A 143,180-nucleotide genomic window follows, 5' to 3' on the forward strand; every position below is an offset into this window, starting at 1 on the left:
CTTTTTATGTTTTTTTTTTTTTTTTCATCGTATTTTTAGAATGTGCCGTGGGGCCGTTAAAAAATTACCTGCGGGTCACAAATGGCCCCCGGGCCGCACTTTGGACACCCCTGATGTACATGGTGTTATGATAAGTGTGACTAGTAGATGGCAGTCATACATAAGAGATACGCCTAGACTGCAATATGATGGCAGTAAACAACACCAAAACTTTAAATGTTCCGTTGAGAATATAGAACGTTACACACGGCGCTCAAAAATCTGTCAAAATGTTTTTTTAGTACGACTTCGGTAAGCTATGAAGCCGTACCACTTGATGGATTGTACTGTGCTTCAACATACGAGTGTTATCATGGTGCGTGGAAAAAGGACCGCGAAGTCTGTAAAACATAATCTATGCAACATTTTGACCAAAGAACCACCATTACATGCTATGTAGACCAGTGGTCCCCAACCTTTTTGTACTTGCGGACCGGTCAATGCTTGAAAATTTGTCCCACGGCCCGGGGGGGGGGGGGGGGGGGGGGGGGGTGTAATTTGTATTTTATTTTATTTATTTATTTTTTGTCGTAAATAAATGCAATCATGTGTGCTTACGGACTGTATCCCTGCAGAATGTATTGATTTATATTGATATATAATGTATATATTGTGTTTTTTATTTTGATTTAATTAAAAAACAAAACTTTTATTTTTTATTTATTTATTTTTTTTTAACTTCTTGTGCGGCCGCGGCCCGGTACCAATCGGTCCACGGATCGGTACCGGGCCGCGGCCCAGTGGTTGGGGACCACTGATGTAGACCACAAGGAAGTGTTTTACATTCAGAAAAAAAATCATAATATGACCCCTTTAATGCGCCCTATAATCTGGTGCGCCTTTTGTATGAAAAAAGACCTTAAAAAAAACCCTGTGTGTCTTTTAATCAGGTGCGCCCTATGGTCCGGAAAATACAGTAGTTTATGAACATTTCTAATTGAAAATCTCAGCAAATTTGTGGTTTCAAAAACCGTAAGCCATAATCATCAACAACAATGACAGAAGCCTGACATATCTCACTTTGCATGTACGGAGTTTATATCACAAATGATTGAGTTGCTGTCATGAATGGACTTTTGCACGGTATTCAAATGTTTTCATGTGTCACGGTGTTGCATGGTCATGCTTGTGGCGTGACCCCGTGACGCAGAGAAGGCAGGCGACGCACAGGTGATTAAACACTGATGATGAGGCGAGGCAAAAATAGCAGAAAAACACCTAACAGTTTGTACAGGAAGCAGGTAAAAAACAGCAACAAATCAGACAGATTACCGTGGAAGATAAAACCCCCTGATTGGCAATGCGGGACTGTTAACCCTCGTAATTGCCAAACAGCAACAGATAACGACAGCGCTCACAACAGGTGCGAAGTCACCAAATGACACGCCAAGTAAAACTAAGAAATACGAGCGCAAACAGGGAACGATACAAAACAACGGAGAATAACAAAGGGATTATGACAATATTTCATAGTTCTTCTGTGTGTTTTGTGGGAAGGATTTCATATTTTATGGTGTCACCATCGACGTCAAGGAGGAAAGACGCCTATTTTCACATCAAAACAAGAGAGAACAATCGAAATCCTGTTTCTGGCCAAAAATGCAATTTGTTTCAGATCAATTATTTTATTATCCAATGCTATTTTCAATAATGCTACTTGGGTTTCTGTATCAACGCTGGCACAAAAAAAAAAAAAAAAAAAAAAAAAATCATAATGAAAAACTGCATCAGGTGCCTTTTTGAGTGGAATTCAGAGAAGGTCAGCATGTGTTGTTCCATTTAGCCCTGAGATGTTGCACACTGCATGAAAAAGTGAAATAAGCATGCTATGCATCACTGCGCCAGAATGATGGAACTGCTATTGTTTCCAGTCGGCAGATTTTTGTTTTCACCAGCTGTTTGTGCATGCGTAAAAAGGACTTGATCAATAACAACGTCGGTGATTAGTCCGCCGCTCATTCCACATCCCGTACTTTGATGAGCGCGCGCCCACTCAATCACGTACTGGAGAACGAGTGTTTTTCTTTTGAATCCGGTTGTCATCGACTGTAAGCTAAACATAATGGAGAGGCAGAAAAGAATGTCCTTGGGGGCACAAAAAAATAATAATTCAAGAGGGAGAAGGAGAAATACTGTTTATGGATGAAAACGAGATTTTTCAAAGTGGATGAAAGACTTTAAAAGGGTGGAGTGCCATCTCCGGGTTGGGGAGGAGATCTTGCCCCAAGTGGAGGAGTTCAAGTACCTCGGAGTCTTGTTCACGAGTGAGGGAAGAGTGGATCGTGAGATCGACAGGCGGATCGGTGCGGCGTCTTCAGTAATGCGGACGCTGTATCGATCCGTTGTGGTGAAGAAGGAGCTGAGCCGGAAGGCAAAGCTCTCAATTTACCGGTCGATCTACGTTCCCATCCTCACCTATGGTCATGAGCTTTGGGTCATGACCGAAAGGACAAGATCACGGGTACGAGCGTCCGAAATGAGTTTCCTCCGCCGGGTGGCGGGGCTCTCCCTTAGAGATAGGGTGAGAAGCTCTGTCATCCGGGGGGAGATCAAAGTAAAGCCGCTGCTCCTCCACATGGAGAGGAGCCGGATGAGGTGGTTCGGGCATCTGGTCAGGATGCCACCCGAACGCCTCCCTAGGGAGGTGTTTCTGGCACGTCCGACGGGTAGGAGGCCACGGGGAAGACCCAGGACACGTTGGGAAGACTATCTCTCCCGGCTGGCCTGGGAACGCCTCGGGATCCCCCGGGAGGAGCTGGACGAAGTGGCTGCTGGGGAGAGAGAAGTCTGGGCTTCACTGCTTAGGCTGCTGCCCCCGCGACTCTACCTCGGATAAGCGGAAGAAGTTGGATGGATGGATGGATGGATGAAAGACAGTAGGTGTGATCGTATGTCAGCGTATCAAGAGGAGGCGCATAGACATTCAGGTGAGCTACTGTGTACAAGTGAAACAGGTCTTGTAAGGTCTTGTCACGTTAGCATGTTCGCTAATGCTAAAGACGCTAGCTTGATTATATTACGATAGCAAGTACAAATATGCATGAAAAATAACTCCCACAGACCTCACACACGGGACGGTTTAGTAAGTAAGAATAGTTTTAGTTCTATTGTAAAACTTACAAATAGAGATGTCCGATTGTGTCGGACTGCCGATATTATCGGCCGATAAATGCTTTAGAATGTAATATCGGAAATGATCGGTATCGGTTTCAAATAGTAAAATGTATGACTTTTTAAACCGCCGCTGTGTACACGGACGTAGGGAGAGGTACAGGGCGCCAATAAACCTTAAAGGCACTGCCTTTGCGTGCCGAGCCTAATCACATAATATCTACGGCTTTTCACACACACAAGTGACTGCAAGGCATACTTGATCAACAGCCATACAGGTCACACTGAGGGTAACCGTATAAACAACTTTAACACTGTTGCAAATATGCGCCACACTGTGAACCCACACCAAACAAGAATGACAAACACATTTCAGGAGAACATCCGCACCGTAACACAACATAAACACAACACAACAAATACCCAGAACCCCTTGCAGCACTAACTCTTCCGGGACGCTACAATATACACCCCCCTCTATCCCCCCACCCCAACCCCGCCTACCTCAACCTCCTCATGCTTGGAATTTGGGAGCATGTCCCAAATTCCAAGCAGCTGTTTTGAGGCATGTTAAAAAAAAAAAAATGCACTTTGTGACTTCAATTATAAATATGGCAGTGCCATGTTGGTAATTTTTTTCCATAACTTGAGTTGATTTATTTTGGAAAACCTTGTTACATTGTTTAATGCATCCAGCGGGGCATCACAACAAAATTAGTTAATTCCACGACTGTATACATCGGTATCGGTTGATATCGGAATCGGTAATTAAGGGTTGGACAATATCGGAATATCGGATATCGGCATAAAAGCCATTATCGGACATCTCTACTTACAAACGTTGCTTGGAGTGATGAATGGAGAATCCGTACGAGTAGAAACGCTATGGACAACTAGAAGACTTGTAGTTTTACAGATGGATGCTGACAAGAGCCCCACACATTGACAATGCAGGGTTTATTTGAACCTCACATAATCAAGGAGAGGCCAAATTATCATTGGCCACAGGACTATAATCAATGTCATAGGGGAGCGTGGGGGTAACATCACCCTTTGCGCTGCCATTACACAGAATGGGGTCCTCCTCCGTCAGGTCGATACGGGCCTTTTTGCGATACACGTCACATTCTGACATCCGTGGACTAATTCCACAAACTGACCAGGAGGACCGAATGCCAATATGTTATTATCTGCTACGAATGTATCATTCCAAGGAACTGGTTTCAGCAGCATCCTCAATTTGCTGTCCTACACCTTTCACAACACTCTCCGTTTCTGTATCCAAACTAGGAGTTATTGTCAACATGGCGGTGGGAGGTTTATGATCTTAAGTGCGCCTCGTTCAGGCCATGGAGGAGGCCTGTGACCAAACCGATGCCAAGTTCAATCAATCAATCAATCAATGTTTATTTATATAGCCCTAAATCACAAGTGTCTCAAAGGGCTGCACAAGCCACAACGGCATCCTCGGTTCAGAGCCCACATAAGGGCAAGGAAAAACTCACAACCCAGTAGGACGTCGATGTGAATGACTATGAGAAACCTTGGAGAGGACCGCAGATGTGGGTAACCCCCCCCCCCCCCCCCCCACCCCACCCTCCCCCCCTCTAGGGGAGACCGGATGCAATGGACGTCGAGTGGGTCTAGCATAATATTGTCAAAGTCCAGTCCATAGTGGATCTAACATAATAGTGAGAGTCCAGTCCATAGTGGGGCCAGCAGGAGACCATCCCGAGCGGAGACGGGTCAGCAGCGCAGAGATGTCCCCAACCGATGCACAGGCGAGCGGTCCACCCCGGGTCCCGACTCTGGACAGCCAGCACTTCATCCATGGCCACCGGACCTGTGCCGCCCCCCTCCACAAGGGAGAGGGGGGCAGAGGAGAAAAGAAAAGAAACGGCAGATCAACTGGTCTAAAAAAGGGGGTCTATTTAAAGTCTAGAGTATACAAATGAGTTAATTCAAGGATAAATTCGACAAGTTCTTGCCTTGTTGTCTCGCAAATATCAGAATCAGAATTATAATTGGTTTTATTGCCTTTACAAGTGAGGGTTCACAAACTGGGATTTTTAAAAAAAAATTTTAAACGGTGCAATGGCGCTACGTGAAACTTTACCCAGCAAAAATACACCAAGAAAAACTACAAAACAATAAAATAAAATAGGAAATAATGAAATAAAATGGCTAAAATATGGCTCTAATAAAAGGAACTTAGCGAAGACTTGAGATTTGCTTTTAGTTTTTTTTAATCAGATTTCCTCTATTTTTATACATGTTTTTTGTGTGTAGTTTTATTTTTGTTTTGTTTTATACACAACAACGACAATATCACATATGCATGTCCATATTGCTATAAGGCAGCGCTTCTCAATTATTTTCTCTTACGCCCCACCTCGGAAGAAGAAAACATTTTGCACCCCCCACCCCCACTCTCGGCCAGCTATAGATAGTCCGCTGCGCTCTACAAAGAGTTAATACTGTAAGTGTTATGTTTGCAGAAGGGAGTTGTGACAGCACAGACACAAAGGGGCAGTATAGCTCTAAGATGATTTATTATATATAAAGCAAATATATATAATAATAATAATACAAAACAATACAAACTAAACTAAGGAAATGGAGTGTGTGACAAAACCCAAGAGTGAGTGGTGTTAGACTATGTCTGTAGTTAGCTGTTGTGTATTACTGTGATGTTGGATGAGGAAGCAGACAAATCCAAAGAGGGCAAGGCAAAAGGGGTTCGAGATCCGCGAGAGGTCCGTGGGGCAGAGAGAGGCTAAACTGAGATTTATCACCAACTGCGCTCCCCTTACTCACCATTGCGTATTATACTCAATGGTTAACTGGACATCTTTATGTGCTCGACGCCTCAATCATTGGTATGTTTTCATCTACAAAACCATTCTGGGTATCACTCCATCTTATCTGTCTTGTCTTTTAACAAAGAAACAAGGAAGTCACAATCTTCGTTCAACGAATGCTCTGCAATTTGTCATCCCCAAAAAAAGAACTGAACTGGGCAAGAAAGCATTTAGGTTTTCAGCAGCGAAGAGGCGTCAGAGTCCGGGGGCGAGCGAGGAGTCGAGGAACGAGGGAGGCAGTCGAGATCCCGGGCAACGGAAGGAAAACACTGCGGGCACACGGGAGAAGACAGGGGACAAATCAAGCCACGGAAAGGAAACAAGGAGAGAGCATAAAGCTTGTCGCTTACGGTTCACCATCGATAAACTATATTCCGGTGAGGGATGGCAGGTTGTGCAGGCTTAAGAAGACCAGGGAGATCATCAGCGACAGGTGCGCTGATTTCAGATTGATTGCAGCCGGTGGAGTGACGCATGCAGGAGAGGAGCGGCCGTGGGCGTGTCCCGAGGTGCGCTATGCTGCGCTCATTGAGGAATGGGCATTGGCACGTGCCCGGGCCATGACAGTAAGTTTTGTACTTATTACACACCGGCTGTTTGATGGTAAAAGTGTATCTTAGTTTTAGTTTTCGTCAACAAATTTAGAGGTGTTGAAATTACCATGTAAAATCGCTGATGCTAATCAATAGCATGTCAATGGCAAAGCTTATGTATATTAGCACCAAGTTCGCGCGCTTACTTACGTTTGAGCGTTTTTGGAGTAAATTTATTTCTAATTGCAACAGAAATATGCATAGATGTATCTAAGTGTGCCTTTTTGTTTTGTTTAGAGAGGCACCATACATTTCAGATGCACATCTGTTATATTACATCCCATTGAGATAAAATGATTGATTTTGGTCATGGGTATTCCGTAAAAGAGAAGTCATGGAACATTGTTACGCTTGGGTCGCATCTTACTGCGCGGATCGTTCTCCCAAGATGCAGCAGGAACTCCGGAGGCAAGGCGCAGGTAAGACGATGATTTATTCTCATAAATCGTTTAAAAATACAAAACTACAAACAAGCGTGCCGATAGCACGGCGAGCTAAGGCGAAATTTAGCACAGGAATCAAAAGATAAACATGCTGTCAGAATAATTGTATATAAGTTATCACACAACTTGTTTGCTCGCAGTTCAGATTGCTCTGCGTGAAGACCGGTGGCCCTGGTTACTATCTACTTGTGCTCACAAAGCTGTCCTTGTTCTGATCAAGCAAAGGCGGACAGCTTGTAAATCTCCACTGTGTGCCATGGAATGCGCCTCGCCGTAGAAGTGTCTGTTTTTTAGATCTGGACAGCCACGGAAGGGGCCGTATCAGGACCCGAAGTCTTCAAGAAGATAAGGCGGACGAGCAGAGAGGGGGTGAACTCGACACCGCTCCAAGCACACGTTTTGACTGTTTATGACCCAGTGCAGGGCTGCTGCATAATGTGACCCCTCCCCTTAGAAGCAGCTAATCAGGGAATGCTCAAATAAATGGGGAGGCGCTGGAACTTTTGTGACACTGTGCGAGGGTGCAGTTCCACTCGCTCTCCTCATGAGCTAAATTAAATCATGTCACTGTTTGATTCCTTGCTTCTTATCCTGTTTAATAGATAGTTCGGTGTTTGAACCTGACACATGCATCGGCACCAGAAGCAAGATATACACAAACGTAACCTGTTGCTTACAGAGAACAAGACAGCCAGACTGAGTGTGGCGAAAAGCAGGAAATAAGTAGCTCTCTGATTAGTGCCCAGGAGCAGGTGAGCGTCCCGCACACTAATCAGAGGCAGGCAATGTTCCCTCTAATTGTTCATGTGTGTGAGCAAACACAAAAACTCCCTGAGCATTCAGTGGAGCACATGTGAGCAACATCACACGTGGCAATACCAGCAGCACACCTGTCTCAAACCAATCTTTTATAATAACACTCAAATGACAGGAGTCATTTTCATGAGATTATTTTGTAATATTAGTGATTTGGCCCACTTGTAATGAAAATAAAAGAAATCTTGTTTTTCATAAGCTATACTATTAGTATTGTACAATATGTCTGGGTGGGGGTCCTGCTTTGGAAATCATTTAACCCCTTTCAGAGATCACATTTAGTTCCCCTTAAACATCCTCATGTTGCACAATGAAATGTAAGCATAGGATGAAGTGTGCATTCCTGTAACTTTCTCTAGTAACAGCATTCCATGATTAATATCAATAAATTAACATTTATAATAAATTACAGTAGAATAAGCACATGTATGACTGAGGAGTCATAGTGTAACTTTGTGTGGTGTTTGAGTTGTCCGACTTTTTGTGTGGCCCTAAACGCACCAGTGGCTTAGTGGTATGCATGTTGGTGACAGATGACAAGTTGGTTTTGGCCTGGTTTGTACGGCAGAAAATGACTAGTTTTTCGAGATATAAGTTTTTTACTCATGTTTTTGGTGTGGTTATGGCCGAATATAAACAGTTTTGCTCAATAAAGTGATCGATATAATTCCTGTCCTCGAAGCATCTCGATAGACGTTACAATAATTGAACGGTGTTGACGAACACGGCAGAGTTGCAATGCAAAATTACACAGAATAAATGTGTTTATTTTGTTTAGAATTCAGATGGGATTTGATTTGGGGTGCGGCATATATTTGCTGTGCGCAGAGGACGCTTGAGCAGTGCGCAATTGCGCAGGCGCGCACCTTAGAGGGAACGTTGGAGGCGGGTGAAACTAATCAGCACCCAACTAAAACACAAACCCAGGGGAGTCAAAAACTAAACAAAACATATGATCTGGGCAACGGATCATAACAGAAAATCATTGATTAAAAAGTGTCAGAACCCGGTTGCCAAAACCACTTTTTACGAATGTGTATTTGGGATCATTGTCTTGTTGTAACTCTCCTGATCCCACATGTCACTTTGGACTTTGTTAGTTATTTTTCCTGGGTTCTCTATCATTTCCTGTCCAAGTGCGCTTATTTCCGTTGTACTTTCTGCTTGAACTCCATGTTTTGCTGCACATCCCCTTTATGTTTGGTTTCCTACCAGCACAACTCTTTTCTATTTCTAAATTTGTCTTATTTTCCTTGTTGCTTCTTTCCAGCGCTGGATTACTGCTTTTTGTCAATGTGCACGAGTCACTCTTGCCTTACACCAGGGGTGTCCAAACTTTTTCCACATGGAAAAATTTAAGCATACGGGGGCCATTTTGATATTTTCCATTTTCAAACCATAACAAAATATATAGATTTTTTTTTTTAACCTTTATGGCTCCCGGGGACCAGTCAAGGGTCAAGGGTCTCAGTCATTAAAATGTTAAAAACAAGTCAAATTATTATTATTATTTTTTACAGTATATCTCTATATCAACTTCAGGTTGATATCAAGTAAAAAAAAAAAAACAGGGTTTATGCCTTTGCTGTCAAAGACAACTTTGTTTTTTATAGTAAAACTGAAATATGCAGTATTTAGTAATTAGAGCCCTAAAAGATCAATAATGCAGGACACCATTGATTTGAATCCTTTAATATTTTTGAGTAATCACAGTGAAAAGTTGAATAAAATCCCACTAAATATATTTGGGATCCAAAAGGTCTCCCACTCATTAAGTGATACATTTTTATTAGTTTTTTTTTTTTACTTTTCACACTTAAATTACGAGATCAACTTCAGATATATCTGTCGATTTTACGTTTGAACTATTATTTTGTTTGTTTTATGCTCTTTTGTCAAATAAAACGTTGATGTTTTTATATGGCAACCACACAATGTATGCAATATTTTTTCCACATAAAACATTTTAAAGTGACATTTTTTAAGTAATAATTTATTGTAACATAGATTTTTTTTTTTTTTCGAGCAATGGCAAAAAAAATTAAAATAAACAAAGACAAAAGAAAAAAAAAGTTTTGTGTCAACATTGCAACGTTTTCTCGTTAGATTTCACCTCATTCCACTTTTTAAAAATGTTTATTTTCTATTTTTGCAATAATATCAATTTTGCAATTTTTGCAGAATGTGTGGGGGGCCGGTAAACGATTAGCTGCGGGCCGCAATTGGCCTCCGGGCCGCACTTTGGACACCTCTGCCTTACACTATCCTTTTTGTTTCTGCAGTTTTTACTCTTTGTAAATAATTAAATTATTCTAACTGCACGCCGTCTTCTGTCACTACATCCTGGGGTCACGCCATCAGCTGACATGCACCACCTTGACAGGAACATCCACTTGTGTGCATGTTTCTGTTGTATAGTTGTTCATTTGAGCAAAAGTTCTTAGTGATTCTATTTTGTGTGTGTGTTTACTTTTCTTAAAGTAACAATGGCAGCAAAACAGCTTTAAAAAAAAATAAAAGTCTGACAGTTGCTAAATTATTCTTAGGTTGGAAAAGCTTAACCTTAATTATTTTGAATAATCTTGTCATTATGGCCAAATAGCTCAATCCTTGTCTTGTCTGACTATCAAACGTTTGTCCAGAAGGCATCTGGCTGGTCCATATGGGCAGCTAAAAATGTCAGTCGAGCTTGGTGGTGTTGATTTCTAAGCAGGAGCTTTTCTTGGCACTCACCCAGTCCATGGTTGTTAAAAATGTGCTTCATTGTTGACACTGACACTGATGTTCCAGGACCTTCTAGTTCATGACAGGCTTGATCCTTGGTCCTTCTGAAGATGACAGTGAGGTTCATTCAAACAACAATACTTATGCAAAATTGTTTGAACTGAAGAGATACAAATGTCTTCACCAATTTGATAGTTCTTGGATTTTCACTGCGCTCCTTTGGTGCATTGAAATAGTGCTATTCTGCCAAAGAAAAACTACCAGTTGGAGTGAACCATAACCACTAATTAGTAGGGCAGTCAATCGATTAAAATACTTAATTGCATTTTGGCCGTGGTTAACTCATGATTAATTGCAATAACCACAGATAGACATTTTGAATCTTTAATAAGTGTACAAGGCCTACTGAAATGAATTATTTTTATTTAAACGGGGATAGCAGATCCATTCTATGTGTCATACTTGATCATTTCGCGATATTGCTATATTTTTGCTGAAAAGATTTAGTAGAGAACATCGACGATAAAGTTCGCAACTTTTGGTCGCTGATAAAAAAAAGCCTTGCCTGTACCGGAAGTAGCGTGACGTCGCAGGTTGAAAGGCTCCTCACATTTCCCCATTGTTTACACCAGCAGCGAGAGAGATTCGGACCGAGAAAGCGACGATTACCCCATTAATTTGAGCGAGGATGAAAGATTTGTGGATGAGGAACGTGAGAGTGAAGGACTAGAGTGCAGTGCAGGACGCATCTTTTTTCGCTCTGACCGTAACTTAGGTACAAGCTGGCTCATTGGATTCCACACTTTCTCCTTTTTCTATTGTGGATCACACATTTGTATTTTAAACCACCTCGGATACTATATCCTCTTGAAAATGAGAGTCGAGAACGAGAAATGGACATTCACAGTGACTTTTATCTCCACGACAATACATCGGCGAAGCACGTTAGCTACGGAGCTAACGTGATAGCATCGGGCTTAACTGCAGATAGAAACAAAAGAAATAAACCCCTGACTGGAAGGATAGACAGAAAATCAACAATACTATTAAACCATGGACCTGTAACTACACGGTTAATGCTTTCCAGCCTGGCGAAGCTTAACAATGCTGTTGCTAACGACGCCATTGAAGCTAACTTAGCAACGGGACCTCACAGAGCTATGATAAAAACATTAGCGCTCCACTTACGCCAGCCAGCCCTCATCTGCTCATCAACACCCGTGCTCACCTGCGTTCCAGTGATCGACGGAAGGACGAAGGACTTCACCCGATCATCCGTGCAGTCGGCGGCTAGCGTCGGATAGCGCGTCTGCTATCCAAGTCAAAGTCCTCTTGGTTGTGTTGCTGCAGCCAGCCGCTAATACACCAATCCCACCTACAACTTTCTTCTTTGCAGTCTTCATTGTTCATTAAACAAATTGCAAAAGATTCACCAACACAGATGTCCAGAATACTGTGGAATTTTGAGATGAAAACAGAGCTTTTTTGTATTGGATTCAATGGTGTCCGAATACTTCCCTTTAACTATTGACGTCACGCGCATACGTCATCATACATAGACGTTTTCAACCGGAAGTTTAGCGGGAAATTTAAAATTGCACTTTATAAGTTAACCCGGCCGTATCGGCATGTGTTGCAATGTTAAGATTTCATCATTGATATATAAACTATCAGACTGCGTGGTCGGTAGTAGTGGGTTTCAGTAGGCCTTTAACATGCCATGCAATCCGGATTGTATACATTGTACAAAACCCAAAACCAGTGAAGTTGGCACATTGTGTAAATGGTAAATAAAAACAGAATACAATGATTTGAAAATCCTTTTCTAACTTATATTCAATAAATAGACTGCAAAGACAAGATACTCAACGTTGGAACTGGAAAACTTTGTTATTTTTTGCAAACATTAGCTCATTTGGAATTTGATGCCTGCAACATGTTGAAAAAAAGCTGCCACAAGTGGCAAACAAGACTGAGAACGTTGAGGAATGCTCCTCAAACACTTATTTGGAACATCCCACACGTGAACAGGCTAATTGGGAACAGGTGGGTGCCATGATTGGGTATAAAAGCAGCTTCCATGAAATGCTCAGTCATTCACAAACAAGGATGGGGCGAGGGTCACCACTTTGTGAACAAATGCGTGAGCAAATTGCTTAAGAACAACATTTCTCAACGAGCTATTGCAAGGAATTTAGGGATTTCACCATCTACGGTCCGTAATATCATCAAAAGGTTCAGAGAATCTGGAGAAATCACTGCACGTAAGCAGCCAGGACAAAAACCAACGATCCCTCAGGCGGTACTGCATCAAAAAGTGACGTCAGTGTGTAAAGGATATCACCACATGGGCTCAGGAACACTTCAGAAAACCACTGTCAGTAACTACAGTTCGCCACTACAACTGTAAGTGCAAGTTAAAACTCTATGTGGAGAGGCACAATTTAATTATCCTCTCGCACTGTATAAAAGGGCGGCAGACGTAAACGTCAGGGAGAGAGGCGGAGTAAAGAGAAAGAGCCAGAGAGAAGCGGATGCCGAGCGAGAGCGGAAAAGAGCACACGGAAGACGACGACGCACGCAGCTGAAAAGCGGGAGCGGAGAAGGGAGCAGGAGAAGACGGCAGAGTTGAAAGGTAACCCGACAGATACTTTTATTTGCAAAAATAAAAGAAGTCAAACCTGCACGCAACAATGTAATTCCTTGGTGGTCCTTGGAACCCGCACGACAGCACGTGACTGTCACACTCTACTATGCAAAGCGAAAGCCATTTATCAACAACACCCAGAAACGCCGTCGGCTTCGCTTGGCCCGAGCTCATCTAAGATGGACTGATGCAAAGTGGAAAAGTGTTCTGTGGTCTGACTAGTCCACATTTCAAATTGTTTTTGGAAACTGTGGACGTTTTGTCTTCCCAACCAAAGAGGAAAACAACCACCCGGATTGTTGGCGCAAAGTTGAAAAGCCAGCATGTGTGATGGTATGGGGGTGTATTAGTGCCCAAGGCATGGATAACTTACACATCTGTGAAGGCAAAATTAATGCTGAAAGGTACACACAGGTTTTGGAGCAACATATGTTGTCATCCAAGCAACGTCTCTTTAATGGACGCCCCTGCTTATTTCAGCAAGACAATGCCAAGCCATGTGTTACAACAGCGTGGCTTCGTAGTAAAAGAGTGCGGGTACTAGACTGGCCTGCCTGTAGTCCAGACCTGTCTCCCATTGAAAATGTGTGGTGCATTATGAAGCCTAAAATACCACAACGGAGACCTACTTAAACTGTACAACAAGCAAGAATGGGAAAGAATTCCACCTAAAAAGCTTCAAAAACTGGTCTCCTTAGTTCCCAAACATTTACTGAGTGTTGTTAAAAGGAAAGGCCATGTAACACAGTGGTAAAAATGCCCCTGCGCAAACTTTTTTGCAATGTGTTGCTGCCATTAAATTCTAAAAAAAAATAGGTTGTTTCTCAGTTTGAACATTAAATATCTTGTCTTTGCAGTCTATTCAATTGAATATAAGTTGAAAAGGATTTGCAAATCATTGTATTCTGCTTTTATGTAGCATTTACACAACGTGCCAACTTTACTGGTTTTGGGTTTTGCACATAGTTGCACTTATTAAACGATTAATTGATTAATCAACCATTTTAATATCACATGCAAGCTCTGTTGCATGTGCAACTTTATATAACTCCATGTGCAAACAAATAATGGAACACCTATTTTAGGTTTTTCTCATGCACAAACTCAACATTTGCTGGTCACTTGTGAATTTGACTTCATTTAAGAGTCTCAGATCGCAGCTGCAACCCCATTCTGCAGATCTCACCGTGACTCATTTCTATTGTCACACGCCGACAGGAACATTTTAATATGCGACCGCATTTTTTTGTTCCTGGAGCCTCCGCATCACATTTTAAGCACTGGCGTTAAGATTAGAGTCACGTACCGAGTGAAAACGGGGAGTCGGGGCGGAAGGGGGTTACGTGTGCCCTACATCTGTCTACGCTTCATAAAAGTGGTCGGGATCAGGACGGACCGCCGACCCACGAGCCATTCAACGCTCCTCGGGAAACATGGTAGGTGTAAATGGAGTCGCGCTCTGCAGAAAGAGGCAGACAAACCGTTCATCCGTCATATTTGCGGCGCCGCGCGTCTGCCTATGTGGGCACGGGGAGACGGAGGATGCATCTCCAGCTGGGCCCGAGAGATAGGCTGAACAGACGGTGACAGATGACGGATGAGGTGCTGTTGCAGTTTCCTAAGAGCACAGTAAGACCTCTCTCTTGCTCGCGAGTCTAAATTATTACATAGGCTTCGCAGCCTTTTTTCCAGAAACCTCGCCGAATCTTTTATTATGGCAAACTTTTTTTTTTTAGAGCCCGTTTATCAGTCGGCTCATCGATCGGCGTATTAAAAGGCGCAGAATGGATGTGTTGCCCTACCAATTATAATATCGTTCTGTAGTAACGAGGAGAATCTCTTAATGAGTGACAAAACGTTGCGAGCGCGGCATATTTGTCTTTGTTAGCCCATCTGTTAATTAGCAGGCTACTTCCTGACTCACCGGATGATGATGAGCAGGTGGTGCCGTTATTCTTCTGTGGGGTGGACAGTTCCACTCATGCCATTGTGACTCAAACTGGTAATACATTCTTCTATACCGGGCGAGTCGGCAACGCGCGGCTTTCGAGCCACAAGCGGCTCTTTAGCGCCGCCCTAGTGGCTCCCTGGAGCTTTTTCATTCAATCAATGTTTATTTATATAGCCCGAAATCACAAGTGTCTCAAAGGGCTGCACAAGCCACAACGACATCCTCGGTTCAGAGCCCACATAAGGGCAAGGAAAAACTCAAAACCCAGTGGGACGTCGATGTGAATGACTATGAGAAACCTTGGAGAGGGCCGCAGATGTGGGTGACCCCCCCCCTCTAGGGGAGACCGGATGCAATGGACGTCGAGTGGGTCTAGCATAATATTGTGAAAGTCCAGTCCATAGTGGATCTAACATAATAGTGAGAGTCCAGTCCATAGTGGGGCCAGCAGGAGACCATCCAAAGCGCAGAGAAGTCCCCAACCAACCTCATAGTAAGCACCTCAAACGATTTATATCTATTATTTAGGTTAGGGGTAAGGTTAAAGTTTTCATTGTATATTAGTGCGACCCCCCCACCCCTTTTAAGGGGACGGGCAATATGCACAATACATACATATACACATACAGGGAGTAATCCCTTTTTTTTACTGGATACTTTCTAATACGCCTCTGCCTTGGACAGTTTGTACACGTAAGTAATATGCAACTTGAATGATGAAATACTTGTTTATAATGACAAAGGTGTTTTAGACCAAAATATTGTTCAATTAAGGACACTTATTGCGTATGTCTAGTTGTTGTGCTATTGTGTGCTTAGCTGCTGTGTAGCAGGACTGCTTGTTTCAGCGCTTACCGTATTTTCCGGACCATAGGGCGCACCGGATTATAAAGCGCACTGCCGATGAACGGTCTATTTTTGATCTTTTTTCATATATAAGGCACACCGGATTATAAGGCGCATTAAAGGGGTCATATTATTTTATTTTTTTTCTAAATGTAAAACACTTCCTTGTGGTCTACACAACATGTAATGGTGGTTCTTTGGTCAAAATGTTGCATAGATTATGTTTTACAGATCATCTTCAAGTCGCTTTCTGACAGCCGCTTCCAGATGCGCCGTTTTGTGGGCGGTCTTATTTACGTGGCTCACCTTCGGCAGTGTCTTCTCCCCGCCATCTTTGTTGTAGCGGTGTAGCGTGCAAGGACGGGAGTGGAAGAAGTGTCAAAAGATGGAGCTAACTGTTTTAATGACATTCAGACTTTACTTAAATCAATAACAGAGCAGCATCTCCTCATCCGGAAACAACAACAAGTATCCCGTGAAAAAACGTCCAAACGGAACTCTAATAACTAAAGTTCCTTGGGTGAATAATGTAAACTCACTACACCGATATGTTTTAGCGCTTTCATGGCGAGTTTACTGACAGATATAAAGAAGAACTTTACACTACTTTATATTAGAAATGGCAACAGCGGAGGATGAATGTCCCATAACAAGAAGATAGAGAAAAAGAAGAAGCTTATTGACTACGGTGTCGGCACGGACTACAAAGGCAGATGCGCACAAATTTCCAAGACTTACGCAGATCCCAAATACAGATCAGCAGGTACCAGAAAGTAAGAAAAGTTGCTTTTGCATAATATTGCGAAACAAAACGCCAGATACACACACCATCATAATACTCGTATGTTGAAGCACAGTACAATCCATCAAGCGGTGTGGCTTCGTAGCTTACCAAAGTTGTACTAAAAAATGTTGATAGGTTTTTAAAGGCCCCGTGTGTAATGTTCTATATTTTCAATGGAACATATAAAATATTGGTGTTGTTTACTTGTCATATTGCCATCATAGTGCAGCCTACACATACGTCTTATGTGTGACTGCCATCTACTGGTCACACTTATCATTACACCATGTACCAAATAAAATTGCTTTGAGGTTGGTAAGCAAAACCAGAATTATTCTGTACATTAGGCGCACCGGGTTATAAGGCGCACTGTCGAGTTTTGAGGAAAAAAAATAAGGATTTTAAGTGCGCTTTATAGTCTGGAAAATACGGTATATCTGGAATTTTAGATGCAAGATGTTTTGTTTTTTTGCTGATATCGGACCGAAATCAATATCGAATCGGAACACTCTTTTTGTGATTTTTGTATTTATTTAGATTTTTGCATTATTTTATTTGTCAGAAACCATGCACAGAAAACATTAGACACAAGGTAAAGGCGGTCTGTACCAGGTTATAGGGTTCCATCTTATTTCCGTCTGTAGTCCGTGTAACAGGCAAAATCAATCATCCGCGCCAAAGAAACACACACAGCAAAAGCACAGACTACAAAACCCAGGACAGGAACACTATAAAACATCAACGCTGGCTTCCTAAAATCAATTTGTTTTTGTGTCTTGAAAAAAAGGGTTGTTTAGTTCCTTGGTGTAGAACAAAAAGTTGTGCAAAAAGTAGTGAAACGTTGAACAGTTGGACATTTTACAAAAAAGCAAGCCATCCATAACTATTTAAAGAGTTGTGCATAATCCATAAATCATGAATCAACTCACATATTTTCTCTCTTCTTGAGCAAACAAAAATACGTCTCTAATGACACAATCCCTTAATGATGACACTATATTTGAGCACTTTTTTTTCTGATATCAGACTGATATCAATATTGGATTGAGGCGTCTCTAGTAAACTTTGCTACATCAATCAGTCGTGCTGCTACAGTATTGTATGTCCCCAACCGATGCACAGGCGAGCGGTCCACCCCGGGTCCCGACTTTGGACAGCCAGCACTTCATCCATGGCCACCGGACCTGTGCCGCCCCCCTCCACAAGGGAGAGGTGGACAGAGGAGAAAAGAAAAGAAACGGCAGATCAACTGGTCTAAAAAGGGGGGTCTATTTAAAGGCTAGAGTATACAAATGAGTTTTAAGATGGGACTTAAATGCTTCTACTGAGTTAGCATCTCTAACTGTTACCGGGAGGGCATTCCATAGTACTGGAGCCCGAATAGAAAACGCTCTATAGCCCACAGACATTTTTGGGGCTCTGGGAATCACTAATAAGCCGTAGTTCTTTGAATGCAGATTTCTTGCCGGGACATATGGTACAATACAATCGGCAAGATAGGATGGAGCTAGACCGTGTAGTATTTTATACGTAAGTAGTAAAACCTTAAAACCTTAAAGTCAAAAATGTATGAAAATGGAAAAAGATGGGGAAAAAAAAACATATTTTTTGTTTAAAATGGTTTCTGTAGGACAGTGTTTTTCACTAGTGTATTGTGAGATACAGTCTGGTGTGCCGTGGGAGATTATGTAATTTCCCCTAATTGGGTTACAATTTTGCAAACCAGTAATTATAAATCCGCAAATAATGTGTTGTTGTTGAGTGTCTGCGTTGTCTAGAGCTAGGCAGAGTAACCGTGTAATACTATTCCATATCAGTAGGTGGCAGCAGGTAGCTAATTGCTTTGTAGATGTCAGGAACAACGACGATGGTTTGTCGTGATCACAATATGCTGGAGGCAGAGAGCAGGTAGTCATATCAATTCCTAGATATGGTTGAAATTATTTAAAGCGCACTATGCATAATAAACGCAACATCATTAATATTGCTAGTATGAATAATTTCAACAAAAACTCCTCAAAACAGCCCACTGCCTATAATATGGGCTTTTAAAACATATGATCGTCTTCCAAAACTGTATTAGTTAATGAGGTCATTAGAGACAAAAATCTTAACGTCTTTGGTCTCAGCAAAACCTGGCTCCAACAAGAGGATTTTTTTGCACTGAATGAGGCATCTCCTCCTAACTATACGAATGTGCATATATTTTTATATGTATGTATGTGTATATATATATATATATATATATATATATATATATATATATATATATATATATATATATATATATATATATATATATACATATATATATATATATATATATATATATATATATATATATATATATATATATATATATATATATATATATATATATATATAAACGTATATATATATATATATATATATATATATATATATATATATATATATATATATATATATATATATATATATATATATATATATATATGTGTTTATATGTTTATATTTTATTTTATTTTTGATTATTATTTTTATTATTAATGTGTTATTACTTCGTTTTTTACTTTTTTTATTTACTTTTTTTTTTCTGTTTATTTAAATGATGTATTTGTAGATATGACTTTGTTTTTTTTGTTGTTTCTTTCTTTTTTTGGGGGGGGGGGGTGGTATTGATGGGATATAAACAAAAATATTTTGACATTTAGGGCAGACAATAGATATATGATTCATGTGAATATGATGTAATGGATAGGAATGTCTGATGCTGAATGTCAATAAAAAAAAATGAAAGAAAAAAAAAATAGAAAGTATCCAGTATCAAATGTGTCCGCACCATTCAATTTACAGCGTCATGAGTTTATTTTAATGAATTACTGCAACCACTAGGTGTTGCCAACAACAAAAAAATTAAACAATCGCTACTCCACTTCGATTTGAAGACAGCATACGCCTGTCTTAAGGTTAGTGTTTTTCATACATACCAGTGTTCAATGTCGGAATAATTTCACTAAATAAAAGCTTTTTTTAACATTCCACTGCACAAAGTAATAAAAGTATGTACAATGATTCGTGCTGATATCGTATCGGATCATTATCGGTTTCGGCCTGTAGTCTAAGCTGCAATATGTATCGTAGGGGAAGTTGAAAAAGTTGTATCGTGACACAACATGCAAATGATTGTATCCAGTATTTGGCTGCATCAGCATTATTAACACTTTACAGCGACCCAGAAAGTCAAGCACTAATAAACACATTGTTCAAAAGCCATTACTGTGACATTTTCAGTTAAAAAGAAGCATCCTTAAATTTACATAATTGCATTGCTCCCCGTATAAGATCTAATTAAACAGTGTAGTGGCCTGTGAGAGTGTAATGTACGAACATACACTACCTTTTTATTTCTTCATTCATTTGTTTTACTGTGGCTCACTTGATACAACCCGGAGGTGCATTCAGGTGCAATCGGGTGAAATGAGATCGACCCGTGAACACAAGAGTTTGGAACCATTCTGTTAAACCTTCACCCGACGTCTACTTTGCCAGTGTGAAGGTTCACGTTTTCCGTGTCCCAGTAGCACTAAGAACTTTGAAAGGATCGTTCTTTGGTCATTTTATTTTAACTTAAACTCATCGTTCAAATTCCTGCGAAATCCTTACAATAAAATATATATTTCGTATTAATTAGAACATGTTTCCTAATTGGACTATTTTATCACATCTACAGGACTTTCTGTAAGCTACTTATGTAAACATCATTATTCGAATATTAAATTTATAATAAGCTTACTGAACAGCTATTGCAGTCAATGTACAATTATACTGCATAATATATACAGTAGAAGGCGCACTTATAATCCTTTCATTTTCTCAAAAATCGACAGTGCGCCTTATAACCCGGTGCGCTTAATGTACGGAATAATTCTGGTTATGCTTACCGACCTCGAAGCTATTTTATTTAGTACATGGTGTAATGATATGTGTGACCAGTAGATGGCAGTCACACATAAGAGATACATGTAAACTGCAAAATGATGCCAGTAAACAAAACCAAAACTTTAAATGTTCCATTGAAAATATAGAACATTGCACACGGCGCTCAAAAATCTGTCAAAATGTTTTCAGGACGACTTCGGTAAGCCATGAAGCCGAACCACTTGATGGATTGTCGGCGCATTAAACATACGAGTATTGTTATGGTGTGTGTATAAAGACCGCAAAATGGCACTTATTAGCAGACATTATCTGACGTTTTGTTTTGCAATATTGTGCAAAACCCACTTTTCTTACCTTCTGGTACCTGCCGATCTGTATTTGGGATCTGCATAAGTCCTGATAATTTCTGCGCATCCGCCATTGTAGTCTGTGTAGTCTACGTAGTCGATAAGCTTCCTTTTCTCTACCTTCTTATGTGGCATTCATCCTCCGCTGTTGCCATTTCTAATATAAAGTAGTGTAAAGTTCTTACGTGAAAGCGCTAAAACATACCGGTGTAGTGAGTTTACATTATTCACCCAAGGAACTTTAGTTATTAGAGAGTTCCGGTCGGACGGTTTTTCACGAGACACTTGTTGGTACACTAGTGAGTCAGAGATGAGGAGATGCTGCTCCGTTATTGATTTAAAGGCCTACTGAAACCCACTACTACCGACCATGCAGTCTGATAGTTTATATATCAATGATGAAATCTTAACATTGCAACACATGCCAATACGGCCGGGTTAGATTAGTAAAGTGCAATTTTAAATTTCCAGCGAAATATTCTGCTGAAAAGTCATTCCCAGCTGAATATCAGGTCCCACCCGCCTCTCACAGCATCTTCCCTATCTGGATCGCTTCCACTGCCCTCTAATCCTTCACTCTCACTTTCCTCATCCACAAATCTTTCATCCTCGCTCAAATTAATGGGGTAATTGTCGCTTTCTCGGTCCGAATCGCTCTCGCTGCTGCTGGCCATGATTGTAAACAATGTGCAGATGTGAGGCGCTCCACAACCTGTGACGTCACGCTATTTCCGGTACAGGCAAGGCTTTTTTATCAGCGACCAAAAGTTGCAAACTTTATCGTCAATGTTCTCTACTAAATCCTTTCGGCAAAAATATGGCAATATCGCGAAATGATCAAGTATGACACATAGAATGGACCTGCTATCCCCGTTTAAATAAGAACATTTCATTTCAGTAGGCCTTTAGGTAAAGTCTGTATAAGTCATGTATCTCTTATGTATGACTGCCATCTACTGGTCACACTTATCACTACACCATGTACCAAATAAAATTGCTTCAAGGTCAGTAAGCACAACCAGAATTATGCCGTACATTAGGCGCACCGGGTTATAAGGCGCACTGTCGAATTTTGAGAACATGAAAGAATTTCAAGTGCTCCTTATAGTCCGAAAAAATACGGTACTCTTACTTGAGTACAAAGTTTGGCTACTCTACCTACCCATATTTATCACCCAGGGACACAAACGGCACCGATTCGGTAAAATAACGTTTCAAATTGGTTTAGTAGATGGGTGTTTATTCCATCCTTCCAATACTGTTAATAAGAACAACTATGCAAATTACTGACTTCCTTTCTAAAAGCTCTTTGTAGAATAGTTGAAGTCATAACTAATGATGTTTCCCTTGTATCAATTCCCAAGAACAAAGCTTAATGAGCAGTAGTGTGTGTGTGTGTGTGTGCGTGTGTGTGTGTGTGTGTGTGTGTCATTGTATTTCTACCCTTCTTGAGACATCAACAAGGAAAAGTACTTCCCATTTGAGGACCGGTGAATAAGTGATGACATAAATCATGGTCCCAATACAGAAAACCATCGCATCTAATAGAGAACGTCTCATCTATCAAAATTAGTGTGGGTCCCAAAAAGGAGGGATTTTCCAAATTGACTGTGTGTCGGTTTTAAAAGTGTTCCCCCTCTGGTCAACATATGAAACAACAAGTGTGCGTAAGAATTTGAAATGTGCCCCCTTTGGCCAAAACTTATTAAAAAAATAAAATGCATATAGAGACATACTGTAATAATGAAGTAGATAATGAAGATTAAAAATCAATTCCAAACAAAAAACTTAAAAAAGAAAAACATTTACTAAAAGCAGTCTTTTTCTCACAATGTGTCGACTTGTTTCTTATCAAATTGGGAACAATTCCTCATGTTCTTTCCGCTTCTGTAATATTGCAATCTTTTCTCGTAAAATGATTACATTTTAATGCAAAATGGTGACATTAGTCATATAAAATTCAGACTTTTATCGCACTATTGCCAATTTTATCGCACTATTGCCTATTGCCGAGTAAATGAAACCAAATTTCTAGGTATAATGATTGATGATAAATTGAACTGGAAATCTCATGTAAAAAATATACAACATTAAGTAGCAAGAAACACGTCAATAATGAATAAAGCAAAACATGTTCTAGACCAAAAATCACTTCATATTATCTACTGCTCGCTAGTGTTACCATATCTGAGTTACTGTGTAGAAATATGGGGAAATAATTACAAAAGTACACTTCATTCATTAATGGTGTTACAAAAAAGATCAGTTAGAATAATACATTATGTTGGATATAGAAAACATACAAATCCTTTATTTATTGAATCAAAGATACTGAAATTCCATGACATAGTGACTTTGCAAACAGCTAAAAGTATGCACAAAGCAAACTATAACCTGCTAGCCAAGAATGTACAACAATTCTTCTCAAAAAAAGAGGACAAATATAATCTTGGAGATAAATGTTATTTAAAACATTTGTACGCACGTACAACACTTTATTTATTTATTTATTTTTATTGTGATTACTTATGGAGTATATTGTGAATAAATTGAGAACAGGAAGTGAACAAAAGTTTTAGCAACTGTTATTTAAAAGAAAAAGGGGTCGGATTAAATAAGCTCTGCTTCTTCCTACTCCTTTTCGAACATGTTGAAAAGAGAAACTGGAAATTGTGATGTATCATGTTGTATTCATGCATGTTCGAAATAAACTCAAACTCAAATTTGTTTGTTGTTCTTGTAAAATAGTGACATTTTTTGAGTACGATGATGACTTTTGTCATCATTTTGCCAAGCAAAATTCTGATTATTATTTTAACATTGCCAAAATGTCAGCGTTTTCTTATTAAATTGTGACTTTTGTCGAGTAAAATGAAGATTCTCTTCACAAAATTGCCAACATTTTAAGCTTCTCTTGTAAAACTGCGACTGTTATTGTGTAAAATTCCAACTTTTATCATAACATTGCGCAAATGTTCAGTTTTTCATGTAAAATTTTGACGTGTGTTGAGTAAAATGACGATTTTTATTGTAATACTGCAAAAAATTCCAAGTTTTTCTTGTAAAATTGTGACCTTTTTCAAATTCCAAATCATTTTTCACAACACACTTTTTTATAATTGCACAGTACGTATATATTATTAATGTTGTAAATAAAAATCTTTATAGATCTAGAATGGGTGGTCCTAAAGAGGTAGGCATTTTTCAGAGGTCTCAAGATGGTATTAAATACAAGATTGTGTGTGTGTGCGTGCGTGTGCGTGTGTGTGTGCGTGTGTGTGTGTGTGTGTGTGTGTGTGTGTGTGTGTTGGTGTGTGTGTGTGTGTGTGTTTGTGTGCTCAGGGACTTGGGCCTGAAGCATTCAGCCGTGGAGGGCAGCACACAACATTGATGAGGTAACTTGTTAACAAGAGTCCAAAAGATGCTGTGGGGACGAGCAGAACAAAGACAAGCGCTGTGGGGCAGCCTCATCCTTTTGAGATCCAAATGAGACAGCCTAGTTTGGGCTAACGTTACGGAGGAGGACACTTAGAACACAGTCGGCTTACAACAACCGTAAGATCTTGCTTGGTCACTGGTTAGGACTGTTGAATGTTGAGGGGGACTTCACCCACACAGACAGTCCGATTAGAGAACGAGGCCGGGACACCGAAGAATAAATAACTTGGCTTTAGTATGAATGTGGATGTTAGACGTTATTAAGCTGTTTAATGGTCATTAAACTGCCTGATGAATATTACTAACAAGTAGCTTGCATATTAGTTGAGTTAGCTTCAATTTATGTGAGCTATTGAAGTGAATAAATTAACTCATATTATGTTGTGCATATGGTGAATGTTCATATATTCACCTTGGAGAAAGCAAACCACCAAGTTTAATTAAATAGTGGTATTTCATTTTGAGCACATACATAGATCAATTTAAAGTAGATAGATAGATAGATAGATAGATAGGTCTTTATTGTCATTGCACAAGTACAACGAAACTTTGTTTTCAGCACAAACCCGTTCAAGATTAGACAAACAAACAGTGTACAGGGTTACAGAACAGGAACGCTGATGGGTCCCCGAAGGCGCCCCGTAAAAGATGGGGAAAAAGGTAAGACGCTGGGGAAGGATGAGTAAAAAAAATACAATCTAGACTGGGCTCCTAAGGGGGCCCAGTCTGGAGTGGGAAAAAACCTCCATAGCAAAGCACATAAACATATTACAACGTACATCTCGAGATATCTAGCAACAGAGGGAAGGGAGTGCGGGGTCATGGTGGTAGGCCGCAGCTCTCAGGCGCTGACCATCCTTTCATCACCCCTATGGGATTTGCGTCGAGGGCGGTGGGTTGGGGGGGGTGGGGGGGTGGGGTGTGTATGTGTGGCGTATATTTTTTTTGGATGCATGTTTTGTGTGTAAGCCTGCAGTTTGTCTCGGTTCCGCGGCCTTGATCTTGTGCAGTCGCTAGTCCAAAGTCAACAACAACAGGTGTGTGTCCATAAGAGACAAGAAGGGAGTTTGTTGTGTCTTTGCTGCAGTCCTTCGGGAGAGTCTCGAAGCCAGGGAAACAATCCAAGTTAGAATGTTTTGTATGCGAGTGAAAATAAAATTTGCTTTTCACTCTAAATAGTCTATGACTGGTCCTCAAAATCCTGCAAGGCAGACAGTCCGATGTGATCCAAATCACAAGAGTGTCCATAGTTCTTCCCGCATCCTCCAATCATTTGTGGCAGCTTTGGGGTACTTTGAAGACTGCCGGCAACTTCCAATTTGTCGAAAAACCAGAGCAATGCTTACTCCAATCAGCAGATGTCCTGTTGTCATAATTCCGAATAGGTAGATATCGTCACGTCCTCGACAGAAAAGGGTCGACACTCTTCTCTCCTTCTTCTCCCAAGAGTCCGTCGTGTGTCCAGCAACAACCGCTCCGTCACGACAAGCAGGTTCCCCTAAACCCAAGATCTTGTCAATTTCGTTGAGGCCAGTTAAATAGTTCCAATGTTTAGATTTGGAGAGCAGTGCAAAAAAAGACAACAAGAAAGTTAGGACAAGACAAAGAAGGAAGCAGGAGAGATAAGGGAGAGGGAAGGGGAGCATCCACCCTCGATGAGTGCCAGAGAGAAAGTAAAGTACCAATGATTGTCACACACACTAGGTGTGGTGAGATCATCCTCACCCCCAGCCTAAGCAGAGAATCCCAGACTTCCCGAAGTGTTTCCAGGCCAGCTGAAAGACATTGTCTCCCAACGTGTTCAGGGCCTTGAACACCTCCCCAGCTGAGTGCCAAGCAGGGAGGTAATGGGTCCCATTTTTATAGTCTTTGGTATGACTCGACCGGGGTTTTGAACTCACGACCCACCGATCTCAGGGCGGGCACTCTAACCACTAGGCCACTGAGCAGTCTAAGGACTTATACCCGCCGGAGGAGCCTCGGTCAAAAAATGAAGGACTCCTAACTGAAGAAGCCAAACCATCAGTTTTTATATTCCTCCTTCCTGTCTCTTGGTGTGTGCGCTAAGTCAGGCCATTTAGTTTGATATTCGCAGGTGGATTGGATCACTTCTCGTAGGAGATCGGTAGGTTGGAGTTCAAATCCCAGCCGAGTATAAAAATGGGACCCATAACCTCCCTGCTTGGCACTCAGCAACAAAGGTTTGGAGTTGGGGGTTAAATCACCAAAATGATTCCCGGGCGCGGTGCCGCTGCTGCCCACTGCTCCCCAAGGGGATGGGACAAATGCAGAGGACAAATTTCACCACATCTAGTGTGTGTGTGACAATCATTGGTACTTTAAAAAAAAAATGACCCTGCACTCCCTTCCCTCTGTTGCTAGATATCTCGAGATGTATGTTGTAATATGTATATGTGCTTTGCTATGGAGGTTTTTTCCCACTCCAGACTGAGCCCCCTTAGGAGCCCAGTCTGGATTGTATTTTTTTTACTCATCCTTCCCCAGCGTTTTACCTTTTTCCCCATCTTTTCAAGGCGCCCCGTCAGCGTTCCTGTTCTGTAACCCCGCACACTGTTTGTTTTTCTAATCTTGAACGGGTTTGTGCTGAAAACAAAGTTTCGTCGTACTTGTGCAATGACAATAAAGACCTATCCTATCCTATCCTACCCTATCCTATCTTAATCGGAATGCAAAAGTGATAACCATATCCTTCAGAAGAGACTACCTGTCTAGCTCAACGCCAACATTTAAGTTATGACTTAAAGCAGTCGTGTTCCATACACTTACACGCGAACATCTCCTTTTATGGTCAGGATGCGCTCTCCTGAGACCCCCCGCCCAATCCGTCCGCCGACGCAACGCGACCTAGTACGCATGCACGGAAAATAGCAGACGCGCATATGTATATTATGTCATAGTCACCTCTGACCTGGAAGTGTATTCTTACCCTGTGTTTCAATGTAGCCTATTGCCATATTTCTTTTAACAGTAAACCTTGCTTGCCTCACCATCAGCAGCTGTTAGACTAGCCCTATTGTAGTGGATAGCACCTGAGTCATCATAATTTAATCATACCTTGAATGGACGTGTGAAAGTACACAATGTGATAAAGAACATTTTACAACAATACATCTAGGGATCTAGATATCTGGTCAAGACATTCCCCACTCTTACCTTCACCTTCATTGTCCATTCTTGCAATCCTGCCTGTGCTTGAAGGCTGAAATTGGCCACTTCATGGCTTCACAATAGTTATGGAGTACAAAACTAGACGTTGACTAATCGCTCGACATACATGGTGGACAATAACTAGTAATAGTCTGCTTTGACAGTCCAAATGCATCCGCTGTTTTCCGTAGTCTTCCCTCATCCACGGGAGCCCGCATTCTCGCTGTCTCTCCTTCGACAAATGGACAACGTTTTTCACTAAGTAGAATCACAGCTGACCTGGACATTCGAAAGTTCTCTTTCCGTTCCTCTGACACAACACACTCGTTGACAAACATATCCCACCAGGCTGCCGTTCTTCCCGGGCTTATCCAAAACCGTCGCTCAACATTGCTACGTTGCCGTCTGAGATGTGTTGTATCCCAAATAGCTGCAATCGCCCGTTTCCTTCTCTTAGGTATTGATGTGTGATTTCCAAAAGCGTCTGTAGCATTGTAGCAAGCTACACTACAAGCTCCACAGCAAAAGTAGCTTGCTACATCAAAGCTACATTAACCGTATTTCCCGGACTATAAGGCGCACTTAAAATATACATTTTTCTTCTCAAAACTCGACAGTGTGCCTTATAAACCGGTGCGCCAAAGTACGGAATAAATCTGGTTTTGCTTACCGACCTTGAAGCAATTTTATTTGGTAAATTTAGTGCAAATTCATAATGACATATAAAAAACATAAGAACATGGTACTCAGATAAATAGATACAAATACATAATTATTATTATTATATGGCATTTTGTTTCGCAATATTATGCAAAAGCATTTGTCCAAACCCCGGCCGAGTCATACCAAAGACTATAAAAAAATGGGACCCATTACCTCCCTGCTTGGCACTCAGCATCAAGGGCTGGAATTGGGGGTTAAATCACCAAAATGATTCCCGGGCGCGGCACCGCTGCTGCCCACTGCTCCCCTCACCTCCCAGGGGGGGAACAAGGGGATGGGTGAAATGCAGAGGACAAATTTCACCACACCTAGTGTGTGTGACAATCATTGGTACTTTAACTTTAACTTTAACTTCTTACCTTGTTGTAACTGCTGATCTGTATTTGGGATCTGCATGAATCCTGAAAAATGTATATCAATGGGCCCACATGTGTAATATCAATGTTAACTGTCATTTAGCTGGGGACAGCCTACAACTAGTTCTATGGATCCCCGCACCCCACTGTGTCTATGTACAAACGTATTTACCGGTAGTTTGACTTTCCTTGGGCCCACTCCTATAATGTTCATAATTTTCTCTGCCTACAGTAAAACAATGTTTGGGAACAGTTGGTAATGGTTATGTGCAATAAAAGTTTTCATGAACTCAACTCAGTGTGTTCTTAAATTTGTGTTGGATGTCTTCGATGAAGAGAACAGTTATGATTTTGATTTACACAGTAAATAACTAAAAACTAAGGTTTTGAGCGTTGTTTTTCTCTAAAGGCATACATTTGTCCAAATATGGCCAAGGACACACATGTGGGTTTCCTGCACGTCTTCTTCATCACTAAAGGAAAAATCTTTTCTGCTGGAAATAATTCCTCTGCCATTTTCAAATATGGTTCTTTTCTTTTTGAGTCGTCAGCTTGAAGCGTCCCTCGTCGTCATTATGATTTCGCTTACTAGTTTCGATGACCCGCCATAACTTGCCAGTCCGTAAAGTTTCGCCCTAACCTTAACCAATTGTGACTCATCATACGAACACCAACCAATCATCATGGATTTTCTCCGGATGTTCTCATTCATCCAGGTCATTTCTCCCAAAATATTTTTGCACCTGGATTCACAGTCCATTTTCTTTCTTTGTAGCTTTGATGTAAGCTAGGCTGACCATATTCTGAAATCCCAAAAAGAGGACACATATATGCGTGCCAAGGCGGGCAGCACGCCAAGACCGGGACTAGGTGAAAATTTGCCAATGATACTCGAACTTGCTTTATAAATAATATATTTATTTAAATAAATTATTTTTTCTCCTCTGTTGACAGCAGTGTTGGCGCTAGGAATTTTCAAAATGGGGTTCCAGGGACCCATCAAGTCATAAAAATGGGGTCCCACAGTAAATTTTTGGGGTCCCACTTTTTTGTAAGCGTTTTGAAAACAAATGATAAATGTATGCATTATCCTGTTAAATCTCACATTCTATATTGTGTTTTGGAAAAAGGTTGTCATAAACGTTACTTAATTCATAAAAAAAAACAATAATAAAAATAAAACAAAATTGGATACATATGTAAATGTACTTAGTTATAAACATTCATTCACTTTCTTCTTTCCTTCATGGATCTAAACTTTACCGCTGCTGGTAGTTTTTTCTATGTTTTTATTTAATAAGTTGTAGATGTATTTATTTCAGTATGAAAGTGTAAAAAGTGTTTTGCTTGGGTCATGAAATGATGATAATGGTGTGCTGCAGGGCATACTTACATTTTATATTTAACGCTTAAATCTCTGGAGTCTACATCAACTTCAGATTTATTCCTCATTTCAAAATGTTTTAGTTTTTTTTATGTTGTTTTTTTGGTTTTCCGCCTTTTTTTGTTAAACAAAACTATGTTTTTTATGACAAACACAAAATATGCAAAATCTTCAACCAAAAATATTTTTCAAAGTGGAATATTGATGTGAAGTAATCAGAACCTTTGATAGGTCAATAATTCATAATAACATTGATTTTGATTCAATATTATGTTTTGAGCAATGACAGTTTGAAAGAAAAAAAAACAGCTTTGTTTTATTAGTCAACATTGCAAGATTTTCTAAATTACATTTCACCTTTAAAGGCCTACTGAAATGAAATTGTTTTATTTAAACGGGGATAGCAGATCCATTCTATGTGTCATACTTGATAATTTTGCGATATTGCCATATTTTTGCTGAAAGGATTTAGTATAGAACAACGTCGACAAAGTTCGCAACTTTTGGTCTCTGATAAAAAAAAAGCCTTGCCCCTACCGGAAGTAGCGTGACGTTGTCAGTTGTTCACTTCCTCATATTTTCCTATTGTTTTCAACGCAGCTAGAGCTATTCGGACCGAGAAAGCGACGATTACCCCATTAATTTGAGCGAGGATGAAAGATTTGTGGATGAGGAACGTTAGAGTGACGGACTAGAAAGCAGTGCAAGACATATCTTTTTTCGCTCTGACCGTAATGGACCCCGACTTAAACAAGTTGAAAAACTTATTCGGGTGTTACCATTTAGTGGTCAATTGTACGGAATATGTACTTCACTGTGCAACCTACTAATAAAAGTTTCAATCAATCAATCAATCAACTTAGGTACAAGCTGGCTCATTGGATTCCACACTTTCTCCTTTTTCTATTGTGGATCACGGATTTGTATTTTAAACCACCTCGGATACTATATCCTCTTGAAAATGAGAGTTGAGAACGCGAAATGGACATTCACAGTGACTTTTATTTCCACGACAATACATCGAAGTAGCTCTTTAGCATGAGCTAACGTGATAGCATCTGTCTCAAATGCAGATAGAAACAAAATAAATAAACCCCTGACTGGAAGGATAGACAGAAGATCAACAATACTATTAAACCATGGTTAATAATTCTCAGCCTGGCAAAGCTTAACAATGCTGTTGCTAACGACGCTAAGGCTAACTTAGCAACTTAGCAACCGGACCTCACAGAGCTATGATAAAAACATTAGCGCTCCACCTACGCCAGCCAGCCCTCATCTGCTCATCAACACCCGTGCTCACCTGCGTTCCAGCGATCGACGGCGCGACGAAGGACTTCACCCCAACACAGATGTGGTTGGCGGCTAGCATCGGCTGGCGCGTCTGCTATCCAAGTAAGTCCTTCTTGTTGTGTTGCTACAGCCAGCCGCTAATACACCGATCCCACCTACAACTTTCTTCTTTGCAATCTCCATTGTTCATTAAACAAATTGCAAAAGATTCACCAATACAGATGTCCAGAATACTGTGGAATTATGAAATGAAAACAGAGCTTTTTTGTATTGTATTCAATGGGGAAGCCGTACCTCTGTTCCCCTGGCTACGTCACGCGCATACGTCATCCTCCAAAGGCTTTTTCAACCGGAAGTTTAGCGGGAAATTTAAAATTGCACTTTATAAGTTAACCCGGCCGTATTGGCATGTGTTGCAATGTTAAGATTTCATCATTGATATATAAACTATCAGACTGCGTGGTCGGTAGTAATGGGTTTCAGTAGGCCTTTAAGCTTTTTTATTTCACTTTTGTTATGTTTTTGTTTATTTTAATAGTATTTTTAGAATGTGCCGTCGGCCTTTAAAACATTAGCTGTGGGCCGCAAATGGCCTCCGGGGCACACTTTTGACACCCCTGCTATAGATAATAAAAAATTAAATCTGATAAATCTATGGATAAAAAGCAGAGCCTGGCGACGCATGCGCGTTTATCATAACTCTCTCTCTCTCTCTGTCTCTGCACCTCCCTCACCAATGCTGCTGCGCGCACAATTTGTATTGTCTTTAACCCCTTTTTAACCCTGGACGTACATTGAAAATACACGCAACCATAACTCAAAATGCCGGACGTTTGAGGCATTTAAGAAACTCCGCCCGGACAGGCCCGCAAAAGAGGACATGTCCGGGGAAAAGAGGACGTATGGTCAGTCTATGTAAGCTACCTCGCTACATACTGTAGGTCTAAGAGTAGCTAAGCACCAGGAAAAGCTAATAGTTAAAAAAGTAGCTAAGCTACCGCCAAGCCACTGGAAAATGTAGTTAAGCTACGTAGCTTAGCTACATGTAGCTCATCAATGTTGTTAGGGTTAACTTTGTCTCCACTTTTGTAAAGTGGTGCTATCAGTCCTTGGTTCCAAATTGTGGGGAAAGTACTGGAGCAGAGGACAATGTTAAATAATTTTAATGTAGCCAGATGGAATCCAAGTTCTGTAAATTTTATAATTTCATTAAGTATGACATCAATGCCACAGGACTTCTGGTTTTTAAGTGATGTTATGTTTTCTTGTAGTTCTAATGTGATTGGGGAATCTACCAGTTTCTGATGTTACATATTCTGGTGTGCCGTCAGGGCCAGGAAGGCTTTCTCTGCTGGCCTAACATAACCAGAAATTATGATCATAATTAAAGATAAAAGTAATTTTTAATTGACTTTCCCTAAATATCTTAAAGTATTCATATCCTCTTCGTATCATATTATGCTCCTTCCAGTGCTGTTGTTTTTAGTTTAGAGTTTGTATCCAATCAGAATTCAGCTAGCTTATGTTGCCATGCTGTACCACATTTGCCCGGGGCCTTCAGAATCATTCATATCTGTGCACACGGGCACATACAGTTGGTAGATAATTGCCATAACCAACCAGATCACGAGTTGTTGTCAGTAAGGCCTTCTAGCTGGCCTCACGTTGTGATTGGATACTCACTTGGGAGTCCCAAGTGAGTATCCAATCACAAGTTGCGAAAACAGGAAGTGGCACCGGAGCCATAGAAAGCCTCAAAAAAATAAACTTTTTTTTAACCCACAAAGAAGGAGAACAAAAAGTTGATTAGGTGGCAGATATATATTTGCAAGGCCATTTTCAAGAAGGATATTTAAAGAGAAACTACATCTTGTGAGACGATGTCGGCGAACCCCAGAAGCTGGCTCAGCTGTCCCGGCGGTGAAATGGCTTGCCATGGACTTTCACACGAATTAACCGACGACGACCAAATACCAACTACGAGTGGTACCACTGGCCTTTACGGCGTCGAATGGGTTCTACAAATTGTGAGTTCAAATATTTTATTTCTTAATTTTTGTCATGTTTCATTTGTTTTATACAGTTATTTTAATTTTGACAGTACCACGTAAGATATGTTTTAATTGCTGATGCAGGTTTATTGAATGTTAAATGCGCCGAAAAATAGACCGTTTTGTACACTGTTGAGGGGGTTCAATTCCCAGTAGTGTGCAAGTGTGTTTCTGTATAGTATCTCCAGCAATGGTCATGTAGTGACATAAATTATGGTATTTTGAGAGGTGAAGTCGGACTAAGTAGGACACCACTGAAGGCATAGGTGAGAAACGCACGGCCCGCCACTGATTGGGCTAAAGCAGGGGTCACCAACCTTTTTGAAACCAAGAGCTACTTCTTGGGTACTGATTAATGCGAAGGGCTACCAGTTTGATACACACTTAAATAAATTGCCAGAAATAGCCAATTTGCTCAATTTACCTTTAACTCTATGTTATTATTAATAATTAATGATATTTACACTTAATTGAACGGTTTAAAAGAGGAGAAAACACGAAAAAAAAAAGACAATTAAATTTTGAAACATAGTTTATCTTCAATTTCGACTCTTTAAAATTCAAAATTCAGAAAAACTTTAAAAAATAATTTATGGAACATCATTAATAATTTTTCCTGATTAAGATTAATTTTAGAATTTTGATGACATGTTTTAAATAGGTTAAAATCCAATCTGCACTTTGTTAGAATATATAACAAATTGGACCAAGCTATATTTCTAACAAAGACAAATCATTATTTCTTCTAGATTTTCCAGAACAAAAATTTTAAAAGAAATTCAAAAGACTTTGAAATAAGATTTAAATTTGATTCTACAGATTTTCTAGATTTGTCAGAATAATTTTTTTGAATTTTAATCATGATAAGTTTGAAGAAATATTTCACAAATATTCTTCGTCGAAAAAACAGAAACTAAAATGAAGAATTAAATTAAAATGTATTTATTATTCTTTACAATAAAAAATAAAAAATTACTTGAACATTGATTTAAATTGTCAGGAAAGAAGAGGAAGGAATTTAAAAGGTAAAAAGGTATATGTGTTTAAAAATCCTAAAATCATTTTTAAGGTTGTATTTTTTCTCTAAAATTGTCTTTCTGAAAGTTACAAGAAGCAAAGTAAAAAAAAATATGAATTTATTTAGACAAGTGAAGACCAAGTTTTTAAAATATTTTCTTGGATTTTCAAATTCTATTTGAGTTTTGTCTCTCTTAGAATTAAAAATGTCGGGCAAAGCGAGACCAGCTTGCTAGTAAATAAATAACATTTAAAAAATAGAGGCAGCTCACTGGTAAGTGCTGCTATTTGAGCTATTTTTAGAACAGGCCGGCGGGCTACACATCTGGTCCTTACGGGCTACCTGGTGCCCGCGGGCACCGCGTTGGTGACCCCTGGGCTAAAGAGATCAGAGAAGGGGGTTTACCGATACTTCTCTGTTTTGGATGGGTAGATCCTCATGTTTTTCTTTATTTAGGGATTTTCAATGGAGAATGAACCACACTGCCCACATGTCCTAGGACCCATTAGCTCCAGAGGACTAATGGGTCAACAAAAACATTACTTTAGCTCCTATACTAAACAACACAATTATACTCGGGAATTTACAACAGTCCCAACGAGACACAGTCCTCCCTCTTTGACTTCCGTTTATACCGTTCTATTTTTACGCCTAAAGTTCAAATAAAGGACTAATCTGACGCACTCACATCATCCGAGAAAGCATCCCCCCTTTCACCAATAAACACTGTCCCTGCTTTGATGGTAAAATGTGCATAAACAAGGCATCAATTGGCACACAGTTCAGTTAATACAGATGTGCAAGTAACCCGATTAAAAACACGGCTGCCAGATCTCCACTGGATGTATCCAATCACGTTAAGTATGAAATACATGGTTGGGATATGCAAATATTTCAACAGCGATAGCAGAGATATGCATGGCTGCATCACTTCGTCTTGCGGTTGATGTCTTGAAGCAGTGATGTTTGCCAAAAAGAAACTAAGACCCGTGCAAATCCATTCATCGCAAATGGTTGTCATCCCCCCAATCCATTCAAATTTGATTTGGCAAACATTTGTTTTTTTGCATGACAAAAACCTTGAGCTCAAGTTCAGGGGAAGTGAGAGTGAAGACAGTGACACACGACGCTAAATGAGTAGTGCCGGAGCACCAACAATATACTTGAAGGGAACAGACAGTTCATTTAGAAACGGCACTTTACGTAAATCACAACAACCTAAGACAGGGGTCGGCAACCCAAAATGTTGAAAGAGCAATATTGGACCAGAAATACAAAAAAATAATCTGTCCGGAGCCGCAAAAAAATAAAAGTCTTATATAAGTGTTATAATGATGGCAACACATGACGTAAGTGGCGAATTAGCTAAGTTAGCCTACTAGCAAATCTTCGTTGACAGAAATGTTGAAATGTAATATTTATTCTACACGTTTACAACATCGGAAAACATTAGTCAAACTTATCAGACGGTGAGATAACTCCTGGAAATGACTGTCTCAGAATGGCCAAAGGTATATAGATGTGTGTGTCCAAGTTCTAATGGATTTATTACAATCTTTGCAAGCTGGCTAATGTTTGCTGTGGTCTGGAACAACATGGCACACTAACAGACTATCAGAAATGCAGACAATATTACATCCAGATAATGTGTCATGAGACATGAACAAATAAATACACAGAGGACATAAGTAAAGGAAATAAAATTAGCTGAAATATACCTACAAACGAGGCATAATGATGCAATATGTACATACAGCTAGCATAAATAGCATGTTAGCATCGATTAGCTTGCAGTCATGCAGTGACCAAATATGCCTCATTAGCACTCCAATAACAAGTCAATAATATCAACCAAGCTCACCTTTGTGCATTCACGCACAGTATAAACCGTTTGGTGGACAAAATGAGACAAAGGAGTGGCAAAAAACGCGTATTTCTGTGGCAGCGTCGGAGAAAGTTGTACATGTAAACAAACTGTTGAGTCACAGTCCACACAACGGTGAGTTCAAGGGCCACTGAAATCCGTACGACAAAACGGCGCTCGCCAAATACTCTCATCAATGAAGCATAAACACAAACATATTAAACGGTGGGCTTTCTAACAAATAGGAAGGTTTGTGTCGTGTTTGTCCTCCTACAGAAACCATATTACAGTGAAGTATCGTAAGTTATTGGATGGATTGCCAATGAGAGGATAAATTGTCAATTAGAGGATGTATGCCCAATTAGAGGGTGTATCGTCAATTTGAGGATTTATCGACAATTAGAGAAAGTATCGTAAATTATTGGATTGAATTAGCGGATGTACCGCCAATGCGTGACTATATCGTCAATTAGAGGATGTATCGTCAATCAGTAAGTTTATCGCCAATTAGAGGATGTATCGTCAATTAATGATGCTTTGTCAATTAGAGAAAGGAAATATCATCAGTTACAATGTGTGTTATCAATTAGAGGATGTATCGACAATTAGAGGATGTATCGTCAATTAGAGGATATATCGAAAATTAGAGAATGTATCATCAATTAAAGGATGTATCAACAATTAGGGAAAGTATCGTAAATTATTGGATGTATTGCCAGTTAGAGGATGTATCGTCAATTAGACGATGTATCGCCAATTTGAGGATTTATCGCTAATTAGAGAATGTATCCACAATTAGAGGATGTGTCGCCAATTAGAGAACATACTGTAAATTATTGAATGTATTTCCAGTTAGAGGGTGTATCGACAATTAGAGGATGTATTGTCAATTAGAGGATGTATCGACAATTAGAGGATGTATTGACAATTAGAAAAAGCATCGTAAATTATTGGATGTATCGCCAATTAGAGGATGTATCGCCAATTAGAGAAAGTATCGTAAATTATTGGATGTATCGCCAATTAGAGGATGGATCGCCAATTAGAAAAAGTATCGTAAATTATTGGCTGTATTGCTAATTAGTGGATGTATGGCCAATTAGAGGATGTATCCACAAAAAGAGGATGCATGGCCAACTGGAGAAAGTATCGTAAATTATTGGATGTATTGCCCATTAGAGGATGTATCGCCAGTTAAAGGATGTATCGCCAATTAGAGGATGTATCGCCAATTAGAGAAAGTATCGTAAATTATTGGCTGTATTGCTAATTAGTGGATGTACGGCCAATTAGAGGATGTATCGTAAATTAGAGGATGTATCCACAAAAAGAGGATGCTTGGCCAACTGGAGAAAGTATTGTAAATTATTGGATGTATCGCTAATTAGAGGATGTATCACCAATTAGAGAAAGTATTGTAAATTATTCGATGTATTGCTAATTAGAGGATGTATTGTCAATTAGAGGATGTATTGTCAATTAGAGGATTTATTGCCAATTAGAGGATATATCAACAATAAGAGGATGTATGGCCAACTGGAGAAAGTACTGTAAATTATTGGATGTATTGCCAATTAGAGGATGTATCGTCAATTACAGGATGTATCGCCAATTAGAAGATGTATCGCCAATTAGAGAAAGTATTGTAAATTATTCGATGTATTGCCAATTAGAGTATGTATTGTCAATTAGAGGATGTATTGTCAATTAGAGGATTTATTGCCAATTAGAGGATATATCGACAATAAGAGGATGTATGGCCAACTGGAGAAAGTACTGTAAATTATTGGATGTATTGCCAATTAGAGGATGTATCGTCAATTACAGGATGTATCGCCAATTAGAGGATGTATCGCCAATTAGAGAAGGTATTGTAAATTATTGGATGAATTGCCAATTAGAGGATTTATCGTCAATTATTAGCTGTATTGTCAATTAGAGGATGTATCGCCAATTAGAGAATGTATCGCCAATTAGAGAAAGTATCGTAAATTATTGGATGTATCGCCAATTAGAGGATGGATCGCCAATTAGAGAAAGTATCGTAAATTATTGGCTGTATTGCTAATTAGTGGATGTATGGCCAATTAGAGGATGTATCCACAAAAAGAGGATGCATGGCCAACTGGAGAAAGTATCGTAAATTATTGGATGTATTGCCCATTAGAGGATGTATCGCCAGTTAAAGGATGTATCGCCAATTAGAGGATGTATCGCCAATTAGAGAAAGTATCGTAAATTATTGGCTGTATTGCTAATTAGTGGATGTACGGCCAATTAGAGGATGTATCGTAAATTAGAGGATGTATCCACAAAAAGAGGATGCTTGGCCAACTGGAGAAAGTATTGTAAATTATTGGATGTATCGCCAATTAGAGGATGTATCACCAATTAGAGAAAGTATTGTAAATTATTCGATGTATTGCTAATTAGAGGATGTATTGTCAATTAGAGGATGTATTGTCAATTAGAGGATTTATTGCCAATTAGAGGATATATCAACAATAAGAGGATGTATGGCCAACTGGAGAAAGTACTGTAAATTATTGGATGTATTGCCAATTAGAGGATGTATCGTCAATTACAGGATGTATCGCCAATTAGAAGATGTATCGCCAATTAGAGAAAGTATTGTAAATTATTCGATGTATTGCCAATTAGAGGATTTATCGTCAATTATTAGCTGTATTGTCAATTAGAGGATGTATCGCCAATTAGAGAATGTATCGCCAATTAGAGAAAGTATCGTAAATTATTGGATGTATCGCCAATTAGAGGATGGATCGCCAATTAGAGAAAGTATCGTAAATTGTTGGCTGTATTGCTAATTAGTGGATGTATGGCCAATTAGAGGATGTATCCACAAAAATATTGACTTCCGGTTCCGGTTCACCGTGCGTGACTGCTCGCCGTCTGTTCGCTGTTGCGAAAAAGCTAAGTAGCGCTCTATCTGTGTGCTTTTAATTGTTCTACAGCTTTCTTTATCACTTCTCAAACATTTTTAGTGGTACTATTTAACTTGCAAATCACCCGATCTCTGTCCCACCACCCTTTCCTCAGCTAGCTAGCTGCTAAGCTAGCGCGGAGAAAGGCAGCGCCGGTCAGTAAGAAGCTACTCCTACAGACCGCGACCACTTCCCTGAGGACAGCAGGAACTTCACTCGGTGACAGAAAACACTGTGAGTAATGGCTTCCTGCGCGTCTTGCACCATACTCACGGAGAGGTTGGCTCTGCTAGAGGGCCGTGTCCGCCAGTTATAGCAGAGTAATGTCGTAACTTTAGATGTTGCGGACACATCTGCTAGCGTTAGCTGTAGCGAGCTAACTAGCCCAGCTTGTAGCAGTCCTAAGCGGCCTACAAGCTACGGTGTACCGGTTGAGACGCATAATAGATTTAGCTCTTTAGCTAGTCCTACACTCCAGTCTACCGGGCACCACACCTTAGTTATAGGGGACTCCATCACCCGAAACATAAAGCTTAGCAAACCAGCCACAATAAAGTGTATCCCCGGGGCCAGAGCACCTGACATTCAAGCTAATCTTAGGGAGCTAACTCGCAACAGGCCTAGTAAACACGTACGACAGGCTAATCGCACCACTAATTATGCGAATATAGTTGTACACGTTGGCTCCAATGACACTAGAATGAGACAGTCAGAGATTACAAAGAGAAACATAGCCAGGACTTGTGATCTCGCCAGAAAGATGTCCAGGCATCGAGTAATTGTCTCTGGCCCCCTGCCTGCGAGAGGCAATGATGAGAGATATAGCAGATTAGTCTCGCTTAACAAGTGGTTGGCTAGCTACTGTAGGCAGCAGGGAATAACGTTTATTGATAACTGGCCCTCTTTCTGGGGCAAACCAGGCTTGCTGATGAGAGACGGCCTTCACCCTAACCAGGAAGGCGCCATCATCCTGTCTAGAAACATAGACTACTATTTAAGTCTCACTTGACTGACTACACTAGAGCAAGCCCGGTCACAGGCAATTACAATGTCTGTTAGTCCGGGTGAGGAGTCAGTTAAGCTAGAACTAGCCAGCGCCAGGCTGGATAATCCATGTACGCATAGCAATTCTCTTAGAATAATACACAATTCACATAATGTTTTTTCTGTTGTGTCTGTGTCAGAGGTGGACATGCATTCTACTGAGGTGGCAAATTATGATATGTCCAGTCTATTGCAGCACCAAGCAAACAATCGGAAAATTCCCGTCATATCAATTCCTAGATATGGTCGAAACTATTTAAAGTGCACTACGCATAATAAACGCAACATTGTTAATATTGCCACTACGGATAATCTTAACAAAAACTCGTCAAAACAGCCCAATACCTATAATATGGGCTTTTTAAACATAAGATCATTGTCTCCCAAGGCGTTATTGGTTAATGAGGTCATTAGAGACAACAATCTTAACGTCATTGGTCTTAGCGAAACCTGGCTCAAACCGGACGAATTTTTTGCGCTCAATGAGGCATCTCCTCCTAACTATACGAATGCGCATGTTGCCCGCCCTCTTAAAAGGGGAGGGGGTGTCGCACTAATATACAATGAAAATGTCAACCTTACCCCTAACCTAAATAATAAATATAAATCGTTTGAGGTGCTTACTATGAGGTCTGTCACACCGCTACCTCTCGACCTGGCTGTTATCTACCGCCCCCCTGGGCCCTATTCGGACTTTATCAGTGAATTCTCAGAGTTCGTTGCTGATCTAGTGACGCACGGCGACAATATAATCATAATGGGGGACTTTAATATCCATATGAATACCCCATCGGACCCTCAGTGCGTGGCGCTCCAAACCATAATTGATAGCTGTGGTCTTACACAAATAATACATGAACCCACGCATCGCAACGGTAATACAATAGATCTAGTGCTTGTCAGGGGTGTCACCACCTCCAAAGTTATGATACTTCCATATACTAAAGTAATGTCCGATCATTACCTTATAAAATTTGAAGTTTTGACTCTTTGTCAACAAGCTAATAATAATAATAACTGCTATAGCGGCCGCAACATTAATGCTGCCACAACGATGACTCTTGCTGACCTACTGCCTTCGGTAATAGCACCATTCCCAAATTATGTCGGCTCTATTGATAAACTCACTAACAACTTTGACGATGCCTTGCGCGAAATTATTGATAGTATAGCACCGCTAAAGCAAAAAAGGGCCCCTAAAAGGCGCACCCCATGGTTTACAGAAGAAATTAGAGCTCATAAATTATCATGTAGAAAACTGGAACGCAAATGGCGCGCGACTAAACTTGAGGTTTTCCATCAAGCATGGAGTGATAGTTTAATAACTTATAAACGCATGCTTACCTTAGCTAAAGCTAAATACTACTCAAATCTCATCCGCCTCAACAAAAACGATCCTAAATTTCTGTTTAGTACAGTAGCATCGCTAACCCAACAAGGGACTCCTCCCAGTAGCTCCACCCACTCGGCAGATGATTTTATGAATTTCTTTAATAAGAAAATTGAACTCATTAGAAAGGAGATTAAAGACAACGCATCCCAGCTACAACTGGGTTCTATTAACACAAATACGACTGTATATACGACGGACACTGCCCTCCAAAATAGTCTCTCTATTTTTGATGAAATAACATTAGAGGAATTATTACAGCGTGTAAGTGGGATAAAACAAACAACATGTTTACTTGACCCACTTCCTGGGAAACTTATCAAGGAACTGTTTGTATTATTAGGTCCATCAGTGTTAAATATTATAAACTTATCACTTTCCTCCGGCACTGTTCCCCTAGCATTCAAAAAAGCGGTTATTCATCCTCTGCTCAAAAGACCTAACCTCGATCCTGACCTCATGGTAAACTACCGACCGGTCTCCCACCTTCCGTTTATTTCCAAAATTCTCGAAAAAACTGTTGCACAGCAGCTAAATGAACACTTAGTGACTAACAATCTCTGTGAACCTTTTCAATCCGGTTTCAGGGCAAATCACTCTACGGAGACAGCCCTCGCAAAAATGACTAATGATCTATTGCTAACGATGGATTCTGATGCGTCATCTATGTTGCTGCTTCTTGATCTTAGCGCCGCTTTCGATACCGTCGATCATAATATTTTATTAGAGCGTATCAAAACACGTATTGGTATGTCAGACTTAGCCTTGTCTTGGTTTAACTCTTATCTTACTGACAGGATGCAGTGCGTCTCCCATAACAATGTGACCTCGGACTATGTCAAGGTAACGTGCGGAGTTCCCCAGGGTTCGGTTCTTGGCCCTGCACTCTTTAGTATTTACATGCTGCCGCTGGGTGACATCATACGCAAGTACGGTGTTAGCTTTCACTGTTATGCTGATGACACTCAACTCTACATGCCCCTAAAGCTGACCAACACGCCGGACTGTAGTCAGCTGGAGGCGTGTCTTAATGAAATTAAACAATGGATGTCCGCTAACTTTTTGCAACTCAACGCTAAGAAAACGGAAATGCTGATTATCGGTCCTGCTAGACACCAACATCTATTTAATAATACCACCTTAACATTTGACAACCAAACAATTAAACAAGGAGACTCGGTAAAGAATCTGGGTATTATCTTCGACCCAACTCTCTCGTTTGAGTCACACATTAAGAGTGTTACTAAAACGGCCTTCTTTCATCTCCGTAATATCGCTAAAATTCGTTCCATCTTGTCCACTAGCGACGCTGAGATCATTATTCATGCGTTCGTTACGTCTCGTCTCGATTACTGTAACGTATTATTTTCGGGCCTCCCTATGTCTAGCATTAAAAGATTACAGTTGGTACAAAATGCGGCTGCAAGGCTTTTGACAAAAACAAGAAAGTTTGATCATATTACGCCTATACTGGCTCACTTGCACTGGCTTCCTGTGCACTTAAGATGCGACTTTAAGGTTTTACTACTTACGTATAAAATATTACACGGTTTAGCTCCAGCCTATCTAGCCGATTGTATTGTACCATATGTCCCGACAAGAAATCTGCGTTCAAAGAACTCCGGCTTATTAGTGATTCCCAGAGCCAAAAAAAAGTCTGCGGGCTATAGAGCGTTTTCTATTCGGGCTCCAGTACTCTGGAATGCCCTCCCGGTAACAGTTAGAGATGCTACCTCAGTAGAAGCATTTAAGTCCCATCTTAAAACTCATTTGTATAATCTAGCCTTTAAATAGACCCCCCCTTTTTTAGACCAGTTGATCTGCCGTTTCTTTTCTTCTCTCCTCTTCTCCCCTGTCCCTTGCGAGGGGGAGTTGCATAGGTCCGGTGGCCATGGATGAAGTGCTGGCTGTCCAGAGCCGGGACCCCGGGTGGACCACTAGCCTGTGCATCGGTTGGGGACATCTCTGCGCTGCTGACCCGTCTCCGCTCGGGATGGTTTCCTGTTGGCCCCGCTGTGGACTGGACTCCCGCTGATGTGTTGGATCCACTGTGGACTGGACTTTCACAATGTTATGTCAGACCCACTCGACATCCGTTGCTTTCGGTCTCCCCTAGAGGGGAGGGGGGGTTACCCACATATGCGGTCCTCTCCAAGGTTTCTCATAGTCATTCACCGACGTCCCACTGGGGTGAGTTTTTCCTTGCCCGTATGTGGGCTCTGTACCGAGGATGTGGTTGTGGCTTGTACAGCCCTTTGAGACACTTGTGATTTAGGGCTATATAAATAAACATTGATTGATTGATTGAAATAGGATGCATGGCCAACTGGAGAAAGTATCGTAAATTATTGGATGTATTGCCCATTAGAGGATGTATCGCCAGTTAAAGGATGTATCGCCAATTAGAGGATGTATCGCCAATTAGAGAAAGTATCGTAAATTATTGGCTGTATTGCTAATTAGTGGATGTATGGCCAATTAGAGGATGTATCGTAAATTAGAGGATGTATCACCAATTAGAGAAAGTATTGTAAATTATTCGATGTATTGCTAATTAGAGGATGTATTGTCAATTAGAGGATGTATTGTCAATTAGAGGATTTATTGCCAATTAGAGGATATATCGACAATAAGAGGATGTATGGCCAACTGGAGAAAGTACTGTAAATTATTGGATGTATTGCCAATTAGAGGATGTATCGTCAATTACAGGATGTATCGCCAATTAGAAGATGTATCGCCAATTAGAGAAAGTATTGTCAATTATTCGATGGATTGTCAATTAGAGGATTTATCGTCAATTATTAGCTGTATTGTCAATTAGAGGATGTATCGCCAATTAGAGAAAGTATTATAAATTATTGGATGAATTGCCAATTAGAGGTTGTATCGTCAATTAGAGGATGTATTGTAAATTATTGGATGAATTGCCAATTAGAGGATGTTTCGCCAATTAGAGAAAGTATTGTAAATGATTGGCTGTATTGCCAATTAGAGGTTGTATCGTCAATTAGAGGACTACAAAAGATTCACATTATATAGTCACTTATGACATTATAAGGGCTAGAGTTAGCATTCTGTATATACAGCTAAAACTGAAACATCTACATTAACTTACCACAACACGTTTTCTCTAGTTGGAAGTGGAATTTTTGTGGGCTGAAACGAGAACATTCCTACTGACACAGAGGACAGCGCATGATTTAAATGTTTTAATTTTTTTAAGATTTGTGCCTCCTCGTCTGATATAATGTTGATTTTTACAGAGTGTAGTTTGAGTGTGACCTGCTACAACAAGCTAAAATGCATGCAGTAATCAATGGAATAAAAATAAATGATGAAAAAGATAAATGTAGCAATTGGAATGAAAACTTAATATAAGAAAGTAAAAAAAAAGTGTTTCTTCATCATAAAAGTAAGTACAAGTAAATATTAAAGTACCTTATTTTTCGGACTATTAGGCGCACTTAAAATCATGTCATTTCCTCAAAAATTGACAGTGCACCTTATAACCCGGAGGGCCTAATGTACGGAATAATTCTGGTTGTGCTTACCGACCTTGAAGCAATTGTATTTGGTACACGGTGTAATGATAAGTGTGACCAGTAGATGGCAGTCACACATAAGAGATACGTGTAGACTGCAAGATGGCGTCAGTAAACAACACCAAAACTTTAAATGTTCCATTGAAAATAAAAAGAACATTAAACACGGCGCTCAAAAATCTGTCAAAATGTTTTAGTATGATGGATTGTCGGCCCATTACGGCTACCATAGACAGAGATACAAGTATGTGGAGGTTGCCCTCTAGTGGGTTCTGCGGATCACCACAAACTGCCAGGAGAGCCCGGGATTCAGGATATAACACTGATTTATTTTCATAAATGTCAGACATTCTTCTGCTTTCCAGCACTAAGTCTTTCTTCCCGAGTCCGTGTCTCTCTCGCTCTGGCTCTCACTCCAGCCCCAACAACGTGTCTCATTCCGGCTGCTGCTAATAAAGGCGACAGGTGATTAGATAACAAGGCTCACCTGGGCCATCCACTCCCCTGCAGTGTTGGGTTAGTTACTGAAAACCAGTAACTAGTTACAATTACTAGTTACTTTATTTCAAAAGTAACTCAGTTACTGACTCAGTTACTTACACCAAAAAGTAATGCGTTACTGTGAAAAGTAACTATTTAGTTACTTCTTTTCCCCCCCCTTTTTTTTAAGGCTCCCAGTAATGCCCTTTTAGCCTTCATTTCAGTACTGTTATTGCACTGGAGAATAATACAATCTGTTGATCAACTTGACATGCATTTGCATCACTGAACTCAGAAAGCAATGTGGTCTACATACAACACACAAACAATGTGGTCTACATACAACACACAAACAATGTGGTCTACATACAACACACAAAGACAAAGATATGTTTCAAAGGGCCAATTTATTTCAGGCCAGAAAAAATTGACAAAACTATTTTAAATAGCTGCAACATAATGGCACTTTAACTTTAACTCTAAGTAGATAGGATCTTTGATCCAAGACACAACTTACATTTAACTAAAATGTTGTTTTCTTTGTGCTCGACAAAAAAAAAAGTATTGAGAATGTCTCCATGTTAAAAAACTCGACTTCTGGCTTCATCATGATGTCTTGTTAGTTGTTATGAGAGTAGCGTATGTGTGTGTGTGTGGCCGTTTAAGATATGACAACATGTGAGGTGAGTGACGTCAGTGAGTGAGTGGGCGAGAGAGGTGAGGGAGCGGCGACAGTGAGTGCGTGCAGGTGTTCTAGCTTGGTGGATGGCTGCGTCCAATAAAGTCACAAAGTTGCAACAAACCGCCGGTCTCGTCATTCACCCTCAGCTGTAAAGACCCTCTTCCGGGTAAAGTGAAGGTTGTTAGCCCCGAAGTACGGCTCTGGAGGAACATCTCCCCTGCGGGGAGGCGTGCTTTCCCCCACCCACAGAAAGCACGCCTCTTCTTTTCCACCGGAGCGCTCCAATAAAACACTCAGATCTTCTGTTTCTAGCCGATACTACATAAAAATAACGTAAAATAACGCAGTAACGCATCATGCAGTAACGGTAACTGAGTTACTGCATATAAAAAATAACGCGTTAGATTACTAGTTACCGCCGAAACTAACGGCGTTACAGTAACGTGTTACAGTAACGCGTTACTTAGTAACGCGTTAGTCCCAACACTGCTCACCTGTTGATGTCTTCGAGGCTGGTCCTGGCACAACCCATTCCGCGGCAGGCCCGCAGGCCACGCCCCCCTCCACAAAGTATTACTATGGTGTGTGTATAAGGACCGCAAAAGGGCACCCATTAGCAAACATGTTATCTGCCGTTTTGTTTCAAAATATTATGCAAAAACCAACTTTTCTTACCTTCTGGTACCTGCTGATGTATATTTGAGATAGGTAGTCCATGCCGATGCCTTAGTCGATAAGCTTTTCGTTTTCACTATCTTCTTGTTATGGGACATTCACCCTCTGATTCTGCCATTTGTAACAAAGTAGCGTAAAGTTCTAACTTATATCTTGCTATGGAAGCGCTAAAAACTACCGGTGTAGTCGGTTTACATAATTCAGACATAGACGTATTATCTGGCGTTTTGTTTCACAATATTATGCAAAACCAACTTTTTTTACCTTCTGGTACCTGCTGATCTGTATTTGGGATCTGCATGAATCCTGAAAAATTGCGCGCCGCCTTTGTAGTCCGTGCCCACGCTGTAGTCGACAAGCTTCTTCTTTTTCACTATCTTCTTGTTATGGCACAGAAAATACAAGCACAATTTATTCAAAAAGTTACTTAGGTAACTGTAACGCGTTAGTTCCCACCTCTTGCATCTTCCAATTCTGCACAAAATAAACGGGCAGATGCATTCTGATGGTGAGAGTTCATTCCGAGTTCAAGTAATTTTGGAGAAATATTTTCAAAGCTGCTTCTTGTGCAAAATTGTCTTTTTAATTAAAACGGTAATACGTGTCCTTGGAGTCTGTTTATGGTCGCCAAATGTGAGAACAATCCACAGATGTAATTTGGTTGCAAGAAGGAAAAAAAAATACAGACTAGTCAAGCGTGGACGAACACAGCTGGTATTAAAGCTACAGCGTGTTTTCAGTAGGGCTTGCTAAAAGGACGTCTATAAACTCCAGCATTAAAGTCACATTAAAGGCCTACTGAAATGATTTTTTTTTTATTTAAACGGGGATAGCAGATCCATTCTATGTGTCATACTTGATCATTTCGCCATATTTTTGCTGAAAGGATTTAGTAGAGAACATCGACGATAAAGTTCGCAACTTTTGGTCGCTGATAAAAAAAGCCTTGCCTGTACCGGAAGTAGCGTGACGTCGCAGGTTGAAAGGCTCCTCACATTTCCCCATTGTTTACACCAGCAGCGAGAGCGATTCGGACCGAGAAAGCGACGATTACCCCATTAATTTGAGCGAGGGTGAAAGATTTGTGGATGAGGAACGTGAGAGTGAAGGACTAGAGTGTAGTGCAGGACGTATCTTTTTTCGCTCTGACCGTAACTTAGGTACAAGCTGGCTCATTGGATTCCACACTTTCTCCTTTTTCTATTGTGGATCACGGATTTGTATTTTAAACCACCTCGGATACTATATCCTCTTGAAAATGAGAGTCGAGAATGCGAAATGGACATTCACAGTGACTTTTATCTCCACGACAATACATCGGCGAAGCTCTTTAGCTACGGAGCTAACGTGATAGCACATCGGGCTTAAATGCAGATAGAAACAAAAGAAATAAACCCCTGACTGGAAGGATAGACAGAAAATCAACAATACTATTAAACCATGGACATGTAACTACACGGTTAATGCTTTCCAGGCTGGCGAAGCTTAACAATGCTGTTGCTAACGACGCCATTGAAGCTAACTTAGCAACGGGACCTCTACAGAGCTATGCTAAAAACATTAGCTATCCACCTACGCCAGCCCTCATGTGCTCATCAACACCCGTGCTCACCTGCGTTCCAGCGATCGACGGAGCGACGAAGGACTTCACCCGATCATCAATGCGGTCAGCGGCTAGTGTCGGATAGCGCGTCTGCTATCCAAGTCAAAGTCCTCCTGGTTGTGTTGCTGCAGCCAGCCGCTAATACACCGATCCCACCTACAGCTTTCTTCTTTGCAGTCTTCATTGTTCATTAAACAAATTGCAAAAGATTCACCAACACAGATGTCCAGAATACTGTGGAATTTTGCGATGAAAACCGAGCTTTTTGTATTGGATACAATGTGTCCGAATAATTCCGTTTCAACGATTGACGTCACGCGCATACGTCATCATACATAGACTTTTCAACCGGAAGTTTAGCGAGAAATTTAAAATTGCACTTTATAAGTTAACCCGGCCGTATCGGCATGTGTTGCAATGTTAAGATTTCATCATTGATATATAAACTATCAGTGGTCGGTAGTAGTGGGTTTTAGTAGGCCTTTAAATCCAATATTGTAGGACTTCTGAAACATATTTAAAAATAGCACGGAAATCTAATCATTTTCCATACAGTTAATTATCTAATTTAATGGTTGAGCTGCTCCATTGTACAAACTGTCCTTTTTTTAGGCACTGAGCTCCTGCTGGATATTTTATACCATTATTACAGCTTTCTGGCAACACATTATTCCTACAAAGCAGTGGCACAGTAGGCCCAGCTGCACATGTAAAACGAGGCTCATAATTTCCCAGAAATATGCTGACCTTTCAGCATTGAAGCTAACTCCATTGTGCACAGGAATGTGTTGTATCCACAGGTCAGACAGCAAGTGCGTTGGGGAAGACATTCCGAAGTGGGGGACGACGCAGAAATTGGACAAAGCGAATTCTGGGAAACGCCACCACTGGAAGTGTAGCTTGGATCAGTCCACTATATCAAAAAATCTAACAGGTCTAATTCCACTATGAACATCCTTCATTGAAGACCGCTTTAGTGGTCATTATAATCATAATAAAAATGCACAAACACATTTTTAACGACAATAAGGATGGATGAATACCAATAATGTATCCAATTATCTATTATTTTATTAATTTAAATTGAACTAGATTGTGCACACCCTTTATTTGCTGCAGATTTTGGGGCATTTTCTTTAGCGTTTCAGGTGGCTGACAAGGTTTGATGTGTTAAAGTGCGATGTTTGCAGAACATTTGGTGCGAATAGCATGCAAAATGTCTTCCTCTGAAAAGTTGACGATAGAAGGCATGTTAGTTTACAATGATCTCAGAGGACGTTTACCATAGGTCATTTACGGCATGCACAGGAAAAAGAAAAAGGAGCGCTTGATTTGCCCACCCTAACCAGTACAGTACAGTGCAGGTAATCTAACCTCGTTGGAGCTTTTAATTTTTTATTGGACCTATGTTTTTTTTAATATTATCGGATTTATTGGTATGACAGATTTATCAGCCTGATGTAATCTAATCTTAGTATTAACATGATCCCCTAGGTAGGGGGGAGGGGGGGTTTACCCACATATGCGGTCCTCTCCAAGGTTTCTCATAGTCATTCACATTGACGTCCCACTGGGGTGAGTTTCCCTTGCCCGTATGTGGGCTCTGTACCGAGGATGTCGTTGTGGCTTGTACAGCCCTTTGAGACACTTGTGATTTAGGGCTATATAAATAAACATTGATTGATTGATTGATTGATATTCTAGTTGTATCATTTGTGGGGCCATTTATACTTTGATTGGGGTTGGATTTAGGAACACAGCTTTATTATAATCCCAAAACAGGATACTTTTAAATCGATAATTCAACAGTTATTTTTGTAATTTTCTATGTATTTTTTTAAATTTCCATCACAAATTATTATTATTACCTTATTTTTTGGATTATAAATCGGCACCGGCCGAAAATGCATAATAAAGAAGGAAAAAAACATATATAAATTGTACTAGACTATAAGTCGCATTTTTGGGGGAAATTTATTTGATAAAATCCAACACCAAAAATAGACATTTGAAAGGCAATTTAAAAAAAATAAAGAATAGTGAACAACAGGCTGAATAAGTGTACGTTATATGACGCATAAATAACCAACTGAGAACGTGCCTGGTATGTTAACGTAACATATTATGGTAAGAGTCATTCAAATAACTATAACATATAGAACATGCTATACGTTTACCAAACAATCTGTCACTCCTAATCGCTAAATCCCATGAAATCTTTTTCCTCGGTGTCGCTTCTAAATAATATTATTTGATATTTTACAGTAATGTGTTAATAATTTCACACATAATTCGCTCCAGAGTATAAATCGCACCCTCGGCCAAACTATGAAAAAAACGGCGATTTATAATCCGAAAAATACGGTACTATTTTTTTTTTTTTATTTTTTTTACAAAAAATATTTTTTCAGGTTCGGGGCTGTTACATGGCTGGAAAAAGAAATACCCCACCATTAATAACACAATTACTGACTAACAGGTCTCCTGTAAAAATGGTATATTCATTTCAGCAATACTCTCTGTCAATCATAAACACCAAAACAATGCAAAAAAAAAAAAGAAAAGAAGAAGAAACATTCCAATGCAGACTCTTTCTCATACTACGATCAAATCGCTAGAATATTGACTGCTTGGAAGAAGCCATAATTCAAGGCATGAGCCATCAACGTGGGAGGACAGCGGACGAGGCTTAAAGGGATTAGATGCTTTTTTTGAAGTAATATGAATGGCAAATAAATTGTTCAATATTTGTGTTGTACAAAATAACTAAATCTACAGAATAAAATAAATAATTTTTACTTGAGTTGTTGAAGATTGCATTATTAGTTAGTTTCATATTTACCTTACCTTTACCTTTTATGTCCTGGCTGGGAATTGAACCATGTTTGCTAGAACATAAGACTGATTCTTAAGCCATTACACTACAAAGAATATTTTCATTTTGCCTGTGGAGGCTAACTAGCCCTTATCTTGACCGCCGATTGGACTGCTGCTGCATGCGGTCAATCACATCGCCTTGGCAAGAAGGTAACGCCAGAAAGCCAATCGGTGAGCTTGTTAGAGGTCTAAAAGGACACGTTTCTGCATAAGCATCCGTTTTCCACTTGGTGCAAGTGTTTGGCTTGCCTCCATTGAATGACATTATATTCGGACACTAAGACTTAGACTTCCTTTTTATTGTCATTCAAATTTGAACTTTACAGTACAGATAAGAACGGAATTTCATTACATAAGCTCATGGTAGTGCAGGATAAAAAAGCAATAAGGTGCATATATAAATACATAAATAGGTTACTGTACAGATAAATATATTGCACTTTTTCACATGGGTCCACGTTTATGGATGTATGTGATATTGTCTTTTTTATTCCAGCGAGTTAATCCATTTTGGGGGGAGTTGAGGGGATAATTTAATTATGATGCGTTCAAGAGTCTTACGGTCTGAGGGAAGAAGCTGTTGCAGAACCTGGAGGTTCTGCTTCGGAGGCTGCAGAACCTCTTTCTAGAGTCCAGCAGTGAAAACAGTCCTTGGTGGGGGTGGGAGGAGTCTTTGGTCAGGCAGCGGCTTGTTGGGATCTCCTTATATTCGGACATTAAAGTAGTACACAAACAAAAACTGCCTTTTGAAAAAGTGCAGGGAACATGTCCGCTCCCAAATAACATCCATGTTTGTGCATGCCACGATTTGTATTATTATTAAGGCTGTCAAACGGTTAAAAAAATGTATCGCGATTAATCGCATTTTGTTCATAGTTAACTGAATTAATCGCAATTAATCCCAGGTAGGTATAATTTTTCATCATTCATAAGTGTACCCGAGACAGATCATTTTCGGGAGCACTGTTCCGGTGATTAAAGTACATCTTTTTCAGGCCAAATTTTCGGTGCATCATTAGTCAAAAGTGCGCAAATAATAAATAATACATAGCCATTCATACTGTAACTACCCGCTGGTGTTAATGTGTATGTTATGGTGGTCATTTCCCCATGGTCTGTGAACACACCGTGTCGGGGGAGAATGAACAATTGGTGTGTGTCTCGGAGTGAAACGTGGAGGCAGACGTGTGTGCACGGAGGAAATACTTGTTGAAATTGGGCCCGTTGTTAGCATAAAATTGGCCAAAACCTAAAAAGAAAGTCAGACTTTGTTTGTTTTTTTCTGGATGCTACAATACATATTACTTTGTTTTGTTAGGTGTGGCGGCTAATATGAAGCCGTGCAATAAGAAGAAAACCTAATTGTAGTTAAACCAGATGTATAGTGTAGCACTTTTATTTTGAAGCCGGAAAAGGGTGTGATTGTTTTGAGAAAGTGTCTTGACATGTTTTGATGTCGTATCAACATCCTGCCGAACGCATTTCATTTATGTTGAGCTTTTATGTCATCTTACTTACTAAATCAGTCACAGTAACAATCTAAATGTTATGTTATCCCTGCACATTAATCGTAATCTGTACACGGAAGTGAAGCACCACCCACCTCGAGTACGACGCGCACAGTAGGCGTTTGCTGCAGGGATGTCGCCTCTTCTCAAGGCAAAAAAATAGTCCTGTCTTGTTGGAAGAACAACTTGCCATGGCTTTGAACCTGATATTTCCGTAAGATAGACTTTATTTTGTCCATTTCTGCTTGCTTGTGGCTCATCAGCAGCAAGTGAACTGCAGCTAAATTCCCCCCGCTACGGCACGGCTCAAGGGTCAAAGAGGAAGTGTTTGCGTTAATCGCCCGATAATAAAAATAAAAGAAATGTATAATATAATAACGCGTTAACTTTGGCAGCCCTAATTATTATTATTATTTTTTTTTACTGTATCTTTTGTTTTTTCAAACCAAGTAGTAATGTTGCAATGGCGCCGTCTTTTTGGTCAGAGTCTAATCCAGGGGTGTCAAACTCATTTTAGCCCAGGGGCCGCAGGGAGGAAAATCTGTTCACACGCGGGCCGGGCTATTAAAATCATGGCAATAAAAATTAAAAATAAAGACACCATCAGATTGTTTTCTTTGTTTTACTTTGGGCCAAAAATAGAACAAACACATTCTGAAAATATCACAATAAGAATTAGGGATGTCCGATAATGGCTTTTTTGCCGAAATCCGATATTCCGATATTGTCCAACTCTTAATTACCGATACCGATATCAACCGATACCGATATATACAGTCGTGGAATTAACACATTATTATGCCTAATTTGGACAACCAGGTATGGTGAAGATAAGGTCCTTTTTAAAAAAAAAATTAAATAAGATAAATAAATTAAAAACATTTTCTTGACTAAAAAAGAAAGTAAAACAATATAAAAACAGTTACATAGAAACTAGTAATTAATGAAAATGAGTAAAATAACTGTTAAAGGTTAGTACTATTAGTGGACCAGCAGCACGCACAATCATGTGTGCTTACGGACTGTATCCCTTGAAGACGGTATTGATATATATTGATATATAATGTAGGAACCAGAATATTAATAACAGAAAGAAACAACCCTTTTGTGTAAATGGGGGAGGGAGGTTTTTTGGGTGGGTGCACTAATTGTAAGTGTATCTTGTGTGTTTTATGTTGATTTAGTAAATAAATAAATAGAATAAAATAAAATAAACGATACCGATAATAAAAAAAATGATACCGATAATTTCCGATATTACCTTTTAAAGCATTTATCGGCCGATATTATCGGACATCTCTAATAAAAATATACAAAAAACTACCGGCAGCGGTAAAGTTTAGATCCATGAAGGAAAGAAGAAAGTGAATGAATGTTTATAACTGAATACATTTACATAAGCATACACATTTATTTCCTTTTGTATTATTATTTTTCATGTATCATTTGTTTTCAAAACGGTTACAAAAAAGTGGTACACCAAAAATGTATTGTGGGACCCCATTTTTATGACTTGATGGGGTTCCAGGGGCCCCATCAAGTCATTCCTAAGCGCCAACACTGATGGAGTATTGGTGCTACAAAACTGCGGTCCGGTTCTAATACTAATCAAATATCATCCTGGGGGCCATAGATAATTAATTCGGGCCTTGACTTTGACACCCCTGGTCTAATCCAACTTTGTACTTACTGGTCAATGCTAACAAAACAGTGTAATAAACACCAAATTATTTATTCCACTGTAACACGTAATATAAATGTGAGGTTGTATGTATGTGACTTTTTAATTTTTTTTAAATTTGTGCAGCACTGATGGATGGCACCTAATTCTGTTGTTAACCAGGACAATGAAGGGATTATATTATATTCAAATAATTATACATAAATGTTTTTGGTATTAGGACTCTCTCTCTGAGCTTTCACAGGTAATAGGTAGGAAGCACTTCAATCATTAGTCCTAATTAACACAATGATTGACAGTAATGCAAAAGAGATGTGACAATTATTTCTGTCTTTGTGCAAGACCTTCACACAAATATGATACATATTTGAAACTTAGTCTGAATATTAAAATGTTTGTTTTCAAAACAAACTGCCTACATTACATAAAGTTGAGGGAAAAATAATTGAATGCGGGTTTTTCCAGGAATGTGTTGATAGAGCTTCTTTTGCACCCCCCCCCCCGCCCCCCCCTCCTTTTTTTTTCTTACATTTCCATCAGCAAAGTCAGAGCATGAAAGAAAACAAAGTATGGTCTGGGTGAAAGGATTAAAGGAAGAAGAAGGCCTAGAGCAAAGAGCTGCAGCTAGTGTGATAAGCGCGCATAAGAGGCTGATTCACATTGGAAGTTGGCAGACATCAAACCATTACCGCTTTGCCGAGGACACGAGCAAACTATACATCTTTCTCAGGGCGCGGCTACGAACCTGTGGCGGCGGTGTGCACCATAGACAAGCCCTGGAAATGTGAGCTGACATGTAGCCTGGCACTATGGTGCACCAATTACTCACGATCCTCGTTTTGGTTTGGTTTGTAGAGAAGTGGCTGCAAAAGCCTTTATTTGTACATTTACCACACGCTTCAGTTATTAAAGTCAATATCGATTTGCATCTGATAGAAATGTACGTGTTTATTGGGCATTCAAAATGAATGCTATTAATCCAATTAAATTCATCACTAATATTAATCTGATTAAAAGTCTCAAACTCAATCAACCCATCTGCAGCACATAGCAACTCAAAATCCCTAAAACCATACTTGCCAACCTTGAGACCTCCGATACCGGGAGGTGGGGGGTGGCATGGTTGGGGGTGGGGCGGGGGCATGGTTGGGGGTGGGGCGTGGTTAAGAGGGGAGTATATTTACAGCTAGAATTCACTGAAAGTCAAGTACATACATATATATATATATATATATATATATATATATATATATATATATATATATATATATATATATATGTATGTACTTGACTTTCAGTGAATTCTAGCTATGTATATATATATATATATATATATATATATATATATATATATATATATATATATATATATATATATATATATGTATGTACTTGACTTTCAGTGAATTCTAGCTATGTATATATATATATATATATATATATATATATATATATATATATATATATATATATATATATATATATATATATATATATATATATATATATATATATATATATACACACTACCGTTCAAAAGTTTGGGGTCACCCAAACAATTTTGTGGAATAGCCTTCATTTCTAAGAACAAGAATAGACTGTCGAGTTTCAGATGAAAGTTCTCTTTTTCTGGCCATTTTGAGCGTTTAATTGACCCCACAAATGTGATGCTCCAGAAACTCAATCTGCTCAAAGGAAGGTCAGTTTTGTAGCTTCTGTAACGAGCTAAACTGTTTTCAGATGTGTGAACATGATTGCACAAGGGTTTTCTAATCATCAATTAGCCTTCTGAGCCAATGAGCAAACACATTGTACCATTAGAACACTGGAGTGATAGTTGCTGGAAATGGGCCTCTATACACCTATGTAGATATTGCACCAAAAACCAGACATTTGCAGCTAGAATAGTCATTTACCACATTAGCAATGTATAGAGTGTATTTCTTTAAAGTTAAGACTAGTTTAAAGTTATCTTCATTGAAAAGAACAGTGCTTTTTCTTAAAAAATAAGGACATTTCAATGTGACCCCAAACTTTTGAACGGTAGTGTATATATATATATATATATATATATATATATATGGTCCTGAGTAGTCTTGGGTTCAATCCCGGGCTCGGGATCTTTCTGTGTGGAGTTTGCATGTTCTCCCCGTGACTGTGTGGGTTCCCTCCGGGTACTCCGGCTTCCTCCCACCTCCAAAAACATGCACCTGGGGATAGGTTGATTGGCAATACTAAATTGGCCCTAGTGTGTGAATGTGAGTGTGAACATTGTCTGTCTATCTGTGTTGGCCCTGCGATGAGGTGGCGACTTGTCCAGGGTGTACCCCGCCTTCCGCCCTGATTGTAGCTGAGATAGGCTCCAGCGCCCCCCGCGACCCCAAAGGGAATAAGCGGTAGAAAATGGATGGATGGATATATATATTTATTTTATTATACATATAAATAAAAGAAATACTTGAATTTCAGTGTTCCGGAGGCTATCCAGTAGATGGTAGTATTGTCCTGTTTAAGAGTGTCACAACATTGCTGTTTACGGCAGACGAACTGCTTTACGGTAGACTAAACGTGACTGCTGTTATTGTGTGTTGTTACCGCGCTGGGAGGACGTTAATGAAACTGCCTAACAATAAACCCACATAAGAAACCAAGAACTCGCCCTCGATCATTCTACAGTTATAACGTGATTGGGTAGGCACACTGTTTATATCGTGGGAAAGCGGACGTGAAAACAGACTGTCGCTGCTGTCCCCACTCAGGTCCGGCTGAATTCTGGGAGTTTATCGGGAGAAAATTTCTGCCGGGAGGTTATCGGGAGAGGCGCTGAATACCGGGAGTCTCCCGGTAAAACCGGGAGGGTTGGCAAGTATGCTAAAACATAAACTATATTGCCAAAAGTATTTGGCCACCTGCCTTGACTCACATATGAACTTGAAGTGCCATCCCATTCCTAACCCATAGGGTTCAAATCCACCTTTTGCAGCTATTACAGCTTCTCGATTGTGGTAGTTGACAATGGCACATAATTAGTATCACTACTTGAATAACCAGCAACAATGGCTGTGATACAAACCAAGCCTTCTAATACGGCCAACAGCAATGCATTGTGGGAAATAGGGTTGTACGGTATACCGGTACTAGTATAGTACTGCGATACTAATGAATCATATTCGGTACTATACCGCCTCTAAAAAGTACAACCCACCCTCCGATCCCCCGTTGTTGTCACGTCATGACATTGCTGGTTTTGCGAGCAGAGGAGCATGTTCGGCAGCGCACAGTCACAGAGTACTTACAAGCAGACACAGTGTGTAGACAGAAAAGGGAGAACAGACGCAAAGTAACGATACAGGTGAAGCTATAACACTTGTACCGGTACCAAAATGTTGGAATCGGGAAAACACTAGTGGGAAAATTCTGAACCCCTCTATATTACGCCCATCCTTATCAACATTAATGTGGGGAAATGTCTGTTTAGAAAAACAGTTTTTTGTTAACATAAACATGATGACTAGTGAGCATCCTGGATGATGCCAGTCACCCTCTGCATACCGTTACCAGTAGCCAGAGGAGCCTGTTCAGTGCTAGACTGCTTCATCCCAAGTGCAGGACTAATAGACTAAAAAACTCCTTTGTCCCACACGCCATTAGACTGTACAACTCCTCTATGGGGGGGAGGGAGGTACTAGAATGACAGGGGATGCAAAACAATAACAGTGCAATACTTTTTCGTAACATGGTCACTACTGCCTAGTTTCTCTTGTTATATTCTTATTTTACTGTTATATTTTGATTCTCATTGTAATATTTTTCTATTATTATGCCCCATTATTTACTTTTTAAATTTGATCTCAATTCTGTACACTGCTGCTGGAATTGTAATTTTCCTGAGGGAACTCTCCTGAAGGAATCAATAAATTACTATCTATCTATCTAAAATGTTGATTCTGTAAATTCCCTTCTTTCTTCAGTCTCTTTGCTCAAGCAAAACGGAACACCGTTAATATGTGGTTAATTAAAAGGAATCCACAGCAACCCTGTGATTGATCAGATTAAACATTTTAATAACACCGGTGTTTATTTAAAAATGTACAGTGTAATGGTCTGGAAGAAGAACCATACAATCGCCTCCAGATAGAAAGAAAATGGCCTCCTAGACTATACTGTGAAGTGGGAAACTGCTGCAAGATCAGTGTGATTGTCCACAGCCGCTGATAGCTCACATCGCCACCAACTGAGAAGGTGCCAGACAAGTAAAAAAAAGACAAAAAAGGACATAGTCAAGCTCGACTGAACACTGTAGCAACTGTTAAGCAAGGTGGTGCCTTTGTTGCTGCCAGTGGTACTGAGACATTGTCTACAACGGGTGGGATCACAAAGAAGGACATGTGTTCCAATTGGACAAATTACGTTTCTGGATTGGCCTTCACAAAGCCCCTACAGCAGTGGTTCTTAACCTTGTTTGAGGTACCGAACCCCATCAGTTTCATATGCGCATTCACCGAACCCTTCTTTAGTGAAAAATGAAATGTTTAGGTTTTTTTTCAAATTCAAGACAAAGTTATATGTTTTTGGTAACGCTTTAGTATGGGGAACATATTTTAAGTAACAGAGACTTAATTTAGAGTTATTTGGACACTAGGGGAACATATTCTAAGTAACAAAGACTTAATTTACAGTTATTTGGTTAGGGTTAGCGTCAGGGTTAGAGGGTTAGGGTTATAATAATGCCATGGCATTAATAAGTACTTAATACTGACTAGTTAAGAGCCAATATGTTACTAATTTGCATGTTAATAAGCAACTAATTAATGGTGAATATGTTCCCCATACTAAAATGTTACCATGTTTTTTTTACTGGTGCACAAAATGAACCGTGCATGAACATCACCTTGTTCAAAGAACAAAACCAACACAGTGCATAAACTCACAACAAATTACACACCTGCAAATCAGTGTGACTTCTGCTGTTGCCGTATTCGTAATACGCCGATAGGGAGAAGTTTTTATTTACACGACGAGTCGACTCACCGAACCCCTAGGGTTCGATCGAACCCAGGTTAAGAACCACTGCCCTACAGACTTGCTAAGAGATATTTAACCAAGTATTGGGGGAGGTTTATATTTATATTGAACCTGGACGTACAGGGTGTCCATAAAGTCTCTTTAACCATTTTAAAAATACATTACAAAGGCAGTTGACTAGATTTGTTCGAATGTAATCAGTGGTTGTCAAAGTTTTTTTGTTTGTTTTTAACCTCATTAAATACACGTCTATACGGGCACCACTAGTTGCACGAAGCACACCAAGACGGTACCCAATTTCTCGCCGTGTTCGCAGTAGCGTAGCCTCATCAATGGTGGCGATGGAATGGAAAACTGAAAGACAAAAGTGATCACAAACTTTAATGACACACTGATTCAAATAGAACAAATCTGGTTAAGACATCTTGTCAACTGACATTGCCACACATTTTTTTAAATTGTAAAGAGACTTTAAGGACACCATGTGTTATTTCAGTCTTGCTTAAGTAAGAGGAATTGTATAACCAATCAAACTTGCGCATCCACTTTACAAATGGTATAATGATTTCGGGCTTCGTAAATGGATTATTTTGATTGGAAAAAAGAGCTTCAAATTATATTCCGCTGCTTTGATTTATCGTTTAGTGAGTTCTGTGGTCTGACGGGTCCACATTTCAAATTGTTTTTGGAAACTGTGGACGTCGTGTCCTCCGGAACAAAGAGGAAAAGAACCATCCGGATTGTTATAGGCGCAAAGTTCAAAAGCCAGCATCTGTGATGGTATGGGGGTGTATACTTTTGACCCAGCAGATTTGCTCACATTTTTAGTAGACCCATAATAAATTCATAAAAGATCCAAACTTCATGAATGTTTTTTGTGACCAACAACTACACTACCGTTCAAAAGTTTGGGGTCACCCAAACAATTTTGTGGAATAGCCTTCATTTCTAAGAACAACAACAGACTGTCGAGTTTCAGATGAAAGTTATCTTTTTCTGGCCATTTTAAGCGTTTAATTGACCCCACAAATGTGATGCTCCAGAAACTCAATCTGCTCAGAGGAAGGTCGGTTTTGTAGCTTCTGTAACGAGCTAAACTGTTTTTAGATGTGTGAACATGATTGCACACGGGTTTTCTAATCATCAATTAGCCTTCTGAGCCAATGAGCAAACACATTGTACCATTAGAAAACTGGAGTGATAGTTGCTGGAAATGGGCCTCTATACACCTATGTAGATATTGCACCAAAAACCAGACATTTGCAGCTAGAATAGTCATTTACCACATTAGCAATGTATAGAGTGTATTTCTTTAAAGTTAAGACTAGTTTAAAGTTATCTTCATTGAAAAGTACAGTGCTTTTCCTTTAAAAATAAGGACATTTCAATGTGACCCCAAACTTTTGAACGGTAGTGTATGTGCTCCAATCATTCTATCACAAAAAATAAAGAGTTGTAGAAATTATTGGAAACTCAAGACGGTGGACTAAAAGAGCAAACAGGTGTATTGAAAAAGTTGAAATGTTGATGCTAATAACACAAAACAGATTTTTCCTTATTTTTTCAAAATAAAGTGTAAGACACACAAAGTACCTGTACGAAGCTATTGTCTGTGAAATGACATCACCACAAACACCACCACAAGTCTTTTAGTCTACATAAAAGTTATATACGCGTCTGCAGCGGAATCGGTTTCTCTGAAAATATGATGCGGCAATGAGAGTTCTCTTCTCTCCTGAGACATCAGTGGCAAACACATTAATGCGACTTGAAGAGTAATTTATGGGTTGAGTGGTGCCACTACAGCTCTTGTCATACATTTCTTACCTAATTGAAAACACTTGGGAAAAATAAGAATTTCTCCAGTGGACATGATGCGTACCGTGCCAATTAATGAGCACTACCAAACACGTACACCGGCCCCAGAGCAGTGAGTGTAAGGATAAAAAAAAAAAAAATGTAAATTTTTTAAGAAATTAGCTTTTTGAGGGAGTTCAAATAGAGAGCAAACGTGAAGGGAGGAATTTAAGACTGCCTCATTGAAGGCTTACAGGCTTTTTTTTGTTTTGTTTGCTTAAGAAAACAGACAAATACGTTAGTTGAGTCATGATTTTAGCTCACATGAATGTTGGGTTTGACCTACTTTTTTTGCAATCGCGGCCCCCATGCTTTATGATTATGCACTACTTGTGCAATAGGGCAACCTTGAGACCTCCGAATTCGGGAGATTGGGTAATGAGGGGGGGAGGCGGTTGGTGTTGGGGGCGTGGTTGCGGGGGCGGGATTTGGGGGGGGGCGTGGTTGGGGGGGGGGCGGGGTTTGAGGTGTAGGCAGCATACCCCTTCCCCTTCGAGCTGTCCTGGATGAAATGAAATAATTTTTTCCAATCATTTTGGAACTTGCAAGCCTATTTCTTCTTCTTACTCGTCGTCGCTATGTCTCTTCTTCGATCTTCTGCTTCGTCTCCTTCTTGTCGCGTGTGCAGTTGTGCACTGAGCTCCAAAAGCCGTAGATGTTACTGTAGCGTCCCGGAAGAGTTAGTGCTGCAAGGGGATCTGGGTATTTGTTCTGTTGTGTTTATGTTGTGTTACGGTGCGGATGTTCTCCCGAAATGTGTTTGTCATTTTTGTTTGGTGTGGGTTCACAGTGTGGCGCATATTTGTAACAGTGTTAAAGTTGTTTATACGGCTACCCTCAGTGTGACCTGTATGGCTGTTGACCAAGTATGCCTTGCATTAACTTGTGTGTGTGGGGGGGACGGCGTGGCGAAGTTGGGAGAGTGGCCGTGCCAGCAATCTGAGGGTTACTTGTTCAATCCCCACCTTCTACCATCCTGGTCATGTCCGTTGTGTCCTTGAGCAAGACACTTCACCCTTGCTCCTGATGGGCCTGGTTAGCGGCGTGCATGGCAGCTCCCGCCATCTGTGTGTGAATGTGTGTGTGTGAATGGGTGAATGTGGAAATAGTGTCAAAGCGCTTTGAGTTCCTTAAAAAGGTAGAAAAGCGCTATACAAGTACAACCCATTTACCATTTGAAAATAATGTTATCATTAAACTAGTTAAAAGATCATATAACGTGTCAGCATTTCTTGATATCTTCGAGTAAAGACAAATGTTAAACCCGTCAAACGCTACATTATTTTGTGACTGTGCCGGCACGCTGTTTATATGGAGGAAAAGTGGACACCTGGACAGCATAGGGCTGTTAAGGGGTGAAGGTTTCAGGTGAGAGAGGACGCTAAAGGCAGTGCCTTTAAGGCATGCCCCCAATATTGTTGTCCGGGTGGAAATCGGGAGAAATTCGGGAGAATGGTTGCCCTGGGAGATTTTCGGGAGGGGCACTGAAATTCGGGAGTCTCCCGGGAAAATCGGGAGGGTTGGCAAGTATGGCAATAGGGGTATAGAGTAAAATGTCGAATGGTCACTACTTATTGCACAGCTTGTTCTCTAACAAGGAACTGAACAACAACATTCACAAAGGAGGTGTGATGGTGCCTCCTGATCCTTAATTGATATTGGTCTGATACCAGCAAAAAAAAAAAACATGTATCGGATGATATAAGCCAGGGGTGTCCAAACTTTTTCCACTGAGGGCCGTACACGGAAAAATTTAAGCATGCGGGGGCCATTTTGATATTTTTCATTTTTAAACCTTAACAAAATATATGGATTATTTTTTTTTTTTTTAACCTTTAGGGCTCCCGTGGACTATAAAGGGTCTCAGTCATTAAACTGTTAAAAATAAGTCAAATTATTATTATTATTTTTTATTTAACGCTTACAGTAAATCTCTATATCAACTTGAGGTTGATATAAAGTAAAAAAAAAAAGGTTTTCTGTCAAAGACAACTTGGTTTTTTATAGTAAAACTGAAATATGCAGTATTTAGTAATTAGAGCCTTAAAAGATCAATAATGCAGGACACCATTGATTTTAATTATTTAATATTTTTGAGTAATCACAGTGAAAAGTTAAATAAAATCCTACTAAATATATTTGGGATCCAAAAGGTCCCCCACTCATAAAGTGATACATTTTTATTAGTTTTTTTTTACTTTTAACACTTAAATTACGAGATCAACTTCAGATATATCTGTCGATTTTACGTTTGAACTATTATTTTGTTTGTTTTATGCTGTTTTGTCAAATAAAACTTTGATGTTGTTATATGGCAACCACACAATATATGCAATATTTTTACCACATAAAACATTTTAAAGAGATATTTTTAAGTAATAATTCATTATAACATAGATTTGTAGTCTTTTTTTTTTTTTAGCAATGGCAAAAAAAAGAAAAATAAAGACAAAAGAAAAAACAGCCTGCATGGCAGCTTTGTGTCAACATTGCAACTTGTTCTTGTTAGATTTCACCTCATTCCACTTTTTTTAAATGTTTGCAATATTATCAATTTTGCAATTTTTGCAGAATGTGTGGCGGGCCGGTAAACAATTACCTGCAGTTTGGACACCCCTGATATAAGCGCAGACACGTGCAGTCCTGCAGTGCTTGTGCAAAACTAGACAGCCAGTTAAGATCTAAATGTCCTCCAATAAGCACACAAAGTGCATGGTAGGCGGTAGACCAGATTTGGGCAAAATACGGCCCGCGGGCCAGATGCGGCCCATTAAGATTTTCAATCCGGCATGCCGGACGTTCTACATAATTTTTTTTAGACCTTTAACATCAAAACTGTAGCCGCCATTATGATGTTCAGTGCTGTTTTTCAATGACTGTAAGTCTTGGACTATAAAATGTATTTCAATAGTTGAAATCTGCGCTTTTGAGTGTTATACGAGTTATCACGGCAATCTACGTCACAGCAGCTCAGACGAGGAACAACGCAGAGTTTGTATTCAGAGCAGCCAGCCCAAAACGCATGTGTCAGGAACAGATGCGGAAGAACATTTTTACAACACATTTCTATATAAAAGTGATAATATATCATATTGTAGGTGTTTATTACACTTTGCATTCATATTGTGCTGTTTTTTTTAATTTTGGTTGTGTTTTGTTGGTCTGAGAAGTAAAAGAGGAGCGATGTTCATATGTTGTTAATATTCAGTGTTTTATTGTTCATAGTTAATATTGTGAATCCCACTTTCCTTTATTTTTATTGACATTTTGGGTGTAATATTCAGTTAAAAACTGTAAAATTCCATTCCGTTTTTTTTGAGGTGGTCTGTCATAACTTTTTTTAGAACTCTATCGGACATTGTGACTTTTGGTATTAGTGTTCCTGGAAAAAAAGGGACCCAAAGACACATACTGTACAGCAGATTTTTACAGCTAAATGTGTATATATAATTTATACACACATACACATTGGCCCCTTCAGACAAATTGTATCTGTCAATGTGGCCCCCGAGTCAAAATATTTGCCCAGCTCTGCGGTAGACAATAAGAGCGAGCAGCTACACGACAGGTAAGTACACAATATCACACAAGCCAGACATACGGAATAAGTAGGAGTGTGAATCTTTGGGGACCTAACGATTCCATCTGAGTCCAATTCCTGGGGTGACGTTTCGATTCAGAATCGATTCTCGATTGAACACCATTCTCGATTCAAACTGATTCCCGCAATGTATTATTTGGTATAAAAATAGTCACAACAGGTTCCAAGTTAGAAAAGCTCTTGGACTAAAAACATATTTTTTATTTAAAAAGTGATTCTTATAAAAAAATTATAAACTTTTTTTCAAATCGAATTTTGAAAATTATGAGTCGATTTTATAATCTGGGTGAATAAGAATCGCGATTCGTATTTGAATTGATTCTTTGTGCAACCCTTAAGTGTCCTTAATTGAACAGTAATACACATTTGTCAATGTAAACAAGTATCAAAAAATCCTCGTTTGATTATTACTTACAAATAGAGGTGGGAATCTTTGGGAACCTCACAATTAGATTACAATTCAAGAGCTACGATTCGACTAAAAAAACGATTATTGATGCATCTTTAATTTATGTATATTGATGCAATTTTACATTTCTTTCACTAAATCAGCATTTTTCACTTCCAACTTTAAATAACAGCGCATTTTTAATAAGAAAGTTATATTAATTCCCACATTCATTAAATCAATGAAAATGTGAGCAAAACTGACACATACATGCCCAACAATAAAGGAGTTGGTGGGATCTCTCTCTGAGGTGGCTTGCTATGGTCAGCCACATTTTAGAACTGTCTGCATTACTTTATTTACAATAAATTAATTAATTATTGACGTTTACTTATCAATTATATAATCGTCCAAGTCCGAATTAAGATGCGTCTAAAAATCGATTATGTCCCCCACCTCTGCTTACAAGTCTCCAAGGCTGAAGTGCATCAGAAGGTATCCAGTAACAAACGTGTCCGCATCATTCAATTTACAGCGTCATGAGATTAACCTGATGAATTACTGAGACCATTAGGTGTCGCCATAAATCTAATTACCACCTCACTTCAAAATAAAGACAACGTAAGTCAAGCCCAGTCCATAAATACTTTTTTTTTTTACTTAGTACGACTATAAAACAATCCACCCCTGGGCCAAAGAATGATAGCTTTGATAAAGAAGGCGGGAAACACTATTGAATTCAACAAAGAACCCTCCTCCCTCTCTGCTCATCACCACTAACTAGAGACTTGATTAAAAGTAAAAGTCATTTACTTTTATTAAGTAAAAGTCACCCGTTTATTTTGTCATCTATATGAATTTCACGTTGTTTTCTGCATGTAAAGCTATAATTATTTTGTATATGATGTGTTCTTTGTTAAAGTTAAAGTCCCAACGATAGTCACACACACACGAGGTGTGGTGAAATTATCCTCCCCATGTTCACCCCCTGGGAGGTGAGGGGAGCAGTGAGCAGCAGCAATGGCCGTGCCCCAATTCCAACTCTTGATGCTGAGTGGGAAGGCAATGGGTTCCATTTTTTAGTCTTTGGTATGACTCACGACCTTCCAGTCTCAGGGCGGACACTCTGACCACAAGGCCACTGAGCAGGTCTTAACATTGGATTGATGGGAAAAATTGCTTTGCTTTTAATAGGATTCTTCATCAGGCCGTTGGGAATTAATTCCTATCATTACACTCAAATCAATCAATCAATCAATCAATGTTTATTTATATAGCCCTAAATCACAAGTGTCTCAAAGGGCTGTACAAGCCACAACGACATCCTCGGTACAGAGCCCACATAAGGGCAAGGAAAACTCACCCCAGTGGGACGTCAATGTGAATGACTATGAGAAACCTTGGAGAGGACCGCATATGTGGGTAACCCCCCCCCCCCCCCTCTAGGGGAGACCGAAAGCAAACAAATTGCAGTTGGGTAGTGCGTTACATACCTACTATTGTTCTCTGTTTACGTAATTTCACATGATCAGGCCTCTTCTAACATTCTACACTACAAAATAATAAAATTATGTGATGATATTTGTGATGAGATTTCATCGGATTAATATTGATATCGACCATTGCTCCGAACCAAGTTGTATCGTGACATCCGAAGTGTGCGGTCACACTGCAAAAACTGAAATCTAAGTAAGAATAAATATCTCAAATAAGGGGGATATTTGCTTATTTTCTGTCTGATAAGATAATTCTTCTCACTAAGCGGATTTTAAGTTGGAGTTTTTTACTTGTTTTAAGGGTTTTGGTCCTAAATTATCTCTGTAAGATATTATAGCTTGTAGCTTAGATTTTATGACCTATATTGAGTAAAACATGCTTGGAACTAGAATATCAACTGTTGCAAAGCTGTGTCATCAACACTCACAAGTATAAAACTACTTTTTTAAAGTAATAATTTCTTACTTCAAGCATGAAAAAAAAAATCATAATGCCGAGAGCATATCATTATGTCAAGATAAAGGCACTGGCATTTACTTAATTTAAGAATATTTTTCAACATATTGAGCAAAAATGTCTCTTTTTTTTCTACCCAGAAAAGTGCACTTGTTATTAGTGAGAATATACTTATTTTAAGGTATTTTTGGGTTCATTGAGGTTAGCTAATTTTACTTGTTTTGGAAAGTCTTGACAAGCCAAATTTTCTTGTTCTATTGGCAGATACTTTTGCTTAGTTCAAATAAAATACCCCTAATTTTTGTATATTTTTTCTTGTTTTTGAACACTGACTTTTTGCAGTGCAATAAGTATAACAATGCATTCCTTGTTTTAGTTACAATTGTTATATAAACATTTTCTTCATCAAGCTGTTCACATTTTTAACATTATGAGACCAAGACACTGACTAGCACAGGGGTCGGCAACCTTTACCACTCAAAGAGCCATTTTGGCAAGTTTCACAAATTAAAGAAAGTAATGGGAGCCACAAAAAAAAAATGAAAATGAAAAACACTGCATACAAAGCTTAAATGCTTTGTGCTATGTTAACCAGGGGTCTCCGACACACGCACCGGCACGCACTTTAATGTGGAAATTTGATGTTAGTGCAGCCCGCGAGTTTTGAACTAATGGCGCTTGATAGCGTCATACTTGCCAACCCTCTCACTTTTCCCGGGAGACTCCCGAATATCACAGCGTGATGACACTGCATTTGGCGCCCTCTACAGTCTGCCCTAACAGTGTACCTGCTCGACCACACGTAGAATGCAATTTCAGCTTGCTCACGTAAGTGACAGCAAGGCGTACTAACTCAGCAGCCACACATCTTACACTGACGGTACCAATACCCAGAATCCCAGGCAGCCCTAACTCTTCCGCTCAACCAACGCACGGAGAGGGGGGGGGGGGCGGGGGGGGGTTGATGTGTGGGGGGATTTGGTGGTAGCGGGGGTGTATAATGTAGACCGGAAGAGTTAGGGCTGCATGGGATTCTGGGTAATGGTTGTGTTGTGTTTATGTTGTGTTACGGTGGGATGTTCTCCAGAAATGTGTTTTTGATTCTTTTTTGGTGTGGGTTCACAGTGTGGCGCATATTTGTAACGTAACAATGTTAAAGTTGTTTGATACGGCTACCGTCAGTGTAAGCTGTGTGGCTGATGAGTAAGTATGCTTTGCTGTCTCCTGTGTGTGCAAGTAATAACAACATGCAACATGTGGCTGGACTAGCACACTGTATGTAAATGCTATAGAGGACAATTACTGCAGTGCAATTAGGGCACGCCCTTTATTTAGTAATTATAGTGTAAATAGGATTATTTTTTCCCTGGGAGTAATTTATGAGAGCCACTGACATCCATAAATCTCCTGGAAAATCGGGGGGGGTCGGCATGTATGTAGCTGAGCCGCATCAGAGTGGTCAAGGAGCCGCATGCGGCTCCGGAGCCGCGGGTTGCCGACCCCTGGACTAGCAGATCAAGCTAGTGCGTCATCGGCAGATTGGAACAGACACACACACAAAGTCACCAAAAGGCACGTAATTGATATTCTGTGAAATATGCAGGTCAACTCATGAAAGTGAGATATTTATATTTGCAAGTTATGCAAAAAGTACTAAAACATTGAACAGTCAGACATGTTCCCTAACTGTTTGTGAGTGGTGTATTGTATTGCTTGATATGATAGCATGGAAATGACCTCACAGTTAAGTAATTAGAAGTGCATTAATTTCCAGTTTGTAGTAATAACCCATATTGCTAAAAAGGTGTCTCAAATCCCTAGTCACTTCATTGTAAGAACTTTTCCATTTACGAGCCACTGACCAAATAAAAATATGCCTTGGTGTACAAAGATTGTCTCAGTGTTCACCCATCCGTTGTGTGCCTCGCAGCACAGCCATTTGTGCCCAGATTGCACTCTCGTGCTAATTCAGTCAGCACAGTTAGCTACTGTGTGCTTTTTAAGTGTTTTTTAGCTTTTTACAGCATTTTTCTAGTTTTGCTAGCTCAGTATGAGTCCAAAGAAAGTCACAGACAGGCAATGTGTGGTTTCAAGCATTCAGGAAGTATCCACAGCGTTGTCGACACTGGCTCTTTCTCCTACTTTCCACTGCACGCTATGAAGATTAACCGACAAGGTAAAACAGATTTTTTTATTTTTATATTCTTAATCATTCTTGCAACTTGGCTGTTGAAGTTAAGGAGTATTGCGATTTGAACCCGTAATTCATATTTACATTGTTGCTTATGGAGAAATGTGCTTCAATATACAAACTTTTGTAATTACGAAACCTGTTGAAGAACAAATTAGGTTCGTAAATGGATAATACAATTGTGGATAGGCTTCACGAAGATGTGGTAACCCACATATTGCTCTCATTTTCTGCAGTTTTGAAACTGTACTGTACTGTTCTAAACTCTCAAAAGTCCCATGAAGTACATTCCACAGTCCTTTGTAATGCAGGAGTTGTTGAAATAAGTCATAAATATGAATGTCAACAGATAAGACGTATATTAAAATTTGAAATGCACATAATCACTGACAGGGAAGCCTGACTTTGTAATATCTGCACGCTTGAGGGATTGTCTTTTTCTCTCTCTTCTGCTTTAAATGATAATTCCTTAGCAAGTCACCCACGAGCACAAACACATCAAAGTAAACAAAACTGCGACAACTCGTCGTTCGTTTTTTGTTTTTTTATTGGGCATCACGATGTCATTTCAATTTATGAGCGAGTGTTAAATCTTTTTTGGCATCCCTCATCAATACGAGTTTAGGGAACATTTCAGGATTCGAACAATTCAAATAAGCCGGTGACATATTTGGCTGCGGTCTGTTTGGAGCAGATACAGTGGTAGAGGAAATGGAAACGGGAAATGCAGACGGAGCTCTGTGAAGGGACAACTGTAGTTTGAGTAAGCAGGGGATTAGAGGCATGCTGTGCAAGGGGATACTTGCAGTTGTTGAGGCCTGCACAAGAGCCACTCACCTACAAGTGACACGGTGTTGTGCAACAGAAAAGCCATAATTTAGGTCAAGCCTTATTTACGCATATTGTTTTGATGTATGATACATTGGTGTATGAAACCTACACACAACCTACATACAGTGCATCCTTTAATTCCTCATTAAATTTAAAAACACAATTTTTTAAATACATTGTTTTACTGCATACATATATACCGTATTTCCCGGACCATAGGGTGCACCGGATTATAAGGCGCACTGCCGATGAGCTGGTCTAGTCAGGTCTATTTTCATACAAAAGGCGGAACGGATTATAGGGCGCAGTAAAGGGGTCACATTATTATTATTTTTTCTAAATGTAAAACACTTCCTTGTGGTCTACATAACATGTAATGGTGGTTCTTTGGTCAAAATTTTACATAGATGATGTTTTACAGATCATCTTCAAGCTGCTTTCTGACAGTCGCTTCAGGATGTGCCGTTTTGTGGGCGGTCTTATTTACGTGGCTCACCTTCGGCAGCGTCTTTTCTCGGCCATCTTTGTTGCAGCGGTGTAGCGTGCAAGGACGGGAGTGGAAGAAGTTTCAAAAGATGGAGCTAACTGTTTTAATGACATTCAGACTTTACTTAAATCAATAACAGAGCAGCATCTCCTCATCCTTGGCTCAACAACGCCGGAAATGTGTCCCGTGAAAAAATGTCAGACAGGAACTCTCTAATAACTAAAGTTCCTTGAGTGAATAATGTAAACTTACTACACCGGTATGTTTTAGCGCTTTCATGGCAAGTTTACTGACAGACATAAGTAAAAACTTTACACTACTTTATATTACAAATGGCAACAGCGGAGGATAAATGTCCCATGACAAGAAGATAGAGAAAAAGAAGAAGCTTATCAACTACGGTGTTGTCACGGACTACAAAGGCGGACGCGCGCAAATTTTCAGGACTTATGCAAATCCCAATTACAGATCAGCAGGTACCAGAAGGTAAGAAAAGTTGCTTTTGCATAATATTGCGAAACAAAACGCCAGATATGTCTTACCTTATACACAAACCATAATAATACTCGTATGTTGAAGCACAGTACAATCCATCATGCGGTGCGGCTTCATAGCTTACCAAAGTCGTACTAAAACATTTTGATAGATTTTTAGCGCCGTGTGTAATGTTCTATATTTTCAGTGGAACATATACAATTTTTGGTGTTGTTTACTTGAGTCATTTTGCAGTCTACACTATCTCTTATGTGTGACTGGCATCATATTGTAGTCTACATTTATCTCTTATGTGTGACTTCCATCTACTGGTCACATTTATCATTTCACCATGTACCAAATAAAATAGCTTCGAGGTCGGTCAGCACAACCAAAATGATTCTATACATGAGGTGCACCCGGTCATAAGACGCACTGTTGAGTTTTGAGAAAATGAAAGGATTTTAAGTGCGCCTTATAGTCCGAAAAATACGGTATATAGTGTATATATAAATATATATATATATATATATACTGTATATATATTTATATGTAATAATTTATTTATTAGGTCTGTCAAAAATAACGAGTGAACTCGTGATTAATTACAAAAAATTATGGCATAAATCATGTATATACACAGATTAATCACACAATATATTTTGACTGTGCGTGTTCCTTTAACTTAACCAAGGATGGTTACCTGAAAGGTGTGTGTGTATATATACATATATAACATTTGCTGAAGAAAAGACCCGAATATTTGTACGCACATGCCATTTTACTGTCAGAATGTCATCCAGTAACGTATTTTAATGTTTTGCAAGTATTTGCACAAAACTTAGTCACAGTATTATCTTTGGTTCTTTAAGACTGTAATTTTGGAGTGAATTTGCCAGGAAGCACACCAGTTGGAGTCTCCTCACTCAATATTGCACTGACATATGCATTGATCTGATCATTGACCATATAGCGGTTAAAGTAAAAAAGAGCTTGTACAGTCAAAATAAATTGCATGATTAATCAAAGTGTGTTCATGATCAATGCGATGATTATATTTTTTTGTTCATCAATGTAGGTAAACGCAAGCCATCATCAGCGCAGATCAACTGACTTATAACAGTATGTTCACGCTAAAGACAGTGATTTTCCCCACAGTGTGCGAGACCATAACCCTTCAGGTCCTTCCGGATCACATGCCTTCAACTCTGAATCGGCAATCACCATTAGAATTGTGGAGGGCTGACGTGAAAGGAAAATGATTAAAATCTGCTCCATGATTGAAGTTCACTGACCTTTTTTGAACAAATGTCTCTTTAAAATGGTGCCAGTAAATGTCAAACTATTCCTTTCTCTTCTACTGGAAGCGCTGAAGGGTCCAGTCCACACTGCTTCATCTGGACAGCGATATCAAACAGGTAGTCGTAGCATTCACACCTACAAAACACAGACAATGACATGCAAATGCTTGAAGTTAACAAGATTCTCAAAGTTGAAAGTACTGAGCGGTAAATGCTCACATGGTTTTGGCTTTTTCCCAAGACTCGCCCCACACATAGACACCATGTCTCCGAACGAGGACGGCGCATGAATCAGGGTATTCGTCCATAGCCTGAACCATTCGTCCTTTCAAGTCCTTCTCTTCCGGGGTATTCTCAATAATAGGCACCACCAGGGTGTCATCATAGCTGCAGCACACAATAAGACATTTCACCCATCAGTAAGTGTCAGCCACACTTGACAGCTATTCACCTCGAAGCTTGACACTGTCCTGTCACACAGTCAGTCAAGTGAAGAGATCAAATCGCATTTTATGGTTCCATATGAGCATGAGACCAAAATAAAAATTCTTCAAAACTTTATGCAGATTTGATTTTAGGAGGGTGGAGTATGTCATAGAAAAGCTGTGAAGTAACTGATCAGATCAATGCCATACCTCCCCTCAATCCTCAAAACATCATAGAGTGCATAGCAACACTTGGTTATGAGCCAATGTTGTAAAAGTTCTGTGAGTACCTTAAAAAAGGAGAAAGAAAAATGCTTTAAATGGAGACCATTTATTATCATTCTATTGTATGTGATGCAAATAAAACGAGCCTAGTGCTCCACAACACTAACTTTACTGCAAATACTTTGAAATGTCAAAATACAGAAATGGCGTGTAGGAATATTACCAATATTGGCAGGAAGGTATTTGAAAACGGTAAGACAAGATGTGGCATATTTAAAGGAATCTAAAAGTGATGTGATCATATCAAAGCGTGAGTGTTCACTCTGTCTGCGAGTAGGGATTTTAATAGTCAAAACTGATTTGGCCATAGTCGATTATCAGTCAAACTATGGCATTGTTTTTTAAGAGAAAAATAAATTGTGATTAATATGGAGTACTTCTACTGACTGCACGAGGTGTCTGAAATGTCACATGGATGTAGCTCAATCACCTAAACAGTGAATATCCATCCATGCATCCATCCATCCATTCAATCGGGCGGAAGGCGGGGTACACCCTGGACAAGTCGCCACCTCATATACAGTGAATATGTCACAGTTAATTCAAGATACTTATCAAAAGAATAGTCTTTCATTAATGCTAACAAAAAGGAGATTGAGTTTGTGACTCTTTCCGCCTAAAAAATGTTTTAACTACTCTAATAAACAATCAGGATAGAGATTGGGTAGTAGGGCTGTGAATCTTTGGGTGTCCCACGAGTCGATTCAATATCGATTCTTGGGGTCACGATTCGATTCAAAATCAATTTTTTTTCAATTCAAAACGATTCTCGATTCAAAAATGATTTGTCCTGATTCAAAAGGATTCTCTATTCATTCAATACATAGGATTTCAGCAGGATCTTTCCCAGTCTGCTGACATGCAAGCAGAGTAGTAGATTTTTGTAAAAAGCTTTTATAATTGTAAAGGACAATGTTTTATCAACTGATTGCAATAATGTACATTTGTTTTAACTATTAAATGAACCAAAAATATGCCTTATTTTATCTTTGTGAAAATATTGGACACAGTGTGTTGTCAAGCTTATGAGATGTGATGCAAGTGTAAGCCACTGTGACACTATTGTTCTTTTTTTTTCTTTTTCTTTTTAAATAAATGTCTAATGATAATGTCAATAAGGGATTTTTAATCACTGCTATGTTGAAATTGTAACTAATATTGATACTGTTGTTGATAATATTCATTTTTGTTTCACTACTTTTGGATAGTTCTGTGTCGTGTTTGTGTCTCCTCTCAATTGCTCTGTTTATTGCTGTTCTGAGTGGTGCTGGGTCGGGTTTGGTTTTGGAATTGGATTGCATTGTTATGGTATTCAGTGTTTCCCATAAACTGCCAAGATACCTGTGGTGGTGGGGGCGTGGCTATGGGTGTGGTTATGGGCGTGGTCACCATGACATCATCGAGTAATTTGCATAATTTACTACAATCAATCAATCAATGATATGATTTTCTCTAAAAAGGCTCAAAAAATGTATACTTACTAATCAATAATAACAGTTTTGTTTTAAACGTCCATCCAACCATCCATTTTACAATATAATTACAACACTTTATGTACATATTTATATACAGATTTGAACAATAAGTTATTCACTGAAATATATTTATTAATTGTGGTTCTTACAAAAAATATATCTTATAAAACATAAAAGCTAAAATGTCTCTTAAAGCTCTGCCCCTTTAATTAGTGCATACTAAATATTTTAACTTTAACCTACTACTACAACCATATTATATACCAGCAACATAAAGTGAAACAGAGGCAGAGGTGTCCTGCCACAGTCAGTAACAAATAAACAGAAAACAGTAGTGGTCAAATACAAATAAGGCAACAAGAGAAGTATCCTACACTTCTCTTTTGTAAAGTAAATCTGAACAGCCTATGTGGGCATCTACATCAACTATATGATTTGCCTAAGAAGCTGGACAGGACAAAAAAAATAAAAAAATAGAATAAAATAAAATATATATATATATTTTTTTTTTAATTTATTTATTTGTGGCGGACGTAATTCTTTCGTGGGGGGCCGCCACAAATAAATGAATGTGTGGGAAACACTGGTATTGCTGTATATTGTTTTGTTGGATCGATTAATTTAAAAAATATATATAAAAAAAATATTTTAATAAATAAATAAAAAATAAAAAATACATTTTTTAAAAATGAGAATCGATTCTGAATCGTACAACGTGAGAATCGCGATTCAAATTCGAATCGATTTTTTCCCACACCCCTATTGGATAGTTTAGCTCTGGCGCAGCATCGAAAAGACATCTAACTTGACTAAATAGAGGATCTTAGAGTCGCAACAAAGTTTCTGAAGGTGAACCTGTTGAAGGATCATTACATTTGCCAGAGGAGAGCTACACCTTGCCTCGCCGCACGTAGTGTCCAATTTTATTAGAGTTCCACCGGTGCCGACAGCAGGATTTGGCCAGCCAGAGGCGTGTGGTGGCACGATGAGCTCTGCCTCTGACAGCGGCACGAGCCAACTAGCCTTGCGTCTCTGATATACAAACATCCCCCCAACATCATTACTACAATTCGTGTTTTCCGACAAATAGATTTTGGAGTTCAAAACACGGCCAACTGTTTTTAGACACGTCACACCAGGACAGGGAACGCTGACGCAACAGCCAAAATTGTAACAGGTAAGAGTTCTCTCTTATTCTCTAAAAACTATACGTCTGTACACAAAAATATTTTACTAATTTTTAAAGAAGACATGATGAACGCAATTGATCTATTATCCCAACACCTCAGCAGGTACTCAATCTCAATCTGTCTGAAACAGACTCCTCCGAATCAAATGTTCGACTATTTGAAGACAGCCCAGTGTACACTGACCATCCACAACATCAGGGGTTAAATCAAATGAAAGCCAATTTAAAAGCTTTATCAAAAATAGCATTTATAGATAATATTGCTCCATTTTGATTGATTTGATTTGAGGCATTAAAGGCCTACTGAAATGAATTTTTTTTATTTAAACGGGAATAGCAGATCCATTCTATGTGTCATACTTGATCATTTCGCGATATTGCCATATTTTTGCTGAAAGGATTTAGTAAAGAAAATCGACGATAAAGTTCGCAACTTTTGCTCGCTGATAAAAAAAAAGCCTTGCCTGTACCGGAAGTAGCGTGACGTCACAAGCGGTAGTGCTGCTCACAATTCCCCGTTGTTTACAATGGAGCGAGAGAGATTCGGACCGAGAAAGTGACGATTACCCCATTAATTTGAGCGAGGATGAAAGATTCGTAGATGAGGAACATTACAGTGAAGGACTTGAGAGGCAGTGATGGGCGTATCTTTTTTCGCTCTGACCGTAACTTAGGTACAAGCTGGCTCATTGGATTCCACTCTCTCCTTTTTCTATTGTGTATCACAGATTTGTATTTTAAACCATCTCAGATACTATATCCTCTTGAAAATGAGAGTCGAGAACGCGAAATGGACATTCACAGTGACTGAACATGTAAATACACGATTAATAATTCAGCTTTGCGAAGCTAAAAAAAAATAGAAGCTAACCTAGCTGCGTAGCCAACGCGATAGCATAGCAGTCTCAAATGCAGATAGAAACTAAATTAAAAAAAACCCTGACTGGATGGATAGACAGAAGATCAATAATACTATTAAACCATGAACATGTAAATACACAATTAATAATATTCCGCTTGGCGAAGCTAAAAAAACAGAAGCTAACCTAGCTGCGTAGCCAACGCGATAGCATAGCAGTCTCAAATGCAGATAGAAACTAAATTAAAAAAAACCCTGACTGGATGGATAGACAGAAGATCAATAATACTATTAAACCATGAACATGTAAATACACGATTAATAATATTCCGCTTGGCGAAGCTAAAAAACAAAAGCTAACCTAGCTGCGTAGCCAACGCGATAGCATAGCAGTCTCAAATGCAGATAGAAACTAAATTAAAAAAAACCCTGAGTGGATGGATAGACAGAAGATCAATAATACTATTAAACCATGAACATGTAAATACACGATTAATAATATTCCGCTTGGCGAAGCTAAAAAAACAGAAGCTAACATAGCTGCGTAGCCAACGTGATAGCATAGCAGTCTCAAATGCAGATAGAAACTAAATTAAAAAAAACCCTGACTGGATGGATAGACAGAAGATCAATAATACTATTAAACCATGAACATGTAAATACACGATTAATAATATTCCGCTTGGCGAAGCTAAAAAAACAGAAGCTAACCTAGCTGCGTAGCTAACTTAGATGCGGCGGCGGGCGTTGTACGCTTTTGACGACACCCCGGCCGCCATCAGAGTCGGCAAGAAACATATATTTCCCCAAAGTTACGTACGTCACATGCACATATCGACACGCACGTACGGGCAATCGATCAAATGTTTGGAATCCAAAGCTAGACTCACCATAGTGCGTCTGATATCCTGCTCAAAACACAACACAAGCTCCTGGTGTTGGTGTTGCTGTAGTCCGCCGCCCCACCGATCGCACCTACAACTTTCTTATTTGCAGTCTCCATTGTCCATTAAACAAATTGCTCAATCGCTTTATTAACAAGCGGTAACTGGTTGTAGTTCAAAAAGTAACGCACACACATACACAAGCTGCTGTTAGCCAAAAGTCACGCTCACACACACTCAAGTTCTCCGCCAACTCACTCGCGCATGCGCGTTCCCCAAACCCTTAAAGACACAGTACACTAATGCAAATATCACAGATATTACAGTATTGTACTTAGCCGCTAAGACACCGATCGATCCCACCTACAACGTTCTTCTTTGCAGTCTCCATTGTTCATTAAACAAATTGCAAAAGATTCACCAACACAGATGTCCAGAATACTGTGGAATTTTGTCGAAGAAAACAAGAGGCTTTTCTATCGGGTCCGATGGGGTCGAACCACTTCCGTTGCTTTTGTGACGTCACGCGCATAAATCATATCCAAAGGAGTTTTTCAACCGGAAGTGTGGCGGGAATTTTAAAATTGCACTTTATAAGTTAACCCGGCCGTATTGGCATGTGTTGCAATGTTAAGATTTCATCATTGATATATAAACTATCAGACTGCGTGGTTGGTAGTAGTGGGTTTCAGTAGGCCTTTAAATTGTGTTATATTACTGTGGTGGCACAGTAGTCTGGAGTTAATTACAAGCATATACATCTCTAAAGATAATCCTAATAAATTTAGAGCTGCCATTGTCCAGTGCGGTGCTTTGTACTTTTTCAATTGGTAACCAAGTAGTACCCTAGTGTAATCTAAGACTACGTTTACACTCCAGGCCAAAGTGGCCCACATCAAAAATTTTTGAAATCTAATTTTTTCTAGCTGACTGTTTACACTGCAAGTAAAATTGTATTTTCATCAGACTACAGTGTAAACGGGCAGAGGCCTCATTGTGGCCCCAATGTGGCCACGACGTCACTTGCATGCACACTTTGATAAAGTGAAAACAAAGGAAGTTGACCGGGGGGAAGCCGCTACTACCACAAAATAAAATAAAAGTCGCAACACCTTAAAAATGTGTGTTTTTTTACCTCAAAGTAAATGAAAGTAAGATAATGTATGAATGTATGCATATAGCGTAATATATTTGGGAGGGTTGTAATCTTTTTATGGCTGTTAACTAGAGGAGACACAGACATCAGCGTGGATCTACAGGAGCTATATTTTTCAACTCACATGTAAGCAAATGCGCCACAGCGTCAATTCCAGGCTTTCAACAATCGCTATTTCTTTGGAATCAAAATATATATTCATACATTTAACCTATTATTATTACTATTGACAAATGATGCACCGAAAATTCAGTCGTTTTAAATAGAAACTGAAACCGGGTGTTGTGATGAAATATCCATTTCCGCTGGTGACTGCGGCTTTCCGGCGCACACGAGTGACGCAGCTTGCCCAAAGCTGACGGAAAAAAAACACATTCGGGTCACATACAGGTCGGATTGCGTTTAGACTAAATTCACATTTGAAACGATCAGATTCCAATCGGACTCAGGACTACCTCCTGATGTGGCCTGAATCTGATGCCAAAAGATCAGATTTGAAGCACTTTTTGAGCATTTAGACTGGCAAAAAAAATCTAAGCGATGTCATTTGAGGGCAAAAAAAATCTGATTTGGTGTGCATTGTAAACGGGGCCTAAAAGGCTGTGAATACAACATAATCCTTAACTGACCAACAAGTAAAAAAAAGCCTTATTGTTCCATCTTGATTACATACCGATAGTTGGTGCCTGTGGTGCCCTTACGGATCCCCTTTATCATCTCCTGGTGTGTTATTCTGAACTCCTTGCCAGTGTACAGCAGTGTTGCCATGACAGCAGCTTTGGAGTGGGTGTGGATAACTGCCTGTGCCCCTGTAGAAGAGTTAAGATTTTGAGTTTGAGGGTGTTCCATGCTTGAAAAAAGAAAAACATATATAAAATAACTTAATGCATGAATGTCCATTTAGAAAGGAACATTTATTTATGATAAATAATAAATGATAAATGTATAGCGCTTTTCTACCTTCAAGGTACTCAAAGCGCTTTGACAGTATTTCCACATTCACCCATTCACACACTGATGGCGGGAGCTGCCATGCAAGGCGCTAACCAGCAGCCATCAGGAGCAAGGGTGAAGTGTCTTGCCCAAGGACACAACGGACGTGACTAGGATGGTAGAAGGTGGGGATTGAACCCCAGTAACCAGCAACCCTCCGATTGCTGGCCCGGCCACTCTACCAACTTCGCCACGCCGTCGTCGTTTAGAAAGTAATGATAAATTAAGTCCTTCAATTAAATCCTCTGACATTCCCCCTTAGCTGGGTGGACGTCTGCAAACACAAAAGGCAACTGTCATTGATTCACTGATTCCACATGTAGCTCAAGTCAATATTACAGATTAAGATTATTAAGATTAAAGTGCCAATGATTGTCACACACACATAAGATCCTGTGCACACATGTATCTCATTTACAACCATTGCAATAACTCCAAACACTATTTGACTACCCCACACATCATATTGCACATGCAGTGTATTCAATTTGTCTCAGTGGTTAATGTCACCAATTGATACTTATGTAAAAACAATCTCACTTCTCATCGTATATGCGTTCATAAAGAGTGGAGTGCATTGGCTCTTCTTGAGTTGTTTCCAGACAGGTGGACAGCTGATGTCTCGCTCCTCCACATCACAGACAAACATGTCTTCTGGCTGTGCAAACACACAAAAATAAGATCGATTCTGGCACATTTTCCACAAAGTATGCTGGCATGGAACGTTAGATTTTCTACTGACCTGTATTCTCTCTTTCTGAACCCCCGAAGGCGCAATGTAGATGTGCTCTCTGCAGAGCAAAACAACAAACAAGGCTGTGTGTTAAAACGGATATACAAGATAAGATAGCAGAGATCACAGTGAATATTGAAAAAACGCAAACGTTTATCTGTCGCAAACAATCAAGAGCTGGACTCCTGTCAACATTTGTTGAGATTTCAGCCTCGTTCAGAAGCTTATTAGCGGTGCTCAGGAAAAAAGATAGGTATTGTTGACATTTGAACCCATTCTAATACCAAATCTGTACTTTATGAAACGGTGCTTGACCTGGTACTGAACAAATGGATAACATACTCATTTTGTTAGGGAAACAAAACTTTTATTTTTACATATTTTTTGGACATTCAAGTTTGACAAACTAATAATTTAAATACTTCAATAATGGTAATACATTGAATGCGTTCAAAAATAAGAAATACAATCCATAACAAATTGTCATTATTATTGCAGGAAAACCTACAACAATACAGAACACAGAGAATGTTAAAACAAAAAACCTACTTGCTTGTCTTGTAATGTTAATGCTCACAATTCTGGGGTTCGTGAATGCACCTCGCTCGCTGGGGCCGTGAATGGTGCGCATTGAGGAAATGCTGTGTTGTTGTGTTAGGGCTGTAGGTGGTTTGTTAATGTCGGCAATAAAGTTAAAAAAATAGCGTCAGACTGTGTACCTACTTACTAGATGTTACTTACTTAATATCAGTATCAACCACTTTTTGCAGGTGGCTGAGTCTGCATTAATTTAGCACCGAAATAAGGCACTGATAGGTACTTTTTTCAGTCTGATTACCACCGTATACTTTGGTACCCATCTCTTCTCAGGAAGGGACATGGTAGATCTCCAGCAAACAGTCACAGTTTTATGAATCCCAATTGTTTGGTCTACATTAGGGATGAAAAGGCTTATGAAAAAAATCTCGATCGTTCAGTTGACCTGAAGGTTTGGAGCATGTGTGTTGCTCGGATCATATGTTCTCACTAATCAGTTTGGAGCAAGTGCTTCTGATCATACGCATCGTAAGGCGAAATAGTATGATTCCCGCTTTAACAGACTTGTGGACGGAATTGTGGATTTGGCCAATAAAAACAGTATATACTGTTTAATGCAGAATATCATGGAAATACACATATTTGTAAAAAACTTTCATTTGTATGGGAAGTACATCCACCTATCCTCTTCCAGGAAAAGCCCATACTTTAATTATAAAAGTCTGATTACCTTCTTTTTTGTCTAAAAGTCCAGTTTGGAGACAATCTTGAGCTTGTTTGGATCTTACAGACGTCAAATCCGGCTCACGTCCCGCTCATTAAATATCTCTGTTGTCAATGGGTCTGTTGTCAATGGGTACTAGGCGCCATTTAGCCTTTCTCGAAGAAAAAATGCCCTATGCTTGTGTTGTTTTCGGCTGTACGAATCGATCAAATCGCGAAAAGGGTAAATGTTTCTTCAGAGTTCCTCGAGAGGTAATCGAAAAGGGCGGAAGACTGCAAGATTTTACGAAACATCGATGAGAAAAGCATGCAGCTCACACTCCAGTCCAAAGGAGCAGAGTCAAAGAATGTATGAGTTTGCAGTGATCACTTAGATAAAGGTTTGTTTGATATACTTTTAACATTTATTTCCCATTTTAGTGTTATCTTGATATTATTTGTATTTCCTAAACACATGTTTGCTACGAGTGTTTTAAAAAGCACCAACTCTGCGAGTCTAAATAAAAGAAAGCAAGTGTTAGCAAAACCTTCAAGAATTAAGCTTTTACCAAAGACAACAACCATAAATGAAGCTTTCAGCACATACACAATGTTGACATCTATAGTTATATTTTGATAAAAATGGGGAAAAACATGCTACTCGTAAACGGCGCGTGCAACAGCAACAAACATGGCAGCTTAGACGCAAAGTTAAATCATGAAATGCAACCTTACCCGGGCAAAAATTATGCACATTTATTCGGGAGACTCTTGATACTAATTTTCTTGACCCAGCCACACACAAAGACGTTGTAGACCTCCATGCTTTTCCAAGTTTCCATCTGTTTTGTAGTGTAGAATGGCATCCCGAGCACAATAGTTCGATACGTCTGGGAACGCGAACAACGTATAAACCTTGCTATCACTCGACAAATCTTTTTTTGATAACCTATCTATTCCATTGCATGGTTTAAATTCCTTGCTCGTATCTGCCTTTTGCAGAAAGATTTAAGCCTATTTTGTACTCAGATAAGGCCCACGGTGCTTGCTGTACAAAAGCCATCTTAGCTTGGTTGACCACCACTGGTTTTCTCTTCTGGGAAGAAATCACATGTCGGAATACAAGCAATACAGTACAGTATAATCCTCATTTTCTGTAGTCACATTCATTTATTCAGCACAGCATTACAATATATTTAGTTTATTTTCTTCTGTGTAAATAAAGCATTTTTAAACAAAAGCCGATGGTAGCAACAAGCAGCTGCTAGCTCACGTACGCCAACACAATTCATAATGACTGTGTGAGGGTACTACTGCGTACATCAGTAGGATTTTGCTGTATTTATATTCCTATTGGTAAGAATAAAGATCAGGAAAATAAATAATAAAGAAAAATTATTGTAATCATACAGGAAATACATGTAAAACGCAGTTCAATGAAAACAATATTAATATTTAGGTATCATTCTTTTTCTTTTTTTTTATCAATACAAGTGAGGCTTTACCTCACCTGCCTACCCAGTGACTGTGCGTCCCTGGTACAGTTTATTGTTTACACTCATTCAATGGTCATAGAGCTTCAGGAGCCATTTTTAACTTTTATTTTACAATATGTTCTTGCAAGAACCACAACAGATAAATAGTAATAGTGGATTATGGGGTTATTGAATATTTTGGAGTGTTAAAAAGAACAAAAATGTACATCGAAACGAACCAAAAACCATGTCACAAAACCGTAACAAGATTTTGTGAACCGTTCCACTCCTAAACCACAATGGATGTTTTAAACCTAAAATCCTTCTCAAAGCCGTGACCCACAGCCAAACTCTTGCTGTTCTCCTTGCTGTAAAGTGTGCTTAATGGTGTGTGAAAAGAAAACTATGATTCAACACAAATACACTTTTCAAGGACATTATAAAAAACACTTTTGATACTTTGCTTTGTTCCAAGTGAATGCAGTGGAATGGTGCAATGTAAATACAGCTCAATGACTGCCTGATGAGTCATTTTCCCCCTGAGTATATGGTCAAAGTTGGAAATTGCTTTCATGTTGAAAGCCCTATTAACGTAATGGGTAGTAACAAGTTATAAAGCCTACGCCACAGGTTGTAAGTGTGAATTATCCCCACATACACAGTACAAAACAATACAACATTAAAACTATCAATATTTCCTGTCCTTAATATCACCCTGCTTTATTCACAGAAGAAATAAGCTGTCAAAAGTTTGGGGTAAAATATTCATATTTCATTTACAAAATCACCCCTTTCATTCGATAATGTGTTTTTTCCATTACCACGGCATTATGCACAGCATAATGGGGGGGGGGGGGGGGGGATTGAAAAAATCTTTTGAGCTTTGATTAGATAAAACCAGCTGCTAAAACACATTTTAAAGCCGTTACAAAAATCGGGATGTTTTTCTTTTGGTGCAGCCATGGAAATAAAAGAGGCAGTTTACAGAAACCAGCCACTGTCCCCGATGTAACACGTATTGAATAAACAAATGTAAAACTAATATTTTTAACATTGTTGCGCTCTACTACAATAATGGCTTTAACGGCAGGCCGAGTGATCTAATTACTTCCACTAACCTTACAAGCACATGCATTAAAGGACCATAAATTGCTTGTATTCCGACGCGTGACTTCTTCCCGGAAGTGAAAACCAGTGGTGGTCGACCAAGATAAGATGGCTGTTGTACAGCAAGCAGCGCGCAAACTATCTGAGTACAAAAGAGGCTTAAATCTTCCCGCAAAAAGCAGATTTACTGTATATGTGTTTTATGTTGCCCGATTGCACCAAGAAAAATTCCTAGTTTGTGAACCCGTTCTCAAACAATGGCAATAAAACTATTCTGATTCTGATTCTGATTTGGAGATACAAGCAAATAAATCAAACTGTGCAATGGAATAGATCCCTTTACCTTATCAAAAAAAGATTTGTCGAGTGATATGAAGGATTTCGTCGGTCGCGTTCCCAGACATATCGAACGATTGTGCTACAGATGCCATTCTACATGCCAAAAAAGAAGGAAGCTTGGAAAAGCGTGGAGGTCTACAATTTCTTTGTGTGTGACTGGGTCAAGGAAATTGGTATGAAGACTTTCCCGGGTAAATATGCTTCGTTGTGGTTCGGTTAAGGATGATTTTAATGATTTAACTTAGTGTCTAAGCTGCCATGTTTTTTGCTGTTGCACACGTCGTTTACAAGTAGCGTGTTTTTCCCCCGTCTTTATCAAAATACAACTATAGATGTCAACATGGTGTATGTGCTGAAAGTTTCATTTATGATTGTTGACTTTGGTAAAAGTTGAACTCTTTTAGGTTTTGCTCACATCTGCTTTGTTTTCTTTAGACTTGCCAAGTAGGTGATTTTCGAAACACTCATAGCAAACATGTGTTTAAGAAATACAAATAATATCAAGATAATACTTAAATGGGAAATAATAACCGTTAAAAGCATATCAAACAAACCTTCATCTAAGCGATTGCTGTAAACTCATGCATTCTTCAACCCTGCTCCCTTGGACTGGAGTGTGAGCTGCACGCTCTTTGGGTCGTCGTTTTGTAAAATCTTGCACTTTTCTGCTCTTTTTGATAACCTCTCGAGGAACTCTGAAGAAACGTTTATCCTTTCTGCGATTTGAACGGTTCCTAGAGCCGAAAACAACACAAGCATATGGCATTTTTTCTTTGAGAAAAGCTAAATGGAAACTAGTACCCATTGAAAACAAAGCTAGCTTGACCATCGCCAGTATTCATTGGGTGGGTCGTTAGCCGGACGTGACGTCAGTAACATCCCAGCAATAGAAGTAGAAACTCCTATGAGTGATCCAAATTCTCCATGAATCAGAACATAGTCTGAAACACAACTAACAAATGGTTGGATGCTCAAACACAATTATGGCACAGCCCATTGTTTAAATTTTTTCTGCAGAATTAATTTTGTTGTTTTGCCATTTGAGTTACAACGGAACCCCTGAATATGAAGAGCATATGACTCGATTGTATTCCTCTGTGTGCACCAGCAAATTTCCTACCAGCATGCAGATGTAGGTAGAGTACTATGAAAAAGTATTTTTTTTGTTGCATAGTTTCCCCATTTGAATGTATAAGATCATCAAACAAATTGTATTAACCCAAGTAGATGTAAAATGCAGTTTGAATTGTGATTGTATCCATTAACAAGAAAACAACTATTCAAAGATATCTAGCCCTGTATGAAAAAGTAATTGCCCCTTTTCTAAAACAAGCACATCTCTGTGGAGATATTTTGGCCCATTGTTCTTGGCAGAATTGTTTTAATTCAGAAACGCTGGGAGGTTTTCGAGCATGAACAGCATTTTTAGGGCCATGCCACAGCATTTCAATCAGATTCAAATCCAGACTTCGACTACGCTACTATAAAACCTTAATTTAGTTGTTTTAAAGCCATTCAGAAGTTGAATAACTGGTGTGCTTTGGATCCTTGTGCTGCTGCAGTACCCAAGTGTGCTTCAGCTTGAGGTCACAAACTAATGGCCGAACATTCCCCTTTCGGATTTTCTGGTAAAGAGCAGAATTCATGGTTCATCAATCACAGCAAGTGGTCCAGGTCCTGAAGCAGCAAAGCAGCCCCAGACCATCACACTACCACTTGACTGTTGGTATAATGTTCCTTTTATGAAATAATGTTACATTTACACCAGATGTAACGAGACGCACAGTCAGTCCAAAGAATATTCTCCCAAAAGTCTTGGTAATCATTCAGATGTTTGTTTTTTTTTCAAAAGTAAGACAAGCCTTTCTGTTGTTTTTGGTCAGCAGTGGGTTTCGCCTTGGAACTCTGCCATGGATGCATTTTTTGCCCAGTCTCTTCCTTATGGTTGAGTCATGAACACTGACCTTCACTGAAGCAAGGGAGGCCTGCAGTTCTTTAGATGTTTTCCACGGTTCCTTTTTGACCTCCTGGATAAGTCGTCACTGTGCTCTTTGGGTAATTTTTGTGAGCTGGCCACTTATAGGAAGGTTTACAATTGTCCATGTTTTTTTCCATTTGTGGATAATGGATCACACCAACGTTCCCTCTAAGGTGCGCGCCTGCGCAATTGCGCACTGCTCAAGCGTCCTCTGCGCACAACAAATACCGTATATGCCGCGCACCAAATCAAATCCCATCTGAATTCTAAACAAAATAAACACATTTATTCTGTGTAATTTTGCAATGCAACTCTGAGTGACAGTGACAACAAGCGGCCCTAACGGTGTTCGTCAACACTGTTCAATTGAACACCGTTCAATTATTGTAACGTCTATCGAGATGCTTCGAGGACAGGAATTATATCGATCACTTTATTGAGCAAAACTGTTTATATTCGGCCATAACCACACCAAAAACATGAGTAAAAAACTTCTATTTCGAAAAACTAGTCATTTTCTGCCGTACAAACCAGGCCAAAACCAACTTGTCATCTGTCACCAACACGCATACCACTAAGCCACTGGTGCGTTTATGGCCACACAAAAAGTTGGACAACTCAAACACCACACAAAGTTACACTATGACTCCTTAGTCATATGTGTGCTTATTCTACTGTCATTTATTAATAATGTTAATTTATTTATATTAATCATGGAATGCTGTTACTAGAGAAAGTTACTGGAATGCACACTTCATCCTATGCTTACATTTCATTGTGCAACATGAGGATGTTTAAGGGGAACTAAATGTGATCTCTGAAAGGGGTACAAATGATTTCCAAAGCAGGACCCCCACCCAGACATATTGTACAATACTAATCCATAGCTTATGAAAAACAAGATTTATTTTATTTTCATTACAAGTGGGCCAAATTACTAATATTACAAAATAATCTCATGAAAATGACTCCTCTCATTTGAGTGTTATTATAAAAGATTGGTTTGAGACAGGTGTGCTGCTGGTATTGCCACGTGTGATGTTGCTCATATGTGCTCCACTGTATGCTCAAGGAGTTTTTGTGTTTGCTCAGGCACATGAACAATTAGAGGGAACATTGGATCTCACCACGGCTTGCTGGAGTCCTAAAGCGTTAGGACCCATTCCAGACTGATAGATGTCAATTACTTTGTTTTCTCATCTGTTCTTTTAATTTCTTTGGATCGTGGCATTTTGTTGCAGCTTTTTGGGATCTTTTGGCCGACTTAATTTTGTCAGACAGGCTATGTTTAAGTAATTTCTTAGATGAAAAGGTTTGGTAGTATGTCTGACTACGGAGGCCAGAAATGCTCGGCGTTCCATCAAGCGGTGCACATATAACACATATATATATATATATATATATATATATATATATATATATATATATATATATATATATATATATATATATATATATATATATATATATATATATATATATATTGCGATAGTTTATATGTGGTTCAAATAGAGTCCAATATGTTACAATGGCCAACCATATTAAATACACTTGTTAAATAAAACCTCCGCTTTGTTTTTAATGAATACTTAGGCCTACTGAGGTAGTGTATTTTAATGTTGGTCATTATGCTGGTACTTGGAGAGCCAAGTTTTTTCTGAGGTACTACTTGGTGAAAAAATGTTGAGAAGCACTGGTATTACCTGTACAGATGAACAGACAAAAACTAATATTGATCCATGCTGCATGTCTTTTCCCACTCCCTCAAAGTTAAGATGGGAATAAGTTTATGCTGTGCACCTTTGTCAAAATACATAAAATGATGAGATGATCATTACTGAGGTGACACAGTAGATAAACCACAATGTTCACCCGCAGCAAAATTATTCACATTGAGGCTAGGTTCCGTCGATTCCATCCATTTTTTTTTTGCAGTTTCTCGAAATAAATAATAATAAAAATAAAATGTACATAGTGATGTTTGATACGATATTTAACTGCACGTGAACAAAAGAAAAACACAGAAAATACGTACCCTCTTCTCAAGCTGATCCCTCCTCCTGTCCCTGTCACCCATCCCAGCTGGTAGAAGAGCCGACAGAGTTCGGGAATGAGTACACGGGGATGCTCCTTGTCCTACAACAGTCAGAACATTGTACAATAAATTATTATTGCTTTGCTTTAACAGTTTTGGAATAGTAACTTAAAGTTCAGTGAAATGGTGCAGAAGTGGTGAAACTTAACAGTCCATACACAATTGCGACATTTTACTGAATTATTAGTGGGGATTCATTACATCGACCAAGGAATTTCATTGTGTACAGCTTTACCAAGACAAGCATTAATTTTGTAATTGTAAAGGGCTTGCAATATATTACTCCAACAATCCATGTGACACTGAGGGTATGCTCGACCTGAAGCATACTAAGTCATGTCGAGGACTATTTTTTTTATTGAGTGGCTGTGACTATTAATAACTGAAGAAGAAGAACAATTGTGTTAATGACATAACACGTCTACATTGCACGCCTTTGTGTGCTTGTGCGTGACTATAGAGCTGTACTAATAAACAACATTATCATCTTGGATTCGATTACAGCGGTGATTAAAAAAAAAAAAAATGTTTATTGTTTGCTAATATGCAACTGACTAATTTAAATTTACAAGGCATTATTCCAAGCAAACGCTCGCCAATAACGATGAATTTGCAGTGTAATGGCCACTTGTAACCCATGTCTTAGTTCAAGGAGCATTCATTTTTTTGATGTCACGAAAGTTTTAGGTCAGACTAAAGGTATTTTGCACGTTTCAGTCCTTATTCTTTGTTGGATAATCTGTTTATATGTTTTAATATGCGCTCTCATTTATTTTACAGCATTTAAAACGAAACATGTTTCCACTCTTTAACTGTCAAGTGAAGGTGTTTACCTCTTCTTTTGCCGAGCCTCGACCTTCAACGTGGTCATCATTGTTGGTGCCACACAATGATGACATTTCCTGTCAGAAAACATCCACATGGAATCAAACATAGCAAAATATTTCTTTAAAAAAAACAGTACAGTAGGGAAGTCTTGCAAAAAGCATAACATGGTGTTTACAGTTCTGAATAACTCCTCTCCATCACCCTTTCAATATATTGATTACATTTTATGACAATGATCTTAATGGCGGTCTTAAACACAGCACGTAACCTAATCTAAAACCTAATGATGCAGTATTGTTTTTTCAAACAAAGATAAACGTAATAAATACAGTCATGATAGTGTGCCTACACAGTCATTTTTCAACACACTAAGTGCACATGTTTTTTTTTTTATATGGAAAGTATACATGGAAATCAGAGTATTTTACTATGGTATTTTACCTACACTAACAAGCCTGTATACTATTAATGGTCATTTTAATGGGCTTTTGTGTTGTAACACAAGCTTTTACAAGTATAGAAGCTAATCTGCTTCTACATAATCACTACAAATGTGTCACTTTCCTTTAAATGCTTATTGTATACAGTGTTTCCCATAAACTGCCAAGATACCTGTGGCGGTGGGGGCGTGGCTATGGGCGTGGTCACCTTGACATCATCGAGTAATTTGCATAATTTACTACAATGATATGATTTTCTCTAAAAAGGCTAAAAAAATGTATACTTACTAATTAATAATAACAGTTTTGTTTTAAACGTCCATCCATCCATTTTACAATATAATTACAACACTTTATGTACATATTTATATACAGATTTGAACAATAAGTTATTCACTGAAATATATTTATTAATTGTGGTTCTTACAAAAAATATATCTTATAAAATATAAAAGCTAAAATTTATCTTAAAGCTCTGCCCCTTTAATTAGTGCATACTAAATAATTTAACTTTAGCCTACTACTACAACCATATTATTTACCAGCAACATAAAGTGAAACAGAGGCAGAGGTGTCCTGCCACAGTCAGTAACAAATAAACAGAAAACAGTTGTGGTCAAATACAAATAAGGCAACAAGAGAAGTATCCTACACTTCTCTTTTGTAAAGTAAATCTGAACAGCCTATATGGGCATCTACATCAACTATATGATTTACCTGAGAAGCTGGACAGGAAAAAATAAATAAATAAATACATTTTTTAAATTTGTGGCAGACGTAATTCTTTCATGGCGGGCCACCACAAATAAATGAATGTGTGGGAAACACTGGTATGTATTCAATAAAGGGCAATGATTCAACTACACTAGGGGTCGGCAACTCAAAACATTGAAGGAGCCATATTGGACCACAAATACAAAAAAACTAATCTGTCCGGAGCCGCAAAAAATGAAAAGCCGTATATAAATGTTATAATGAAGGCAACACATGACGTAAGTGTCTATATTAACTATAATAGCCTACTATCAAAATGACTGTGTCGCACACTGAAGCAAATAATCGTTGACAGAAATGTTGAAATGTAATATTTATTCTACACATTTTTACAACATTAGAAACCCTTAGTAAATCAGAGGCTACTCAGAAGGTGAAATAACTCCTGGAAATTACTGGCTTTTAAAGGCAAAAGGTATGGATGTGTGTGTCCAAATTAAAGGAAACATCATTTATTACAGTCTTTGGCAAGCTAGGTAAAGTTTGCTGTGGTCTGGAACAACATAGCACACAAACAACTATCTGAAATGCAGCCAGTATTACATACAGATAACGTGTCATGAGACATGCAAAACTAAATTATATACAAAGAGGATAAAAGTAAAGAATATTAAATGAGCTCAAATATACCTACAAATGAGGGATAATGATGTAATATGTACATACAGCTAGCCTAAATAGCATGTTAGCATTGAACAGCTTGCAGTCATGCACTGACCAAACATGCCTAAATAGCACTCCAACAAGTCAATAACATCAACAAAGCGCACCTTTGAGCATTCAAGCACAGCATGAAACATTTCGTGGACAAAATGAGACAAAGAGGGAGTGGAACATTTTACAAGTAAACTGTTGCGTCACAGTCCACACTATGGTGAGTTCAAGAACCACCAAAATTAGTAGGACAAAAGGATTTTCACCAAATACTCTCATCAGTGAAGCACACACACACACATATTAAACAGTGGGCTTTCTAACAATTGGGAAGGTTTGTGTCATTTTTGTCCTGAAATAAAAAACATACTAAAACCAAAAAATAATTTCCCCCCCCATATTTTTCCATTTTCAATCCTAAAGAGCCACGGGTTGCTGACCACCCGATTTACACATTTATTACAAAGTAATAGACTTGGGTCCTCATCATTGTAGTGATCTTTAAGGGCAAATGTGCAGCATACTGTAGTGCAACCTTTTTTCCACCAGGGACCGGTTTAATGTATGCATTATTTTCCTGGACCGGCTTTCTACGTGTGGCAGATACAAACAGCAAAAAAATGTGTATGAAAAATGTGCCTTTGGCTACAGTTTGGCACGTTAAAATCGTATATGTCCATTAATGTACATCTATTAACAAGCTTATTGGTGTGTTTAGTGGGCCAGGCGGAAGTTATGTCGGAGAAAATGCAGTAGTTTATAAATGAACTAGATGATGACATTCCTGAAGGAATTGCAGGTGAATGCTCCAATGCTGAAGTTGAACTGAAATATTTTGAAGTTGGAACAGTTTGAATCAGATGAAAAATGTGGGAATTGTGGAACTTTGAAGAATGTCCCATTGATTTAAATAAAATGTTTGCAAAAATTTGGGGATTTCGGGAAAAAGCGAGAATTTTTTTAAAATGGTAAAAAAAACTTGAATGTTATGAAAAAGTTGAAATGGTTGGTGTTGGAATTTTTCAAATTGGTAGAGAAATGATTAAGTAGTAACATGGTAGTGGGCGGTATAGCTCGGGTGGTAGAGCGGCCGTGCCAGCAACTTGAGGGTTCCAGGTTCGATCCCCGCTTCCGCCATCCTAGTCACTGCTGTTGTGTCCTTGGGCAAGACACTTTACCCACCTGCTCCCAGTGCCACCCACACTGGTTTAAAAATGTAACATGGATATTGGGTTTCACTATGTAAAGCGCTTTGAGTCACTAGAGAAAAGCGCTATATAAATATAATTCACTTCACTTCAACATGTTGAATTGAGAAATGGTAATACGGAATTCCTGGAATTTCGGGAAAACTGGGAAGTTCAAAAAAGAACCTTGTTTTTTGTGCTAATTAAGAATAATGTTTTGACGGTGGAACGGTGGAAGTGGGTTGAAAAATGTGAGAGGAGTAGTCGCCAGAAAAATGGGTGGAAATAGGGCTTTGGAAAACCAGGAATACTGGAAATTCCTGGAATTTTTTTGAACTTGGAAAAAATTATAGTTTGAATTTCCAGGATGGTGGAATGTGTTGAAGGTAGAATGGTAGAATGGTTTGAATTGGTTGAAAAATTAGGAAATTAATGAATTATATTGTTACATAGCGCTTTTCTCTAGTGACTCAAAGCGCTTTACATAGTGAAACCCAATATCTAAGTTACATTTAAACCAGTGTGGGTGGCACTGGGAGCAGGTGGGTAAAGTGTCTTGCCCAAGGACCCAACGGCAGTGACTAGGATGGCGGAAGCGGGGATCGAACCTGGAACTCTCAAGTTGCTGGCACGGCCGCTCTACCAACCGAGCTATACCGCCGAGTTATAATGGTGGAAGTTTGAAAAATGACCAATTCATTTTGAATGGGAAAAATGTCCCGGAAAACTAGGAATTCTGGCATATCTGGGAATTTTTGGAATTTGTTAAAAGAAAGCCTGCGATTCCCAAATAGGCTAAACAGTTTGAAGTTGGAACGGTTTGAATTGGATGAAACATGTGGAAGGTAGAGCGCGCCAAAATCAGGAGAAAAAGAAGAAGTTATTAAATAATAAATAGATGAATTTTGGTGTAGAAAACAATTTGTGTGAATGCTAATTAATGTTTCTGTGTGGCCCGGTAGCAAATGCGTCACAGACCGGTTGCGGTCCCCGGTCCGGTGGTTGGGGACCACTTCTGTAGTGGGTGAGACTGGCAAGCCTTTTTTTCATTGGCCAAAAATGCAAATTCTGCCTAGCAACAAGGGTCTGCTGAACTACACGTGTAGTGAATCAACTGTTAATTATTTGTCATAAATTACGCAGAAATGTGCTGTTCAATACACTGCCGACGGTCGTTGGCCGGTTTAGTTGACCCTATTCAAACTACAGTGAGAAAATGACGCCACGGAGCACCCATATTTCAACCATAAGCGGTAGAATGGATGGATAGTGTATGAACACTGTAGCGTACGTCACTAGTGACAACTGTCGCATGTTTTCCTTACGTTAATGACGTAAAGCGTCTCCGTGTAAAGTAATTAACTCCGACTAAAAGCAGCGTTGACAAAGCAAGAATACAAAACCAGTTCGCCTGGTTTCAATTCGGTTATGGGCATTAATGAATATGTGAATGTTTACCTGTTTATAGTCGCACTAGCTGTAAAAAAAAAAAAATTAAAAAGAACGCGCATGCGCTCAGTAGCTTCTTCTTCTTCATTTGTGTTTCCAGCAAACCGGATGTCATCCAGCAGACTGCTGCTTCCTACAGGTCAGTGTTTAGTATTACATGTCTGGCAGATTTTTCTATTTGAAGTGTGAACATTTTGGTGCTGTGTATTTGTTTGTATTAGTACGTTTTTGTATTGTTTTTATTTGGAACCCTCCACACTACAAAAGTACAAACACCCTCAAATTATATAGTTTGACACCTTTTTTTAAAATTGATGAACCCGTGTTTTTAATCAAATTATTATGTTGCTATAATCCCAATGATTTATTAAGATCCGTTATTAACAAGATGAACCCTTAAAATGTATAGTGTAGATGCCTCATTGAGTATATCTTTATAGCATATATAAAATCATTGTACTTTACAAAGATAATGAGTAGAGATGTCCGATAATTATCGGCCGATAAATGGTTATAAAAATGTAATATCGGAAATTATCGGTATCGTTTTTTTTTTATTATCGGTATCGTTTTTTTATTAAATTTTTTTATTTATTAAATCAACATAAAAAACCCAAGATACACTTACAATTAGTGCACCAACCCAAAAAAAACTCCCTCCCCCATTTACACTCATTCACACAAAAGTGTTGTTTCCTTCTGTTATTAATATTCTGGTTCCTACATTATATATCAATATATATCAATACAGTCTGCAAGGGATACAGTCCGTAAGCACACATGATTGTGCGTGCTGCTGGTCCACTAATAGTACTAACCTTTAACAGTTAATTTTACTCAATTTAATTAATTACTTGTTTATATGTAACTGTTTTTATATTGTTTAGTTTCTTTTTTATTCAAGCAAGTTTTTAATTTATTTATCTTATTTTATTTTATTAATTTTTAAAAAAAGGACCTTATCTTCACCACACCTGGTTGTCCAAATTAGGCATAATAATGTGTTAATTCCACGACTGTATATATCGGTATCGGTTGATATCGGTATCGGTAATTAAAGAGTTGGAAAATATCAGAATATCGGATATGGGCAAAAAGCCATTATCGGACATCCCTAATAATGAGTCTAGTTTTTACACCGTCAGATAAGTATTAATTTAACTGTTAGTTTATTATATTATTATATTATTCTTTTCAATTTTAATTTTTTCCTAATGAATTGTAGCACCTCTACAAACTCAACGATAATAATAAACATAACTGTAGTTTGACAATATCAATTAAAAAATATATATACTGTAAATATTTTGTAGAGCTATATAGTACAGTAGTTGTTTACACACAGGACACTGTTTGTCTGTATTTTCTTACTGTATCAAATATCTATGTTTGAAATATTTTAATTAAAAAACAATACATATATTAAACATAAATTATAAATAAATAAATAATAGATAAGTCATAATAATACAAAAATACTGCAAGCTACCGCGACCAATACATCTAAATCAATTCAATCATTGCATGATTGATCCAGTTAGTTTAACAATCATTGATATTTACATAGTGATAAATATACTGTATTGAAATGCAGGCTAAATTGGGGCCCTAAGCAGAATACAATTTTCAAACCCACTATTACAACATTTTTTTTAATACTTTTTTATTTAAGTGAAATTATTTAACACTTTCAAAATCAAACTCAAAGTTAAATTGATGAATGGAAAGCGGTCAAAAAGTAATTAGGATTACCCAGCTGGGTTCGGCAACCCTTGGCATGCAAGCTTGGGCAGTGTTTCAGTGACATCCTGACCAGCCATCGACCGGGCAAGATTTTACATTCCTACCCATTTTCTACACTGAGGAAAATCGAATGACAAGTGGGTCACTCTTGTTGTTGTGGGTCGGCATCGAGCGTTCACACACAAAGGTAATAATAGCTTCTCCTTTTTCTCTTGTGGGACATTGTTGCCTCTAATAGGCCAGTACAGGTAGTATATCTGGTCTCTGATTGGCGGACGGATAAGTGCATGGTGGGCTGTTGTCATCTACATTACACTTTAACAACACTATTAATTTTATATATATATATATATATACAGTATATATATATATATATATATACTGTATATATGTGTGACGTTGCTGGCCCGCATAATGAAATCACACCGAAAAACAGTAAAAATGTAAGACAAAAAAAAACAAAAAAAGATGAATTTTTGATACTAGTATCGGATAGTAACACTTTTTGTAACCTACAATACAAACCTGACACAATGTTTTGTCTAAACATACATGTTTGTTTTAGTATATTTTTTAGAAAATGAAAAAACATTTTTATTTTTTTACCCTTGACTTAGAGGTTTATGATTCAATTCAATCAACCTAATTATTGAACATTTACCGTCGTTTATAATTAACAGTCATAATATTTAATCATATTTAAACGACAGAAAAACATATTCTGAACGTGATAAAAGCATTGTATCATTTCAATTGGGGCAGAACTGTCACAACTGAGCACGGTAGCTGGTGGCATGACCCCAGGTTGCATAGACGGCAAGCAATGTGCAGGTAAAACATATTCTTATTTTACTTGGCAAAGCAAAAAATGAACCTGTGCTTTCATAAAAAAACACAATGAACTAGTGTCATCCCTCTGATGATGCTGGGTAGAAGAGGCCTTCTGATTGACAGCCAGGGACAGGTGCAACGATCCCTCATTTGCGCACTCTGTGTAAAACAAATCCAAAAATCCCAGAAGGGAATAAGCGGTAGAAAATGGATGGATGGATGGATGGATGGATTAAGGACAAGTGGTAGAAAATGAATTTTTAATCTACTTGTTCATTTACTGTTAATACCTGCTTACTTTTTCCTTTAACATGTTCTATCTACACTTCTGTTAAACTACAATAATCACTTATTATTCTGTTGTTTCATACTTTACATTAGTTTTGGATGATACCACAAATTTGGGAATCAATCCGATACCAAGTCGTTACAGGATCATACATTGGTCATATTCAAAGTCCTCATGTGTCCAGGGACATATTTCCTGAGTTTATAAACATAATATAATTTTTTGTTAAACGAAAAAAGATGTTGTTATGGCAAAAAATATCGACGTAATCCTAGTAGTATCGACTAGATATGTGCCTGTACTTGATATCATTACAGTGGATGTCAGGTGTAGATCCACCAATGGCGTTTGTTTACATTTTGACGCTGGTGAGCTACGGTGTGTAGTGAAGCATGTTTAGCTATTCCTCGTCCTGCAGGGATGATACTTGTAAGAAACTTACTTCATTTGTCGCCATGGAGACCAGGATTAGTGATTTAGAAGTCGCTAAAACACAGCCGACATCAGATGGACGTTAGCCATGTCTTAAAGCACCTCTTCCTGAGGGCGTTTCAGTGTTATAACATCACCTTTATCGTTAGTTTTTAAGCCAAAATGCGTCCGTTCTCCCTTTTCTGTCTACACACTGTGTCTGCTTGTAAGTACTCTGTGATTGTGTGCCGCCGAACATGCTCGTCTGCCCGTAAACCAGCAATGTCACGACATGACTTCGACGCGGGCGCGGTACCGTTAGGTTCAGAGACGGTATCGTACTGAAAATGTTTCATTAGTATCGCGGTACTATACTGATACCGGTACACCATAACCCTAGTCAGGACCTAATTCTACAAGTTCTCAATGCTGTTTTAAAGGCCTACTGAAACCCATTACTACGCAGTCTGATAGTTTATATATCAATGATGAAATCTTAACATTGCAACACATGCCAATACGGCCGGGTTAACTTATAAAGTGCAATTTTAAATTTCCCGGGAAATATCCGGCTGAAACGTCTCGGTATGATGACGTATGCGCTTGACGTAGTCAGTTAAACGGAAGTATTGGTACCCCGTAGAATCCTATACAAAAAGCTCTGTTTTCATTTCATAATCCCACAGTATTCTGGACATCTGTGTTGGTGAATCGTTTGCAATTTGTTTAATGAACAATGAAGACTGCAAAGAAGAAAGTTGTAGGTGGGATTGGTGTATTAGCAGCGGACTACAGCAACACAGCCAGGAGGACAGAGATGGATAGCAGACGCGCTAGCCGGCGACCTCACCTTGACTTCCTACGTCTCCGGGCCGCCAACTGCATCTGTGATCGGGTGAAGTCCTTCGTCACACCGTCGATCGCTGGAACGCAGGTGAGCACAGGTGTTGATGAGCAGATGAGGGCTGGCTGGCGTAGGTGGAGAGCTAATGTTTTTAGCATAGCTCTGTGAGGTCCGGTTGCTAAGTTAGCTTCAATGGCGTCGTTAGCACAGCATTGTTAACCTTCGCCAGCCTGGAAAGCATTAACCGTGTATTTACATGTCCACGGTTTAATAGTATTGTTGATTTTCTATCTATCCTTCCAGTCAGGGGTTTATTTTTTTTGTTTCTATATGCAGATAAAGCACGATGCTATCACGTTAGCTCGTAGCTAAAGTGTTTCACCAATGTATTGTCGTGGAGTTAAAGTCACTGTGAATGTCCATTTCGCGTTCTCGACTCTCATTTTCAAGAGGATATAGTATCCGAGGTGGTTTAAAATACAAATCCGTGATCCACAATAGAAAAAGGAGAGATTGTGGAATCCAATGAGCCAGCTTGTACCTAAGTTACGGTCAGAGCAAAAAAATATATGTCTTGAACTGCACTCTAACGTTCCTCATCCACGGATCTTTCATCCTCGCTCAAATTAATGGGGAAATCGTCGCTTTCTCGGTCCGAATCGCTCTAACTTCTGGCCGCCATCATTGTAAACAATAGGGAACTTTGCGGAAATGTTCAGCTGACTACTTCACGCTCCTTCCGGTAGGGGCAATGCTTTTTTTTGTCTGATACCAAAAGTTGCGATCTTTATCGTTGTTGTTCTATACTAAATCCTTTCAGCAAAAATATGGCAATATCGCGAAATGATCAAGTATGACACATAGAATAGATCTGCTATCCCCGTTTAAATAAAAAAAATTCATTTCAGTAGGCCTTCAATGTCTTGTGCCTGCTGGGTTTACCTGATGACGCGGCTCACACACAGCCAATCAATGTCATTAACAGCGTGTTATGCTTGCGTGTCGCTGTTGTGCTAGTTAGCTTATAGCTAACAGTGCAGCACCCTAAAGAGAGGTAAATGTTGATATTTCTTAATCACAAGTACTGCAGATCAGATGTGTGCTTATTCATTTACAAACGTATTGAAGGGGAACTACACTTCTGGGGGAATTTTGCCCATCATTCACAATCCCTATGTAAGACAAGAACATGTATGTTTTTCTCTGTTTTATGCATTCTAAGTCGTAAAATACTGCAAGTATGAGGCGGCTAACAATGCAGCTAATGGGAGTACACTATTCCGCCCATAAATCCCTCTAAAAAGACATACAACATCTAATGAGTTGATAAAAGTTAATTCCATATCAGTGATTCTCAAAACTAAGGCGGTACACGGGCTACATCTAGTGGTACGCCAAATAATCACTTGATTTAAGTACAGTGTTTTATTTTCCTATATTCAAACACAGTGTTACTGTTTAAACTGTGTGTAATGTTACAGTGGCCAACGATATTAAATATACTGGTTAAATACAACTTAGGCCTTGTTTTTAATGAATACTTAGGCCTACCACGCTACTGTATTTTAATATTGGTCTTCATGGTGGTACTTGGAGAACAAAGTGTTTTCTGAGGCGGTATTTAATGAAAAAAGTTTGAGAACCACAATCATGTCTCTCACCTGGATAGTAGAAGGATGTGGACATAAACTGAGAAGTTGGTTAACTTTGACAATAAACTTTTACCCGGACATGGCGAGAAAGTCACAAAAAGACGCTAGTTTGCGACACTTAAAATAAAAAAAAGTATTTTCGTGAGAATTTACATTTAATTCTTCATCTAATCGGGAAGATATGAACATCCCATCAGTCAGCATCCCAGTGAGAGCAGACATTGTACCGTAAGTGATTGTTTTATTATGTTAGTTTGTGTATCTTGTTCATCACTTAGCAAAGCTGCTGCATGATTTAGTCTTTGTTGTTGAAGGCAAAAGTGAATGGTGTGATACATCTGTGAAAATAATACGCCGCCGAATGCTTAAATCAAGCAAAATATGTAAATATTATCAATCAATCAATCAAGCTTTATTTATACAGCACTTATCATGTAGAGGCAAATGGCAACACAAAGTGCTTTACAGAAGAAAAAAAAGGAAGGAAAAGATGAAAACACACACACACAAACACACGCGCGCACACACACACACGCACACACACACGCACACACACACGCACACACAGCACTATTGATTAAAACAAAACATGGCATGGCACTGAGGATGGATGAAAAACGCCACCTGGAGAATAACTCAAATTAACGGTCTTTAAAAAAAAATAATAATAAAAAAATGGTATGAAACATATTGTAAAATATATACAACAAATAATAGATACAAATAATACAATAATAAAAAATATTGAGAAAATAATAACAGCAGTAATAACAATAACAAACAGAAAATAACACAAAAATAATAATACAAATAAAAAAAATATATATATAAAAAATAAAAAAAAACATAGGAAAAGTTTAACATGATCAGTGAAAAGCCTGATTAAAAAGGTGTGTCTTTAAACTTAAAAAAAAAATAAATAAATAAAAAAAATAATATATATATATATATATATATATATATATATATATATATATATATATATATATATATATATATATATATATATATATATATATATATATATATATATATATATATATATATTAACAGTCTCTGCAGTCCTGAGGTTCTACCACGGGCTGTTCCAGAGGTGGGGGCCATAATGGCTCAATCCCGCCTCACCGCGAGTCTTGACATGTTATTACGAATGTGCTTGTCACTACATGACAAATATCCATACAACATGTGTATAAAAAGATAATGGAGGCGTTTCGATGTTTTTTAGAGCGCTTCATAGGTAGAATAGCACAAATCCCAGTACCTCCATTGTTAGCTGACTTTTGCTTTTATTTACGAGTTAGAAGGCATAAAAAAGAAACATATTTGTTTTTGTCTTACATAAGGATTATGAATGATAGACAAAATTACAAAAAAGTGCAGTTCCCCTTTAATAATGTTAATTTACAGATATTAATCATTAAACATTGTTACAAGATTACATAAATGCTAATAAAACGTCTACTACTATATTTTACAAATAGAAAGTTACAGGAATGGACACGTTATCTTATTCTTGTGCTACAGCAAACATCTCATTGCGCAACTTAGTGATGTTTTAAGAGGAACTTGATATAGAAGCTGAAATGAGTCCGTTTTTTTAAAGTAGGCTGACCATATTGTGAAATCCCATAAAGCATTTTTTCTCCCCTGTTGACAGCAGTGTTGGCGCTAGGAATTTTCAAAATGGAGTCCCATGGACCCCATCAAGTCATAAAAATGGGGTCCCACAGTAAATTTTTGGGGTCCCACTTTTTTGTAAGCGTTTTGAAAACAAATGATAAACGTATGCATTATCCTGTTATATCTCACATTTCATATTGTGTTTTGGAAAAAGGTTGTCATAAACGTTACTTAATTCATTAAAAACAATAATAAAAAAAGAAGACGCATTTGTAAGCATGTGTAAATGTATTCAGGTATAAACATTCATTCACTTTCTTCTTTCCTTCATGGATCTAAACTTTACCGCTGCTGGTAGATTTTTCTATGTTTTTATTTACTAAGTTGTATATGTATTTATTTCAGTATAAAAGTGTAAAAAAGTGTTTTGCTTGGGTCATGAAATGATGATAATGGTGTGCCAGGGCATACGTACATTTTATATTTAACTCTTAAATCTCTGGAGTCTACATCAACTTCGGATCTATTCCTCATTTCAAAATGTTTTAGTTTTTTTTATGTTATTTTTTTTGTTTGTCTGTTTTCCGCCCTTTTTTGTCAAACAAAACTATGTTTTTTATGGCAAACACACAAAATATGCAAAATCTTCCACCAAAAATATTTTTCAAAGTGGAATATTCGATGTGAAGTAATTTGATAGGTCAAAAATTCATAATAACATAACAATGACCGTTTGAAAGAAAAAAAAACAGCTTTGTTTTATTAGTCAACATTGCAACTTTTTCTAAATTACATTTCACCTTTAAGCTTTTTTATTTCACTTTTGTTATGTTTTTGTTAATTGTAATAGTATTTTTAGAATGTGCCGTGGGCCTTTAAAACATTAGCTGTGGGCCACAAATGGTAAAATTTTAAAAAAAATAATAATAATCTGCGTCCTTTCTGATTTCAATGCGTTAAAAAGACACAAAAAGTGCGTTAACGCCAACACTGGTTGACAGTATAACAAAATAAGTCACACTTATATTCTGTAACATTCACAGTTTTCGAAAAAAAAAAGTGCAGATGTAGAAATATTCAAAATGACCTCTTGTATATAATGTAAACATAAATAATGCCTCAAAACAAGTTAATTAAATTTAAACAAAAAACAGCAGACGAGCTCTCGCCCTGCACAGCTGTTTTGTGCTTTGTAGTGTCGATCTGGGCTTGTAGATCGTTGGCCCCTTTATTTGCCACAGATATACACGTTCCTGCTTTGCACACAGTGCATTCTGCTTCCCATGTGTCACGGCCAGGACCAAAACACGAATACTTTTCCCGCAAATCATCCGTGAAGTTGCATTTACATTTAGGCATTTCTTGTTCTCATGTCTGTCTCTCCACTCACTAGCTCTCTCGCTCTGTGTCTCTGCCCCTCCCTCACGAATGTTGCTACGTGCGCGCACCTTCAGTTTTTTTTTTTTAACCCCTTCTTAACTTAACCCTGGACGTACATTGAAAATACACGCAACCCCAATTCAAAATGCCGGACATTTGAGGCATTTAAGAAACCCCGCCCGGACACCCCCGCCAAAGAGGACATGTCCGGGGAAAAGAGGACGTATGGTCAGCCTACAATAAGGGGCAGGTGAGGGCAACAGCGCTCTAACCAGAGTTCAAGTGGCAGAAACATAGGAAGTAGGACTATGTAAACAGTGCTGTACTTGAAAAAAATAAATAAAACACAGGTAAGTTAAACATAAGCACAAAACTGGGGATGATGTCACAGAGCATTTAACCGTGTTGAAGGAACCTAATATTGTGATATAATTATTCGAATATGAAAACTAAAAAGTGTTGCATTTATAATACTAAGTTATATAGTTAAATTCCGAGTGTTTACAAGAGGATATATATGATATATCATTGCTTCTTTGAGGGTGTTTGTGATATATTCCATGGAATAGTCCAACGTAACATAACGAGACTTTCTAAGGTGTGGATTGCAAGACTGGACAAGTGCACACCGCTCGTATTGAGCAACTCAAACCAACTTCCCCAGTACTTGATTATGCTCGATAGCCCAAAGCGGCACGCCTGCGATACCTCCGTCACCATTAAATTGCAACACCCACTCACGCTGCACAGTGTAAACAACTGCCTGTAGAGCAAAATATGCCCTGACTTCAAAATGAACTGGCAAGTTTCCTTTCTGGTGAAATCCCGGTCCTCTCGGCATGACTGAGGCAATGAGGAAGATGTCATTTCATCCTGATAATAACCGCACGTCATATCTCTTTAGTTCCTTCCATTTGGTCATTTCATTATCATGTTGTTCACCATATTTGTTATGATTCGATTTATACAAAAACCCATAACCAGTGAAGTTGGCACATTGTGTAATTCGTAAATAAAAACAGAATACAATGATTGGCACATCCTTTTCCACTTATAGTCAATTGAAAAAAACTGCAAAAACTGAGAACCTTTTTTTTTTTTGGCAAATAATCATTAACTTAGAAGTTAATGGCAGCAACACATTGCAAAAAAGTTGGCACAGGGGCATTTTTACCACTGTGTTACATGGCCTTTCCTTTTAACAACACTCAGTGAACGTTTGGGAACTGAGGAGATCAATTTTTTAAGCTTTTCAGGTGGAATTTTTTCCCATTCTTGCTTGATGTACAGCTTAAGTTGTTCAACAGTCCGGGGTCTCCCTTGTCTTATTTTAGGCATCAAATTGCACCACACATTTTCAATGGGAGACAGGTCTGGACTACAGGCAGGCCAGTCTAGTACCCGCACTCTTTTACTATGAAGCCACGCTGTTGTAACACGTGACTTAGCATTGTATTGCTGAAATAAGCAGGGGCGTCCATGATAACGTTGCTTGGATGACAACATATGTTGCTCCAAAACCTGTATGTACCTTTCAGCATTAATGGTGCCTTCACAGATGAGTAAGTTACCCATGCCTTGGGCACTAATACACCCCCATACCATCACAGATGCTGGCTTTTGAACTTTGGTTCTTTTCTTCTTTGTTCCAGAGGACACGACATCCACAGTTTTCAAAAACAATTTGAAATGTGGACTCGTCAGACCACAGACCACAGACCACTTTTCCACTTTGCATCAGTCCATCTTAGATGAGCTCGGGCCTGGCGAAGCCAGCGGCGTTTCTGGGTGTTGTTGATAAATGGCTTTCGCTTTAGTATTAGTGTTTCAAATTTTAATCATCGGAACACAACGCCAGATAATAAATATTACCTTATACACACACCATAATAATACTCGTATGTTGAAGCACATCAAACGGTGCAGCCTACACTTATTTCCAGGAGACTGCCATCTACTGGTCACACTTATCATTACACCATGTACCAAATAAAATTGCTTCGAGGTGGGTAAGCTCCACCAAACGTATTTCTTACATTAGGCGCACCGGGTTATAAGGCGCACTGTCGAGTTTTGAGAAAAAAAAAGATTTTAAGTGCGCCTTATAGTCCGGAAAATACGGTACTTGCTACACATTGCTTTAAAAATTACATTTAGTTAAACAATTTCACAAAAATAATAACATTTATAATTTTGGACACAATACTCTTGATATACAATGTTCGTATCGTTAGATCCCTAGTGGCAGCAAACAGTGCAAGTTTGTTTTTGTTTTTTAAAATTAATGCACATGTGTTGAAAGTGCAATTTCAATGCTGATGGTGTGCATTTATTAGAGAAAATATTGAAGGTAATGGCAAGAAGAAAAATCTTTGTTTATTTCAACAATATATCTGTAATGTGTTTTATCCGATTACTCCATTAATCTAACAAACTAATCAATAGATTACTCGATTACTAAAATAATCGGTAGCTGCATTCCTACCCTATAATCAACTTTACACTCACTTCACCTAATATAGTAGATATAATATTAGAAAATAAGATATACTATACTGCAATATATATATATATTTGACATACTGTACAGATTCACACACACACACAATGATGATAACGATGATTTGTTGTGCAACAATACATGACCATATATGTATTTTATAAGTTCATTTTGTATGTGAAAACCCTTAATGTAGGCCAAAAATACGTCAAATGTGCTTAAATGTGAATATTTTAATCAATAAGTGGCCATGACATGATTTTTTTAATGAATTCATTTTGGAAAAACTGTAACAGAGTGGAGCCGCAAAAGTGGGGAGGACAACATTATACAAGTCAAAGCAGCCTCAAAAGTCTACCTTTCTTTATTATTATATATATATATATATATATATATATATATATATATATATATATATATATATATATATATATATATATATATATATATATATATATATATATATATATATGATATTATATATATATATATGTATATATATATATATATATATATATATATATATATATATATATATATATATATATATATATACACACATACATACGTACGTATGTATATATACATATACAGTATGTATATATACATATACAGTATATATATATATATATACTGTATATGTATATATATATATATATATATATATATATATATATATATATATATATATATATATATATATATATATATATATATATATATATATATACTGTATATGTATATTTATATATATATATATATATATATATATATATATATATATATATACTGTATATGTATATATATATATATATATATATATATATATGTACTGTATATGTAATATGTATATATGTATATATATATATATATATATATATATATATATATATATATATACATACTGTATATGTACGTATATAAACATACATACGTACTTATGTGTATATATATATATATATATATATATATATATACACACAGTATATATATATATATATATATATATATATATATATATATATATATATATATATATATATATATATATATATATATATATATATATATATATATATATACATACACACAGTATATATATATACAGTATATGATATATTGTCTATTTGAAAGTGCGTCTTTTTAAGGCATGTTAGATGTTAAAATTGTGCTGTTTTGTTAAGGTCAAGCATGGATTATATTGGTTTCAATTTGTTTCATTCGGCAGCACCAATTTGAGATACTAGTGTTTTGAGGTTTAAGCTTGGTCTTAGCCAATTTGAGTTACGAAAGTTGAGGTACTGTTTTACACATAACTGCACTGCAATAATGTTCATTATAAATTTATATCAAATTACAGGCTAATAATTGCATTACTTTCACAGAAATATTTATTGTGACAGCGTTTTACTGAAATTGCAGACCTATGATTTTTTTCGGTTAATGGCAATATAACCCAGCAGGCACAAGTCATTGATATGACGTTGATTATACATACATGTCCTTTACAACTGACTTTGAAACAACGTTGCAAAATAGTTGTATTTTTCAGTTGAGACAATGTTGGATCCACGTTGTTGGTTGACCACATTTCAATGGTCAAATCAACGTTACAACCTGACATTGATTAAACGTTGTCAGAAAACATGCTGTTTCAACGTTATGTTTGAGTAGCTCAACGTCAGGACATGATTTTAACACGTTCTCAACGTTGTTTTTTATGTTTTGTGCCTGCTGGGAAAGTTACAACTGTATATTTTTATAGTCAATTACCAGTACTGTCTTGTATTTTCCGCATACCGCCGCTTGCTCTACAAGAGCGTGCCATGTAGTCTGCTGAGCCCCGATAGTCAATTCAGTTTAAATTAACAGTAAGCTATGATATAATTACAATATTTTACTCTGAAATAACAGCTAATTTCTGCGATATATAAAGATATCATAACTTTTACCGTCATTCGATGTAATGTTACAGTACATTTTGATTAGAATATTTTACTGTGAAATAACAGTTAATTGCTGTAAAATATAAATATATTGTATTTTTTTTTACATTTATTTGTCATTTTGATAACAGTATTTTACTGTGAAAATACACTATTCTAGCTGTAAAATCCTGCTAAATACTTAGTGTGTCCATTGAGCTGCTCTGGTGTCGCAAAACTCTTAGACTCTAGAACAGTGGTTCTCAATTTTTTTTTTTTTACTAAGTACCACCTCTGAAAACACTTGGCTTTCCAAGTACCACCACAATGACCAACATTAAAATACAGTAGCGTAATAGGCTTATGTATAAATTAAAAATAAGGCAGCGGTTTTATTTAATATGTATATTTGTTAGTTTTGGGCATTGCATGTAACATTACACATAGTTTGAACAGTAACACTGTGTGTGAATATTTAATTAAGTGATTTTTTTTTTTTTTTGGTGTACCTCTGAATGGAGAATCACTACTCTAGAAGAGGGATGTGAAACTCGTTTTCATTGAGGGCCACATGGCAGTTATGGCTGACATCAGAGGGCCGCTTGTAACAGCGAATAATGTATGAATTTGCCTCTGGATTTCATTTTTAATTACCATGTATACATTGTTTTAGGCAGACTGCCAATTTTACATTAAAAACTTTACATTTACAAAATGTTACTGTAAAATATTTTTTATTTTTTTACAACATTTTACGGCAACTATAAAAACAGTATCACTGTTTTGTTTTTTTGTTTTTTAGGGAAAATGCTGGCAGCTTAGTTGCCAGAATTTTACTATTACATTTACATTGTTTTTTTTATTGGTTTTATCATTATATTGTTAATGGAGAAACAGTACAAGTTCCTTTTTTATTCTGGCAACTTAGCTGCCAGTTTTTCTACCGTAAAAAACAAATGTATCGTTTTTCCATTTACAGTAATACACCGTTAAAACCAAGATTTTACAGTATAAATATGGCAGCTCAGTCAACAGAATTTTTACGCAAAAAAATTGGTAGTTTTTTTCAATTTACAGTAATATGTTGTAAAGAACACTGTAAAATGTATTGTCATTTTTATTAATTTGATGGGTAGTTTGTTGTAAAATCCTAAGTCAAGCAGATATGTTTTTATTTATTTTTAGTTAGACAATAAATGCTTGGAAAGTATGATAATATACTGTAATAATTGTTGCAATATTGGATACTATTAAAGTTTAAAAGGTATACAATTTCAAGCAGTACATATGTTTTTTCTGTCAAAATGAAAACAATTTTGTGAGGAAATATTAAGTACTTTATTGACACATATCATTTCCAGGTGTTTGCGGGCCAGATAAAATGATGTCGTGGGCCAGATCTGGCCGCCGGGCCTTGAGTTTGACACCTGTGTTCTAGAACATTGTGGGTTTTACCACCTGGGGAAACACGGATGGAAATATTTTATATTCATCAAATACAATGTCACAGACCAATGATGAATGTTGACCATGGATTGGTGGGAAGTCATACATTTTCTTTGTTTTGAGACTTTTATTTTTGGAGGTACCGCTGTATTTGAAACGTTTTTCTGTGTGACGTGTGTCAATTATGTGGACTATGGCGGGTTTGTTTTTCCGAGATGCAATAAAAGTTGGAGCGGACATGGCGTGAAGTTGAAGACATATTTAATTTTAAGACTCAAAAGGAACAATAAACAAAAGGCGCTCACGGCGGAGGTAGAAAACTTGGCTATGAAAAACAAAACTACCACTTTGGCGTAAACTATGGACAGAAAACAAAACTTGCTAACTATAGCCTCAATAAACAATAACTTACTTGCGGACGAAAGGAGCAGCATGAACGATGGACATGAAACAGAGTGTCAGGAATGTGATGTCGCCAGGCTGACTGCCTGGCAACTACAGGGTTAAATAGTGAAGACATGATGAAAGACAGGTGCGTGAGTCGTGAGGACAGGTGAAAACTAATGGGTTGACCATGGAAACAAGACAAGGGAGTGAAAAGCAGGAACTAAAAAGAGTCCAAAACCAAGCAGAACATAACTTAAACAAAACATGATCACACAGACATGACAACGTGGTGACATTCTACACCAGACCTGGGCAACTTAAGGCCCGAGGGCCACATGCGGCCCGTTAAGCTTTTCAATCTGGCCCGCCGGACATTCCCAAATAATTTTTTTTTTTATGTTTAAGATGGAAAGTGTAGCTGCCATTATGATGTGCAGTCATGTTTTCTAAGTCTTGAACTATACAAAGTATTTCAATGGTTGGAATCTGCGCTTTTGGATGATATACAGTTACTATGGTCATCTAATTAGTTACTATGGTCATCTAATTAGTTACTATGGTCATCTACGTCACAGCAGCTCAGACGAGGCACCAAGCAGTTTTTGGGCGGGGAGCATTTCTACAGACGCGGAAGGAGATTTTCACAACAAAGTTCTAAAGCTTAGTGATATATCAGATGTATCAGATTGTAGGTGGGTTTATTTTGTACCCTTTGCGTTCATATTTCACTGTTTGTTGCATTTTTGTTGCGTTTCACTTGATTGTAAAATGTGTCGATCGAAAGGGGGTGTGACGTTCATATTTTGTCAATATTCAGTGTTTTACCCTTCATAGAAAACATGTAAAATTCCATTTCGTTTTTTAAGGCGGTCTGTCATAACGTTTTTAGCATTCAATCAGACATTATTGTGAGGTTTTGTATTAGTGTTCCTAAAAATAGATATACCGGCCCCCAGACACATTTTTTTTCTCTAAATGTGGCCCCCGAGTTAAAATAATTGCCCAGGCCTGTTCTACACTATTGTAAAGCTTCACCACGACGTGACATTTTGGGTGTGCTGCAGCTGTGCTTTACAAGGAGGAAATGGAAATGCACGGGGAAGGTGTTAGGCAGAGGGTGTGTTCAGAGGTGGGGAAGCCTCTCTGCACATCTCACCGTCTCGCCCGTCATTGCTGTGTCATCGCACACAAACCCGGTCTATAAAAGGCCAAGGCGTGATTTATCAGGTAGAAAGATTCGGCTCAGGGTGCATACAAGTTCAGCAGCACTGCTAATAAGCTTAAGTTAATTGCTTGATTTTGAAAATGTTGAAGATTCCACTTCTTTTTGGTTTTCTTGGACTTTGGGCCACGGTCAACTCAATGCTAGTTAATGGTAAGTGGGATTATATATATATATATATATATATATATATAAATATATATATATATATATATATATATATATATATAATTTTTTGTATATGTATGTATATATGTTTTGGTTGTTTCTGTTGTTCAACATTTTGGCAGGTGAATGTTATGTTTTTGATAACAGTTTTCTCATTTTAACTTTAGATACTTAAAAAATGCATACCGTAGATCAAGTAGTAGTTTGTAATACGCCAACAAAACACAAGCCCGTTTTTTAATAGATCAACACATCTGATAAATAGTTTTGTTTTTTTAAATAATCCATTTGAACGCTTGTACATCAGTGGTTTTCAAACTTTTTTCACCAGAAAAAAACTTGGCTCTACAAGTACCACCATCATGATGAACATTAAAATACCGTAGCGTAGTAGGGCCGAGTGTTCATTAAAAACAAGGCAGAGGTTTTATTTAACGAGTGTATTGAATATTTTTGGCCACTGTAAGAGTAACGCTGTCTTTGCATACAGGAAAATAAAAGACCGTACTTTAGATAGGTGATTCTTTGGCATACGCTAAATAAGTGTTTTTTAACCCTAGGGGTCGTGAGCGCCCAACAAGAGGGCGGACAAAAAATATCTGTTTTCTCAGCTGTATGGACCGCAGCGGTAGTCAGTTGTAATGCACTTTTCCGCCACTTGTGGCAGCAATGACAATCTTAAGCAAACAGAAGACGTCTGAAGCTAAAGTCGTAGATACTTTTCTTAAGCGCAAAAAAATATGACCAAAGTGATGGAGCTGTATTTTCATTTGTACTTACATTTTCTTGACAATGTATTTAAGAAGCATATTAATTGTTAATTTAGTTTATTTATTTTAGCACTTCATAATAGTATGTCATTCATTTTGTTTTTACGCAGTATCTTTGGTGCATACTTTTTTGGTAAATAAATTATAATCTTTGTGTTTAACACATGGTTTCATATCATTTGACAAGGTTGTAAACTGTAGGTCGGTTAGATATAATTATTAAAAACGATTAAAATCAAGAGTAAGATTTTGCTAAAATTTGAATGGGCCCCATACCCTATGTAGTGGAAAAGTTGAGTCCCGAGGTCGAAAAAGGTTTGCACTGGATGGAGACATGTACCACTAGTGGTACACTTACCACAGTTTGAGAATCACTGTTGTAGATTTTTCAACTAAAAGTGTTTTGCAATTGGAGTTGAATGATTTGAAGTGCGCAGACAATGTTCAAAACGAACGTGTCGAAATATTTGACGGTCTCAATCTTACCCGATGAGTCAGCGCTCCTAAACGTTCTCTCTGCCTTCGCAAGGACCGGCGCCTTGTGTTTCGCTGTTGCCGTGCAGGTTTCGCAGTCAGCTCCGTCATTTTACAATGAAAAGGTCTCTGTGAAACGCTGCAGGTAATGCTAGGTTTTGGAAAACAAGGTGAAACTAAAGATGAGTGAATGGGGCGTTACGCAATAAGCGTGGGAAGTGGTGGAGCTGAACGTGACCGGACGCAACCGGAATATGGAGATGAACTCTTGATCTTGATGATCACATTCCGGACATCATGCCTTAAGGGCTGTAAGGATGGCGGGTAGACTTTTGGTCGCCAAGGTCATGTTAAAGGAGTCATATTATAATTGTTTTTCTACATTTAAAATACTTCCTTGTGGTCTACATAACATGTAATAGTGATTCATTGGTCAACATTTTGCATAAAGTATGTTTTACAGACCATCTTCAAGTCTCTTCAGGATGTGACCATACTTGCCAACACTCCCGATTTTCCCGGGAGACTCCCGAATTTTAGTGCCCCTCCCGAAAATCTCCCGGGGCAACCATTCTCCCGAATTTCTCTCGATTTTCACCTGGACCACAATATTGGGGGCGTGCCATAAAGGCACTGCCTTTAGCTTCCTCTCTCACCTGAAAAGGAGACTATTATATATGTCTCCGTTATCCATAGGTTTATCTATAACCCATAAAGTAGGCAGGCACGGAGCTATTTCTCAGCGTGTGTTTATTCCAGCCGGCACGTTAATACACTGACACACAACATCCGGATTCCCATCATGCATTGCTTCAAAACTAAGGCAAGAAGTAATGTCCAAAAACATAACAGAGACGAAGCAGAAGAACGTAGAAGAGACATGGCGACGACGAGTAAAGTACGCTTGCATGTTCCAAAATTATTTACATTGTCATTATATTAATAACAAATATTAATCATGTGCATATTTCTTAACTAACCTGTCAATAAAGTTCAAGCGGAAAAAAAAATACAGCTTCAACACTTTAGTCATATTTTAGTCACGTACCGATGACTTTAGCTCCAGACTTCTTCTGTTTGTTTGAGATTGTCATTACTGACACAAGTGGTGGAAAAGTGTATTACAGCTGAGTAAGCATTGCGGCCCATACAGACCACAACGGAGACGCAGTTTTGGTTAAGAAACTGCTCAATATGGTCCGCTTTTCTCTTCATAATAAAAAGGAAAGGCCAATTTCTAAAATTTTTGTGTGAGTCACCCGCACTGGGTGTGCCACAGACTGAAGCAGACTTCCATTCACACATGAGTAATAGCACAGGTTAATCATTACTGTCACACCTTAACAAAGTAGACAATACAAGTTTCAACAAAACTTCCTGGCACTAGTCTCCTTTGAGGTCATAGTTTGGCGCAAAATCCCCCCCAAAAAACTTTCCATGTCAAGTGTGGTAATAGGTCAATATTTGTGCTGATCCTTGTGTTTTTCCGTCCCTGTGTCCCAGCGGTGACCCAAATTCCCTTCAAAGCTGAGGAAGATGTGTTTCCCCAGGCTGTGAGGGATGAGTTCCTCGTTGAGCAGGTCTTCGTCCAGTCAGAATCACGTCAAGGACAAACAACACCTCAACCGTTCAACCAAACGTCCTCTGGGGCAGAGAGTCGGAATCAAACCCTAGTGGAGGACAGCTTTGAGAGTAGTGCGTCGGGTGACAGCGATGAGGAGCTCTCTGGTGACTATTCAACCACAAGTCCAAGCGACAGGTCTGGCTCATCTACCACTGAAACTGCTCTCTTTGGGTGGATCAATTCTTCTGGGCCACTAGCAGCTCCGTCGAGTAGCACTGCAAATCCAAGCCCACCTACTCACACTACTGACGGTCCTTATGTCAGGTCCGGAGATAACGAGATCCTATACCAGTATTCTACTACACACCCAAAAGCATCCGAAGACAGCATAGAGGGGCTCTATGGTGACTATGCAAACACGAGTCCAAGCGACTGGTCGGACTCCTCTACTACCGAAGCTCCTCTCTTTGGATGGATCATTTCTTCTGGGCCAAAAGCAGCTCAGTCAAGCCCACCTTCTCACATTACTGACGCCCCTTATTTCGGGTCCGGAGATAACGATATCCAGTATTCTACTAGACACCCCAAAGCATCCGTTGACAGCATTCAAGGGCTCTATGATGACTATGACTATGACAGTCCAAGCGACTGGTCGGACTCATCTACTACCGAAACTCCGCTCTTCGGATGGATCATATCTTCTGGGCCAAAAGCTGCTCAGTCAAGCCCACCTTCTCAAACTACTGACACCCCTTACTCTGGGTCTGGAGATAGCGATATCCTACACAGGTATTCTACTAGATACCCCAGAATGACCCCAATTAGCCCTGATGTTACATCATCAACTTTTGTGGGACCTGACTTGGTAGACGAGGGTTCAGCAGATGACATTTTTGGCTCCGGACAGGGATATGCCAAAAAAATCAGCAAAAAAAAGAGACTCCTTAGCTTTTCACCTATGCAAGGTAAACATTCAATACTGCTCTGTGATATTTTAATTGATCAACATGAAATACTTCCGTTTGTGTTACCCCAGGTGGTAAAACTCCACATGTTCTGGAGTTTGAGGATTCTGCAACAACAGAGCAGCACAAAGGACATGTGACACCAGGTGTGTGTACAACAAATGCATTTGTAAACTGAGCACAGTGGTACCTCAACTTACCAACTAGTGATGCGCGATACCACTGATATTCTTTCTGATCCAATACTGAGGAAAATTCAGGCCGGTATCGGCGATATCGATTTGATAATTTGTGCAAATATAACTAATGCGCCGGGTAAGATTTAAAAAGTAGTGTATTCCAAATAATATCACATCTCATAGCATAAAGAATACAAGACAATAGTTTTTTTGTTTTTTGTTTTTTTTTAAACTCTGAAGTATATTGAGGTAGTGGCGCAAATAACAATATAGCCCAGCTACTACAATAGGAAAAAAAGAGTACAAAATATACAAAGATAGTTTCAAACAAAAAAAAAAAAGAATATAAGTACAATAATAAATACCGTATTTTCTGGACCATAGGGCGCACTGGATTATAAGGCGCACTGCCGATGAGCGGATCTATTCAGGTCGATTGTCATACAAAAGGCACACCGGATTATAAGGCGCATTAAAGGAGTCATATTATGTTTTTTTCTAAATGTAAAACACTTCCTTTTGGTCTACATAACATGTAATGGTGGTTCTTTGTTCAAAATGTTGCATAAATTATGTTTTACGGATAGTCTTCAAGTCGCTTTCTGACAGTCGCTTCAGGATGCGCTGTTTTGTGGGCAATCTTTTTTACGTGGCTCGCCTTCGGCAGCGTCTTCTCCCCGTCATCTTATTTGTAGCGGTGTAGCGTGATTTGCCAACAATCCATCAAGCGGTGCGGCTTCAAAGTCATACTAAAACATTTTGACGGATTTTTGAGCGCCGTGTGTAATGTCCTTTATTTTCAATGGAACATTTAAAGTTTTGGTGTTGTTTACTGGCGTCGTATTGCAGTCTACACGTATCTCTTATGTGTGACTGCCATCTACTGGTCACACTTATCATTACACCATGTACCAATTAAATGGCTTCGAGGTCGGTAAGCACAACCAGAATTATTCCAGGTATAAGGCGCACTGTCGATTTTTGAGAAAATGAAAGGCTTTTAAGTGCGCCTTATAGTCCGAAAAATATACGGTAAGTAAGTAACATTTATTTGTATAGCACCTATAACAGACAAACAAGCCACAAAGTGTTTCCCAAGAAATTTAAAATATCAGAAATTACATCTTATATAAAAGCACAATATAAAAACAGTATGAATAAACAATACAATATACAAACAAAATAAACGACAACATAAAAATCATAGCAGCCTAAGCTAATTAAAAGCCAGAACAAATAAATGAGTCTTAAGATTGCTTTTGCATTTGTAAACAGAGTCAATTGAGCGCAATGAGAGCAGAAAATAGTTCCAAAGCGTGGGAGCAGCAGTCTGGAAAGTTTGGTCACCTCCAGTCCTAAAACCAGTGCGTGGAACTTTCAGGTTGTACACTTTCAGTATTTACTCCCCTGGTGTGAATACTGATCGTGTAAATAACACTCAACAAAAGCATCCGACATTGACATTTCACATCATGCCTCATTCACAAGTTTTTTTTTAAAGAAACAATATCATACATTCGGGCGTCCCCAGTAGTCTGTTCAGGTTTTTTTTTCTCAGAACCTCTCCTGCGTTTGAAAAGACTCTCTATGCACTGAAGTGGTAGTAATTCCCAGGTACTGCACATCAGGATTTGGAAGTTTGACTCATGTTCTTTTCCACCAAACCAGTGCATCGCTATCTGGGAGAATGACTTTATGTTCTTAGTACCGACATACTTCGATGAGCACATCACTTGAAGCTGATCGGCGATGGTATCCTGACAAAACCTGCATGTCGTAACCTAACTACCTTACCTGGGCGGGGAAAAAAAAAACAGTTTCTACCAATAGCCTTACATTTAGGCAAGATTTAGTTACTTTACACTGTGTTCCTATTAGTGATGTACATTGTCTCAAATTACTTAACTATCAAAAGTTGGGAATTGACAGTAGAATATCAAAATTAGTGGTATCGATATTTCATATCCGCACATCACTACCACGACCTAAAAAACATAACTCACATCAGCTAATTACCAAAACACCACAATTTTAAAAAGCGGCATGCCTATTTAAAAGAGAAAAAAAACGTATAGATAATACATATTTTTTGAAAAACATTACAATAGCATGTATTACTAACGACTATAGTAGTTTTTAGGCATAATGTAATAATATTGGTCAGGATTTACCTCGGGCAGGAGGCTTTTGTTGGTGTATCCTTCGGGATGCTTTTCCGTCATGTAACAATAGGAACTAGGAAATAGTTGTTTATGTTGCACACGGACGTCTTTGAGTGACGGAACGGATAGGTCAGACTTTACAGCCAGTGATATGTAAGTCTGTGTACGTACTTCTCGTTAATGTATAAAAAAAAAAGGATTATTGTTGGATATCCGCATTATACTGTTGTTCAAATAAAGATTAAAAAAAATAAAAAAGTTTGCCTACCTGTTACTGCCCGATCGCCGCATTCGCAACACGCATGCGCAAACATAGTAACTACCTGCCATGCTACCACAGTTTTACGTCCTTCGGTATTTTTTTTTTTTAATAGCAACGCACACGCATTCAATAGTTTGGATGGCAAAAATCACTTTATTTTATTTATTTTTTTATTTTTTATTAATCAGTCCAACAAAATAGCACACGATGATACCATAATCATACAATTGAAATTCCAAAACCAAACCCAGCCCAGCAACATTCAGATTAGCAATCAACAGAACAATTGAGAAGTCACACAAACATGACACAAAACAATCCAAAAGTAGCCAAACAAAAATGAATAATATCAACAACAGTATGAATATTAATAATAATTTCAACATAGCAGTGAAATATCACTTTCTGAACATGGAGTGCTCGAATTATTAGTGGGAAAGTGTGGTTTCAAATTATTTCAGGTCATCAGTAGATACTTTGGCGACCTGTAAAATATTCAAATGTTTATATTTCGGAAAAAACTGCTGTCAAGTAGGGAACGGAAGTGGCTGATGCAAAAGAGCAGTGACCGTACCAAATGTAATGCTTGATTGTCCAGTTTGAAAATGTCACGTCGAACACAGCATCGGCAGCTTTACCATATTTTCCTGGATAAATGTCTGTCGTCTGGACGTTTTTGGCTGGCTGTAGCTTGTGTGGTTTTCACTAACCCGGGCTGATTCGTGGATTGGCTTAACCAGGGTTTCTAAAAAATTTTTACCTCGGGGCCCGACTTTTCCACAACAGAGGGGTCTGGGGCCCACTGAATTATTATTTTTACTCTTGATTGTAATCGTATTCAATAATTATATCCAACCTACTTTCTGTTTACAACCTTGTCTAAAGGTATGAAATCATGTGTTATTCACAAAGATTATTATTTACATAAACCTTAGGGTTAGGTCAGGCTAATTTAAAAAATGAGTTCTAACCAAATATACTGCATAAGAAGGGATTCATAAATAACTGACAAAAAATACATAAAGTTATGTTGTGCTGAAAAAAACTAAATCAATAATACATATGTTTCTTAACTGTCAATAAAGATTAAAATGCAAATGAAAATACATCTTTATATGGAGTGAATTTACAGCCAAAACACCACAAACACACACAAATGGTGTTACTCATGCCCAACGGTTTGCAAGGAAAAAAAAAATTGTATTCAATAAAAAAATATTTGTATATAAAAAAAAAAAAAAAAGAAACTATTTTCTGCAATTAAAAAGGAGATTAATTTACAGGTTGCGCTTGTTTCCCCTCTGTCTTCTTCCCGCCATTTTACTCCCCACCCTGCTTATTGTTATTTTTGACGGACGGCACCATGCGCAAATAACAGCAGCTCTGACTGCCTTAAATTTACTCAGCAGCACCACCTGTCGTCATACAGTGTGAAGTGTGAGCGCAAGTGTTTGGATTACGCTGGGTGGAATATCACTGCCAAAAGTTTAAACTTTAAGAATTAATTCTATACCTGCAAATGTTTTACTTGCAAAGTGTAGGACTTGAGTAAAAACATTTTTGTGTGTTTGTGGAGTTTTGTCAGTAATTTCACTCCGTAACTTTAGTCATATTTGTTGCGCTTACAAAACATTTCTATAACTTAAGCTGCAGACTTCTTCTATTTGTTTGATATTGTCATTAATGCCACAAGTGGTGAAGAAGTGTATTTCAACTGAATATCAACCATTTTTTGGCTGTACAACAATGGTTAAGAAACACTGGGCTAAACCTAGGACGTGTTTTTAATGGTTTGTTTCTCTGATTGGCTGTCCGCATCTTTCCCTACGCACTAATGTTCTCAGTTCCAGTAGTTGGACAACAGGATTGTGTCGATCTCTGACTGTAGGCTGTGAATATAGTTGTTGTTGTTTTTTTACCTCCGAATCGTTTTTTAATTGAGAAAACATTTCTTGTTTTTTTACCTGCAAAGTGTAGGACGTGAGTAAAAACATTGTGTGTTTGTGGAGTTTTGTCAATAATTTCACTCCGTAACTTAAGTCATATTTTTTGCGCTTAAGAAACCTTTCTATGACTTGAGCTGCAGACTTCTTCTATTTGTTGGATATTGTTATTACTGCCACAAGTGGTGGAAACATTTATTTCAACTGTATATATGAGCTGAGAAATATATATTTTTTGGCAGCCCAACAATGGTTAAGAAACACTGGGCTAAACCTAGGACGTGTTTTTAATGGTTTGTTTCTCTGATTGGCTGTCCGCATCTTCTCCTACGCACTAACGTTCTCCGTTCCAGTGGTTGGACAACAGGATTGTGTCGAACTCTGGCTGTAGGCTGTGAATATTTTTTTTTTTTTTACCTCTGAATCGTTTTTTAATTGAAGAAAAAAATTGTTGTTTTTTTTACCTGCAAAGTGTAGGACGTGAGTAAAAACATTTGTGTGTGTTTGTGGAGTTTTGTCAGTAATTTTACTCTGTAACTTTAGTCATATTTTTTGCGCTTTAGAAACCTTTCTATGACTTGAGCTGCAGACGTCTTCTATTTGTTTGATATTGTCATTACTGTCACAAGTGGTTGAAAAGTGTTCTTCAACTGAATATCTGCTGAGAAACAGATATTTTTGGGCAGCCCAACAATGGTTAAGAAACACTGGGCCAAACATAGTACGTGTTTTTAATGGTTTGTTTCTCTGATTGGCTGTCCGCATCTTAGACCTACACTTAGACTTCCTTTATTGTCATTCAAATTTGAACTTTACAGTACAGATACGAACGAAATTTCGTTGCATTAGCTCGTTGTAGTGCTGGATACAAGATCTTCTCCTACGCACTAACGTTCTCAGTTCCAGTGGTTGGACAACAGGATTGTGTCGATCTCTGGCTGTAGGCTGTGAACAAACACTACTACTACTACTTCAACCGGCTCGTAACTCAAATTATACTCGCAACTTTAAGCATTTCAAAAAGCCGAGAGACAGCTCGTACCTTAAAATAGTCGGAAGCTGAAGTATCACTGTACCAGCAGTCTTTAGGTGACTTTCTAGAAATTATCCATTTGATTAAGTCCAGCTCTTATCTTGGCAGATTGGATCATCATCCTGGGATTTGTTGTGGGAGTTGCAGCACTGGTTATGCTTTGTGCGGCAATCGCTACCAGAGACAAGTGAGTCACTAACCTCATCAAAACCAAACATGAGCTCATTTCATGGAACATGCACTATTTCTATATATCAGGTGGAATCGCCCAAATCAGGCAAAGGGTTCAAAAACCAAAGCCGGCTCCATGCAGAAGAATGCAGAGGCCGAGATGTTCCTGGAAAAGGAAAAACCCAGAGAAAATGGAAAGGCAGAAGAGTACACAGTCATCCCCCTGGATGAGCTTCCGGAGAAATACTCCCACTGAAACAGACGTATGAGGAACAGACCGTCTTAGCTGCTTGACAGCTCTGAGTACCCTTGCTACTTTGCAGCTTCAGTCTGAACGAGAAATGTCTGGCTCGCTAATGGCATCGGGAAAACTTTGCAAAACACATTTCAACATTCGTTATTTATTGTCACGTCAACTCCTGTTAACAATAAACATAAAAATCTGGTCATTTAAGATGCAGAAATATATCAATACCACCGCTCTGACAGCGTTTCTTACTGCCTAATATTTACAAAGAGAGTGCATCTAGGAAAAAGATAGTGTTACAATGTGTTATTTTCTCTTTTTTAATGCATTTTTTTCAAAATCATTTTTTTCAACTTGTATATTACTTTGTTACGATAGTATTATATGTAATTTATGATGTTCTGTAGACATTCCTTACAAAAAACAGTGAAAATCCATATGCACATTTTAAGTGTTCCTTTTTTGTATCATTAAACACACTTTCAAAATAAAAATAAACCCCGCAGCAGCTCGTCAGTAGCAACAATTTATTGATACTCGATATGTACACACACGTATTAAAACATTTACATTCTTTGCTTATTTTTTTTTTTTTGTCTGACAAAGACTGTTCAGGCCTGAGCTTGTTTATTATCCATGTCTGCTTTTGATGAATACATTGTGTGATCGGACAGTCTCGGTCAAAATTGTATTATATACAAACAACAAATGAGCACTGAATACAGAATAAAGAAAAAAACAATAAAAAACACATGTTGAATTCACTAAAAATGTTACATTTTCATGAAAACACTTGCTATTTAGCTCAGTTGACTACAAACATTTCCTTATCAAATCAAGAAAGAAAGGAAATAAGTGATCCTTTAAGTTCAGAGATAATGGATTTATCTGATATGAATCTTGAGTATTAATTAGTTAATCGGGACAAATCTTCCCCCATCTCTAATGTTGCTATAAGCCACGGGTGTCCAAACTTGTTGACTTGGGGCCGCATTGGGATAAACATTTTTTTTTACAGGGGCCAAATACATGTAAAATGTATAATAATATAATGGATGTATAATTAATATGATAGATACATAATTGGATATTAAGAGTATGCGAAAGTTTGACTCCTACCTTGTTTACTTCTGTGATAACCTTCTTAAAGTTGTGTAATCAGTCAGAAATATCAAGCAGCCAAAATACGCCAAACATTGATAAGTATGGAGAGTGTTTTACGTTTTTCCCATCATGCACTCTAAATTGGTGTAATTTAGAATTGTTTTAAATTGTGTTTTGACGTTTTTCATAATTATCCACGATATTCAGTGAGCAGGTTGTGTTATGTGTGTGACCTTTTTTTTTTTGCACCATGACTAGGGAAGGTTGTTTGGATCATGTCATCTGAGCAAATGCCGTTCTATAATTTCCCAGCACTTTTAAGGGGTTATTTATCTGATTTACTCAAATTGTCCACAAGATGGCAGCAAATATGTAGCAATCAGAAACTACCTGGTATTTACTGTAAAATTAATGTGAAAGCACTCTGCAGTGCAATGCTTTGTTGAACTCAATTAAAAAGACTGGCGGGCCATAGTTTGGACACCCTTGCAATAAGCAAACCCCACATTTCTTATAACAAGGGCTGTCAAATGCAGTAATGCATGTGATTAATCACCAAAAAAATTAATAGCATTAACCACACAGTGTTTGTCAAATAACCCTGGATGGTTTCCTTGCATTTGTGTCAAAAATATTGCAGTCTTTTTAAAGTTAATTTAAATTATGCAAGCAAAAAAATTGCCTGTTTATAATCTGGATTAATTAACCGATTAATTAAAATCCAAAAGTGTGATTAATCTTATTAAGAAAATATATTGTTTGACAGCACTAGCTGAAATGCAAATCCACCTTTTACGTACATCGTTACTAGGGATGCAACATTCCATATAATTGCTATTGTGACCAACATTATCAGGTTGCTTGAAAATGGACTTTTACACACACTAAAATAATTTCACCAGACTTTGTTAAAAAATGTTTTTATAGTCACAATATACCTTCTTGACATAAGAGACGTTAAATATCGGTTTGGCTTTTCCAAGGGAAACTGCAATTTTTTTTGGGGGGGAAATTTGCTCGTCGTCTACAATCTCTATGTGAGACAAGACCACACGTCTTCATCTTTTTTTGTGTATTCTAAATCGTGAAAAACTGCTAGCACAAGGCGGCTAACAACACGTGCAAGGGGAGTCATCTATCCCGCCTACAAAAGCCCACTAAAAAAACATCCAAACATCCAAAAATGCTCCATTTGCATGCCGTAACCTGCATATTAACCAAGCTAAAGCAACATTGTTATTGTAAGAGCTTACACGGAAGAACTACTTTTCTGGCGTCGTGACACATCGCCTTACTCACAATGACACAATATGGCTCCCGACTTAGTTCTCAACAAATTGAACGCAGCGAAATTGCTACGAATACTTTTCTGTCTGAGGAGTGACGGAAACCACAAGTGCTGAAAGATACAACGTCCTATCAGTCGGCCCGCCAGTGAGATTTGACATTGCAGGTGACTGTTCTATGCTCTTATTTTAAACGTTTAGCAACAGTGCTAAATTATATCGACTCTCACAAAGTATGCCATCAGTAATAGCAAACTCAGAAAGCGCTGTCTGTGTTGTTGTTGACATTGATTTCGCCCGGGAATGCTTAAATTGTATCAAAAACTGTATTGCATGTGCATGTTACATTACATCGGTGATTATCAGTTATTTTCTGTTACATCCCCCGGAAAAGAAGAAAACATTTCGCACCCCCCCATATTATTTGTCTAAAAAAAATTGTTATAAGTACACATCAGCACAACATTGTATCCGTATTAACATTAAAGAAAACAAAACAATAAATATATATCAATTTACAAAAAACAATAACCGTATTAACCATGTTTTTTCAGTTTGTAACAGAAAATACATTCCCCCAAAATTCAAGCTATGAACATTTTTTGACCGACTTGAACCATTTGATGCTAAAAATTATTAGACTTAGACTTAGACTTCCTTTTTATTGTCATTAAAATTTGAACTTTACAGTACAGATAAGAACTCATTTCCGTTACATCAGCTCATGGTAATGCAGGATAAAATAGCAATAAGGTGCATACATAAATAAATAAATAGGTTACTGTACAGATAAATATATTGCACTTTTTCATATGCATCTACGTTTGTGGATGTATGTTATATTGTCTTTTTTATTCCAACGAGTTAATCCATTTTGGGGGGAGTTGAGGGGATAATTTTGATGCGTTCAAGAGTCTTATGGCCTGAGGGAAGAAGCTGTTACGGAACCTGGAGGTTCTGCTTCGGAGGCTGCGGAAACTCTTTCTAGAGTCCAGCAGTGAAAACAGTCCTTGGTGGGGGTGGGAGGAGTCTTTGCAGATTAGAGTATCAACTAAATTAATATTAATAAATTGATCAGCAACATTAACTTAACTTATTAGCTCAATATATAAAACCCTTTAAACTACAAAACAAAAGTGAATGAAACAATTTGTAAAAAATAAAAAATGCTACAACGAGCATGTTTCGTAGGGCACAGCTTTTCGAAGCGGGGTTTGAAGCATGATACTGACAAGGCATGTCCCCCGGGGGCCCCTGGCTCCACTATTTGAGAAGGCCTACATTACATACATACTTACAGCATGTATATACAATGTTGTTGGAGATTTTTAGATTGCTTTGTAGGCGGAATAGATCGTATCCCCATTACCTGCGTTGTTAGATGCCTCTTACTAGCAGTTTTCACTCTTTAGAATGCCCAGAATAGGCAAAAAAAACATGTGTTCTTGATCGATGGGCAAAAGTCCCTAAAGAATGCAGTAAAATACATCTCTGTTTCTTGTGTTCATGTTTGCTTCGCCAGTAAATGAGCAGTATCGCCGGTTATCAATCACGGTTTTATGATAACTTCAATGTAAAATGGTAATACTATCCATTGGGAGGTTTATCATTCATAACGCTAAATCGTTACATCCCTAGTTGTTACCCATCAACGACTGGCAATGGAAACGAGAGGAATCGCATACTCAAAGTGACCAATTGGTTAAAACGGGCCAAAGTGAACGCCCTCCCACGGACTCTTTTAGCTGCTCACAGCATTTTCAAAAAACACACGCCTGCTTAGTGTTGCCGGTGAGCCTTGAAACAACCAACGGCGGAATAATAACTCCATTCCCTGCATAGTTGGGGAGAAATATTAGGGTCCATTTAGAGCAGAGTAGTTTCTCTGAAATATGAAGTAAAGGTTGTTTTATGTAGCTAAAGTTCCCAAAGGAGAAAAGCAAAGGATCATAAATGTAGTTCTAACATTATATATATATATATATTCTTTATTATATAAAGCATAGCAAAATAAAAATATATATTTAGACCAATGACGAGAAAAGTCATCTCTATACTCTACCGAAGGAAAGTACATACAGTCGTGGTCAAAAGTTTACATACGCTTGTAAAGAACATAATGTCATGGCTGTCTTGAGTTTCCAATCATTTCTACAACTCTTATTTTGTTGTGATAGAGTGATTGGAGCACATACTTGTTGGTCACAAAAAACATTCATGAAGTTTGGTTCTTTTATTAATTTATTATGGGTCTACTGACAATGTGACCAAATCTGCTGGGTCAAAAGTATACATACAGCAAACTTTAGACGAGCCTTAAGGTGTCGCTTCTGGAGCAAGGGCTTCCTTCTTGCATGGTAGCCTCTCAGTCCATGGCGATGCAAAACACACTTGACTGTGGACACTGACACCTGTGTTCTAGCAGCTTCCAATTCATTGCAGACCTGCTTTTTGGTGGTTCTCGGTTGACTCTTGATCATCCTGACCAATTTTCTCTCAGCAGCAGGTGATATCTTGCGTTTTCTTCTTGATCGTGGCAGTGACAAAACTGTGCCATGCACTTTATACTTACCAACAATTGTCTGCACAGTTGCTCCTGGGACCTGAAGCTGCTTTGAAATTACTTTCCTGACTTGTTCAAGTCAATGATTCGTTTTTTTCAGATCTGTGCTGAGTTCCTTTGACCTTCCCATTGTCGCGTTTGTAACCGAGTCTAATGACTGCATCACGTGAGCCCTATTTAAATGGGCTCAGAGAAGTCAACAGGTGTCGTCAAATCATAATCACTCACATGAAGTTAAGAGGCTATGCCATGAAGCTAATTTGGTTTGATTGTAACTTTTCTACAGCACCAAAATTGATAATGTATGTTGCTGTATGTCAGTGACGTGCAGTCAGGGGAGGCAGGTGAGGCGGGGCCTCACGTGCCATCATGGAAAGAAAAAAAATGTAAAAAGAAAAAAAAAAAATTAAATTGTTATATGTATCCAGTGATTATACTATAAAGTTATTTTCCATTTAACTTCACCAGTTTTAGATTATTTTTATTCAAAATCGCTAAATTTTCACATTTGCCGTTCAAATACTGAGAAGAGACTTGCGGTGAGTCACCAGCCAGTTGAGCCTCGCCACGGATTGCACAATAACTCGGCTAACTGCTGGCCTGCTGTGCAGTGAGACACATTGCTATATGAATTATATTATACATTTCCATAGTTTAGTTAGCTGAGGTATATAATGTACAGTGTATTTTGTCAACAACTGTGCTGTGCTGAGCAATCATAAAACGGCTGCGAAGACGCACTGGGTGAGGCTCGCAGTAATCCCGCCTCCTGGTGGTAGAGGGCGCTTGTGATCCCAGAGATCATTCTTGCGACTACTCGGCTGCAGAAGAAGTGACAACAAGCAGCAACAGTTAGCAGCGATCGTTTATTTTTTCCTCTCGCCTGAACTTTTAACATGGAGGATTACATATCTAAAATAAAACAGTTTTCTAAACTGGACTTTCAACCGAAGCAGGAGGTAATAATTAAAGGAAGATCTCTATCGAGACAGAGAGACTTTTAAAACTGAAGAAAGATAAGGAAGACTTCTATAAACAAGTTATCGATGCTTTTGTTCAAAAGGAGCGGCGCATGGACTTAATTTATAAGTAAAGGTAAGACCATAATAACATTTTTTTTATTAAATGTGATTTTTTGTGTGCTACAGTTTGTATGTGTAAAGTTAAAGTTAAGTTAAAGTACCAATGATTGTCACACACACTAGGTGTGGTGAAATTTGTCCTCTGCATTTGACCCATAACATGGAGGATTACATATCTAAAATAAAACAGTTTTCTAAACTGGACTTTCAACCGAAGCAGGAGGTAATAATTAAAGGAAGATCTCTATCGAGACAGAGAGACTTTTAAAACTGAAGAAAGATAAGGAAGACTTCTATAAACAAGTTATCGATGCTTTTGTTCAAAAGGAGCGGCGCATGGACTTAATTTATAAGTAAAGGTAAGACCATAATAACATTTTTTTTTATTAAATGTGATTTTTTGTGTGCTACAGTTTGTATGTGTAAAGTTAAAGTTAAGTTAAAGTACCAATGATTGTCACACACACTAGGTGTGGTGAAATTTGTCCTCTGCATTTGACCCATCCCCTTGTTCACCCCCTGGGAGGTGAGGGGAGCAGTGGGCAGTAGCGGCACCGCGCCCGAGAATCATTTTTGGTGATTTGACCCCCAATTCCAACCCTTGATGCTGAGTGCCAAGCAGGGAAGAATGCTGGAATGAGCTTTTAAACATAACCCGTTAACTGCTGCCAATCAAATGGTGAATAAGATACTCTTTAGGGTTCATATGTTTGTAAATCTGACTGTGATGAAGTCAGTGCCTCACCAGCCATGAACCTCACCGCACGTCACTGCTCTATGTATACTTTTGACCTAGCAGATTTGGTCACATTTTCAGTAGACCCATAATAAATTCATAAAAGAACCAAACTTCATGAATGTTTTTTGTGACCAACAAGTATGTGCTCCAATCACTCTATCACAAAAAATATGAGTTGTAGAAATTATTGGAAACTCAAGACAGCCATGACCATTATGTTCTTTACAGGTGTATGTAAACTTTTGACCACAACTGTATAGCTATATAGTGTATATACGCCAGGGGTGTCCAAAGTGCGGCCCGGGGGCCAAATGCGGCCCGCAATAATTTTTTTTAACGGCCCCACGGCACATTCTAAAAATATGATTAAAAAAAATATAAAACATAACAAGTGGTATAAAAGAGCAAACAGGTGAAATGTAACAAGAACATGTTGCAATGTTTACTCTAATAACACAAAGCTGCCATGCAGGCTGTTACTTTCTTTAAAACATAATAATTAATCAAAATCAATGTCATAATGAACTATTGACCTATTCAAGGCTCCAATTATGTCACATTAAATATTCCACTTTGAGATATTTTTGGGGGAAAATGTTGCATATTTTGTGTTTGTCATATAAAAAACAGAGCTGGTTTTTTTTAAAAGAAGGGCCTGAAACAAACAAACAAAAAACACAAACAACAATAAAACTTATAATTGACGGATAGATCTGAAGCTGATCTTGAAATTATTGTGTTAAAAGTAAACAGTATACAAAATGTATAATATATTTTTTAACACTTTAATGAGTAGGACCCTTTTGGGATCCCCAATAATTTTAGTGGGATTTTTTTTGTGTGTGTCATTGCTCAAAAAATAATAATGAATTAAAATCAATGTTGTTATGAATTATTGACCTTTTTAAGGCTCCAATTATTGTGTAATCTCAAATATTCCACTTTAAAATTTCATTGGGGGAAAATATTGAATATTTGGTGTTTTTTCCATAAAAAAACTGGGTTTTCTTTGACAAAAGGGGCACACAACTTAAATCTTTAAAAGCGTTATATTGACAGATAGACCTAATGCTGATCTAGAGATTTAAACTTTGAACAATAATAATAATAATAATAATAATAAATAATGACGCATTTTTTATATCTTTTTTTGACCAAAACCATTTGGGTTCACCGGGATCAAGCCAGAGTGGAGGCCTAAATGTATATGTTTTATACATTTATTGTATTGGTTTTTTTTTTTAAATAAAAAATATCAAAATGGCCCCCCGCTTGCTTTGATTTTTCAGTGTGCGGCCCTCAGTGGAAAAAGTTTGGACACCCCTGATATACGCAAAGTGCAGGGAGGCACTTTAAATATGAATTAGCATTACCAAAATATATGAACAAAATCGAAAAGATGCAACACCGAATCACACTCATTAAAATTGATATCGCTAGACACGGTTTGCATCCAATGGTCTTGACCGAATCAATTGTACACCTCATAAACAAACACAACGGAGATATGTAATTAAAAACAAATTGGTCTGATGAGAGGGGCCCAGCCGTCCTCATGCAGCTCACACTAATCATTCCCTCTAGTCGATGGGTGTCCCAGATTAACGTTTACCCTTAAATGTCGACACTCTGACTGCACTGTGCAGTTTACTTCTTCAAGGCAAGTTAGATAAACAAAAAAAAAAGAAAACACCAGGTTTGAAAAAAGTGCACTAGCCTGGAGCATGTGAGAGTCATTTACAGCTTTTGAATACATGTTCACCTCGCTGATCATCCCCTCTCGCTCTCAGAAACAGCACACCCCAATCCCAGACATACGTTTGAACTACTTTTAAAAATGCAGTGTTTCAATCGTAACATATTTACAAACAAAACACATCAATAACGTGGAGGGCACCACTATTAAAACAACACATCATGTGCTGGTTGTCGCCATAACCGTAGGCCATACCTTTTTCCTCTCAAGGTCTAAGACCTAAGCTTTCGGCTTAGGCTTGACTGCGTGTGCGACATCAGTGTGCAATCCCATTAGTCGGAAAGTGAAAGGTAATGCAGGGTTTACCGTCTTGACGTTGCATCCTAATGCCATGCAGAGTCTGTACCTTCTGTACACATTCTGTTCCCATAGACCAGGGCTGTTCAACTACTTCTCCCTTCAAAGATCTTCCAATGTATTAATCTTATCCAAATTCCTCTGTACAACAAAAGCACTACAGCATTTTCAGGAATTTGCTGCAAAAATGTGTCTACTGTTGTGGAAAAAATGATTATTTTAGTAATATATTGTCTAAAATGTTCAGTCTAAGTAACGGTCCTCATATAATTTCTGTGGTAATGCATCTCTTCACTGCATTGGCCTGGTTTTTGCTAAACTCCTGGAGTCTGATAGAGATGTCTGTAACTCCCATTTTCTCCAAAACTGTTGGGAAATTACTCCTTTAAATTGTATTTGTCTTTTGGTCAAAGGTTACTCTCCAAATGGTTTTATTTTATGATTAATATTGACTTTTCCATAACCAATGAAAACATTCCTAGTTTTCACTAATATCACAATCAGACAAAGTGTGTTTTGCTCATCCTTCCTTCCCGTTCCCAGGACGGTACACTTTGACCAACCCCTACCATCCCTCTCACCTGAAACTTTTTTGTCTCTCTCTCTTCTTGGTTTCTTCCTCCTTTCTGTAGCAGCGTTAAACGTTCTCCTCTGTAAACTGATGTTATTCGAGTTCTCAAATAATTACCCAAAAGACCAACCTATTGACCGTGTTTTCATTTTTTAAACCTACAGTCAACATTTCTAAAACATTTGTCGTAGCAATTACCCCAAACTGAAAAAAGAAAATACACATTCAAAGCATCAAAAATTCTAAAGCCAGATAATTTTGCACAACTTTCATATTGTCTGTAAAGTGGTTTAGTCTTCTTAATAAACTGGCACAGCCATTGTCCATGAAATAGTATCTCCGCTATTAACGCAGCACAAAGAGTTTGAATACAAAAGTGTCGTGAGATGTTACAAAAGGTTGAAGAATTCTGCAGTTGACAAAACAGGAAGCTTGCACCGAGTAAGGCCCTGAGTCTTCTCAACCTTCTTTTTTGTCGGTGCCGAAAATGCACCAGTTCGTTGAAATTCCGTGCAAAAAGCACAACCTACATGACGTGAAGCTATCCAAAATGAAGAAAAAAAAATGGTGGTCTCGTATTGTCATTGGTAATGGTATGGTTTTGTCATCAAAAGGAAAACGCTTGTGGAACTCAGGGTAAGGCGCAGCAGCATCTGGGTCTGCTTTACTCGCATTTCCACGGTTCCTCTTCGACAAGAGAGAACCCTGAAGTCTTGCCATTTTTGCCCATGGTGACCTGTAAGCAATTATCAACAGTTCCTAACCAAGGGCCCAAGGCACCGTCATGACAAACCATTCGTGGTTGGGAGCAGAGAAGCCAGGAGTTCTTGACATGCAGGCCATTGTCCTCAGGGTGGACATTAAAATGGGATTTCCCCAACGGTAGTGTGTCTTAGAACCACTCATGGACTTAAACAGTGGGTGTTTTTTTGGTTACATGACATGATTTTTTTAAGAGTTGGCCATGTATTTCATGGATTCTCTGCCCAACCGAATTGTAATACACCGAATGGCGACAATGCAGCTTTCGCATCAGATGAAAGTTGCATTATCCAGGCAAAGCAATACCAATATGAAAGGTAACATAGTGAATAAGCAGTCTTTATGTTATTCCACTGGCATGCATTTATCCTTAAGATAATTTCAACAGTAATTTGGTTAGGGCTGCCTTGAATACATAAATACATGTCCAATTGACCTAACAAATACAGTTGTCCCCCGTTTGCCTGACCGTGGTTAACGATTTTTCCGCATAATTAGCAAATGAAAAAACTGTTTACAAACTTCTAAATGTGTTACGCCCATTTGATTGTAGACTCTTAGTGACACCTTGTGGCGATAGGAAAATACTACACTTCATTTGTTTGGGCACTTCCGGGTTGACGATGTCAGTTCAGTTCATGAGACAATTGAGAAGAAGACAAGTTGTGTTAGCTTTTACAAGCCTTGAAAAAGATAAGTCTGTAAATAAACTGTTGAACTTGTTTATATAAATCAGGGGTGTCCAAACTTTTTCCACTGAGGGCCGCACACGGAAAAATTAAAGCATGCGGGGGCCATTTTGATATTTTTCATTTTCAAACCATTACAAAATATATGGATTTTTTTTTTTTTTTTACCTTTAGGGCTCCCAGGGACCATAAAGGGTCTAAGTCATTAACATTTTAAAAACAAGTCTTTTTATTTTTTTAATTTAACGCTTACAGTAAATCTCTACAGTATATCAACTTCAGGTTGACATAAAGTTATAAAAAACAAAAAGGTTTTTATGCCTTTTCTGTCAAAGACAACTTTGTTTTTTATAATAAAACTGAAATATGCAGTATTTCCCCCACTGCCCAAAACATTCAGAAAGCAATGTTTGATGTGAAGTAATTAGAGCCTTAAAAAGATCAATAATGCAGGACACCATTGATTTTAATTCATTAATATTTTTGAGTAATCACAGTGAAAAGATAAATAAAATCTTATCAAATATACTTGGGATCCAAAAGGTGCCCCACTCATAAAGTGATACATTTTTGTTAGTTTTTTTTTACTTTCAACACTTAAGTTACTACATCAACTTCAGACATATCTGTCGATTTTACGTTTGAACTATTATTTTGTTTGTTTTATGCTCTTTTGTCAAAGAAAATGTTGATGTTTTTGTACGGAAACCACACGATATGCAATATTTTCCACATAAAACATTTTAAAGTGAAATATTTTAAACAATTGGAGCCTTGTCAATAATTCATTATAACATATATTATTTTATTTTTTTTGAGCAATGGCAAAAAGGAAAAAAAAAAGATAGACAAAATAAAAAAAACAGCCTGCATGACAGCTTTGTGTCAACATTGCAACTTTTTCTAGTTAGAGTTCACCTCATTCCACTTTTTTAAATTTTTAAAATAATTTTTGCAGTAGCATTTCCAGAATATGTGGCAGGCCGGTAAAAAATTAGCTGCGGGCCGCAAATGGCCCCCGGGCCGCACTTTGGACACCCCTGATATAAATCAATATTAAGGTGGAAAGTGGTTCAATTTGATACTAAGATGTTTATTGATTTTTAATTGCGTTTTAATTGATGTTTTGAGGACTTAAAATGGCTGCCAGTTGTATATTACCACCATCGAAATAGTTTCAACACTCAGCACTCAGCAGTATTTGTTTGATGATAGTGCTGTATGTTTGTGTAAAGCTAATATTTACATATTGTGTATTACATTTCAGTATGTTATTTGAATCACATAGCTTATACATTTGTCATTGTGTGTATTTCAGTTTTAAATAAAATTCCAGTGCAAGACAAAAGTAAAGATAGGAAAAGACAACAATAAAGAGCCTAAATGGATTAATCTGCTTTGGAACTTAGACGTCTTGGATTGTTTGTTAGCTGTCTGCCAAGCGGTATAACCTCAACACTTATAGTGAGGGCAGAACAAAATATGTTTATTTAACATCCACATAGTCACCTTTACGCTCGTTTCACCCAATATAGTCGCCTTCGACTGTAGTTTACAGTACTCACCCGTAGCGTAATTAATATGGCTATCACCCGGCCACTAAAACATCGCCGCTACATGAAAATACCTAATCACATCCTGGGTAATTCCTTGAAGTTAAAAGTGAGCTTTGATGTGCTGTACTGTAAGATCAACTTGGCAGTCGCAGTTACGGCTATTATTCGTGTTGTTAGCATTCCTCATTGCTCACGTCAAAAGGCTCAGCGATGTCACGTGGAGCTGATGACGTTGAAGATTAAGTTAATTATCGGGTTAATCTCCGCCTTTTGTAGGGCAGGGATTCATATGGCCACATTTCTGGGTGGTTTAATTATTTCGCAATGCAGTCTGCTGAAAATGATGGAAAGTTGGAATTGCCTCAAAACACATTTGGAAGATATTCAGCACTCTACTGCCATCTAAAGTGGACAGTGCAACTCCCAATTTGTCATGTTTCGTGTGTCAGGTAATAGAAATCCCCTTCCTACTGTAGCCTTGCCCAGACAGCAGTCTCGTTAGCAGTCTTGGTACATCGCTCAAGCCGAAGGCCTACCAATGTTAAGATGTGTTATTGATGAGGCAGAAGTTAAAGAGGTAGTGCATCCAAAAGTTGTTCTGCAAAAAGTGGGTGCACTTGATCGTCACGGGGAATTTGGAGCCAAAATTAGCTAACTTGTATATATCTTTATCAATCGCCACAAGAAAATCATAGAAAATAAATACAAGTTAATTTGACAGTGAACACATTTTACGTTATTACCGTATTTTTCGGACTATAAGTCGCAGTTTTTTTCATAGTTTGGCCGGGGGGTGCGACTTATACTCAGGAGCGACTTATGTGTGAAATTATTAACACATTACCGTAAAATATCAAATAATATTATTTAGCTCTTTCGCGTAAGAGACTAAACGTATAAGATTTCATCGGATTTAGCGATTAGGAGTGACAGATTGTTTGGTAAACGTATAGCATGTTCTATATGTTATAGTTATTTGAATGACTCTTACCATAATATGTTACGTTAACATACCAGGCACGTTCTCAGTTGGTTATTTATGCGTCATATAACGTACACTTATTCAGCCTGTTGTTCACTATTCTTTATTTATTTTAAATTGCCTTTCAAATGTCTATTCTTGGTGTTGGGTTTTATCAAATAAATGTCCCAGAAAAATGCGACGTATACTCCAGTGCGACTTATATGTTTTTTTCCTTCTTTATTATGCATTTTCGGCCGGTGCGACTTATACTCCGAAAAATACGGTATATATTTTTCTCAACCCTCAAAGTTGCGAAGTCGCAATATTTGAAGTGCGATGTAACGAGGGACAACTGTAAGACAATTTTTTAAAGTGATATCAGACAAACAAATACAAGTCAACGATATATGTACAAAATAAAACATAAGTGATGGAACAAATGCTTTTTTGGTAGACTTATATAAGGAACAACTTTGGTCTTTTGGTGAACACAGCACCACAAAAACTGCTTTTTTCATAGGATAAGATGGTGAATGTTGGAATCCAGACACACGTATTTAGCTCGACCCACATTTTCTTCAATGGAAACATGGCATTCACCATCGTGAGGAACACCGGTGAAAGAAGTCACATAGAGAGAAAAGGACAAGCGCAAACACAGAGCAGGGAAGCGTATCCTACATACAGGTCTCTATGTCCGTTAACGTGAAATGTACCTTGCAGTCGTCTATCAAGATTGAGTTGTGGTGAGCGTAAACGTTCTGGTTGGCGTTATTTTCAAAGAAGGATTTCGTTTTAGCCATCTCAAAGTCGTCCAGCCTGGTTTGCTGGGCGTCGAAAGAGTCCAGCTCGTCTTTGGAAAGATGGTACACGATACCGGCGCCGTACGAGTCTCCGACCACGTTGACTGAAGTACGGAATCGATCCCTGCATGTCCAAAAGAGTAAAGACAATCCAGTTAGGGAGAAGGACAAGAAAGAACTGGAACATTTTGCTGGGCCTGCTATCACACTTTTAAGATGGTGCAAAGTGTCCCGGAGTTTTAGGTGTAACTGTACAAAAAGAGCTACAGAGGTAGCCTAAAACGTTAGCATGCCTACATTGAAATGCTAACATTTATCATTCGTGCTAACAGCGGCATGCTAACGGTTAGCATGTCTCCCATTTTAAATAACACGGCTGTAAGGTGTGTGGCTGGGGAAATGGAGAAAAAAGTGGAACATTTTATGAAAAAGTTAGCATGCTTAAGTTAGCTTGCTAGCATGCTAAATTTAGCAGTTAACAGTTAACAACTGTCATATACCAAGTTAAATGACTCTAGGGTAAAGGGCTGCAAAATTAGCTCAAAAAGCTAGCACTTTAATGTTAGCAGGTTAGCATGCTAACATAATCATGATAACGATTACGGCTCCATACGAGTAGCCGACCACGTTGATTGAAGTACGGAATCGATCCCTGCATGTCCGAAAGAGTAAAGACAGTCCATTTAAGGAGGAGGACAAGAAAGAACTACAACATTTCCGTGAAAATTTTGATAGGCCTGCTATCTGTGCTCTTGACCTCTGGCCAGGGGCCACCGGAAGCCGTCATACTTTTAAGATGGTGCCGAGTGTCCCTGAGTTTTAGGTGTAACTCTGCAAAAAGAGCTACAGAGGTAGCCTAAAACGTTAGCACGCCTACATTGAAAAGCTAACATTTAGCATTTGTGCTAATGGCGACATGCAAACAGTTAGCATGTCTCCCATTTCAAGTAACATCGCTGTAAGGTGTGTGGCTGGGGAAATGGAGAAAAAAGTGGAACATTTTATGAAAAACGTTAGCATGCTTAAGTTAGCTTGCTAGCATGCTAACGTTTTTGATTGATTGATTGATTGAAACTTTTATTAGTAGATTGCACAGTGAAGTACATATTCCGTACAATTGACCACCAAACGGTAACACCCGAATACGTTTTTCAAGTTGTTTAAGTCGGGGTCCACTTAGCAGTTAACACCAAGTTAAATGACTCTAGGGTAAACGGTTGCAAAAATAGCTCAAAAAGCTAGCACTTTAATGTTAGCATGCTAGCATGCTAACATAAACATGCTAACGGTTACGGCTCCATACGAGTCGCCGACCACGTTGATTGAAGTACGGAATCGATCCCTGCATGTCCAAAAGAGTAAAGACAGTCCAGTTATGGAGGAGGACAAGGAAGAACTAAAACATTTCCGCGAAAATTTTGATGGGCCTGCTATCTGTGCCCTTGACCTCTGGCCGGGGGCCGCCGGAAGCCGTCATACTTTTTAAGATGGTGCCGAGTGTCAGAGTTCCTGAGTTTTAGGTGCAACTGTACAAAAAGACCTACAGAGGTGGCCTAAAACGTTAGCATGCCTACATTGAAATGCTAACATTTAGCATTTGTGCTAAAGGCGGCATGCTAACAGTTAGCATGTCTCCCATTTCAAGTAACACGGCTGTAAGGTGTGTGGCTGGGGAAATGGAGAAAAAAGTGTAAAATAGATGAAAAAGTTAAGTTAGCTTGCTAGCATGCTAACGTTGGCACACTAACAGTTAACCGCTGTCACATACCAAGTTAAATGACTGTAGGGTAAAACGGTTGCAAAATTAGCTCAAGAAGCTAGCACTTTAATGTTAGCATGCTAGCATGCTAACATAAACATGCTAACGGTTACAGTGCGGGAAAGAATGGCTGAGCTACAAGAGGAGGTAGTCTCGCATGTTGGTGAGCGTTCTGCTGGAAATATCCGCCATTATAAAGGTGCGTACCCATTCAATTGGCCCATTTTTTTTGTTTATTCATGAATAGCGTCGCCATGGTAACACAAAATGTTCCCACCTTAAAGTACCCCCGTCGGCAAAAACAAGACCTTTCCGACGGTATAACATATGTGGGGGTCCGTTGGCCGGTTCGTCTCCTATTAGACGTAAGAGAAATGTGCGGAACTATGATACAAGTTGAAGTATGAGCAACAATATTATGGGCTGCTTGCATTTCAACAGGCCCATAATGACATAGGAAACACATGCTTACGTTTTTCGTTTGTGGAGCCTATTTCAGGAGTGATGTAGCTACATAAGTAAGTGTAATGCAATTGGTCCACACATCATAAAAGTTTTTACTGCTTATTTATTATCAGCATTATTATTTGGTGCAAAATATTAGAATTAAATCACCCTTTTTTTTTTTAGCCGATTTGGAATATTTTGCAAATTTGTCATAGATTTAGATGATTTTCTTCTTGAGGTAAAATTTAGATGCTAAATCTAAATGGTAAATCTAAATGTTTAAACTCAATTTAAAATGCAAAATCTAGGTGTTGAATATAAATGGTAAATCTAAATGTTTAAACTCAATTTAAATGCAAAATCTAAGTGTTGAATCTAAATGCTAAATCTAAATGTTTAAACTCAATTTAAATGCCAAATCTAAATGTCTAAACTCAATTTAAATGCAAAATCTAAGTGTTGATCTAAATGCTAAATCTAAAAGATTGTAATGCATCTATTAAAAGACGACAGCCTTAATTAACTTGGACACACACCATTTATACCTTTGGCCATTATAAGTCAATAATTCCCTAGGAGTTATCTCACCTTCTGAGTAGCCTCTGATTTACTAATGGTTTCTAATGTTGTAAAAATGGTATAGAATGAATATTACATTTCAACAGTCATTTTGATAGTAGGCTATTATAGCTAATTTAGACACTTACGTCATGTGTTGCCTTCATTATACGACTTATGTTAGAATAATTGTTTCTTAAATGATCACAAAAGCTTTGTATTACATTGAGTTTATGGCAGGGGGACGGGAGCTGTCTTTGAGGCCTACCAGGAGGAAGGCTTGTAAAACTCCACAGATGGCAGGATCTGCCCAATTTCCAGACAAACTCTTTTTGAAGTATTTTACGAACCCTTTTTGAACTATTTTATGGAACTCTTTTTGAACTATTTTACGACCTCTTCTTTTGAACTGTTCGGTAACCAAAGGCAACGCTGTTTACGACCCACTTCCCTCTGAAAGCAGCTGTGGTCAGGTGGGGGGAGAAAGTCAAATAAAGAAGGAGGAGTGCAATCTTTTGGCAGAGCGTGGGTGACACTGTAAGAGGTTACAGGTCGACACGTTTTCTCCTCAATATAGAGTCCAAATTGAATTATGCCTCTGTTTCATTCTTTGCCTCTTGTCTTATTTAATAGATGTAATCAGTGTTTGAACCTGACAACTTACATACAGCTTTTAATTTTTTGCGGCTCCAGAAAGATTATTTTGTTGTATTTTTGGTCCAATATGGCTCCTTCAACATTTTGGGTTGCCGACCCCTGGTCCATGACAATAATATTGCATGCATACTTAATAAAGGTTGTACTGTATGGCGGTGACAGTTTGGACTCTGGGGACGCATTAATATAACATATAATAACATCTATTGAAACATTAAAAGTCAGCCAAATCACGGCTAGACCAGCGTCATGATATCGTATCGGATCGCGGTGGACTTTTGTAGTAGAACGGTGAGTGTCAGGCAGTGGACTCTCATACATAGGAGGCACAATTAGGTTATTGCACAGGTCATGGAACACTGGACCGGTTCTGCCAGTCCTCTAGAGCAGGGGTCACCAACGCGGTGCCCGCGGGCACCAGGTAGCCCGTAAGGACCAGATGAGTAGCCCGCCGGCCTGTTCTAAAAATAGCTCAAATAGCAGCACTTACCAGTGAGCTGCCTCTATTTTTTAAATTTTATTTATTTACTAGCAAGCTGGTCTCGCTTTGCCCGACATTTTTAATTCTAAGAGAGACAAAACTCAAATAGAATTTGAAAATTCAAGAAAATATTTTAAAGACTTGGTCTTCACTTGTTTAAATAAATTCATAATTTTTTTTTTTACTTTGCTTCTTATAACTTTCAGAAAGACAATTTTGGAGAAAAAATACAACCTTAAAAATTATTTTAGGATTTTTAAACACATATACCTTTTTACCTTTTGAATTCCTTCCTCTTCTTTCCTGACAATTTAAATCAATGTTCAAGTAAATTTATTGTTTTTATTGTAAAGAATAACAAATACGTTTTAATTTAATTCTTCATTTTAGCTTCTGTTTTTTCGACGAAGAAAATTTGTGAAATATTTCTTTAAACTTATTATGATCAAAATTCAAAAAAATTATTCTGGCAAATCTAGAAAATCTGTAGAATCAAATTTAAATCTTATTTCAAGGTCTTTTGAATTTCTTTTAAAATATTTGTTCTGGAAAATCTAGAAGAAATAATGATTTGTCTTTGTTAGAAATATACATAGCTTGGTCCAATTTGTTATATATTCTAACAAAGTGTAGATTGGATTTTAACCTATTTAAAACATGTCATCAAAATTCTAAAATTAATCTTAATCAGGAAAAATTGCTAATGATGTTCCATAAATTATTTTTTTTTAAGTTTTTCTCTTCTTTTTTTCGGTTGAATTTTGAATTTTAAAAAGTCGAAATTGAAAATAAACTATGTTTCAAAATTTAATTGTCATTTTTTTCGTGTTTTCTTCTCTATTAAACCGTTCAATTAAGTGTAAATATCATTAATTATTAATAATAACATAGAGTTAAAGGTAAATTGAGCAAATTGGCTATTTCTGGCAATTTATTTAAGTGTGTATCAAACTGGTAGCCCTTCGCATTAATCAGTACCCAAGAAGTAGCTTTTGGTTTCAAAAAGGTTGGTGACCCCTGCTCTAGAGGTACATTAAAGTTCCCCTCAACCATTCCACCACCTTTCCATTTGACTGCACCCATGATGATGTTTGCTCAAGGAGTCAGTGCAGGAGCTCGGTTTGCAGCCAGACATAATATTTATTATAATATACAATAATATCATGTAATCATAGCCATCATTTCTAGGCAAGGCTAAATCGCCTGATCACATCGGTGATGAATTGCCCGAGAGACATGGCAGGGCCCGATTGAATTGTGTTGGCTATAAAAATGATAATGTAGGGCTACCAAAAAGAAATCATGAGTTGATCTGAAAAATAAAAAATAAAATAAAAATATTCAAGTGCACTTCTTGAGGCTGTGTGTTAAAAAAGTGAAAAGTATGGGAAACTTTTGCAGCATTTTTTTTTTTTTTGAATATATTTTAATGATGTCTTTTGGGAGTCAAAATAACTTAACAGGAGTCGGAAAGTTACACCATAAAAGCAGCACCAGTAAACTGGGAGAAGTAAACAGTAGGCGTGTTTAGACAATAACAATTACAAATAAGATGGAATAAATTACCAAAAGGGCCTTAAAAGAACTTGCATAATAATGGCACCTGTAAAGTGTAATACCGTCTGTATTTTTTTTTTTTTTTATACTCACAGGAGCCAATCGACAGCCACGAGGAGGCTGATGTCCTGAGTGGGCAGACCCACTGCTGTGAGGATGAGCAGCATGGTGACCAGTCCAGCGCTCGGAATACTGGCTGCTCCCACACTGGCCAGGGTAGCCGTCATACTGTAACAAAAAAAACATGCACCCGAAGGTTAATACATGTAATGGTTACTATTAAGGATGTCCGATAATGGCTTTTGCCGATATCCGATATTCCGATATTGTCCAACTCTTTAATTACCGATACCGATATCAACCGATACCGATATCAACCGATATATGCAGTCGTGGAATTAACACATTATTATGCCTAATTTGGACAACCATGTATGGTGAAGATAAGGTACTTTAAAAAAAAATAAAAAAAATAAGATAACTAAATTAAAAACATTTTCTTGAATAAAAAAGAAAGTAAAACAATATAAAAACAGTTACATAGAAACTAGTAATTAATGAAAATGAGTAAAATTAACTGTTAAAGGTTGGTACTCTTAGTGGACCAGCAGCACGCACAATCATGTGTGCTTACAGACTGTATCCTTTGCAGACTGTATTGATATATATTGATATATAATGTAGGAACCAGAATATTGATAACAGAAATAAATGGGGGAGGGAGGTTTTTTGGGTTGGTGCACTAATTGTAAGTGTATCTTGTGTTTTTTATGTTGATTTAATAAAAAAACAAAAAAAAACAACAACAAAAAAAAAACGATACCGATAATAAAAAAAACGATACAGATAATTTCCGATATTACATTGTAACGCATTTATCGGCCGATAATATCGGCAGGCCGATATTACCGTACATCCCTAGTTACTAGTGGTATTGACTCATACTTCCAAACATCAGCATCAATAACATCAGTATCATTATTAGAGATGTGTGACATTAGCGAACGAATACGGTATTTTGAATGGCTCTCTTAAACGAGCCGATTTTTGTGGACTGTTAGAATAATTGTAAGTTATCACAAAAAACTTTGCGTTGAAATGAGTTCCTAGCAAGAAGACAAAAGCTGTCTTTGAAACATACCAAGAAGAAGGCTCGTAAAACTCCACTGGGACTTCAAAGCGGAGACATGACAGGATCTGCCCAATTTCCAGAAGACCTCTTTTTGAAGTATTTTACGAACTCTTTTTGAACTATTTTATGGAACTCTTTTTGAAGTATTTTACGAACTCTTTTTGAACTATTTTATGGAACTCTTTTTGAACTATTTTATGGAACTCTTTTTGAAATGACCTTTTCTGTGAATTGTTTACGACCTTTTCTGTGAACTTTTTTGTGACCTTTGTCCTTTGGAAACAGCGGTGGCCAGGTGGTCGGGGAGAGTCCAAAATAAAAGAAGGAGACATGCAATCTTTTGGCAGAGTGTGCTGAGATACTGTGCAAGGGTACAGTGTGTCCAGGCGTGTCTCCTCAATTGAGTCCAAATTGAATTCTGTCTCTGTTTAATTCTTTGCCTCTTGTCTTTGTTTAATAGATGTCATCAGTGTTTGAACTTGACAGGACGCACTGATGCAGCGTCAGGAATTTTCATTTCAGTTTATCCATAGTTTTTATTTACATATATACAGTAGGAAGGGGATTCATATAGCCCCATTCATCACATTTTGCCTGAAACATGAAACATGACAAATTGGTAGGGTTGCTCCATCCACTTGGAAGCCAGATCGCGGTGGAGTGTTGAATATTTTATAATGGATTTTGTGGCATTTCCGAATTTGACCACAGCGTCAGTTGATATTTAGAGTGCCGCTTTCCATTATTTTTCAGCAGACTGCATTGCAAAACGCAGTCTTACGGGAGATCCACCCAGAAATGGGGCAATATAAATCTCTTCCCTACTGTAAATGTTATTTTTAATTATTTTAGTGTTTTTCTGTGTTGTTAAAATGCTGTTCTGCTACAAACTGTTTTAACCCTTAGAGCAGGGGTCGGAACCTTTTTGGCTGAGAGAGCCATGAAAGCCAAATATTTTAAAATGTATTTCCGTGAGGACCATATCATATTTTTTAACACTGAATACAACTAAATGCGTGCATTTTTAAGTAAGACCAACATTTTTAGAGTATAATACGTCTCTAATTATTTTTAAAATCATTGTTATTCTGAAGCTAAGCAATAATAAATAAAATACTTCTTGCCATTAATGCGACTTCTTGAACAGTGCGGTAGAAAACGGATGGATGGAATAAAATGCATGAGAATGTTTTATATTTTGAACGTTATTTCATCAAAAGAGCCACATCTGGCTCGAGAGCCATAGGTTCCCTACCCCTGCCTTAGAGTATATTGGGGACTTTTTCATCTTTTCAGGTACATTTTTGCTCTATTTTTTTTGCCAGAACTTTGGTTGTGTTGGAATAAAGAGGGGTTATTTACATTTTTTAATTTTTCTTATTCTTTCACATACTGTATCAACGATACAATGTAAAATGATTTATATAGTATATAGTTAACTTATTTTATGCAATTTTTTCAAATTAAAAAACAGACATAATTAGCTCAACCTGGCATTCAAAGGGTTAAAATTGATCGGGAGCAAAACTAGTAGAAAATATATGAATCTGAAATATATTTAATACACTTTTATAATAAATTATGTATTTAAAATATATGAATCTGAAATATATATCATACACTTTTATAATAAATTACGTATTTAAAATAATGATGTTACTTTCAAAGGATATGGCACTCCTTAATGGAAAGTTTAAAGTAAAAACGTAACAAAAATAAAAATGAAGTCAATATTTTCAAATAATT

The 143,180-nt window shown here is 38.2% G+C and overlaps 3 protein-coding genes across 6 annotated transcripts in view; 1 reads left to right on the forward strand and 2 right to left on the reverse strand.

Annotated features, from left to right (window-relative positions):
• Positions 1–58,859: 58,859 nt before the first annotated feature.
• On the reverse strand, positions 58,860–117,090 carry apip (APAF1 interacting protein). Of its 4 annotated transcripts, XR_009823832.1 has the most exons (10): positions 117,025–117,090; positions 89,982–90,050; positions 89,089–89,189; positions 80,925–80,973; positions 80,723–80,840; positions 79,863–79,998; positions 73,136–73,303; positions 72,911–73,052; positions 60,127–60,187; positions 58,860–59,042 (listed from the first exon to the last, which is right to left on the reverse strand). XR_009823832.1 is itself a non-coding variant. In XM_062033183.1 (9 exons), exons 1-8 carry the CDS (start codon positions 117,073–117,075, stop codon positions 72,953–72,955), a joined length of 792 nt encoding a protein of 263 aa, XP_061889167.1. In that variant the 5' UTR covers positions 117,076–117,090; the 3' UTR covers positions 58,860–59,042; positions 72,911–72,952. The 4 variants fall into 4 exon arrangements, 3 of the variants coding, with proteins under 3 accessions (XP_061889167.1, XP_061889153.1, XP_061889175.1); XM_062033183.1 differs by lacking the exon at positions 60,127–60,187; XM_062033169.1 differs by having other exon boundaries at positions 58,860–60,187.
• Positions 110,703–121,435, forward strand: LOC133639658 (polycystin-1-like protein 3). The gene is made up of 5 exons (XM_062033159.1): positions 110,703–110,886; positions 113,649–114,674; positions 114,746–114,820; positions 120,362–120,440; positions 120,512–121,435. Exons 1-5 carry the CDS (start codon positions 110,817–110,819, stop codon positions 120,678–120,680), a joined length of 1,419 nt encoding a protein of 472 aa, XP_061889143.1. The 5' UTR covers positions 110,703–110,816; the 3' UTR covers positions 120,681–121,435.
• Positions 121,436–126,868: 5,433 nt separating this feature from the next.
• Positions 126,869–143,180, reverse strand: part of LOC133639681 (excitatory amino acid transporter 2-like) — a 36,276-nt gene continuing 19,964 nt past the window's right edge. The window contains exons 9-11 of the mRNA XM_062033203.1: positions 140,396–140,530; positions 134,757–134,967; positions 126,869–130,805 (exon numbers count right to left, since the gene is read on the reverse strand). Of these exons, the coding sequence (XP_061889187.1) occupies positions 130,734–130,805; positions 134,757–134,967; positions 140,396–140,530 (418 nt within the window). The 3' untranslated portion in view covers positions 126,869–130,733. The remainder of the gene's footprint in view (positions 130,806–134,756; positions 134,968–140,395; positions 140,531–143,180) is intronic.

The sequence above is a fragment of the Entelurus aequoreus genome, linkage group LG02, assembly GCF_033978785.1.
Source record: "Entelurus aequoreus isolate RoL-2023_Sb linkage group LG02, RoL_Eaeq_v1.1, whole genome shotgun sequence".
NCBI classification, from domain to species: Eukaryota; Metazoa; Chordata; class Actinopteri; order Syngnathiformes; family Syngnathidae; genus Entelurus; species Entelurus aequoreus.

Coding starts and splice junctions, on each gene's coding strand:
- LOC133639658 (XM_062033159.1), top strand. CDS start 110,817: ATGTTGAAGATTCCACTTCTTTTTGGTTTTCTTGGACTTTGGGCCACG. Junction 110,887..113,648: donor CAACTCAATGCTAGTTAATG/GTAAGTGGGATT, acceptor CCTGTGTCCCAG/CGGTGACCCAAATTCCCTTC. Junction 114,675..114,745: donor TAGCTTTTCACCTATGCAAG/GTAAACATTCAA, acceptor GTGTTACCCCAG/GTGGTAAAACTCCACATGTT.
- apip (XM_062033183.1), bottom strand. CDS start 117,075: ATGACGGAAAAGCATCCCGAAGGATACACCAACAAAAGCCTCCTGCCC. Junction 90,051..117,024: donor ACAAAAGCCTCCTGCCCGAG/GTAAATCCTGAC, acceptor GTTTTCTGACAG/GAAATGTCATCATTGTGTGG. Junction 73,053..73,135: donor TGGGAAAAAGCCAAAACCAT/GTGAGCATTTAC, acceptor TGTGTTTTGTAG/GTGTGAATGCTACGACTACC.